This window comes from Gymnoscopelus microlampas (assembly GCF_963454915.1).
Source record: "Gymnoscopelus microlampas genome assembly, chromosome: 17".
Classification (NCBI taxonomy): Eukaryota; Metazoa; Chordata; class Actinopteri; order Myctophiformes; family Myctophidae; genus Gymnoscopelus; species Gymnoscopelus microlampas.
The window spans coordinates 11,940,303-12,084,481 of NC_139954.1; the positions used below are offsets into that span (position 1 = coordinate 11,940,303).

Here is a 144,179-nt window from a genome sequence, read left to right on the forward strand (position 1 = left end):
GTGCAGAGGACACATTTCACGTATGTGCCTAACAGTATATACTTAGCGAGCACACTGACGTTATTGTCACTACGTATTCGGCCCGTTTTTTGACCCCTAACTAGTCCTTCATACTTTTAGCTACAAACTCCGTTCCAACTCTACAACGTTCGGCCTACTTAGGACATATCGGCTACCATTTGAATTTTAGAGAATACCTTAGAGCTTTAGAAGATGTAAAACCTCTAGAACCGTAAACCTTTAAAACCTTTTCCCCCCTGTTCTGAATTCCCATAGACGTCTTTAATATCGCGTCAAATAAGAACTGTGTTCCAAACATAAACAAATGACCCTGGCGGTTTTACTCTTATGGATATGAAGCATCAACTGACGGTGAGAAAACGCTAATGTTACTTCTGCCGAATTAGTAAAAATATTCACCAGAAACGGACCGTTTCAAATATGAGTGACTGACTATCATAAACGATGCAGAGGCTCCTCCCTGACAATATCGCCAAGGCAGTTTGTTTATTTTTGTTCTTATGAGACGATTCTATGATGACCCAATGTTATTCTCCATAGGGAAATTACTTTACGACCCAGGGGATGGACGAGTGACGTCAGGACTTCTGTACTCTGGGTTAACATGTGCATGTACAAACTGGATGTATCCACTAGAGGGCAGTGTTGCCCTTCCACCTCGGTCCGGTATGCCTCTCGGTCGGTCGGAAGGAACGATCGATTATAACAATTGGGGGTCAGGGAAACGAGCTCGGCCTTTTCATCTTCAGGGGACAACAGGAATGGAACAGATGTTTTCATATATACAGTATATTATTTTATTCCCACTGTGCAATGAGAGGTCATTTTTGAACGTCCCATTTTGGTCCCTGGAGGGTGCAGAATTAAAGTTTTAATTGCGTCTTTGTCTGACGTCTTCTGAACGTCCAAACCTCTACATAAGGGCTTATTCTAGTCCAAATGTGGTCATCTTTTCTACATCAAATTTAGACTAATTATAGACATCTTTTGTACACTTCTTCTAGGCTCGGTGCATAACTGTAATCCCCATTTCCTGTTCATTTTCCTGTAGCTTTAACATAGTTAGTAGTTAACATGCTGCTAAGCTAATCAAACAAAGCTACAGGAAAATGAACAGGATCAAATGGTTATGCCACCTTCTGAAAACTGGGAATACAGTACACAGAGGCTTACAAATAAATCACAATTCAATACACACATATTTCCTTATTATCTCTTTATTCTTCTTGTGAATACACAGCTGCGCAAACAAATGTTCCACAATTACAGTATTCCACAAATATTCCATATGATTGTGGAATATTTGTGGACTGGAACTAGACCCCCTGAAATGGAATCTAGTTCATAGGACCACAATGGAAACAAGTCCCCAGGACTTGTGTTATCCTTTTAGCCTTAAAGGAGACACACCATGAATTTCACTTTTTTTTTGGGGTATTTTTTGGGCTCCCCAGTCATTCATTCTCATTTTAGAGATTTTCAGAATGGGCATGTCTAAACAGGCCATCTCAGAATGGCACAGTTTGCTTACATCACAAAACTTTCTGCCCATGTATTTTGACAGACAGAATTGCTCAGTAGCACCCCTCTGCCCAACAGGGCGTTTTGGTATTGCAGCTGAAAGTGCTTTATAAGTCTGAGAGAATTGACTTGGGATGAGTATATCTGAGTGTTGATTCAGGCTCAAACCTTTTGAAAATGGTTTGAGGGACATACACCATATGATATTAAATATCAAATATTTTTTTTTAAATTCATGGTGTGTCTCCTTTAACGTACCAATGACGTTTACCTTTCTGACTAATTAAGTATTCAGACAAACAGCAGATCAAGCCAGCTTTGAATTATTTTTGACAGAACAGAAGCGGGACAGCCACTTAACTCCCACAATGTTGTTCCATACAGTCTAGCTCAAGACTGAATACAGAAGGTCATACAGAAGGACACACACACACACACACACACACACACACACACACACACACACACACACACACACACACACACACACACACACACACACACACACACACACACACACACACACACACACACACACACACACACACACTAGGGCTGATTAAGCTTGATCCAGAACAGAACAGTTAACTTCTCTTTTTTTTTTTTACACGTCAGAATCAGAATCAGGTTTATTGTCACATCACAGGTTTACAAGGTACAAAAGTGGGTGAAATTCGTTTTTGTACATCGTTCCCATCGCAACATTAATTTCCATAGAAAGAAGAGGGGGGGGGAAGAAGAAGAGGGGTGGGGGGCAAGTGGGAAGGAGATCAAACAAGAGAACAACAGAAGGCCAAACAAGTTATCTACATATTTACAAAGTACCTGAGATAATAAAAACTAAGGTGCCTCAGCATAGCAGCAATGTATGTATACTGTGCATGATATACTTATGGACGTTAAGGTGCTTAGAGAAAAAGAGCACAATAAAAAAAAAAGACAAAAAAGTCAGTACGTTATACATGGGATTAAGGTGCAAAAGGTCAGTGCGTGTCCACCTAGGGTGGACTGACCCTGGTATAATCCGCAAGTAGCTCCATGAGGGAGAGCAACAAAAAAGTCATTTGTACCTGGTGTAGTCCACAGGTATGTCCGAGGGGGGCTAAGTCCAAGTCAAGTCCAAGTCCACGTCACTAGTCGAATGAAAATAAAATAATAATAAAACATAATAGCACCGACTACTTTGCAGGGACACCCTTTTTGCTTGGGCCGGTTCCACAACAACTGAAAAATATTAAACAAGTGCTGTACTGAATAGCCAGTAAGCTACCAGGGTAAGGTCCAACCAGAGCTACTTCGTTGAACAGAACACAAGTTCAAATTACACAATACTGTACAATACTGTGACACTAAGATCCCCCACAATGGACAGTGAAAGTTCAAGTTAAATCAGTCCTGAGTGCCTGCTGTGTGTAGCCTGGTAAACCCTCCCTCCAGAAATCTCAATTGTATTTTATTTCAGGAGTGAGTCTGGCCTGCAGACCTATATGGGCAATTTGGCTGTGGGCTGGAGATGGGTGGGAGTAATGTAGCTTTGATGTCCAAGTGGCCCTCTGATGTCCAATTAAGCCACTTTAGGCTGCAGTGATTATCACCAGTAGTAATTGGTTTGTCTTTGATGTTAATGAGTAGCTTGTATGAAAGGTGTATTGATTAATGACAAATTCCACCTGATTGGCCTACCCCCGCTGTCAATCACAACACAATGAGCGAGGACGCTGATTGGCTCGGTTAGTTGGTGATTTCGCTAGAAACTCCCACAATGGGCAATCAGGCCAGACTCACTCCTGGAATCAAATGGAAATGAGATTTCCGGAGGGAGGGTTTACCAGGCTATGCTGTGTGTCCTCCGCCTCCCCTTCTCACTGGAGCATGCTTGAGGTGGTCTGCGGCATGCTGTCTTATGAGGTCCTCTGTGGCTTCTGGGTCGAATTTCATGACTGCATCTGCATAGTAGAAAAAGACAATAAAAAATGTGCAACGGCAACATGCTGTCCTAGTCCCCATCTGACATAATACACAGCTCGATTGAACTCCTGCCATCTGGTAGGAGGTTCAAGAGCTCAGGGGGAAGCACCAGCAGGTCATCCAACAGCTGTCCCAAACCATCAGAACCCTGAACCCATGCTCGCCATATATTGCCCCCAAAACCAACATCTTGAAAGATGGATTGCACTTTGAATGCATCAGCACTTTTTACCAATGTTGTCTGCTCTTTACTTTTTAATGTTTGCCTCTTTTTAATGTGCACCATGAGTTGTGGAGAATGGTATTTTGCTCCCCTGTTTGCCTAGTGTGTATTGTGGAAGTGACAATAAAACTGATTGTGAGTCTCCATATTGACATGCAAAAATACTTGTGCATCCACAACTAGTTTAATACAAAGCCATCTCCCTTCTACACCTAACCACCAGTTATTTAAAATGTTATGATAGCAACGGTAACGGTAGACAGTTGGCATTGTATTTTTTTTATGTCAACAGGGAAGGACATGTTTTACCCAATTACATTTAGATTTGTCCTCGGTCAACATGAAATATGGGCTTACCTTGTATTGCGCTGAAAGTCGCAGTCTTCTTTTTCCCCCTTCATGTTCAACTGTGCCATCAGACTGTTACTGAAGAGCCGTAAGAAAAACAAATTGCATTTAATAATGTAGTAGGATTAGGATTTATTGTAAAACATGGTATAAACCCTTTATACTACTAATTTTCACTTAACACATCGGGTGCCAGCATTTTTTCATAACAACTTACCGTGGGTGCCAGCATTCTCCCCATTGACTGCGCTTTGCTGTTTAAAGCTTCCGTGTGCGTTACAAGCAAATCCACGCAAAAAAAGCATCGATTCATGTTGTGCCATGAGTCTGGCTACAGCCTGGAACCATAACATTCCCCTCGGAGTTACAACGGGGGGGGGGATCGCGCATCGCGCATGACCGGTTTTCCCCACAGGAAACAGATTCGGAGATATAGGCGTTTCAAAGTAGGAAATAGACAGGAAGCGGATGGGGGGAAAAAATGTGTTTCCGGTGAGCGATCTGGCACTTCCTTCGCAGGATTACAATGGGTGCTCCCAGAGCTGCTCTAGCCCCGCCCGCGCAGAGAAAAACGAAAAAAACAAAAAGACTAAACTCACGGTTCAGACCGTGTTCGGCACCGAAGCAGCGGAACCGCCACTATGTAAACACACGGTTCAGACCGTGTTTGGCACCCGATGTGTTAATGTTCAACCATTATGTCATTGACATGACATAACAGAGGATTCAGGTGTTAAGCTAAAAAAAAAGGCAAATTAATGGAAACATGCAGTCAGGCGCTCATCTAGAAGAATTAACCAAATAAGTGTTCACACATTGAAAACCACAGCGCACCCAAACATCACACAGGGGTTAATTCATAGTGTATGTTGAAACATACCTGTAAAGAACTTTGTGGACACAGTCTTTAACGTCCTTCCCTCTATAACGGGAAAGTTGCAGCACCTGTTGGAATAAGTCCATGAAAACTTTCACTGACATATCCCAGAGCAACGTAAAAAGTGTGCGAGTGCATCTTATGCTGTTCATTACTTCCAGACTCTTGAAAAGCCTACCAGGGTATTAAAAGCTTGGACATCACTGAGGAGTTGCTCCTCTCTCTGGAAGTCCTCCATTCTCTCAACATGACTGGCCGCTGAAGAGGCAGGTTCTTTAATGAATATTGATATGGTCAGGACTTTCTTCTGGTATACTGAAAAATAAGTAAGTGTACATTAACACAGAAAAATGTTGTAGACACCACCCTACAATGATACAAAACACTGATATAATTGAAGAGCAGTTTTTGTGTCCCGATAGGAGAGGAGACAGAGAGAACAGTAAAGGAAGAAAGGAGAGAATGGGCAGAAGAGAGAAGGGTTGTAAATTAAGTGTCCCCCAGTTTTTTGGGGGTCTTCATTGAAATAGCTCAGAACTTACCTTGTGTTGGCAATGGGAATGCCCATGTTGGCCTCTCAGTCACTGCATAGCACCTGTAATAAGAACAAAAGTACATTTTAGAAATTACAAAGTGATATTTTTGCATTAAAACTTTCCAAGACAGATGACTATACATTAGATGAGAAATAATAAATATGTCATATTGTAACAATTAGGGGTGCACGATACTACTTGCTGAATTGTAAAAGTTTTGATTACTTGGGGCCTTTGGACAACTCACCATGCCTGACCGTGTCCCTGGATCTGTCATGTCTGGACCTGACCGTGTTCCTCGACCCATCACTGCGGTGGGACCTGTCATCATGTCTGGACCTGACAGAGTGCCTCTGAGCTGTTGCTGTACCTGGAGTCGTGGCTGGTCCTGGACCTGATGCTGTGCCGGTATCTGACACTGTGTCTGGAGCCATCACTGTGCCTGATGGCTGGAGCCATCACTAAAGACTTAATACTTGGACATAATACTACTACAATACCATGTCACACTGAAAAAGACTACCCCTACTGGTTGGTCTTAGATGTTGACAATCACACATCTCCTCTGATACACATAGTTCAACACATTGAGCCTGTAACTACTTACTCATTGCTTGTGAATTAGGTATGGTAATGATTTCTTTAGTATGCACAACATGTAACACCTTGTACTGACTGTACTTAACACATTGGGTGCCAAAAAAAAATTGGCAATACAAACATGGAGTGCCAAAACCGTATATAAACGTTTTTTGGAAAAATATTTTTTTTCTTTTTTTTTTTTTTTCGTCCATAGCAACAGGAGATATCATTTTTCGAAGATTTAGACTTGAATCCACTTCCTGGTTAAGTTATGACTTCAAAAGGCTGTATCTCTGCTCCTGTGTACTTTTTTTTTTTACGATGTTAATTTGACTATTTTCAACTGGCTGTAACTATGGAACGGATTACCGAATGTTTTTAATTTCCCCCCCCCCCCCCCCCCCCCCGATTGTACGAGACCTCTATCTGTGTAATGAGGGGATCACCGTGAGGACGGTGATCACTGAAAATATTTTGTGACTACTTGAAAAAGGTTCAAAAATGGTTAAAAATCCAGGCACTCAACGTACATTTTTTTAATAAACCTCTGGCACCCAATGTGTTAAAATGTGTTGGTGCAATGGAGAAAGTGAATACTCACGGGGTGTGGACATTTCTCTGCTCCGAGGTGCTACACTTGCATGTCGGGAGCCTGGAAAAGACAAAGAATGTTCTTAGATACCAAATATTGATTTGTAAACAAAAGGTGACTGCTTAAATGTGATTCATACTCACTGTGTGTAGACATTTCCCTGTGGCAAGACCCCTCAGCATGCTCCAACTCGACAGACATGGTGTCCACCACGACATCCACCAGGCCATCCAGGGCTTGATTTTCAGAGTCTGAAACATAACAATCAGCTTGTAACTGATTTCATGTTGTGTGTACCCAATACATCATTATCATATTTCATAAATTGACATCAATACTCAACAAGCATTGAGTAACACATTGTTGTCCTGGCTGGACTGCAACTTCCTTGGTGCGCTAGGAAAGGAGGGCACCTATACGGCTGCAATATAAAGTAAAAATAAACATATCCATATCTAAAATAGACAGCCTTATTAAAGCATTTGATTGTCATTTTTGACATTGGGACTTATAAATTGATTATAGAAGAAAGTTACCCATAATGCTCCAAAACGTCATATAAAACATGAATGGTCTACAATGTGAGGCCCAGTTTCTGTTAACACATTTCATATTTAGAAGTTACTTGAGAAACATATGAACTCTACATCAGTCATCATCTTGTCTTTTAACAGGTTTCCTCTTCCCTCTTATCACCACATCCACATCCTCCTCTTCCTCCTCTGCTTGGCTGGTCAGGTTGTAGTTGTCACATTCACAAGCTTTAACTAGAAGTTATACAATTCAACTGTAAACATTGATTCAACTATTTGTACTTGAATTATTGAGTAAATGATCCAAAAACAAAACCTGCCTGAATTCATCTTTATCTCGACTAACTGGGACGTCAGCCAGTCCTCCTGGGGGTCCTTTCTCATCTTGTAAGTTGTGTTTGTTTGGCATTTGGCCATCTAATGGTTCCCTTACCCCTGTCGATCCAATTATTAGGAATTGTACCCTCTGTCTCCTTTCCATCCTCCAACCACACATCCCTGGCATACATGACCTGAAAAAGACAGCACAAACATGTTAGTGCAATATCAGAAAATAAATTATGTGAACCATAGTCATAGTCAATAAATCACCGGGCAAGTGGTCATGTTAGTAGAGGGCAAAGAACTAGAGGCGGCCGGATTGAAAATGCTACGATTCTCATTAGAAGCAACATGGAGGGATGAGAACAGAAATGACTACATTTGAGTATAAGCCCAGGTTAGAAGGTTAGACGATAAAGCAAGAGAGGTGGATAAAGCGAGAGGTGAGGTAGAGATGGTTTATCTGCGGCGGAGGGAGAAGGATGCTGAAACGCAAGACAAATAGCAAATTTAGGGTGTGCTGAGAGAGACAATTGCAGGTGATGATCGAGGAAGGTGCAGCCGTGATGGGAACTAGCTGAAAGAAAAATAAAATGTAACCTTTAATATTGCTGTTCCAGACCATGGCGAAAGGGTATGAGGACATAACCACCAACGTTTCTTGTGGGAGACAAGCCACCTTACGGAACAGATCCGTTTCACGCAGTAGTCCATCTTTCATCCTACCCTGACTTGGCTTCCATTTCCTTGCTTGTTCTTTCACTGAAGTCCTGATTGTTTTTCTGGATATATGATATGATTGACAGCCGCAGCAGTGCAGCCAGTCTCATCCCTGACATTGTTGTCTCCTATCAAGGGACCATAGATGACCCACCCCAATAGGGTTCTCACAGCATATGGTCCATCTGCCTGGCTGTTAACCACCTCCAAAGGTTCCAATAACTTTGAAGCATTTCTGCCGATCAGTAGGTCAACACCAGAGTCTATTTCTTGCAGTTTGATGCGTTTCAAATAAGGCCATGGTGACAAGCCCTGTTGTTTTTGGAATATTGTGTTGTGAGACAGGCATGGTTTTATGAGTGAACACATTATGAAATCATTTTTGTCCAACTTGGCTATTTCCAAACCTGAGATATGGTGACTGGTCTCAGGCTTCACGGTAATGTTTAGCCTTCTCTTCTTCCCAAGTTTTCAGTGCAGAATGTGGATGTGCTTCCATGGTCCAAAAATGCATATGTTTGCAACACTGACTCCCTGTGGCTCTTCACTTGAACGGGTACTATGGAGAAGATGGAGGTTTCATCACCGGCCCCAATATGACCACATGTGTGAGGTGAGACGACAGCATTGTTTCCTATTGATTTCTGTTTCTTCAATGTGGAGTATATCAGGATGGTTTTGTTCACACGTATCACAGGTTAAACGACTTGTGCAGTCTCTGCTTAAGTGTCCTCTTTTCAAACAGCCAAAACAGACTCCCTTTTCCTTTAAGTAGTCCATCTTCTCTCTGTGTCTTCTCTCTTTCATCTGTGGACACCGCTCCAATGTGTGACCACTTTTATTGCAGAAAAGACAATAATTATGATAGCTGATGAATACACTTCTTTCCACTCCATTTGACTGCACTGCTGTTTCTATGGGTGTTACTGTTGTGGCAAAACTGCTTCTTGGAATGTCTCTTGTGTCTCTTGGTTTGATGATGGTTGAGGTTTTGACAGTTGTAGTTTGCTTAGCATCTTGGATGTTTCCAAACAGTGGGTCAGACAGTATTTTTACCTGTCTCTCTATGAATTGTACAAGGTCAGAAAGCTTAGCACGATGTCCATGCCTCTCCTGTAGCTTGCATGCCTTGTTCCTCCAGGTTTATCCGAGCTTGTATGGATGGCCTTTTGTATATTGTTCAAAGTAATGTAAGCAGTCACTGTAATCGTCAGTCTTTTTCTCCACTCCTCTCTCAAATGCCCTGATAAACATTTCATATTGCAATGGGTCACCATCATAAACTGTAATGTCTCTTGGTGGTAAAGTGGAATACAGATTTTGCTTAACCAGTAAAGCAGTTTTTTCATTCTGTCTTCGTAGCACATTAAAAATATCACCTGCAGGGGGTGTAGTGTGAGATACATGACCTTGCACATTCTTTTTTCCCATGAAGCTGTACATTTTCAGTTTGCACATTTTGATTTATTATATTTTCGGTTTGAACATTTTGCCTGGGGAGAGAGTATTGCATTAGAGGAGTCATGTAATGAGCTTTGGCAGATTTTTCATGAAGTGGTTGTTTTGGTCTCACAACCTGTGGCTGGGAGGGAGGCTTTGTGGTTTCCATTGTTTCCTTTTTGTGGAGTTTGATCAGGTAGGTATGTACTTGCATTTGGGTTGAATGGGGTTGTTTCCTTTGGAGCAGCAGCTCCTTTCTTTGAGTTTGTCCCACTTGACACTCTTGATGAGTTCCTTGGCCCATGGTTTCCAGTACATGGGCCTTTGCATTTGCTGCTGCCAGCTGGGTCTCCATTTCCAGTTGCTCCTTTTGCATTCTGAGTTGTTCCTGTTATGCTTCAATTTCATATTTTTTGTGTAAGGCAGCCACCTGTTCCATGAGAGCAGCCTTTTCAGCCTGAGCTATGATGAGCAGATGAAGTTGAAGATGCTTTTGATGGAGTGGATTTGTGTGTGGATTTTGATACATTTGATATACTGTAATGGGGTCCAATGTCATCAGAATGTACAGGACTCACTTTCAGCAGTGACCAGTGTTTGTGGGTCCTTTTCAACAGTGACATGTATTGGTAGTTCCTTCTGAACAATCACATGCATTTGCTGTTTCACCTCTGATAGCATCAGGTGTACATCCTGTACAAAACCTTCCAGAATATACATTTTTGGTTGAAACCATGCATTTTGCCTTGCAATTTCCTCCTCGGGTAATGGCAAAACCACCAATGATGAATGACTTTCCCTTGCTTCATCACACAGTTTAATTAATCTGAAGGTCACTGCAAATCAACAGCGAGACAAAATGAAACATATTACAAACATAAACAAACAGATATTACAATATTACAATACATTACAAACAGAAGTGATACTCAGGCGTCTTCTTCTTTCATGTGTCATCATCAGATGTCCAGCTCCAATGACGTGCAGCCACGCCCTCGTCTCAGGTCCCACATCAAAGAGACCGGCCTCCGATGGTGGTCTGTACAGGACACAGAGGTGATTATGTGATAGGCAGTCTGCATAAGCATACTGTGCAGTCTGTCAGGCCCAAACTGTGGGAGTAGACGTGCGGCAAAATAAACTTTATCTTGAAAGAAAGAAGAAGAATAAAAACATAAACAAACAGATAATACATATATTACAATATATTAAAATCAGAAGTGATACTCAGGCATCTTCCTTCTTTCGTGTGTCATCATCAGATGTCCAGCTCCAATGACGTGCAGCCATGCCCTTGTCTCAGGTCCCACATCAAAGACACCGGCCTCCAATGGTGGTCTGTACAGGACACAGAGGTGATTATGTGATAGGCAGTCTGCATAAGCATACTGTGCAGTCTGTCAGGCCCAGACTGTGGGAGTAGACGTGCGGAAAAATAAACTTTATCTTGAAAGAAAGAAGAAGAATAAAAACATAAACAAACAGATAATACATATATTACAATATATTAAAAACAGAAGTGATACTCAGGCATCTTCCTTCTTTCGTGTGTCATCATCAGATGTCCAGCTCAATGACGTGCAGCCACTCCCTCGTCTCAGGTCCCACATCAAAGAGACCGGCCTCTGATGGTGGTCTGTACAGGACACAGAGGTGATTATGTAATAAGCAGTCTGCATAAGCATACTGTGCAGTCTGTCAGGCCCAAACTGTGGGAGTAGACGTGCGGCAAAATAAAGAATAATAAAAACAGAAACAAACAGATAATACATATATTACAATATATTAAAAACAGAAGTGATACTCAGGCATCTTCCTTCTTTCGTGTGTCATCATCAGATGTCCAGCTCAATGACGTGCAGCCACTCCCTCGTCTCAGGTCCCACATCAAAGAGACCGGCCTCCGATGGTGGTCTGTACAGGACACAGAGGTGATTATGTAATAAGCAGTCTGCATAAGCATACTGTGCAGTCTGTCAGGCCCAAACTGTGGGAGTAGACGTGCGGCAAAATAAAGAATAATAAAAACAGAAACAAACAGATAATACATATATTACAATATATTAAAAACAGAAGTGATACTCAGGCATCTTCCTTCTTTCGTGTGTCATCATCAGATGTCCAGCTCAATGACGTGCAGCCACTCCCTCGTCTCAGGTCCCACATCAAAGAGACCGGCCTCTGATGGTGGTCTGTACAGGACACAGAGGTGATTATGTAATAAGCAGTCTGCATAAGCATACTGTGCAGTCTGTCAGGCCCAAACTGTGGGAGTAGACGTGCGGCAAAATAAAGAATAATAAAAACAGAAACAAACAGATAATACATATATTACAATATATTAAAAACAGAAGTGATACTCAGGTGATTATGTGATAGGCAGTCTGCATAAGCATACTGTGCAGTCTGTCAGGCCCAAACTGTGGGAGTAGACGTGCGGAAAAATAAACTTTATCTTGAAAGAAAGAAGAAGAATAAAAACATAAACAAACAGATAATACATATTACAATATATATGAAACATATATTAAAAACATAAACAAACAGATAATACATATATTACAATATATTAAAAGCAGAAGTAATACTTAGGCGTCTTCCTTCTTTCGTGTATCATCATCAGATGTCCAGCTCAATGACGTGCAGCCACACCCTCGTCTCAGGTCCCACATCAAAGAGACCGGCCTCCGATGGTGGTCTGTACAGGACACAGAGGTGATTATGTAATATGCAGTCTGCATAAGCATACTGTGCAGTCCGTCAGGCTCAAACTGTGGGAGTAGACGTGCGGAAAAATAAACTTTATCTTGAAAGAAAGAAGAATAAAAACATAAACAAACAGATAATACATATATTACAATATATTGTATATTGAGGTGATTATGTGATGAAACGTACAGATGTGCCACTTCAAAACTTCACATGTCCTGCCATCGCCAAGACAGTAAATTTTCAGGGGATTCCCAGGGCAATAAGAGGGACAAAGAAGGGCATTTAAAATGCTGAATTATTTTGATGATCACTGCTTTTATGATGCTAATTAATTTGAGCAACTGGTCAAATCACCTTTCGCCTCATAATGAGTCTGACACCTTCTTAAACACACATTCTTTTGTTCTAGGAGGAAAAACATGCATTTTCAGGGGACTTTCAGGGAAAGAACAGTAACGTGTGAAGTTTTGAAGTGGCACATCTGTATATGAAACATATATTAAAAACATAAACAAACAGATAATACATATATTACAATATATTAAAAGCAGAAGTGATACTTAGGCGTCTTCCTTCTTTCGTGTGTCATCATCAGTCGTCCAGCTCAATGACGTGCAGCCACGCCCTCGTCTTAGGTCCCACATCAAAGAGACCGGCCTCCGATGGTGGTCTGTACAGGACACAGAGATGATTATGTGATCGTCAGTCTGCATAAGCATACTGCAGTCTGTCAGGCCCAAACTGTGGGAGGAGTAGCGCGTCAAAATAAAGTTTATCTAGAAAAAAATAATAATAATAAAGTCGGAAGATTTTATTATTTCCGGACCACACAACAGCTACTGAATCCATTCTCTTTGGGACCAAACATTCCCTCAGACAGATGGAGGTAAATGATTTCAAGGTCAAAGTCGATGACACAATTATCGCTAGCAAAGAAGAGATTACCTATTTGGGTTGTATTCTCGACAAATACCTGTCGGGTGAAAGCATGGGGACAAAGGTGGTCAAAATAGTAAACCAGAGAACCAAATTTATGGGCAGAGTTTCCTCTTTTGTCAACCCACAGGCCCTCAGGACCCTCTCAGGGGCCCTGATTCAACCACATTTTGACTATGCTAGCACCTCCTGGTACTCCAACACCTCAGTGTCACTGAAGACTAAGCTTCAAACCTCCCAAAACAAACTGATTCGGCTACTCCTCGGATTGGGGCCCATGACCCACCTTTCTCCCACCCATTTTGCCAGCCTAGGCTGGCTCAGGGTGGAAGACAGGGTTAAACAACTAAAAATGGGACTGGCCTTCAAAATTGTAAACGAAAATTTGCCCGATATGCCCCCTATTCCCGCATATCTGAGTAAATACCTCCAAAAGGTTAGTGACACCCACAGTCACAATACCAGAGGGAGCGTTAACAACAATTTGGTACCACCCACCCATAAAACAAACATGGGCAAATTCTCCTTCTACAGCACTGCCACCCAGGATTGGAATGGGCTAACCCCATCCCTCAAAAAATGCAGTTCGCTGGGCTCATTTAAAAGAGCCTTAAAAAATCACCTTTCAGGAGGCCAAAAGAGGTAGTACCATTTTCCCATTAGATAGCCGACCCCCCCCCCCTGTTCTTGTACATATCTTCCCCCCCCCCTTTTTTTTTTATTTCTTTTGTTGTACATAGTATTATATGTATGTATATATGTATGTATATATATATATATACATATATATATATATATATATATATATATATATATATATATATATATATATATATATATATATATATATATATATATATATATATATATACATATATATATATATATATATACATATATAAATATATATATATACATATATACATATATATATATACATATATAAATATACATATATATATATACATATATATACATATATATATATATATATATATATATATATATATATATATATATATATATATATATATATATATATGTGTATAGATATATATATATATATATAGATATATATATATTCTTACTGTTTTTTTTATTTTCTTTGTGTAATGATATTCGAACTGTGATGCCACTATATATGCCTATGAATTGAATACCAAGGCCCTCATTGGAAACAAGTCCGCAAGGACTTTTATGAACGGACCTGTTAGACAAAGTATTTTAAATGTAAATGTGTTGTTTTACATTTTTTGCCTAATAAAATATTCAATCAATCAAAAAAGGCACTCCAGTTCGGTGGTTGAGTAATTTCTCTCCGCTTTGTTTAGGCTTCTGCTAGCGAAAGCTAACACCTACAGCAGTGGCTTGAGTCCATTGTAAGTTGCCATGTAAGTTGTACTTCACTTCACTCTGACCCACCGGTGTTTTCTGCTCTCCATCGGCCAAGTATATGGGACCCTTAGTCCAAGGAGTCATGTCACCTTTTCCCCTTTCCTTCATTGCTGTCCATAGGCCCCGATTCAGCAGTGTGAAGGAGGAGCCAGTGTCCACAATCGCTCTCCCTTTCCAATGTCCTATCGCTACGGGCACCATCAATTGGAGTGATGGCTGCTTTGAGGTTTGTTTAAGTGGGTGAGATGCGGAAAGCTTTGGGGAAAATAATTGCACAGATTTTACCGTGTTGGCACCAGCCTGGGGACCTTGTCCTGAAAAAGACTGATATCCCTTACTTTTCTTTCCATCATCCGCAAGGGGACGTGTAGCAGGAGCATGTGCGCCCTTCCAACGCCAACAGAACGGTGCTGGAGCTTTGGAAGAAGTGGTTGTATTCACAGTGACTGTGACTTTTACAGCATTATCCTGTCTTGTTTTTGGTGTTGTTGTCTGTACTCTCTGGTCATAAACACGCTTATTTTCCCTGTCTTTTGCCTGCTGTTGTCCAAATCGAACCAACGCAATCCACCGTGTTCACTCCACTGCTTCGCAGCTGGCTTGTGAGTTTAGGATTCACATTCTCTAAAATGAGTTTAATGACGTCCTCCTCACTGATCTGAGGCTGCCAACGTTGGCACAGAGACCTGTACATATAGGCAAAATGTCTAAGGCTTTCGTCTTCACCCTGTACTCGGGTTCGAACTCTCAGCCAATTCGTCCTCATAGTCCTCAGAGACCAACACGCCCAGGTGTTGGTCTCCTGGCCTACTACATCCCACTAGTCTCTGGCAGTGCCATGCAACACATTCCTGAGTGTCACAATGAGTTCCTCATCCAACAGGGGCTGCACGGCGAGAAAGTCACGGCACTTTTCCAAATAACGCAATGGATCTGAGGTGTCCTCACGCTGTCCAAAGGTGGTTAATTGGAGTTTAATGGGAGATTTGCCCATAAATCCTCCTCGTAGGTCACCTTGTACGTTCTCCCGACGTGTACCTCCACCAGTGCGTAGCGTGGACTGCAGATGTTGATGCGCCTTACCAGATGGTGCAGTAGGTGGTATGACAGGAGAACTGGTTTGTAGTGTGGTTTGAACAGCAGTTCCAGCCACTGAAGTAGTGTTAATATTGTTAATATTTCTGTATTCATGGTCTCCAGATTTTTCAAGCATGTTGCTACTGATGATTGAGTGTGTTCCAAATTGTGTACAATAGGGGCAGAGCAGTATTTACAACCCTCAGAACTTCAGTATGGCGTTTCAATTTCCAGTTCATGCTCACTCATTGCAGTTGAATGTCCATCCAGTTCATTGATCTGATTGATTGCACTTATTGCAGGTGAATTTCCATCCGGTTCATTGATCTGATTTATTTCACTTACTGCAGGTGAATTTCCATCCGGTTCATGTATTTGAGGCTGGTTAGCTTGAGTTGACATTGTTTGAGGGTGGTGGTGGTGGTGATGATGATTTGTTTGAGGGTGGTGGGTTTGACACCAACACGGGTGCTGAGTTTCTATTTCATCAAAGTCCCACAAGTTTCCATCAAACTTTGCCATTTTGAAATTGCAAAGGTTCCCTTTTTGATTGCGTTTGAATAAATAAAATTGTTATTTCCCACTGAGCTTGTTTGCACAGTTTTGCTTGTTTGTTCCTTTGTTTGTTGAAAATGATCCGGTTTTGCACCTGTGTATACTCAGTTGTTTTTGCTTGAGATTGAGGTCCTTTTAAACATCTGGGGTGCCACTTTTTATGTAACGGTTTAGCTTTGATTTTACTGTTTGGGGTGCCAGTTAGGCCAAAGCCTAACACGAATTTAATCCAGTTTGGACAAAAAAAACACTTTTTAAAAGCCAACCTTACACAGGATTTAAATGCACAATTAGTAGAACCAAATGAACCATAAAACCTGAAACCAGGGATTGATTACCCACAAAAGAATACCTTCAACTCAATAAACAACAGAATGAATGAAATACACAGACACAAAAAAACTCAGTTTGACTTTGTATTGTAAAATAATCCCCAATCCAGTCCACAGTTTGTCCAATACCACGCAGTTTAGTGTCAGTTCACAGAGAGTCACTATTCACAACCCACTGTTCCTTCAAAACAGGTTATTCACAAATGTATTGAAACCTTGGTTAACCAAAATGAAATAAAGACAAAATAAAAATGCCCCACAACCTTTACCGTGGTGGCGAACGAATGAATGAGGCAACCAGCGGTATACCGTGTTTGTGTGAGAGAGGAGGGGGGGGGGGGGGGGGGGGGGGATAGCTCCAGGAATCCACTCTACTTTTTCCGGTGTGCCTGTGTGTGTGTGTGCGGTTTGGATTGTGTACTTACCTCGCCATGATGTAACTCCAAAGGTCACTGCAAATCAACAAAATGAAACATATATTACAAACATAAACAAACAGATATTACATAGATTACAAACAGAAGTGATACTCAGGCGTCCTCTTCTTTCGTGTGTCATCGTTAGACGTCCAGCTCAATGACGTCTCAGGTCCCACATCAAGAGACCGGCCTCCGATGGTGGTCTGTACAGGACACAGAGGTGATTATGTGATCGGCAGACTAAATAAGCATACTGTGCAGTCTCTCAGGCACAAACTGTGGGAGGAGTAGCGCGGCAAAATACAGTTTATCTAGAAAGAAAGAAGAAGAAGAATAAAGTTGGAAGATTACTATAGTCCATACTAATAAACACAGATCATTTGTGGTGCAGTTGATTAGTTACAACATATCCGTCATAACCACAATTAGACAGCACGGCACCAAATCCCATTAAACAATAATCTCTCAAAAGAAAAATAACACAAACAACAACTTATGTAACCCACATGGTTGTGTAAATCTAAGCATAAGAAGACATCCCAAATCACCTTCACACAACAAAGTTAACTAATACAGGTCTAAGGCACAACAACAGAAATGGCAGCAAGGGTTTTAAATGCTTTGGTTTTGGCTGAATAGACTGGGATCTAACTCTCTGTGTATATATATATATATATATATATATATATATATATATATATATATATATATATATATATATATATATATATATATTTTTTTTTTTTTTTTTTCTCTCCAAAGATTTGACTGAATCCATTCATTAGCCTACTATGCAACAACAAAACACAACAGTATCACATGAACAGACCAGAACAGTTTCAAGAGAATAAGCCAGCAGTAACCTAAGCATATAATGCCTTAAAAATGAGCATGTACATGGCACACAGACACACACAACAAGAAAGCAAAACAAATAAGAAAGACAAGTGCTGTCTTACCTTAAGATGAACTTAATGAAACAGGCATGATTAGTCAAACAGTGGTACAACTGTCTGCCACTGACTAGAAAAAAATCTTAACAATAATGCATTGCACCTGTCCTGTGCTGACCTACTGAACCGGGGAATATACCATTTGTCAAGATAGAGGGAATACAAGTGTTGTGGAGAATATAATACCTGGTGAAAGCCATCATTTTGTTCTAATTTGAATTTGTAGTTATTTTACAGTAATTTAATAACATAATAATCAATGCTGTAGACATAGATCACATTCATGATTTTATTTTATGAAGCACATGTCTTGTAACTATTCCATTTGGAAAATAGCAAGCAGCATATCCTTTTAATGCTTATATGTATGATTGAAAATAATGCCATACCTTGCTATACCCAATTGACGCCCCTGATAGACCAGTAGTGGAAAAAGTACTCAAATGTTTTACTTAAGTAAAACAATCAATACTGCAATATAGAAATACGTAAGTAAAACCAGAATTCTAAATTTACTTGAGTAAAAGTAAAAAAGTATTGGCATAAAGTACCTAAGTATATGTACTTAAAGTACCAAAAGTAAAAGTACTCATGCAGAATGTCCCTTTTCAAGTTTTCAAATGCATAAAAATCTTTTGAAAATAGTTATAGCCGATCTACAAGCTCATAATGCATCGCGATGCGACAACTTGTGAGCTTGTAGATCTACTATTTTCAAAAGATTTTTATACATTTTGAAAACTTAAAATGGGACATTTCTGCAAAATTAGTACTTTTACTTTTGGTACTTTAAGTGCATTTTGATGCCAATACTTCTGTACTTTTAACTCGAGTACATTTTGAATTCCAGACTTTTACTTGCTTTACTTTTACTTCTGCTGCTGGGGCCTTTCAGTAGGCCTGTCATGAGCTCTAGCTGAGGTTGGCTTGGGGGTCCTCTGGCTACTGAGAACCAGGCATCAACATCTTTAATGAATCCATCTTTATATTTATTGACCTTTGAGAACCAATCATTTTGCCTTTCTTGTTCATCATGTGGAATAAGAGGCATCAAAGAATCATGCAGTGCATTGGAATTTTCAGACAATTTCATCAAGTTGTGTGTAGCGGTCCCCACCGAAAGATATAAGACTTGAACTGATGATCATGAATTGATTACGATCCAAAGATCAACGTAAGAACTGGCAAGACAGTAAAAAAACAAATAAAATACTCTGTTAGTTTCCCATACTTTGTGCAAGAACAACAGGTGGCTATCATAACACTAGCTCACTTAAGCTCCAAATGTAAATAATAGAACATTCAAACTGTACTGAAAGTGCTTTTTAACATGGCTTTGACGATCAGTCAGCATTACTGTAATTACTTTACAATGAATTAAGGCAGATGACTTCGACATCATCACTTATTCTAATGAACTTGTCTTTTTTCTTTTTTAGCAGTTGTTTTTAACTCATGAAACACTGTTTTTAACCTTTTTCAAGTGCTTATAATGACATGAAATAATGACGTGTTTTTTAACCATAATCAAATACCTTCCTTTGCAATGTACAATTCAAACCTTTCATTTTCAACACTTTACAGAAAGAGTAGCAAACTCAACTCTGGTTTAGTTTGTTCTTATTATCCATAGCACCACATTCCTTTGTTGCAGAAATACATTTCTTTCATTCAAAGTCCTTCAATATACCTTATGCTGAACAAGAGGTAAACAAATCAAGCAATGCATTTTTAGCAATAGTCCTGTCCTTGTATCACTACAAAACACCTGCTTAGCTGCTAAAGTAGCTAACAAAAGTTTGTAGCAACTCACCAATGTTATCAGAAAGGAACTCTTAGCCCTCTGGCAAGACTGAGATGATGGGCAGTGTGTGCTGTCTTGTGTGGCTTCCATATGTATTTAGATTAGTATTAATTTGTTTGGGCTCTGTGACTCTGTCGCTCTCAGTCATCTCTCCTGCAGTGCAGATTGCCAGGTTGGTTCTGTGGGAATAGGGATTCACAGCAGAGAATGTGGCAGAGACAGAGAACGGAAGGGGCAAGTAGTAGAGGGGTGTCATGTGATTGGGGGAATTCATCTGTCAGTCTTCATATCCTTGGCTGGCTATGCGCTTGTAGATATGCTATTTTTGTCGTGAAAATATGTGCAAATCGTTGAATATATATTTATATATTTGTAAGCGAACATTTGTAACTCAAATCTTTGCTTCTGAGGGAGTCTACAAATTGTTTTAAAAAATGATGCTATATCAGTGGTTCTCAAACTTTTTCATGTCAAGGACCCCCAAAGTGATATGTATTTGAACACGGACGTAGGGGAGACCATGTTGTTCCAGGGACCCCCGCCTAGAAGCAAAGATTTGAGTTACAAATGTTCGCTTTAAAAGAATATACATATTCAATACATAAATATATATTTTTAATAGCAGATCTACACGCTCATTGAGCTCAGTTCGGGGCTCTCCCCCAGGCTGGCAGAGGGAGAGTAGTGCCCAGGATTACAGCTTAGCCAATTGGCACTGGGTGAAAAAAATGGGTTACAAAAATCGTGGGATAAAAAGAGAAAAGAAAGTGTATTTGAAACAAAACATTAAACAGATCACTAATAGGCTTACACACCTAATTAACAACTCAGTGATGTTTGTCATTTTTTTGTAATACTTTTCAATCGGTATTTCATGAACCGATAACAAACCAAGCTAACCGTCCACCATAAACTCAACACAATATTAGTCCGGCCGTTTCGGGCAAAAATCGTACACTTTACGATAAAAGCATGACATTTGGCACACCGTTAGGGCATTCCATAAGGAACATTTTTGGCTATAGGGCCATCGCAGATTTGTCCTGTGGTAACCATGGCAGCCTTTTTCCAAAATGGCCGCCACCTGCTGTCATTTTACCAATAACTCAGGTGCTAGACCACCTAGGATCTTGATTCTGGTGACTAATCCTACATTTTCAAGGATGAGGAATACAGTGGTACTATTTACAACATGCTACTACCTAACTACATATATCTGGCATTGAGTTAATTAAATAATTGTAAACCCATCAAAATATGTAATGATGTAGTACAGTAGCCTACATGTTTTCAAACTGACACGTGAGAGTCAAGAATGCAGTACTTCACTGTTTCTTTTATTAGTAGTAGTATTGCATAATTATTTTAAATGGACTATAAGACACAACAAAGACAGAGTACTCATGAGTCATAGCCTAATGGCATATAGACCAACTATTTGTTTACCAACATTGAGACTGGACGCACAGGTGAATGTTTCACGCAATCAATTCTCAACCTGTTGTTTTGGGGTGCGCTGGTTTCAGCACACCCCAACCCCCTCTTGTGTGTTGGCTAGTGAGGTGCGTCCTAGCGAGACCTGATAGAATGGGTTTCATTGCGCACATACTGGTTCCGCACATACTGGTTCTTAGCAGTGTGACGTCGTCTGTTAAGGGGTCTATTCAATAAAGCCAGATAATCTACACAATGTTAGTTGCACAGTCCACCACAGTAGCAAAGGGCAGTACACTGTGCTGCCTTAACACATCTGCATTGTCCACTGCATCCCTTTTTGCAACCACAGCGGAAGAGTTCCCGACAGGCCAGGCTCGCTTCTGTGTGGTCCAGTGCACTTCCCATCCTCCTGTCAAAATTAGAATCAGCTTTATTGTCAGATCACAGGTTTACAAGTGTAAAGAAGTGGATTAAATTATTTGCATTCACCTGTCTCCTTCCTCTTCCACCCCCATTCACCTGGGGATGGGAGTTCAGGGGCTGCAACCATCGCCTGTCCCCAGCAGTGGCCAGCTTGGTAGGCTGCCCTCTTATGTTGAATCAGTGCAGCTCGTGTTGGGGGGAGTCCATCAATTGTTCTGCCCTTCTAGGTGAATAGCTGCTTCCGTGCCTGGTTCACTGATGCCTGGCCGCTAGTATGGTCATAGAGCAATACCACAAATCGTTCCAGAGGCGCCATCCAGTCATCTATTTTGTCTGGGGTGGCAGCTAAGGAACTGAAGGCACGTGTGACGTCACCATAGGTTTTCCAGGTCTCCCATGCCGTCTTCTTGCCTCTGCCTCCAAAGGATGACACTGTGTCACATCCAGTAAAGGCATGGAACATGGGTAAGGCTAAGCATCGATCTGGGCCTAATGCCCTTGCCGTCTCATGAGCTGCTAAGTTTCGGAAACTTTTCCCAGTTCCAAAAGCAACCCACAGCTCAGTCAAGTGGAGGTGTGTAGTAACTCATAATGTAATTTACATTATGAGCTTTTATTACTGTAAATGTATTACATTATGAGCAGGCTCATAGTGTAATAAACTAAATGTAATAAAAGCTCATAATGTAATAAACTAAATGTAATAAAAGCTCATAATGTAATAATCAGCTCATAATGTAATAAAATCATGAGCCCATAATGTAATAATGTGTTACATTAAGAACCTTGCGTAGCCACTCATAATGTAATAACACTGCATAATGTAACCAGAAAAAGTGCTCCTCGGAGCACAGGTCTCCGCCAGGTCAGGTAGGTTATTGTGGCCTCCTGGTGGTGCTATAATGGGCCAATGTGAAAAGGGTGCTATTTCTTCTTAGGCCTTTCAATCGGACACTGCATTCATGATTTGAGGCATTTTGTTCCAAAAATGTGTTTTGCTAAATTAGACCTGCTGGTGGCGCTATAACAGGCCAATGTGAAAAGGGTGCCATTTCTTCCTCGGCCTAGTGGGAAGGTGTGCGCAAAATGTCACGGCAATCGCACGCTGCGTTGATGATTTGAGGCATTTTGTTCAAAACGAACCAATCCTGCAAACTTTGGAAGCCAATCTTAGCCAATCAGGATAGAATATGAAAAATCGAAGAGACCCGTGTTGATCACATGACTATATAGATACTGTGTACCGATTTGAGTGAGGTTTGGACAAAATCTGTAGGAGTGATATCCAAAAATGTGTTTTGCACAAATCGGCCTCCTGGTGGCGCTATAACAGGACAATCTGAACATTTTGGGCAGATGTTCGGCTTTGGCATCCAGGGAGTGTGTGTGCACAGTTTCAGCACACGGACGGACGGACGGACGGACGGACGGACGGACGGACGGACGGACAGGGGTAAAACATACTCTCTCGCCTGGCGGAGACAATAACGGCTCAAATTGTTGTTTCCTGGCAAGTATGATGGTCAGTATCATGGTCGGTATAATGTCAGTATCATGTACGTATCATGGTCAGTATCATGGTCTGTAGAATGTCAGTATCATGGTCAGTATCATGGTCAGTATCATGTCAGTATCATGTCAGTATCATGTCAATATCATGACAGTATTATGGTCAGTTTAATGTCAGTATCATGGTCAGTTTAATGTCAGTATCATGGTTAGTATCATGGCCAGTTTAATGTCAGTATCATGGTCAGTATCATGTCAATATAATGTCAGTATCATATACGTATCATGGTTAGTATCGTGTCAGTATCATGGTCAGTTTAATGTCAGTATCATGGCCAGTATCATGGTCGGTATCATGGCCAGTATCATGGCCAGTATCATGGTTAATTATGGTCGGTATCATGGCCAGTATCATGGTCAGTATCATGGTGACCATGAAACTGACCATGATACTGACCATGGTAATGACCATGAAACAGACCATGATACTGATACTGACCATGATACTGACCATGATACCGACCATGGTACTGACCATGAAACAGACCATGATACTGATACTGACCATGATACTGACCATGATACCGACCATGGTACTGACCATGATACTGACCATGATACTGATACTGACCATGATACTGACCATGGTACTGACCATGATACTGATACTGACCATGGTACTGACTAAGATACTGATACTGACCATGATACTGACCATGATACTGATACTGACCATGATACTGATAATGATTATTATGATGTAACACTTTACTTTTCTCAACAATATGAGACATTATTACATTATGAACTTTTATTACATTATAAGCGGCCACGTGAGATTTATAATGTAACACATTATTACATTATAGAAAAATCTGTTATTACGTTATGCGCTAATTCTTTTATTACATTATGAGCTGATTATTACATAATGAGTTTTTATTACATTTAAATTATTACATTATGAGCCATTATTACATTATGAGCCGTTATTACATTATGAGTTGCTACATGGTGTTAGGGTTACATTCTTACCCTCTGGTAATTCAACCAGGGTGTGCATGGTCTATAGAAGGTGTAGTTCTCTGCATCAGGATCTTGATCCACTCCCTCAACAATGGATCCACACTGAGGTCAAACACAAAGGTCATAGCTCACAAACCAATGCACACCGTGATATTTATAATCCATTCATTTCACTGTTGCTCTTTTACAAGAGCAACTGTTTGTTCGACGTTATCTGTCGAACAAAAACTGGCCTGTAGTCTCCTTATGTTCTTCAGGAACATTATTTTAAATCAAACACCAGATTATTTTTGCAAACAGTTATTAAATTCAAACAACACACACAATTATTTCACCAGGAATGCCAGCCGTGGCCTTTTAACACTTCCTGCCCCAAGAACTAATCTACTCAAACATACAGTTATATATAGAGCTATATCCTTCTGGAATTTGTTACCATCTCACGTTCATCTTATACAAAATAAATTATCCTTCAAAATAGCGTTAAAGACACACTTGTTGCAGCAGACCACATGACCGGAATCTTAATCTTGTGTTGTATTTAATTTTTGTATAATGTAATGCAATGTAATTATGTATTTTCCATGTTTTATTTTTGTATGCATCTTATATGGACCCCAGGAAGACTAGCTGTCGCTTTGGCGTCATCTAATGGGGATCCATTCAATAAACAAACAATAAACAACAGTAGAATAATGATCAGATCCTAGATCAGCAACAGCGGTGTATCTATAGACCAGGGGTGGGCAACTTTGATGATGGAGAGAGACACTATATTTCCACACTCACTCCAGAGGGCCACATTGCATATACTGTTGGGCAGATGCACCTCTTATCTCTATCTAAATGTGTAAATGAATGCCGTACTTCGCCATTCTATGTCACACAAAAGTAGCAAAAATAGCCGATCTACAAGCTCAAAACATGTCGCGGTGCGACGCGTTTTGAGCTTGTAGATCGGCTATTTTTGCTTCTTTTGAAAACACAAATCCATCACAGAGATGGTTTTCATTTGCCTTTCTTGTCTTGTTCTAGTAAAATAATCTGATAACAAAATGACATGCTTAATTTGGGGCAAAGTGGGTCCCAGTGGGTGGAGGAAGACCTCGACCCACTGGGAGAGTGGGTGCAAAGTTTATCCGAAAATAGCAGATCTACAAGCTCACAATGCGTCTGCGACACGTTGTGAGCACGCACATCGGCTATTAAGAGGTTAGGAGTAGAGGTAAAAAAAGACAGACCAAGTACATAGCCTAAGGTGAAGTTTACAAAGTATTGAGGGTTTAAGTGGTTAAATGTCTGAAAAACACATTTAACATGAATCCAACATGTAGTGGGGGACAGGACAACATCAAGGTTCTGAATGAATGAGAGCTGACTGTCCAGGACAACGCCAAGGTTCTGAATCAGGGGTGATGCAACTTTGATGATGGAGAGGGCCATTATATTTCCACACTCACTCCACATTGCATATACTGTAAGGCAGACACCTCTTATCTCCATATTTTACCTTTTTTTCGCAAATTAATGCTGTACTACACCAGTGTCACACAAAAGTAGCAAAAATAGACAATTAATTTCTTTATACTAGTCATTAAGCTACTAATAAAGCGGGTCATGTTTGCGTGTTTGGAATTGTAACAGCTGAAATCAATAATATATCAGTATTCCAATATTAACCTGCGGGCCGCATTAAGTGATGGTGGGGGCCCATTAAAGGAGAGATCCAGTCATTTTAGGTGCTTTGATGTGTCGCACTGTCGCTAATCACTCACCAACATACCAGGGGCAGTTGACTTTTTTCATAGAAGCCCCTGTTGTCCATTGTGGATACCCCTTCCACTGGCACGACATGGAGCTGGTTGCGTGTTTCTCTCACAGAATCTGGCAACACAGAGGACTAGCTTCCACGTCGTTCTGCATTTACGGCAGCTCATAAGGGACATTCAGTGCATGTTTGAGTGTCAGGACACTGCATAATGAGGATTAGTGGAATAAAACGAACTTTGCTAAAATAGGCGATTTTCCTTTGTAATATATTTCCATATAACATACATAGATGTAAGATGACTTCACTTCACAAGTAAGCTGCAGACAGAGAGGAGCCTGGTGGGGGTGACAATTAACATTGGCTATTGTTCTAGTTGATAGACATAGCGGCTATGCATTTGGGATCAAGGCTGACACCGTTCTTTTCCTGCCTCTTTACAGTTGCAAATGTGGAGGGCCAGGGGAAGTGGGGGTTCACCTTTGAGGGCTGTCACACTCAACACGTACCCCCTCTTAGATCTCAAAGGTGACCACTGCTATAAAGGACTGACTGAAATGTAACTAACTTGGTGTGCTAGTCCGAGGCCGGAGGGCTGAGGGGAGCTGAGGCTCCCTATGCTGTTTGTACTCTGTTTGTTCCATGAAATAAATCCGAAGCAACGAACCTCACTGCTGGAGTGATGTCTCATCCATTCTTCCATCATCCTACACATCTCTGGAACATCAAACTATCTTTACAATATGGCGTTGTTGGCAATTAGTATAGTGCATTAAAACCTGTATTAAAGTCTGTGGTTTTAAGATACCATAAATGGCGCAGACGGCAGGATGGTTATCAACAAATACCACACCTTTATACACAATACTCCATTATGCCAGTGGAAGGGTTCTCCACAATGGACAACAGGGGCTTCTATGAAAATCAAAGTCAACTGCCCCTGGTATGTTGGTGAGTGATTACCGACACATCAAAGCAAACACCTAAAATGACTGGATCTCTCCTTTAACCGCTTAAGACCGGGAAGGCATCTGTGTAACCACTTTAACCATTATTTTATACTTTGACTATTCAAAAATAGAAGAACTACAAGCTCAAGTACAAGCTCATAGCGCGGCACCGAGTGAGCTGTATTTGAAAAATCGTGAAAGTGTGCGCAAATCTTTGAATATATATATATATTTTAAAGCGAACACTTTTAACTCAAATCTTTGAGGGGTTCCTTGGAACGACATTTTTTGAGATGGGTGTCCGCAGCCAAATACATTACATTTAGCGTATCTAGCGTAACGTGTCGTCCACTTCGCATCGCAGATCCACCTTACAGTATTTTGTAAAAGTAGGGCAAAGTTGCTTATAATTTTCAGTCATGGCAACACTGTGGTGAAAAGTAAGCCAAATTCGCTTATAATCAGAGGACACGGCGACGCTGAGTGTCCTGTATTGAGCGTGTTGTTTCTCTCGCTGTCTCTCCCCCTTCCCCTCTCTGTCTCTGTCCTCCTCTCTCTCTGTCGCGCTCCCCTCTTTCTCTGTCCCGGTGTCTCTCTCCCCCTGTCTGTCAAATAAGGTTAGATTTTGGCAACGTTGTACTGAGGTTACGTTATTATAGCAGGTGAATACCGGCGGATTTGGCTCGGGATGACTTTTTTTGGGGCGACCGTTTTAATAAAGACATTATGTGCCCCACACACACACACACACACACACACACACACACACACACACACACACACACACACTACAAAAAAGGGCTTTACTTGAGTATTTCCATTTTTCTATACTTTTACTTCTACTCCACTACATCTCAGATACAAATATTGAACTTTTACTCCACTACAATTATTTGAACATTTTAGTTACTAGTTACTTTGTAGATTTTGATTATTAGAACAAAACATATATTAACCACTTCAGCCCTATATAAACTTTGGCTATTTGAAAATAGCAGATCTACAAGCTCACAACACGTCACATGGCAACGCGTTTTGAGCTTGTAGATCTGCTATTTTCAAAAGCCTTTTACACGGTTATTCTGCATAACTAGTACTTTTACTTTTGGTACTTTAAGTACATTTTGATGCCAATACTTTTGTATTTTTACCAGAGTAAATTTTTAATTCCAGACTTGTACTTGTAACAGAGTATTTTTACATTGCAGTATTGATACTTTTACTTAAAGGACGACTTCACCACTTTTCAACCTATCTTCATATAATTGGTCCTCACTAATACTCATGATAAAATCGTACCATTTTTTTCTACTTGGTCTGTGTCTCGTAGGAGGGCTGTGGACAGCCCAGAAACCGTCTACCAGTGACATCATCATTAGGCAGGATTTTTTTTTCCAACAAGATTTCAAGTTTATAATTTAGATTTTTATTAACGCGAGAACAATGGCTTCTATTATTGCATTGCAACTTTCCAGGAATAGAAAGCCTGCAGTTTCTATTAGCTTGGATTCCTCATCGATGATGTCACTGGTAGACGGTTTCTGAACTGTCCACAGCCCTCCTCTGAGACACAGACCGAGTAGAAGAAAATGGTACCATTTTATCATGAGCATTAGTGAGGACCTATTATATGAAGATAGGTTGAAAAGTGGTGAAGTCGTCCTTTAAGTAAGAAATTGAGTACTAAGTAAAGAATTTAAGTACTTTTTTCCACCACTGCTTTTAGGCGTATCTAGAAAACACTACAGACACAAAAAATGTGCCTGTGTGCAAGTTGAGATCAATTGGTCAACCAACTGGGGAGAACCACACGTTTTATGATTTTTTTCCCGTAAATTAATGTCGTACTTCATCGCACAAAAGTCGTGAAAATAGCCGATCTACAAGGCCACAAGCTTGTCATCGGCTATATTAACTATTTTATCAATTTAGTTATCGGTAATAGTAAAAATCACACCTGTGTGAAGGTAGCGGCGCCTTTGATACATTTTGTCATCAATAAGTGTTTATAATGTGTTTATAGCCATGTGTCACGTGAAGCTTGACCAATCACTTTGTTGACGTGTCTGACCAATCAGAACGTTGACGCAAAAGCCAGGTATAGAGGGCTACCGCTCTATACCTAAAGGTATAGAGCGGCTAGCGCCGCTAAAAAAGAAATGGTTTTGGACATTGATTGATTCATTGATTGAAATGGTGACATACATGGTGACATACAAGGTTATGTCCAAAACAGAGATAAGAGGGCAGAAACCTCTTATCTCCATATTCTAATTTTTTGTAATTTTCCTTAAATTAACGGCCTACTTGATCATACTACAGCGTCACACAGATCTACAAGCTCGAAACGTGGCACGAAGCGTTTCAAGCTTGTTGATCTGCTACGTTTGAATTTGAATCCTGAAAAGTAACAGCTTTGGATATATGAGGTTTGCACCCGATGTTATATATCTGTAGAGCAGGGAGTCTATGGATATGGAGTACTTTTTAGTGCGGAGTCTCGTCTCACATTACAACTGGACTTCCGCACTGCTGCTTCTGCTCAGAGAGAGAAACAAAATCAAGATGGAGAGATAGAGGAAGGTGGAGGAAAGAGAGAGCAGCAGAAGGAAAGGGACAGATGTGGAAAGAAATCGTTCAGAGCATTGGCTCTCAAAGTGGGGTCCTTGGGTGGGGGTCCATAGTTGGCTACTCAAAAATAGCAGGTATACAATCTCACAGCGCATCACTTCGTGCCGCACTGCAATCTTGTACATCTGCTATCTTTTGAAAAGCTTGGAATTTTTATTCTTCTGGGGGGTCCCTGGCACGAACTCGTTTCAGATGGGGGTCCGCCGCCTAAATACATATCAATATGGGGGTCCTTGACAGGAAACGGTTTAAGAAGCACGGGTTCAGAGAGATTCACACTCCGTCTCATCTGAACTGGTCTGTGTTCATCTGGAGTTGCAGGAAGAGTTGAAATAGCGAAAATGGTGTTGCCTGCCTTAAATAGCAGATATACAAGCTCACAACGCATTGCGAGCTTGTAGATCTGCCATTTACAGAGCACGACACCGGCACACAACTAAGTATAAATGAGGCTTTAGCCGTCAGAAGTAAGATTCTCGTACCCCGGGGCCACTACGATTACCACACACACACACTCACACACACACACACACACACACACACACACGCACACACGCACGCTCCACTTGCTCACTCACTCTGTGGAATCTCACGCTGGTCGGCCAAACTTTAATCAAGATCTCTGGACGTGTCCGACTAAAAACTCCCGACAGCTTATCGATCTGTCAAGACGGCATGGTTTAAAAATATCCCAGCGCTACGGGAGGGAATGTCAGATAAAACGTTCTCAGTGACATCACTCTTTATGGAAGGGATATCTGAGGAAAAAAAGATTTAATCTTGGCGGGAAATACGAGGGGGCCCTCCTCCTCCTGCCAGCACTTATAATGCGATGATTTAAAGACGTGTGTGTCCTTATAACTAGAGTGTGGGAAGTTACAGTGCACAGCACATTATAGTGAGTGTGTGAAAAGAAGCATCTATAGCAGTGGTTCTCAACCAGTGGTGCAGGGACCACCAGTGGTCCTTGAGGGGGTTCCAGGTGGTCCCCATGCTAAATGGAGAGTTGGTAACCAAATGGACCCTTATTGGGTACATTTTTATTTCTTGAGCGTAAAATTAAATAAATGTTAGGCTCTCAAGAGTTAAATTATTGTCAAACATCTGCATTACTTCATTTATAAGAAGTCTACACAATTAGAGAATGTAGAAGAATTCTTATTTTGATGAACGTTTGCCTGTTATCACTCCTATGGCACCAACATCAATACAGCATGGAATTGTGGACAAAAGCTTATCCAACGATAACAAAATATTCAAAGTTTTGGGTCTGAGAGGCAAAATGTCATCAAACGGTGGTCCGTGGCTCAAATGCCGAATAAATAATGGACCTTGATATGAAAAGGGTTGAAAAACACTGATCCATAGCGTAACCAAAGTCCTGACGTCACTCCCACTGTCCCGCCGTTATTTTTTGTATTAGATTTCCCATAGTTGAATCTTAGATTGCGTCATATAAGAACTGTTTTCCAAAATTAAACAAACCACCCCCGCAATTTTGTCACGTATGTGACTCTGTGTCGTTTATGATATTGAGTTACATTTGATAACGTCTGTGTTTGGAGAAAAAACTAAAAATCTTACTCTTTGGATAAATTTGTACTTTTTTTGATGCTTCATATCCAGATCCAGTAAAATCGCAGGGGGGATTTGTTCATTTCTGGAGCATAGTTCTTACAGTATATGACGTGATCTAAGATGACCCTATGGGAAATCCAATACAAAAAAATAACGCCCACGGCATTATTGGAAAATAAATCTTATCTCTTATGGGGAGTCCCTGGAACAAAACCTTTTCAGAAGGGGTCCGCGGTCAAATACATATAAATTTGGCTGACCTTGAGTTTGAGAACCAGTGGTGTTTAGTCAATACAACAAGTGCTAGAAAGTACATGGCACAGCGAGCTTCACATTGTTATGGACCCCCAACACCACCGCAGTGAAGCCCACCCATTTGCTACACAGAAATGTAAAACAAAAACACTATTCATTCATTAATTACAGATACCCTGTAAACCCAGGTTTAGTTTGTGAAATACACATGAAATTGTAGTGAACTGTGTGCAAATAAAAGTGATTAAATACCAAAACAAAAATTTCAGACATGATTGATGAATACTTTTGAGAGGTTATCCTTCAATATAACATCATCACTCTCACACACGCACAAAGGGGACAATTAAGTGATGAAATTAACTGTTAAATTGTGTTTCTCGTTACGCACTTGACAAAGCACACATGTAGTGCTTCTCGTGGTTCTCATGTTCTCGAAAATGTTGAATGTTTTTTTTTTTTTTACACAAATCTTTTCTGGCACCAAACATTTTCAGATCGGGGGTCCGCGACCAAATGCATATCAATTTGGGTGGTCCTTGAGATGTAGTGGACCCAGCAGCACTCACACATTCACTAGCAAACTCTGCTGCAGGAGGGAGAGATCAGCCTCTCTCACACACACACACACACACACACACACACACACACTGATGTAAGGAGGAGAGATCAGCCTCTCACACACACATACACTGCTGTAAGGAGGAGAGATCAGCCTCTCACACACACATACACTGCTGTAAGGAGTGGAGATCAGTCTTGATTGTATTCACATTCCTGAGAGAGAGAATGTCATTCTGGATCCAGTGTTCTTGAGTTCCTCCATGGTCTTTTGAATGCAGCTATAAGGAATACAAGAGTGTAGTGCGTGGCTATGTTGACGTGTTGTTGTGTAATGTTATGTCATGGTACATAGGGTCCGGAAGGTATGGTAGGGTACATAGGGTATGGCAGTCGTTCTCAACCTTAATCATATTTGAACTGGGGACCCGCCAAAATAATCATATTTGAAAATAATCATATTTGACCTGGGGACTCCCCCAAAATAATCATATTCGACCTGGGGACCACCCAAAATAATCATGTTTGAACTGGGGACCACCCAAAATAATCATATTTGAACTGGGGACCTCCCACCCTGACAAGCACTTGTAGGAGTTGAGGCATTACATTTAGTTTGACTCTGTTCCACAGATAAATATTGTGAAAATAGCCGATCTACAGTACAAGCGTTGCAAGCTTGCAAATCGGCTATTTTCAAAATGTTTGCCTCTGTCTTATTTTATTTGACAATTTAGCCAATGTTTGACCAGTTTTTAATAGTATAGTTTGTTGAGCTTTTTTCATTTCATTTTCTCATATATTTTTTTGTATTAAAAAGATCTTAAAAGTCCTTAAATTGCCATTTAACTGTCATCTGGGGACACCGCCAAAATCATGTGGGGAGCCCCCTGGGAGTCTCGACCCACAGGTTGAGAAGCACTGCGGTATGGTAGGATACATAGGGGGGTCTGGTCGGGTATATATGGTCTAGGCATGTATGCTCTGTACAAGAAAGGTATTTTGAGATAAACGGCGGAAGACCTTCACTTGTGGTCCTCCACCACATACAATGACCTCATAGTACAGGAGACGTCCCAAACAGAGCCACGCGCTGTAGAACGCTCTCAACAATCCCCTCGACAAGCACAGACATTCCAAATGAAGATCCATGATGTTGAAGATCTCCCTGGAGAGGAGATGGGACAAATACCAACCTCTGGGCTTTAAGACGTAGTAAAAAAAACAACAACCTCGGAACGTCGACAAAAGAACAAGCCGGGGCGGGCCCACGAGCACAGTAGAATGCCGGACAAATGCCGTACGGTACGTCCATCTCTGTAAATTCTTCCGACAATTTCTAAGGTTTTACAACCCGCTGTTCAGAAAAGCCAGTCTTTTACCTCTACTGTATCTTATACATCTCGTCTTTACATAGTACGTCCTCAGCCAACAGTTTCCTCAGTGAGGCCCAGAGCCTTGACAAGGTCTTGGGAGTTGCAGAATCATCGTTAGCAACATGGCGGCTGCCAGGAGGGCTTCTGTTGGATGGTTCCTTCACCTCCGATCCCCAGCGGTGAGTTCTTTCTTGATTCGTCTGTCCGGTCACAAACCGTGCTGGGTGGGACTGCAGGGCCCGTTCACCTGAAACAAGAGGAGAAGACAAGTTTAGTAATCATCTAATTACGATGGTCGCTGTTCTCATGTTGAGGCCTGGGCCGCAGCGTGGCAGTCCAGGCACCCTAGGCTGCAATAGCAGCGTGTCGCGGGTTTGAATCCCGTTTCCGACGACCTTTGCTGCGTGTCACTCCCCATCTCTCTCCCCATTTCCTGTCAGTCTACTGTCCTATCTATAAAGGCATTAAAAAGCCACGGCAAACCGTGGGGGTTTGGGGGGGCGCTACCGACTGCACGGTGGCGCAGTCGGTAGCGCTGTCGCCTCACAGCTAGAAGGTCCTGGGTTCGATTCCCGCCGGGGACGCTGGGGGCGTGTCTTCTCCTCCGCGTCATCAGCGCCCATACCCTAGGTGGGGTTGGCGAAAGGGCCTACTCTGTGTGGGGTTTGCATGTTCTCCCCGTGTCTCCTAGGGTAGTTAATACCCTCACAAAAACATGTAGTAATCCTGGTCGCTATACCGCCTCCCCCATGACAGCCGGGGCGCCTGATGGAGGGGAAGGGAACTGGTTGGAATAACGCGTTCCTTCCACGCGCTACGTCCTACCAGGGAAACTCCCCGCTGTCAGGTGACAAGAAGGTCAGTTGGCTCTCATGCATTGAAGGAAGCATGAGCTCGGCCCTGGCCTCCCTACGCTGTGGGGGACTGGTGTAGCGCTGGTGTAGCGCCCAGGATCACTTAGGAAATTGGCACCGGGAGAAAATAAATTGTTACAAAAATCGTGGGATAAAAATGTAAGAAAAAAAAAAAAGCCCTCCCCCCCCCCCCCAAAAAAAAAGAATAAACCACTTGAAGGACGACTTCACCCATTGGTACTATAATACGGTACCATTTCTGTCTACTCACTCCGTGTCTCGAAGGAGGACTATGGATAGTTCAGCAAAAGTAGTTAATATAGCATCACAATCATTTTAACCACTTTTTCTATTTAAACGTTGGCTATTCAAAAATTGCAGATCTACAAGCGCAGCGTGTCACTTCGTGCTGCGCTGCGAGCTTTTACATGTTTTTTTAAATATTGAATATTTTAGATTTTTTTTAACAAATCTCAAGGGGCCCCAGGAACACTCTTTTCAGATGGGTGTCCGCGGCCAAATACATATCAATTTGGGGGTCCTTGATTAAGTTATTGCACAGACACTCAGACGCTGAGTTCATGATTTGAGGCATTTTGTTAAAAACAAGTCACTCCTGCAAACTTTAGATGCCAATCTTAGACAATCAGGATGGACAATACAAAATCGGACAGATCACATGATTATAGACATAATGTGCGTGCAAAGTTTCACGTCGTTCGGGCAAACAGTGCAGGAGATTAGCTGTTCACAGACGGACGGACAGGGGTCAAAACATAGTCTCGGCCACACCTTCGGCCTGGCGGAGACAACAAAACAAAGGGTTTGAAACTCATGATTCTCACCGACTGAAGCAGCACTAGTTGTGTGCACCACAATCTCGCTAGCAGGGAATGTGACGTACGTATGGAGCCAAGCATAAATCACTTTTGTAGATGAAAGACCATCAAGGGGAGCCTGGACATTTTGAACTGGGGCGGGCGGGCTTTGAGAGGCTTTTAAAGTGCACACGATTTGCTGTTTATCACTTCACCACTTGTTCCAGGAACTCTGCTATCTGTCGGGAGCGCACGACTCATCCTCCTTCCGCCCATCTGTCACTCTCTCACAAGCTTATCAGCAATAAAACACAGCACACCACCATCATAAGGCTGAGTAGTTGTGCGTGTTGCGTATCGTGTATTTGTGCATGTTGTGTGTTGCTGTATGTGCATAGATCTACAGTAATGCAAGGCCTCATAAATAAGGCTTTGTGCGTGTGCATCGGTCAGTTCATCTCTTGTCCGAATTCAAAAATCTCAATTCGATGTTTATCTGATCCCAACACACAGGGGTCCCCAGCTAAATGACTGATATTTAGGAGCCAAATGGTCCCTTACGGGTCTGTAACCAAATGGTTCCATTTGTACACTCTCAGAGCTAAAGTAACAGTGAGGCTTTTACAGCGTCGACTGGGGTTGCAGAGATAGGAATCATGTAAAAATGGCATCCGTGGCCAAATGCCTATCAAACTTGGGGTTCTTTATATATATCGTCTCTGTCAGGTGGAAACCTCATATGTCCAAAACTTACTTTTCAGGATTCGGATTCAAAAATAGCAAAAGTAGCAGATCTACAAGCTCAAAACGCGTCGCTTCGTGCCGCGTTTGGAGCTTGCGAATCTGCTACTTTTGATACTTTTGTGTGACGCTGTAGTCTGATCAAGTAGGGCGTTCATTTGCGGAAAAAAACACAAAAAGGTTTAAATATGGAGATAAGGTTTCTGTCCGACAGCGACGATATATAAAAAAAAGTTGAGAATGACTCTGCTAAAGCAATGAAAGGCTCTTTGGGATTTTTTAAAATCTAGGTAAAACCCATATTTTTTCCTTGCATTACGATTCCCCCTAGCTTAATTGATTTTATGTTCACCTCTTCTTACCCTGTGGTTTTAAATACTGTTTTTTTTGCTGGTTTGTACATTTACAGCTGTGAACTGCCGCATATTGATTGTTTGATCATACGTGCTGGCAAATTTACACAGTATATTCTTTGCTATTGAGTTTTTGTTCTATAATTTGTTGTGTGAAGTGTACAGAGACCCCTTTGGGGTGATGTTGCACTATAAATAAATAAACACTGAACTGAACTGAACGTGTCCACTCTCTCACTGAGGCTTCTCAAGGAGGCCTGGCTGGACCCGTACCAAGGTGCTGATGAGCTGAACGCCTCGCCGGCCAACTGGGTTTAACATGCAGAGTCCTCTGTAGTGCAGTAGTTTAGTTACCCTGGGCTATTAACACCTCCCACTCCACTCATTACAGAGAGAAGGAAGCTAGATCTGTTCAGGATCTAACAATCTATCCATCTAACAATAACAATTAAAGGTCTCACTCAAAGGTGATATCGATAACATTTTTATTGTTATGTAAACGAATAATAAAAAGAAAACATTACGTCCACAGGGGTTTTAAAAAGGTGCAGATAAAAAGCATCACCCCCTACAGAAAAAAAGATATATATACAGTATGTATATATATATATAATATATATAGTATTATGATTGCGAAATAATAATCTTTGTAAGCCATTATCCAATGCTTCGGTTTTCTTTGGGAAAGTACTGTTTTCCCCGCACAATCCTCTGATTCAGGGAAATTAAGGAACTTTATGCAACAGAGGTGTTGTGATGTGTAGCTGAATATTGTCTATTGCACAACAGAGGTGTTGTGATGTGTAGCTGAATATTGTCTATTGCACCTTTAAAGTTGCTATAGACCAGTGGTTCTCAACCTGTGGGCCGGGACCCCAAGGGTCCAGTAAAGTGACCATTTAAGGACTTTTAATACTTTTTTTTTTAAAGGAGAAAAAAATAAAATCAAAAGTAATCAACAAACTATACAATGAAAACTGGTCAAACATTGGCCAAATTGTCAAATAATTAAGAAAGAGACAAAGATTGTGAAAATAGCTGATCTACAGTAGGTCAGCTATTTTCACAAACTAAATGTAATGCTTCAATTCAAATATGATTATTTTGGGGGGGTCCCCAGTTCAAATATGATTTGTATTTTTTTTTTTGGGGGGGGGGGGGTCCCCAGTTCAAATATGATTATTTTGGGGGGGTCCCCAGTTCAAATATGATTATTTTGGAGGGTTGGCCTGAAAAGGTTGAGAATCACTGCTATAGACAACGTGTCCAAAACAAACATTTTGGGACCCGCCAAAATATTCAAATTAAATGAAATATTTTGGGGGAAAGGTTTCACTTTTATTCTGTACCTTTTTAAAAAGTTTCCGTGGATGTATCACTTTCTTTTGATTATTTGTTTACATAAGAATTTTATCAATCACTTAAGAATGTCACTGCGGGCAATGTTGTGACAGCTGTGTTGCATCGACAATGAAACGCGTGAACCCCTAGTGCAGTAGTTCTCAAACCTTTTCATGTCAAGGACCCCCAAATTGATATGCATTTGGCCGTGGACCCCCAACTGTATAAAAAACATATATCAAAAACGTTTTCAATATAAAACATGTATAAAACAAAAACAGCAGATGTACAAGCTCTGAGCTTGTAGATCTGCTATTTTTGAATAGCCAAAGTATATAAAATGGATCAAGTGGTTAAAATGCTTGTGATGCTATCTTAACAAATTTTGCTGGGGACCCCCTGGAACCACCCCAAGGACCCCACTTACAAATAGTGATCTATTACTGCACCAGTAACTACCAAAAGCACAACTTAAAAGCACGACAAAGCTGTACAGTGTACACAACTGGCTCGAGTCACAATCAAAGAATGCGTGATGAGGAAAAGAGTTGTAAATGTCAAGGCTTCTCTCGGTGAATCTCCCGAGAGCAATAACAACTTGACGGGTTCAATTTTGCACCTCGGACAGCATCCCAGTTTCAGCAGAACACCCGGCCATGTATGTGTTTGTTCTTGGTATGAGCCAACACAAACCACAAGCTTTCAAACTGTCAAGTATTAAGTCTTATTACGGGTGAATTAACAATATAAATATTGTGGGAACATCAAACCTAATGATGGAAAAACACTTTTAACCACTGTCAAACAGGCAATTTTTTCTTAAAGATTTGAGAAATGTTTAAAAAACTACAAGCTCACAACTCGTCGCAATGTGCTTAAGTGGTTAACAAAGATCATTAATTGCAAAGTATTAGTCCAAATATTATGGTTTGGATTCATGTAGATCGTCTCTGTCGGGTGAAAACCTGATGTCCAAAACATTCCTAAGCCAATAATTTGATGACCGGCAGGGGTTCCGGTAGGAGACATAAAGAGTCTCCTTTGTGTCTCCTGCCGGAACCACTGACCATCAAATGATTGGCTTACAAATGTGACAAAAAATAAAAAATATCCATTTATTCAAGTCTCCATGGGGTGACTAATCGCTATAATTTTCTTTTTTGGGTGAACTATCCCTTTAAGGAAAAACCCTGGTTTTCTTTAAACTACGTGTGGACACCTGCTTCTGTTCATGTGACAAAACAAAAAACATTTGTTTTCACACGTCTAGGAGGTGCTGATGGGGCAAGACAGACACTTTCGCTGGTCAGAGACACGTTTCGTTTTTTTTGGAATAATTTCTCCTCTGTACACAACCAGACCTCGTCCTTGAAAGCCTCGCCAAACGCCCTCGTTAACCGTGCGCTCGGTTCCAGGTTATCCCCACATGACCAACATACGGCACATAACAGACCCTTGCAACTTCAAAGGGAGGTCCGACAGAACAATGTCACTTTAATCGAGGCTGAGTAAGCGGAGTGATTAATCAATCTCTCATTCACGCAGGCAGGCAGAGACGTGAAGATAAACACATGGCCACATGCAGAGCCACACACAAACGTTTTTGGCATTTTTAAGCTTTATTTTCAGATGGGTCAGTGCAGAGAAGACGGTAAAACGCTAGTACAATTTTGTGAGCATTATGTGGCTATTTACCTCTAAATGGCTCTGGATAAGAGCCATTTAGGCTAAAGTTAGGCTAAATGCCTAAATTGTACAGTGTAAACTTGTGGGAGCATAACGGTCTGTGTACAAACTCAGTGGTTCTCAAACTTGTACGTGCCAAGGACCCGCAAGGCCCCCGCATCTGAAAATGTTTTGTGCCAGGGACCCCCAGAAAAGAAGATTTATGTAAAAAAAAAATGATCAGGAGGGAGCCAAGTATAGATGTGTTGTTCTGCTGAGATCATAATGCATTATGACCAGCACTTATGATACTTCATAAACCTTGTTATAAGTTTGTTAAGCATATTTATAAACATGTATAACGAGTGTTATGAAGTACATTATAATGCATTATAAATGCGCTTCTAATGCATTATAGACCCGACCTTAATATAAAGTCTCACCATTTTGTTTTAACACCGTGTCTACACACGGATACATACAGACTGACATGTATCGACACACTGCAACAACATTAATAACACGCTACAACCATTAGCTGATAGTAACGCCAACCCCGCCAGATGCTCTGCTTTATTTCACTAACACCATTCTGTTGCATATTGCTTTCTCGGGCTCTGCTTTACCTCTCTCAAAAACTCCTGATAAATGGTGATTGCTATAACAAGGCACCCATGAGTCAAAACCATAAACACGTGGCCTTTAAAAGCATGTTCCGTGTCTAGCTGTTAGCGTGCAGAGATCAGCCTGAGGTCAGGATTCCAGTAAAACACAATAATACGTTGACGGGGGAAGTCACAAAAGTTTAGAAGGCGAGTAGAAACTGTGATTTTTGAGACAGAGTGGGCAAAAATTGCCGCTAGAACTTTACAACGAGATTGGGAGCAAATAATGACAAACAAGTATGCTTTTTTAAGCTGTAAAGCTGCTGTTATGGCTATTTTTTACACACAAGGTGATGCAAGTTATCTATTAGTAGTCATGAGTCCCGTATGTTAAAGTACAACTTAGTTTTTTTACAACCAAGGTTTATGTTTTAGATTGTAAATAAAGTAAATAAAAGATGTGTGTTAAAAAAAAATGTAATTTACTGCTTTCTATAGTTTTAGCAATTTTCGCGATCTTTTTTACAGTGGGCGGGGGCATTCTGTCCGGTGGCTATAATATGTCTTTTTTTACACAATAACCCAGCGTTTTCTTTATTATTATTTAAAGTAGCTCTTCTAGCCCCCAATAACTCACATCTGGCCATCAAAGACCACAGGACCTTTATTATTGTGTAAAAAAGGCATATTTAGCCACCGGACAGAATGCCCCCGCCCACTGTAAAAAAAGATCGCGAAAATTGCTAAAACTATAGAAAACAGTAAATGAAACACTCATATTTTATTTACTTTAATTACAAGCTAAAATATAAACCTTGGTTGTAAAAAAACAAAGTTGTCCTTTAAAGATATAGCTGTTTTTTGGCAGCTCAGATACAAAAAAATATTTCAGGTTTTCATGTTAAATATCGAAACTATTTTCTATAACGAATCAAAAACGTGTATACATTTTTGTCATCGACTAAATCGATTTGTCTAATTAACCACTTAACCCTGTGTTGCGTGAGGCCATGACATCGCTCACTGCTCATTCATTCATTGGTGGCTGTGCCAATCATTCTCTCTCCTTTTCCCCATCAGGCTGGCACACCTGCAGCAGATTCCCCAAATCCTAATTGCTGCAGACTACTCCTTTAAAAGCCAGCCTGGCCAGTGTGTAGAGTAGACAGACAGACACAGACCCAGCAACAGCTTAAACCATCACTGCCAGTAGTTAAGCTAGATAGCCTCTTCATTAATTTGTTTTGTTTCTTATTTTAGTTTAGCCTGGAGATGGCCGGTAGTCACTCTTTTAGTTTATAGTTTAGTTAGAGATTGGTCTTTTCAGTTAGGGAGGGGGGAGCAGCTTCAACGTCCCTACAGGGGGTTAGCCTGGGACCAGACGAATCTGCGAGTGCAAAAGAAAATTGCACTCTGCGACTTGGGTCTGGCACCGCTCCATAGAGAATCCATTTCCTGTTCCAGGAGACGTGGGGAACCAATCAGGGCTCAGTATTCGAATATGGGAGACTGGTAGTTGGTTGTAGGTCTAACCAATTGTGTCGAAGGCTATTGTTTTGATCCCGCCCCTTGGGAAGAAAAACGTCCTCTTGGAAGCACCAGACTCATATCCACGCAGTGATATAGTCTAGCTACGCCAGGCTAACAGGGGGTGGCCTGGTTCCCCCTCCATTATGTTAATTTTGGCCAGCATCTCCAGGCTCTTTTGGTTCTTTGAGTTCACCTTCATTTGGTAAAGTATTCACATTGAGTTCATTTGTTTCCCCTCCGATTTAAGTTTATTCTTTGGGGAAAAGATGTTTAATAAAAAACGTTGAAACTTTCCATTTTGTGGTGTCCTATCCTTTATGTTGGGGTCTCCATTCTTGAGCCACTTGTTATGTTGTTGCATTCTTTGGAGACCATAACACCTGTATTGTACTTTGTTGCACAAAAGTTGCCATACAAAAACACACAGTGAAAATAGCCCATCAACAAGCTCATATTGCGATGCGTTGGGCTTGTAGATCTGCTATTTTCAGTATTTTTTTTCCTACTTCAATTTCAATCTTGAAGAGTAACAGTTTTGGACATATGAGGTTTCCACCCGACAGACGATAAATATATATTATGACTTCTAGTGTGTAACTCATACCTCCTTTTGTCAAAACGCCCCAACCATTCCTGTTATTTGGAACACATTGTGTAGGTGAGGTGTGTGTACATGCTCGCACGCACTTTACGGTGAACAGCAATTAACCTGTGATTAGCCTGCAGCAGTCACTCATCAAATATAAAATAAATAAATGCTATAGCTCGGCCTAATAGAAGTACATAAAGGTAGCTGTATGAACAGGCAGAGATGAAGGAAAACCTCTCTGTTTGAATAGAATACAGCCAAGAAAAATTTGCCTAGCGGCAAAACCAACCCCAGAAAGGTGGGATACAATGAAAAGCCCAATTCATCTCTGTGTATTAACACATTTCGATGTGTTTTATGTGCAGTTGGGGCTTGGCTAGGGCCTCGTTTAAACGTCAATGTGGATCCTTCATCCAGGGTGGAAACGTGAACCAACACCAGCCAACGAGCCAAAGAACGCAGGTATGCTTTGGCTGGTGAGCCTTTCTCCTCTGCTTTGGTGGCTAACCCATCATCATTTAGAAATGGTGAAAGCTGTTGAAAGCCTACGTGTGTGTCTGTATGTGTGCACGCGTTATGAATGAATGTATGAGTCAGTGTGTGTTCAACTAAATCTTTATTTCAGACCCAGGGAGATCCATATCAAAATTATACAAAACACAATAAAATAAATAATTTAGAAAATAAAATGCAACTAGCCCACATTGTTCAGTTTCTGACATACAAACATGTGCGCCAATGGTTCCACAGTCTAGAAAAGAACCTGACAGAACTGCGTGTAGTGTCCGTTAAGACAGCGATGATGTCATTTACTGACTCAGATGCCCTACACATAAATCTGTGCATAAGGTCATGTAGCAGAGCAGGTGGGTACCCCGACACTAACAAACATCTGGCTTGCACTGGAGCTTCTTGGAGCTCTCACAGCAGCCTCATGCAGTCATTATAAGCCACTGTGAGTCGTCTGATGCTGCCTTGTCTGTAGCGACACCAAAGGTGGGCAGTATACAGTGGTGTACAAAAGGATCTAAAGAGAGAGATCATCACAGGTACCGAGCACATGCTAAATTTGCGACACAGCATGTTCGCTTGGGCATACAGCTTCCGCCGCTGTCTATAGATGTCTTTGTCATCTCAAAGGTCATTGGAGATAATATGGCCCAAATAAGTAATCTCACTGCAAACACTAAGGGCAGTCCAGCCAGATAGAAGTCAGGGAAGGTTGATTGTCTGTCTTGACTTCCCCCATTTTACTCTCATCGTCTGGTGTGCATACCAGAACACCAAGATTCTGACTAAGAAACTAGGGACCCCTCTTTGTGTCAGTTTAAAAAAATAACGTTTCATGATTAATGCGGTCAAACACCCTAGAAGCATCAATAACAGATACAAACATAGTAGAATTCTGCCTACTATATTTATCTAAAATCTCTTTAAGAGCAAAAATACACAAATCAGTACCATGTTTTCGTTTGAAATTGGTTATCAGCAGACAAGATCAACATCTCAAGTCTACTCAGTAGAATTGTCTCTAGCACTTTGGACAAAACTCTGGCCAAGGCTATTGGCCTACAATTATCTGAGCTGTTTAGCTTACCCACTTTGTCTTTAATGACCGGCACTAACACAACAGAGAGTATGGAAACAGGTAAAAACCCATGAACAAAAAAACCTGTAAAACACATAGCAACCAAAGGACACAGTTTCTTACTGGCTAGTTTAAGATGTTCAGCTGTTATATTGTCCAGACCGCAGGCCTTATTATCTCCTAGCTTCAAAACTGCTTCATGAACTTCAGCAGGAATAACAATCACCTCATCATTAAAATCAACATTTTACACAGTTAAACAGCTCAGAATACCGTTTCTGCCATAACTGTGAAATGTCATCAGAACCACTCACACCATCTATATTTGATGGAGATGTTTTACAGTTATTGATCATTTTTATTTTCTTCCAGAAATCATTGATATATTATTCTTTTGCAGCTTCTTTGCCAGTGAATCTGACCTCATTATATTTCTTTTAATAAGCCCATGTTTTAAAAGCCATTCTAGCCTCTGCATAAAGCTCTTGAATGTGATTATTCCACCCTGGCTTAGCATTACATACTTTTGACCTATGTTGTGGAGAGGCCTGCTGGAAATACAGAGGGACTCATTCATACAGGGAAGATACATCATTACAGTGTTGCACATTCCTGCAGTTCATGTCGCAACACAATAGTGCATCTTTTGGCACCTGTTACCCTAGCAAGGCATCAGAAAGATTTACATATTTATCAAGATCTCTCTTGGTCAGTTTAGCCCAGTCTATTTTCCCTGCACTTAAAGCTGTTATCCACAGGCAACACCGATAGATTGCCTGTATTTAACACTACACAAAAGGGTATGTGGTCGGTGGTAGCCAGATCATAACCAATCTCCATTTTACCTATAGAGTCATAAGCATCCACTGTACAGAGGCAATGATCAAGCCAGGAAGTAGTGTGCGAAGCCTCGCTAATAGAAGTATAGCTATTATCAGGCAAAAGAACCTTGCTAGATAAAATCAATCCACTCCACTGTCTACACAAAATTGCATTACATGCTTACCAAATAAGCTTACCCGAGTTCGCATCAGACACATCACCATTCATGTCACCAACAACATAGATACAGAAAGAAGGATTATCCTGAATGAAAGACATAATAAATGCCATTCTGCTGAGATTCTCATCCTCATTTGATAGCACTCATATGGTGTATAAACATTTAAAATGTTTAACTTTTTGTCGCTACAACACAGCTCTATCCCAATAGCCCAGTCAACTCCCAATCTAATAACGTTAACCAACTGAACTAACAAAGTGTTTTTTTGGGTTAGGGTTATTCTCAATGACAAGGGTTTATATTTCATACTTTAAAAAAAAAAGTCATATGTCTGTGTGGTTTTCACTAGTGGTTAAAAGTCCAGATGAGGAAGAGCTCATAATACAAAAAAGGAGAAATAATATTTCTATGGTAGACAGAGTCTACCTAGCCTGGTAAACCCTCCCTCCGGAAATCTCATTTCCATTTGATTCCAGGAGTGAGTCTGGCCTGATTGCCCATTGTGGGAGTTTCTAGCGGAATTACCAACTAACCGAGCCAATCAGCGCCCTCGCTCATTGTTTTGTGATTGACAGCGGGGGTAGGCCAATCAGGTGGAACCAGAGTGGTTCACACGTCATAAATCAATACACCTTTCATAAAGCTGCTCATTAACATCAAAGACAAACCAATTACTCCTGGTGATAATCCCTGCAGCTTAAAGTGGCTTAATTGGACATCAAAGGGCCACTTGGACATCAAAGCTACATTACTCCCACCCAGCTCCAGCCCACAGCCAAATTGCCCATATAGGTCTGCAGGCCAGACTCAGTCCTGAAATAAAATACAATTGAGATTTCTGGAGGGAGGGTTTACCAGGCTAGAGTCTACCTGGCACCCCTACGAATACAAATAACCATATGGTAACCTAAAAGTGGCACCCCAGATGGGATTAATAAAACATTGAGAATAATAAAACAAAACAAAATTTCAGTGGAAACACACAGTGTGTGTGTGTGTGTGTGTGTGTGTGTGTGTGTGTGTGTGTGTGTGTGTGTGTGAAGCCACTGACCCGTGCATCGTACTCCAGTACGAAGGGAGGGATGTCGATCTGCTCTGGCTTGATGCAGGTGAACAGCTGACGCAGGCTGTCTAGGTAGTGCACCTTCTCCTTCATCCCAGACACACTGAAGGAGGTGAAGAACCATGTAGACACCTGGGGAGAGGAGAGGCAGTAATTAACTCATTAAGACATGAGGCCGACTCTACAAATGCCTTCCAAATCAGTAGTTCTCAAAACGTTTTCGTTCCAAGGACCCTCAAATTTCAGGGAAGAGACAGACAGGCACACAAAAAGACAGAGAGAGGGAGAAAAAGAGACGGATGGATGGATGATAAGACAGAGACAGACAGACAAAGTGAACGTGAAGAAAGGGCAAGAATGAGGAGAGACAGAGAAATTAAGAGAGGGATGCAGCTGGAGGTGGCTATGAAGTTAAACCATAATACGTATTATGTCGAAGACACATGCAAGTTTTTAGCCTTTATTTACCCAGAGAAGAGGGGCTGAGCACTAGCGCTCTTTTACAGCAACACGCCACACAATCACACACAATCACAAACACACACAGAAACCTGGGACAGTACAACCACAGTCTAATTCCGTTGGCCACAGAGCAGCTGGAGCAGTTTAGGGGTTGAGGGCCTTGCTCAAGGGCACTTCAGCGGTGTTGAGGGAGGGGTGAGTGGTGGTCATTCACTTCCCCACCCAGATTTCTTCTGCCGGTCCCAGAACCTTTCTCCTCTAACCTTTAGGCCCCCGCTGGTAACCCTCTATGCGTACTCTACAACTCAGGGGTCTCCATTGTTTTTCAGGCCAAGGACCCCTTAGCTGAGAGAGAGATGAAGCAGGGACCCACACCACTACATATTGTTTAAAATTGTGTTGCAGATTGAACTTTGTCATAGATTTCATAGATCGCTTCATAGACTTGTTTGACAGCACTGAAAATCAGTGTTGTGTAAATTAATGTTTAGTTTGTTTGTTAAAAAAATTAACTCTGCCAGAGTTAGACTGCCAGAGTTAAACATCATCTACAGCTGCCCTTGCCAGCGATTCCGAGCGTTTTTTACTAACCTTTGAAAAATCATAGAATATTTTTCTTCCCAAAGATCCACCCGCCGATCGCTTTAAAAGACGTAGCAGAGTAGAATCGGAGAGAAAAACGTGTGCCGCCGTGATATTCCATTCCATAGTTGTGGGCAGTTGAATGTGGGTTGTTTTTCTAAATCCTTTAACATTAGATCGGACGGGGCTGGGTTTGTCACATTATTTCCGGGTCTACTGTTCTCCAGAAGTCATAGGATCACTTATAGGTTGGTGAACAGCGCCCTCTAGCAAACACGACACACTCGTCAACTCGTCATTGGCAGTGTGGACCTCGGGCTAACTGGCAGTCAATGAGTTAATGTTGGATTCATGTATTGTACCCTCAATATTTAGTCAACTTGACTGTTGGCTCTGTACTTGGTCTGCTCTTTTTCTCTCTACACCAACTCTGAAAATAGCTCACAACGCCTCGTGCTGCGAGGCGTTGTGAGCTTAGAGCTGCAATTTTTCGGCTAATGTTCTCCATAACACAAAGATTTGGCGGACCCCCCGGAGTTTCCCCGAGGACCCCCTAGGGGTCCTGGACCCCCTGTTGAAGACCCCTGCTCTACAACTTATCTATCTAGCTATCTATATACAGTATAGGCCGTTTGAAACTTCAGTCCATGTTAATGTGAACCCAGAACTATGCTATGTGACCTCATCTCCCAAACCCACGAAAGAGAGATTACCACAGCAATTAGTTAAGAATGGGAGTGTGTGTGTGTGCGTGTGCGTGTGTGCGTGTGCGTGTGCGTGTGCGTGTGTGTGTGTGCGTGTACATATATTATTTACCTTGGAGCGAAAAGTCGGGTGTACGAAGTAGAACGCCCTCAGGTTCCTTTTAAACCTGAAATGCAGAAAACAGAAGTGCTTACAGCTCTGTATCAGAATGTGAGATCATTATCGTGATAATGACTCGTTATTTCCTGTCCAAAGGGGAGAAATAAAAAAACAGCAGTCCCTGAATCAAACCCAGAAATATGACAAAGAGAAAAATATGCCATTCTTTTTATTTATTTATTTTACTTTATCTTCCTTTTCATTTTATTTTTAATGGACTGCCAGTGGCCAAATATGCATATAATCGCTTCCAATATGATGTCCAAAAGCACTTCTCTGAGGCCAAGGTACGTGGTTGTGTCCCAAAAAATACAAACGGTACACACAATCACCTTGCCGTCATCCAACGGCATGGAAACATTTACCAGTCACACACACAACAACTGCAACACACACACACACACACACGTAATCATACATGCCCACAAATTATTCATGTTTGGAAATGCTGTTTCAACAGTTGCTGCACAGTCAAATCGGTGTTAATTTAAACTCAGAAAAACTATTTGCACACTCTTCAGAGTTAAATTAACACTACGTATTTAATGTGATAAGAAGCAATGCAATATGTCCCTGTACTATTGCACCCAATGCAAGAGTTAACACTGCTACTCTCCTGAAAATTAATTACTCAATAGTGGAATGGGGGGAGGGGGGGGGGATTTTCCATATTTTCACCACCTGGTAAAGTCATTTCCTGCAATTTCCAGACTGTAATTCCAAACTATATTAAACTATATTAAAAGCGCCCACCGCCAATTAATGATCGAGTGCCACCTACTGTTGTTAATTCAGTCAATCAACGCATTCTTTCCAAATAATAGTGCAATCCCGTGGCCTTGCTTTTACTTTTGGCATTTCCACAGATGTTCAGGACTCGTGGGAACTTGGTGTACTCAGTTTAAGAAAGTACTTTGACCCTACACGCTATGTATCAACGGTGCTCTTTACATTAATTTGGCTGTCAATGCTTTTGTTGTCCTTGTATAATCTGGGAGACCCAGCCATGAACAATAACCAATTGTGACGGACATAACTTATGCCTGAGAATGCACTGCGATGACAACAGGATATCAAACAGGATATTCAACATCCATTACGATCTCACGGCTCATTCAATCAGCTAACCTGCTGCTTGCCCAAAGGAACAAATCTACAAGCGAACAACACATTATTACTGTAGCCTGTAGATCAGTTCTTTTTGGCAAGTGAATGAGTATAAATTAAGCTTAAGGCTTTCTAAGATTCAAACTGGGTGAATTACCCTGCATACAGTAGTTACATAAAACGCTTTAGCTTGCTCTATCTTGATTTAGCAACAATGAATTTCACATGAATCTCTAAGCCAGTGGTTTTCAAACTTTTTGCGCTCAAGACAAACCAGTGTGCAAGTCAAAATCTCAAGACACATCTCCATTCATATCAGAAATAGCAAATCAACATGCAACACATTGTGATATTGTAGATCTGCTATTCTGGTTATTTTTTTTGGAACAAAATGCCTCAAATCATGAATGCAGTGTCTGATTGCCGTGAAAGACCTAAGAATAAATGGCACCCTTTTCACATAAGCCTATTATAGCGCCACCAGAAGGCCAGAATAACGTACCTGACCTGGCGGAGACCTGTGCTCCGAGGAGCACTTTTTCTAGTTTGCCTTTGTATTGGAAATGAGTTGCCAAAAAGTAGTGAATAAAAAAAAAAAAACATAAATTGTATAGTTGTATATACTGTATTGCAATGAAAATGTGTGGTTGTCACAAAATCCCAAAGCACATCAGGACATGTTGGCACACGGTTTGGGAACTACTGTTCTGAGCTATGCAGCAGGTAAGAAGAAGCTGCACGTACATTGAACCAAAACCATAAAAACACCCGTCTTTATCATATGTCAACAATTACCTGCTGGACCACACATGCACCCACTTAAACATAGTGTATGTATATCGTCACTGTCGGGCAGAAACCTCTTATCTCCATATTCTAACTGTCTGGGTTTATTCGTAAATTCACGCCCTATTTGATCATAATACTTCACAACAAGTAGCAAAAGATCTACCAGCTTGAAATGTTTCGAGCTTGTAGATCTACTACTTTCAAGCTTGTAGATTTACAATGTTTTGGACATATGAGGTTCCCACCCGAAAGAGACGATATACACACTATAGAGGGACTCAGACCACCTACCTGGCGTCTTTTCCCTCATTTAGCCAATATCTCCCTCACGTTGCATGGATCCTCATCAACTAAACATTACCAATCAGGGTTTTTACACACCGTTGTATTTAGCAAATGGAAAACGCCTGCAGAAAAACAGCTGGACATGCTACTCATTAAAAAGGAACATACTCTTAAGTAAATAATAATCAGTCTTATCTAAATAGCAGTTACTAATTACCTTAAGATTTCTCTTAATTATTCCCTTCTAATAACTGGCCTGGGCCGTAGCGTGACGGTCCAGGCACCCTAGGCTGCAATGCCAGCCTGACAGCGTGTCGCGGGTTCGACTCCCGTTCCCGACGACCTTTGCTGCATGTCACCCCCCATCTCTATCCCCATTTCCTGTCAGCCTACTTTCCCTGTCCCTCTCTAAATAAAGGTATAAAAAGCCCCAAAAAAAATCTTAAAAAAAAACACTTAGCACTGGCTACACGTGACATTGCTGTGCAATTTGTTTAGAAATATGTACAGTACAGTACATGATCATGGCATGTATCACGTTCAGGTGATGACTCACATTACAACAAAACAAAACATTACAAATCACCACAGTACACAGTAAAATCCTCAGTGTTCATTTCATTTGGGAGTGTGCCACCAGAACCAAATGTACCCTTCATGACCTCATGGGTCCACAACTCCATTTGGTTCCATTTGTACACTCGCATTGCAAAACAGAAGAAATACATTTAGATACGTAATTTAGATAGTGAGTCATTAGCTTCATGTACTTCAAAACAGTCGCTCATCAGTGCGAAAAGCCCACGTTCTTCTCCAGAAAACTGACCTGTGTCACGTAGCACACACACACACACACACACACACACAGGTGCTGTGGCTGGTATGGACCGCATCTGTTCATACACAGAGTTCAGCATGAGGCAACGAGGCCATGAACACCAGCTGACAAACTTAACAAAAGCACCCCGGAGAGAGAGATACTCAGGACTCAGGGGTGTTAAAACATGACGTACTGTAAGATCAAGATCACATGATCTGATCCTACCCCCCCCCCCCCCCCCCCGCATCCCTAGAGGCCCCCAAAAACACAGACTGACCTCCTCACCACACTCATCTGTTTCCTGGACAAAATAATAATAATAATAATAGATCATAATCTCTTTGAGTGTTTTGGAAAAGGTTTCTGCGTGTTTTCCAGTCTTTTTGGCCTCAGGATGGGCCGGCTCAGAGAGGCTGTGGGCCACAGAGCGGAGCGGCTGGGGGCCGCGGGGAGCATGAACAACGATTCGATGTGGATGAATCCTCCTGCAAAACATGGCCAGCAGAGAGGAGTGCAGGCCAGATGCTTAGTTAAGGATGAACTGAGGACATTTTGAAAAAGGCACTGTTCCAAAGTGCGTCTACAACACGTCAATTAAGATGATTCACGCACCAAACCGTGGAAGCCTGCGACCAGCCCTTAAGCCCCTTGGCTGCCACCCGCCCCACACAACATGTACACATAACGAGACAGTTGTTAAAGGGGATTTAACTGACATTTTTGTTTAAACAAAACGTTTTTTATTTTCCTTTTGACCCTTTTTTTCTCCTCAATTTAGCCGTTATGCCAATTAATTCCTCCCCACACACATGTCTGTGTCGTATCCTACTGACTCGCCTACCAGTGAGGAGCCCCCACCGGGAGGACGTAGAGCCTTCGTCCTACTCCTCCCGCCCAACACTCACTGCTCACAGACGCCGCCCCCAGTCCGTAGGAGTACGTAAAGTGACAATTCTCACCCTCCCCGTCCGGCTTCCCTCCCCCGAACAATTGTGTTCGCATAGATGCTCGACAAAGACGACCTCAAAAATGTGTTTGTTTATTTTTCCCTGGGAAGCATGACTTTCCCTTTTGCTACACTAATGAAGTTTGACGCGACATGAATTGAGTTACAAAGCGTCAGCCCGTTCGTGTTGGACAGCGAGGCATAAAAACTCTGCCCCGAGGGTCTACAGATCACTTCTTGGCAGAGGACTCTTAACATTTCAGCTGTGAAACCTTCCATGGTAGCTTGGCGTGACAGTCGTAATTGTCTCCCCATTTATTTGAATGGTTGCTCGGCACTTGCCCCGCTAGTCCTGTCACTAGCTGCCAATGAGCTTTGTCACCTAAACCTGAGCTCTGGTTGTCCTTTCTATTGCAGGGCACTAATATCGTACTGCATTAAGTCCTCAAAGTGGCGTTTGGGTGGGGGCACGATGGTCCTCGAGGGGGTTCCGGGGGAAACCCCAGCAAAATGAGGAACAGTTTAACCCATTAAAGGAGCTACACCATGAATTTAAAAAATAATAATAATATTTGATATCATATTGTTTATGTCCCTCAAACGTTGTTCAAAAGGTTTGAGCCTAAATCAAGCCTAAATCAAGCAAGATATACTCATTCCAACTAACTTCTCTCTGGCTTATAAAGCACTTTCACCTGCAATACCACATTGTCCTGTTTGGCACGGGGCGCTATTGAGCCAGTTTGTATGCATGTCATGTCCTGGTTCTGTGTGGAAAAAGTAAAAAAAAAAAATAAGAAAAAAATTTAAAAAAATTTAAAATGAAAAAATATATATATATATTTTTTTCCGATTTTTTTTTTTTGGTTAGAACTGAAAAACGGGAGGAATTGTTCCCAGACGTGACGTAGGGTGGGGGAACAAATCTGACGGACTGTTTTCAGACCAATTTACATAAAAAACACAGATAGCCTATGAAAGCCTGCATGCTCGAAGTCGGGTATTTGTTGGAACAGAAGAGAGGTGGGGGAGACCAAAAACACACAAAAATGAAGAAAAAGTTAAAATTCATGGTGTAGACCCTTTAAGGCTTGGGGTTCCGATTCTACAAAATGTTTTTTTTTTTTTTTTTTTTACAGTTTTCTAAAAGACTTATGTTGCTATATCAGTGGTTCACAAACCTTTTCATGTCAAGGACCTCCAAAATTACCCCACAAAGGAAATATTTTGTTAAAGGGACCCCCAGCAGCAAAGATTTGAGTTAATGTTTGCTTTAAAAATATGTATAAGGATTTCCACAATGTTTCACAATTTAAAAAAATGTGCAGATCTACAAGCTCATAGCGCAGCACTCTGTGCCACGCTATGAGCTTGTATATCTGCTATATTTGAATAGCCAACGTACAAAATAATGGTTTAAGTGGTTACACAGACGCGTTCCCGGTTTTAATGGGTTAAACACTTGAGCCCCTTTATATTTTTCCTCTGTTTTTGAAAAAATCTGGCAAATCCTCTCTTATGGGGTCCTTGGCACTAAATCTTTTCAAATGGGGGTCCGCGGCCAAATACAAATCAATTTGGGGGTCCGTGACATGAAAATTAAAATGTGAAGAATTAAATATACAAAAGCAATAAACCCTGCTACACCAGTGTTTTTGTTTTATGTACTTCACAGCAAGCAGAAGTGGTTATCCAAAAAAGTCTGCTTAGTAAGCAACAACCGAGTATAAATAATGTACAAAACTTTCTACTGCCAAATCATTTCGGGGAAAACCAATGACCTGATGTTCATTGCTCAATACTTTAAAAACACAACATAATCACATCTTTAAAGTGGTGTTTCTCAAACAGTGAGCTGAGTTGTGAAGTGATGGAATACATACTGTACGTGCAACAGAATTACTAAACAAGAAAATTATAAATATCTTAATGAGGGCCTACAGTGTAACTGTTCACTGTTGTACTAGAAAAATTCCTGGTTCAATATCTAGTGTTTAGAAAAGTCATGAAAAAGTAATCAAGTTACATGCAAAATGATGTATTATGTTGATGAAGTAAAGCAAAATGATGCATTATGTTGATGAAGTAAAGCAAAATGATGCATTATGTTGATGAAGTAAAGCAAAATGATGCATTATGTTGATGAAGTAAAGCAAAATGATGCATTATGTTGATGAAGTAGAGCAAAACGATGCATTATGTTGATGAAGTAATCAAAATGATACATTATGTTGATGAAGTAATCAAAACGATACATGATACATACAATGATACAAATAATAAGATATTGCTTAATGCAATAATTACCCAATTAACCCATTAAAACCAGGAAAGCATCTGTGTCATTTAAGATTTTAGCGTTGGCTATTCAAAAATGGCAGATATACAAGCTCACAGCAGCTTGTACATCTGCTATTTTTTTGAAAAATCTTAAAAACGTTTGAAAAAAAAACCCAATTTGAACAAAAATCTCCTCCATCTGAAACATTTTCAGATGGAGGTCCGCGCGGCCAAATATATATCATTTTGGGGGTCCTTGGCATGAAAAAGTTTAACTACTGATTTAGAATCGGCCTCAGGTCTTAACTCATTCAGTGCCAGACTTATTTCTTTGCCCAGTGCCAGAGATTTTTTCATTTTTATTAGATTTTTTGTAGTCACAGAATATTTATCTCCAGTATGATCGATCCCCTGATGGTTGCTAATCACTGAGGGTTGCACTGTGTGGTGTCACAAATGTCAACGAGGTCATCACGACCTTGTTGATATTAATTGTCTGCCTTTGAAAATAATATGAGCCTAAAACACATAGAAAAACAAAAAGTACACAGGAGCCGAGATACAGTACATACTTTAAGTAGTACATACTTTAAATACATACTTTTTAAGTAATAAGTTAAACAAGAAGTAATGGAGCAGCAAATCTTTGGATCATATCTTGGGTTCTGAACGTTTTTCCCCCCGAACCGAAAGCCACGGATATTTCTATTCGTTTTGACCGCGGGTCTGAGGAGATTGGGAGAGTATCGTATGCCATCGGCTTCTCTTGGCCAACCCAAACCGCGATTGGTCGATTGAATACTTTATTAGACAAAAATGTAAACAGCACGAGGTACAGTCAAGTCAGACATATAAGCTAAAAGGGTAACACAAAAAAAGTCCTGGGGACTTCTTTCCATTGTGGTTCTTTAATTTGGTTGATTTGGTTTCGGTTCTCTGAAACTGGGACACACAAGGAAAGTTTGAGAATGGTCGGACGGACGCCGTCTGAGTTATGCCCGGGACAGATTTTGTGTATCAGACACACATACGCACACACAGTCCGTGAATTATGGCATAGATAGATTTAAGAGTTGTATCTTCTCTCTACATCCCGTGTCATTCTTCTTATTTATTGTTTTCTCTCTGTCCAACTGTGTGCAGGATTATGGAGACTGACAGGCTGATGAACTCGTTACACACAACGACTGCCAGCCTTGGCAGCAAAACGCTGCCCCGTAAATGACAGCACCGGCCCAGTGAGATTTATTGGTCACGTCTGAAAGTGTGATGAGAGTTTGAGGAAGTTGACGGAATGGTGGCATTTCCAGGTAATTTGCGTTGGTACACTGGACTGACTTGTTTCACGGCTGTCAGCAATGAGCTAAGGGTTTTCCAGCAGTCACTGGATGTTATGACTATAAGGGGTTTCCCCCTGGTCACGGAGAAAGGGGAAGCTTTGTTGTAAGCATGCCTCAAAACAACATCTTCCTTCTCGTTAAATCGAAAGACAGGTATAAACCCTGGTAGTCAGTCAATCTATTTCATTGGCTTTTTTATTCCTCTCAGCCTGTATCTGGAACAGGCTGACCGGGCCAAACATGAATGGCCCGGGCAGGAACACATGGAAATGAAAAACATGCATTGTGACTGCACTGCACAGACATTCCCCAGTGACAGAGGAAGTTGGTTTTTATTCTGTCCCCGAGGCAGAGGGGATGTGGTGAGACGAGAAAAAACGAGGGAGGAAGCCTTCATTCACACCACACACTGATAGAAGTTAATGAATCTTATTAGACACTACTGTGCACAACGATGGCCTTAGGTGAGAGTGGTTTTGTACATAATGGGAGGATGTGGCTTCTCTGTCTTACCGTGAAGCTAACTAAATGAAACTTAGTTTTTTTGAGGGTCTGCTCCAAGTTGCACCATCAGCCACCCTATTTCCTAAACGGATATCGCTGTTGTCGGGCAGAAACCTCCAATCTCCATATTATAACTTTTTGTATTTTAAATTGTAATGTAATGTAATGTTATCACTGTGTGTCACTGTATATTTGCATATAATGTGAAATTTGTCCTCTGCATTTTACCCATCCTATAATCATTAGGAGCAGTGAGCAGCAGAGCAGGTAAGCGGAGCGGGTGGAAATGCCGCTCGGCGCTCCAGGGGGCTGGTTTCACGCTCGCTATTCGCTCACGTCGACTACCCCCGCGCTCCGCTCCCCGTCGCTCCTCGCTCACGTTGATTTGCGCAAATCTCGCTCCATGCTCCGCTCAAACCGGGTCGCTCAACAGTAAAGAAAAGAAAAGAAAAATAAAGTAGAAATTCTAATGAAATCTCGGTGCGCTGTGCACTGCTGGATGTCTGTGTGTCTCTGAGTCCGTGCGACCGGGCATGCTCAAACATTTGGTGCGCGGCCCCCGCGAGGGCGGCTTGGAGCGGGAGGCGGTCCTCGCTCTGAGTAGCGCTCCAACCTTTTTATAAACCAGCTCCACGCTCACGTCAAAATCGCGTCGCTCCGCTCGCGCTCCGCTCACATGCTCTGGTGAGCAGCCACTGTGCGGCGCTCTGGGAGCAATTAGGGGTTAATAAAAAAAAAAAAATCAGATATACAAGCTTGTAGATCTTGAGCTGCTATTTTTGAATAGCCAACGTATAAATGGTTAAAATGAATTTGCTGGAGCTGGAACCCCCAGAAGGACCCCAGGGGGTCCCCAGACCCCACTTTGAGAAGCACTGCTCTGACTGACCCAGAACTAAGATCACTGATTTCAATTCAGCTGTAGGGCTGGGCTATATGGACAATATAAAATATCATCAGAGTTTTGACAAGATACTTATATTGATATTGTTGCTAAATCGTTTATTTTTTAAAGCATAAGATAGCGTATACGCGTAAGTGATAAAAACCAGGAACAGACAACACTTATATCACATCACAATATTACAATGTCAAAACATTCATCACAATATCGGTATAATATCAATATACTGCTCAGGCCTGTGCATCTGTCCATCATAAAATGTCTGTCAAAAAGGGCTGTCAAAAGGAATAGGTTCATGTTTTTTTTTAATTGCTGTTGGTAAGATATTGGACATTGACAAGAGTTCCATTGTATTGCTAGTGAATTTTACTGCAATATGTAATGAGGTGTTTGCAAAGTGATGATAGTAAAAAATTGATCGGGGCCCGTCCAGAGCTGGTGCGAAACAATGGCATGTTTTCAAAACCTTACAGCCTCTGATTTAGGAAGCGTCGTGAACAATACATCACCGGGGCCAGGGCACTCTCCAAGGGGGGGGGGGGGGCTCCTGTTCCAGAAACAGAAGCGGTGCGCCAGATTTTCCAAAACTGGGCCCCCGAAAAAAGACCAAAATATTTTTCACAGCTCAGTTTGCTTTTTCCAAAAGTCAAAACACTGCGACCTTGGCCATGTCCTGCAGCTGCATGTGCAGTAAAATCCTCAGTGTTAATTTATCCATTTTGGAGACAAAACAGGCTAGGGCTTTGGAAGGAAACGGGCTCTCGCCAAGCGTGACAGCCAACCGCACTCCACCAAGACCCCCAGAACTACAAACCGACAGTTAGAGGAGATATTGATCTTCATGGTCTGAAGACCAATTCGGGAAGAGCAGGAGGGCATGAGAACACGCTCATCTTGCACTGTGCCGTTTTATTCACAGGTTGCACCTGGTTAGATTTAGTATCTTATTACCCCGAGCACAAAAACAGAACACACACAAGCGAGGCCAAGAAGCTGTCGGAGGACTTGTGGCACCGTTATGCCGTATGGATGGATGGACGGACGTTCTTCGACTCTGAAACCATATCGCCTATCCGCTGAAAGACTTTTGTGTTGAATCTGGTTTTGGACACAGCTCTGGTTACTAAAGATGGAGATGCGGTCAGAGAAGCGGTTGCAAGCCAAATTATGTCAATTCTTAGAACGAGCCTCCTCAGCACATACAGCGCAGGACATGAAAAGTCTTTTGTCCTGGAAACAGTAAAACAGTCTTGTCGTGGTGAAAGCACTATCGTGGGAGAGACTGGGACGAAGGCTGCACCCGTTTTCTCAACGAGATATGCAAGCGATTTGATGAATTTGCAATTCAAATATGTAAACCGTTTCAATGATCGACGGATTCGTGTCCTTCTTTGATTGCTATGGTCCTGGTTATCACAATGGGGATGCAGAATGGCACACATAATAAAACCAGACTTATTCAGTGGTTTTACATAGACCAAAACGGCTCTGCATTATTACTCTTGCCAGAAGTAGTGTCTATAACAAGATACATTTCTTTCTGTACACAACCTCGAGATAGTCATCCACGCCCTCATATCGTCTCGTTTAGACTATTGCAACTCCCTTTACACTGTGACCATAACCCCTGTCCTGGACTCTCTCCACTGGCTACCAGTACTGTCCAGAATCAACTTCAAGATTCTCCTTTTTGGTTTACTAGGCTGTAGATGGGCTGGCCCCTTTCTGCGTAACATTGCTGACCTCTTAACCTTTCCACTAGACATTGGTCATCCCGAAAACTAGACTGAAGCTTAGGGGTGCCTTTGCTGTCGCAGGCCCCGAAGCTGTGGGACAGCATTCCCTCCTTCTCTGTTGGATCTGCCCCCCTCCGTTGAGGCTTTCGACCCATTTAGACCTGAGGCCGATTCTAAAAATGTTTTCTAAATCCTAACAGTTTTTTAAATAAATATTAAAAATAAATAAATAAATATTCACTATTTTTCAAAAATAGCAGATCTACAAGCTCATAGCACGGCACTCTGTGCCGTGCTATGAGCTTTTATATTTGGTATTTTTGAATAGCCAAAGAAATCTAAAATTACACAGACGCTTTTGAATCCCCCCCGACGGCTGAATTTGCACCATCCTATAATGTTTAAGAAGGGTTTGCTTTGCTGCTTTGAATGTTTTTTTCTACTGACCAACTACTATGATTATGAATGAATGAACGTTTTTAAATGCGCTATATAAATACATTTGATTGATAGTTAAGACTTACCTGTTTCTTAAAAAGTGCCCAGACATGTCTTTAATTACTTAAACAATGAAAATATCTTTATATTTTCCTCGTCTCTGTCGGGTGGAAAACTCATATCTCCAAAACTAACTTTTCAGAATTCAAAAACAGCAAAAGTTGCAGATCTACAAGCTTGAGCTTGTGGATCTGCTACTTTTGTAGTATGATCAAGTAGTATGATCAAGTAGGGCATTCATTTACGAGAAAAAAACATAAAAAGTTAGAATATGGAGATAGGAGGCTTCTGCTCGACGTTGTCATGTTCACAAGACATTACCAAATAATGTGTTCAGGTGATTACGACTCAGTTTTTTGTTGTTTTGGGTATAAACACACCGCCAAAACCACTGAATGGATGGATGGATGGAGGCTTACTTGGCGTCTACGATGTCATGGAGCTTCTTGAGGAAGTCAGCGTTCAGGTGGTTGTGCTCCACGGTCAGGGTGTGGAAGTACACCATCACATACTCCTTAACTGTGATGTGGTCCATCACGTGGATGAAATACAGCAGGGCCTGCACACACACACACACACACACACACACACACACACAGGTTTGTATTATTTGTGTATTGAGGACATCAACGTTTTACAACAGTGTTTTTATCATTTTATGAACGCCATTCTTAATTTTTTGGTGTAATTTTTTACCGTAAGCCAAAAAATAGCAGATCTACAAGCTGACAACTTTTAGATTGGCGTCTAGGATACATGTACAGCAAGTCCACATTAAATTATTATTAAACATCTGCATTTACTTAAGTAAAGAATTGTTATTTTGCTCAACGTTTGCCTGTTATCTCTCCTATGGTACCAACATCAATACAGCAGGAATTGTGGACAAAATCGTATCCAGCGATAACAAAATATTTCAAGACTTGGGTCTGAGAGGCTAAATCTCATCAAATGGTGGTCCGTGGCTCAAATGCCGAATAAATAATGTACCTTGATATGAAAAGGGTTGAAAACCACATGTCTAAACTATCCCAGAGTACACTGCATCTGAATACCCGTAGCTCAGGGTACGTGAGCCAAGGTGAGACATTCCTTCCATTATTTCTATGCCTTGTCTCAGTGTGCTGCCAGCAGGCCAAACCACCACTCCCTGGACTATCGTCTCAGCAGAAGATGAAAATGGAACTTTCGTTTTTAACACATCGGGTGCCGAACACGGTCTGAACCGTGTGTTTACATAGTAGCGCTCCGGTGCCGAACACGGTCTGAACCGTGAGTTTAGTCTTTTTGTTTTTTTCGTTTTTCTCCGCGCGGGCGGGGCTAGAGCAGCTCTGGGAGCACCCATTGTAATCCTGCGAAGGAAGTGCCAGATCGCTCACCGGAAACAAAAAAATTAATCCCATCCGCTTCCTGTCTATTTCCTACTTTGAAACGCCTATATCTCCGAATCTGTTTCCTGTGGGGAAAACCGGTCATGCGCGATGCGCGATCCCCCCCCGTTGTAACTCGCGAGGGAAATGTTATGGTTCCAGGCTGTAGCCAGGCTCATGGCACAACATGAATCAATGTTTTTTTTTTGCGTGGATTTGCTTGTAACGCACGCGGAAGCTTTAAACAGCAAAGCGCAGTCAATGGGGAGAATGCTGGCACCCACGGTAAGTTGTTATGAAAAAATGCTGGCATCCGATGTGTTAAACTGGTCATTTTAACACGATTGTGTGGGTTAATAATTTATATTTTTCTGAAAGACAAATCAAGTAGGAAATGATTAATAAGTTGATATTTATGCATTATTTTCATATTTACACATCGATTTCAAGTTCTGATGTTTATGCATGAATGAAAGACAAATATTTAAGGACACAGAATCTGTGATCATGAATCATTTTTGACCGAAAACATTTACTGCAATGTTACTTTCCTTAAAAACATGCATGTGTGGGTTAAGTGCCTGTCACGACACATTATATTGAGGGTTAAAGGTCATGAAGCCCCTACTGACTTAGTACCTACCTGACAATTCAGAAGTTCAACAGATTATTTGTCGAGGTAATTCTTAGTATTCATTGATTAAAGTTCTCAGTCGCCCACGACTGATTTCAGTCATTTTGGATTCCACACAAGCCAGTCTTAACACTTCACCTGCCAGAGTTATTTAAAATTTTTAGCTGTTGTCTGCCAGAGATTTTTCATTGAAATTTAAAAAGTACTCAGGAGCCGAGATACATAATTTTTAGGTGTTTAAGTTAACAAGGAAGTGGATGGGAGTCTTTTCCTTCGAAAAATCATATCTCCTTGGTCTTTGGGTCAAATTGAAAAAAAAAAAAACTTTTTTTTTTTTCAATATTTTTTAATTTTTTTCAATAGAACGCGTTTATGCGTGATTGGCGGCCAAGTGCGCTATTTAATAGATCGCATTTATGCGTGATTGGCAGTAATTGAGTTAATAGCCGATCTGCAAGCCGAAAATAGCCGATCTGCAAGCTCTGCAGCTGCGACATGTTGTGAGCTTGTAGATCTGCCATTTTTGGTGCTATTATGAAAGTTTATTTAAAATGAATTGTAAAAAAAATCCTGTCCCTGCTGTGTCTACTGCATCTAGGTCCTCATAAAAGTGGGATAAACCGTAGATTGAGCTCATTTCAGGTATTTTCGGTGCAGGCTGGTCATCAGTTTTAAGTTCAGGTTCTTCAATTCAAAGTCATTTTGTTCAAGGTTTAGATTTAACAAATTAATTATAATTCATTTTATTTGCCCAGTAGCAAACTGATGCTTGAGTTAACATTACGTTGTTGCCGACAGCTGGCAGTCGTTGCTAGGTTACAGGTATAATAAAGGTTAATAAGGAAGAGCAATACTTTTATAGAGATGTGATCCGATTGCTGTTATTGGGAGATATTGGCAGTAATTAGAATACCTCTCAGCCAATCAAAACGCAACTCAAACTGGGGTATAATAAGCCTTTCTAAAAGTGCAAAGCGCCAAACGTCCACACACACACACACACACACACACACACACACACACACACACACACACACACACACACACACACACACACACACACACACACACACACACACACACACACACACACACACACACACACACACACACACACACACACACACACACACACACTTTTAATTTCAAGGGGTTTCAGAATGGCATTTCAGTCACAGTGAATGTCAGCAGAGGCATGAGAGTTACCTTCTCCAGGTCAATGAGGGAGACGGGGATATTCCTTCCTACGACCACCATTACGGTTCTGCCACACAAGTCCACACCTAAAACATACCATATACATGTTATACACAGTTATGCTAATGTCATGCTTGTACAAAGAATTAACAAGTTGTTGCTTGACTTAAAAAAGGTGCTATAAGTGATATTTTCTTGCTCAAAGAAGTGTTACATAGCTATATTCAGATGGTATGGCATGGCTAGACTAGTATCACTGCATAGATATTAGTCTGGAATCTCTATGTGGAACCTTCATTTCCCAAGGGGCGGATTAAAAAAATGCGTCTGTCTGGTGATAAACCCGCCCCATATTTGCATACTGGGCCCTGATTGGTGCCCCACAACTTTGGGGGCAGGGAAATCAAATCACAACCGAGTGGGGCCAGATTCTTTGTTTTTGCACTGGCAGATTCGTCTGGTTTCCAGGCTAGGTAATTATTGCTATAGAGTTTTTGTTCAATAACAGGGGTCTTTGCCGATTGCCTGTTGGGAGGGTCACATGGACGCTCCCGTTGTCGCACGAGGGCTCGGGGACACAATTAGCCTAAACAGCCTGGCTCTGTCATGAGGGCCACACTGGACGGGGTGGACAGGAGGATGTGGTGGAGGAAGCTGGAGGCTCTGTCGGGACGGGGCCAACCACTCCCACCCACTCCCCGCAGAGATCGAAGAGCGAGTGAGCAAGAGGAAGGACTTGTTCAGCATTAGTGAGGACCAATTATATGAAGATAGGTTGAAAATGGGTGAAGTTGTCCTTTAAGTGGTTAATTCAGTCAAACAGCTTGGAGTCCAAGTTCTTGTGTGTTTTTTAAGATCTCCTTTATGACATGTTTGGGTTTTGTTTGGACAGGAGAGACAGGAAGGAGAAGGATTTGAACAATCGACAACTATTTTAATTGTGTTATTATTAATTATGTGTCTGCATGAACTTGTCAGAAAAGGCTTGACAAGGTACAAGGTACTGTAGATGGTTTGTTGGCAAGCCTGCCAGTGGAATAATACTGCCTCCTACTGGTTGTAAAGGCCAGTGACACAAAGAGAGAAAACAAGAGGAGAGATGGAAGGAGAAAGGAAAAGAGATACAAGAGGCAGATAATAGACATGAGATAGAGACAGCTGGAGGTTCAAAAAGACCAGTGTGCTTGAGAGGAGCGCCAACTGTGAGCACGCAGGCCATTTAATTTGCTCTTCTGGTTATAATCCCAGAAACAAATAATGAGAAAGGGGATTACTGTGTTCCCTGATGCCTTATGTCCTCCCCAGAGCTGAGCTGAGAAGTTCTGTTTCTAAAAAGCAACAGGGAAGACGCAGGCACGCATGTGTGTGTTGCAAACTTTTAGGGACTTTGCATTGACTTGCATTCATTCCATATCCCATTAACTTAAAGCCTTACCACAACCCTAACAGATCCAAACCTAATTCTAACGTCGACCTTAACAGATACATGCCTACATTAATTAACTACCTTACATTAATCCTAACAGACACATGCACAACATCACTTGGGACCCCCCCCCACCCACCCCACAGGTTGAGAACCACTGCCTAAACGGATACATTCCTAACCTTAACCCTCCCTCACCGTATAAACTGCAGTAAAAATCTAATTGGGGACAACAGGTTGATGTCCAAAATGTCATGTGCGTGCATGCACACACACACTTGCGTGCGCGAGTACAGTACACACACACACACACACACACACACACACACACACACACACACACTCTGGATCCATCTCTCACAAACATACACTTACCAGTTTGATATAAGGCCTTAAGTGAAGCTATATCGGACAGATCTTCGGCCCTGGCTTGACATAACCAGCGGCTATAACTGTACAGAGGAGACAAATGTCAACTTAATCCATGAAGATTTCTTTGGCAATTAAAAAAAAGAAACTATATATATATATATATATATATGTTTGAAAGCGAACATTTTTAACTCCGATCTGTGCTTCTGGGGGTCCCTGGAACACCATATTTTGAGATTGGGGTCCATGACCAAATACATATCATTTTGGGGGTCCTTGAAATGGAAAAGTTGGAGCACCACTGATATAGCAACATACTGTTAGGAACATTTTTAGATAATGTATTTGGCCGCGGACCCCGATCTCAAAATATGTTGTTCCAGGGACACCCCCAGAAGCAAAGATTTGAGTTAAAAATATTCGCTTAAAAATATATATATCTTCAAAGATTTTTCAAAAATAGCAGATCTACTAGCTCATAGCTATGAGCTTGTAGGTCTGCTATTTTTGAATAGCCAAAGTATAAAATAATGGTTAAAGTGATATGAGGCAATATTAACAAATGTCTGATATTCCTGGAACATTTTGACTTTTAACGGCTGATACCAATTAGACACTGTTTGACTGATGAGTGTACAGTGCTTTGGCGCTGCACCTGGTGCAACTCAGTCATGCGTGACAATTTTTATATAAAGTCATAAACCTCGAGGCCATTCCTCTCAAGAAGTAAGCCGAATTCGGAGTAAATGGAACGACATGTTTTTAATATTATTTTGAATAAACACTGTAATTTTAATGGAGAGAGAGGTGTGCCAATTAGTTTTAAGGCCTGTTCTTTTTCCAAAATAAAAGTTTAGTGATATGACTATTTCATAAAAAAAAAAATTACATAGCCATCGTTTGCGTTCATCGCAATGTGTTTTCAATACGAATATTACATTTGTCAAAAATGACATAGCCATCATTTGCGTTCTTCAAAATGTGTTTTCAATGACCTCTGCCTGGATTTGCTTGAGCATAGCATACGTGTCACAAATATTACACAGTCCTGAACTCCTTGAACTCCAGTCCTTGCAACTCTGAGAGTGTACAAATGGAACAACGTGGACCCTAACCATAGAGTTAAAAATAATAGAGAGGGCACCGGAAATCCCCGCCCATTCACTTGTATGGAGTTGCTCACCCAGCGCATACTCTCTTTTCACCCCTTCTTCCTGGGTTGGGATATGTGATGGGCGGGGCCTATTTGGGGCCTATGTGACGCGTTTTGCGTCACTCTGCGCGTCGTCTCGCATGCGCAGTAGTGTCGCCTCCGTGCGCAACCCCGTGCGCAAACTCGTGAGTCGAGCCCATTGGTCGTTTTCGCTCGTTCATGTGTCTTGCCCCAGCCATAATAAGCTGCAGTACCTACTGTATGAACGGCCAACATGTCCAATGCGCTTCACTGCTCCCTCTCGGTTCTGGGGGCTTGACCCTAACCCATTTGTAACTCTGAGAGTGTACAAAAAAATGGAACGGGTCCATTTTATATATCGTCTCTGTCGGGTGAAAACCTCATGTATGTCCAAAACTGTTTTCAGGATTCAAATTCAAAAGCATCAAAAGTAGCAGATCTACAAGCTCGAAACGAGACGCTTCGAGTCACGTTTCGAGCTTGTGGATCTGCTACTTTTGCGTGACGCTGTAGTATGATCAAGTAGGGCGTTCATTTACAAAAAAAAAAAGTTAGAATACGGAGATAAGAGGTTTGTGCCCGACAGCGACAATAAGGACATATGTACACTCTCAAGAGTTAAACACGCTGGGCAAGACCTAGGCGTTTGAGTGTCTAAACGGAAGTACCGGAATTTGGCGGAAGTACCGGCCAAGGAAATTACGTTGACGCTTCACAAATCTGTTTACATTCACCGTGAATGAAACAAGCGTTATGATTGGTCGAAAAAAATATTTTCCGGGGGAAATACGTACGACGGAAGTCCCGCCCCTATAGACGAATCCACAGAGCGGCAATCATAACTGCAGTGTCAAGCGGCTGCCGTTCCGCGCCGCGACACCGCAGCTACAGGCAGCGGCTCTGTGGATTCGTCTATAGACACGCTCTGCATTAGGTCGTGACCAGGCTTTTCTCTTCGCAGATGAGTAAGGCTGGGAACGAGGCTAAGGGTTAAATGAACATTTTACATTGCTCTCCATTCTAAGTGGTTTGTGATTGGTTCACAACCCGTGAGGAGGAAGAAGGATGAGCTCACTTTCTCTGGTGCTGTTTCACCATGGCGGCCTCGGACAGCGTCCCCTGGAGGACCAGCTTGCGTTGCTTGTCCACGTCGCCCTCCATCCTGGCGAAGGCGTGGGTCCCCACCTGGCCCAGGTCCGAGTCCAGGCTGTCGTCTTCATAGTCATCTACACACATACACACACACACACACACACACAAACACACACAGTCTTGTTATGTCATGCAGCGGACACAAAACATTTGGACAGATGTTTCTTGATAAGTGTATGATGTTCTCCAACAGTACTGCTCACACACACACACGTACTCACTGTAGATATCATCTCTGTCGGGTAGAAACCTCATATGTCCAAATCTGTTACTTTTCAGGATTCAAATTCAAAAGTACCAAAAGTAGCAGATCTACAAGCTCGAAGCGCGACGCTTCGCGCAGCATTTCCAGCTTGTAGATCTGCTACTTTTGATGGGTTTATGTGACGCTGTACTATGATCATGATCAAGATTAAGAGGATTATACCAGGGTCAGTCCATCCTTAGGCTTCTGCACCTTATGTATAACGCACAAACTTTTTTTTTTTTTTATTGCGCTTTTTTTTTCTCTAAGCACCTTAACGTCTATAAGTATATCATGCACAGTATACATACATTGCTGCTATGCTCAGGCACCTTAGTCTGTCTCTTATCTCAGGTACTTTGTAAATATGTAGATAACTTGTTTTTTTGGCTTCTATTGTTCTCTTGTTTGATCTCCTTCCCACTTGCCCCCCTACCCCTCTTCTTCTCTCTCTCCCCACTCTTCTTTCTACGGAATTTAACGTTGCGATGGGAATGATGTACAAAAACAAATTTCACCCACTTTTTTACCTTGTAAACCCGTGATGTGACAATAAACCTGATTCTGATTCTGATTCTGATCAAGTAGGGTGTTCATTTACCAAAAAACACAAACAGTTAGAATGTGGAGATAAGAGGTTTCTGCCCCACAGCAATGATATGCTTCAGAACTCTCTCCTGAGCACACACACACACACACACACAGTTTACAATTTGTCCTTCACGTGTCCAGAGGAGGTAACATAATACAAACAGACAGTTTAGATGACCTCTCTGGTGCTTATGTTACTGGTTTACATATTGATCCATTTCCCAAAAAACAGCTCCGTTGATGCGCTTCGGTTTCGGTTTGCGTGTTAAAAACACAGATCTGTGTCACATTTGCACCTCATATCACCTCATCTGCTGCTGATCTGCTGATTCATCTGAGCATTTATGAGTGCCTCTGTATCGGGGTGTGTGTGCATGCGTGTGTTTCAAGGTCGTGGGGTCTATTCTCCAGTAAAGTAGCTAAGTATATTTACTCACGTATAGTATATTTATAAGTACTGTACTCAAGTACACTTTTGAGGATTTTTTACTTTACTGAAGTGCTCATAATTTTCAGTAATTTTACTTCTACTCCACTACATCTCAGAGGCAAATATTGTACTTTTTACTCCACTACTATTTGACAACTTTAGTTAGTTATACTAGATACTTTGTAGATTTTGATTATTATTACAAAACCTCAGCCCTATATACATTTCGGCCATTTGAAAATAGCCGATCTACAAGCTCACAACACGTTGTGAGCTTATAGATCAGCTATTTTCAAAAGATTTGTATACATTTTGAAAACTTCAAATGAGACAGTCTGCACAATGAGTACTTCTACATTTGGTACTTTAAGTACATTTTGATGCCAATACTTTTGTACTTTTACTCAACTAAATTCTGTACACCAGGCATTTACTTGTCTACTTGTAGAGTATTTCTAATTTGTGGTACTGATACTTTTACTTAAGACAGACGTATGAGTACTTCTTCCGTCACTGCTATCCTCCAGGTCCTACCCTCAAACATCAGGCTCCAGTTCACTTGTTAGTGTGATTTATGTTCATGGCCATATGGATCCGTCTACAGCCATATGTTGCGTATCGGGCGTGTGTGTCTGTTTGTTTGTTTGTTGTGTTTGGAGCTTACTCACAGGGGTGTGAAAAAAAGTCCCTAGCCGAGCCCATACGGACGGCAGACATCAGATACGAGGCAGCGGGAGGTGAACGAGTTCAGCGAACGTACACCGCCCGTACGGGCTGTCTAACAAACAAAAAAAAATGAGCGTGCAAAGCCAGATGAAGGTCAAAGTCATACAATCCTATAAAAACATGTAAACACACGATTTCGTGCCTCTCACAGTAGAGCCCTAATCTCTTGCTTTTTGGAAAAAGCTGCCGCTGTGTAAATCAACCCCTGGGTCTCAGGAAGGCAAACGGGGGATCAAACCCAAAAGTCGTAGCTGCGAGGAAGTGAGAGAAAGGCCAGCAAATCATAAAACAGAAGAAAAGAAACAACAACTGTAACATCTGTTGAGGAAAAACAGCATGAAACAAAATAAAATATCCCATTAAAACCGGGAAAGCATCTTGTGTCATTTTAGATTTCAGCTTACTATATAATTATGGCAACACAGGTTTTTCAGAAAACTCTTCTAAAAAAGGATTTAGAACATTGGTTTGCAAAATAGCTGATCTACAAGTTCACAGCGCGTCACTTTGTGCCGCGCTGCGAGCTTGTACATCTGCTATTTTTTTACGTTTTTGAAAAATCTTGAAAGTCTGGCCATTTTGATTGATTTTGAATTTTCTTCTTGGGGGGTGTCCCTGGCACAAAACATTTTCAGATGGGGGGGGGGGGGGTCTGCGGCCAAATATATACAAATTTGGGGGTCATTGGCACGAAAATTTAGAAGGCCTCAGGTCTTAATGGGATAAAATAAAATAACCCCCCCCCCCTTTGCTACAGCTCATGTTTGCAAAGCATAAAGGCTATGAATCTTACATTGTTGGAACACATCTTAGAGGAACGCCTGCTCTCTGTTTGCCACGGTCCAGTGTTGGCAACGCACCGCATTCATCCCTGGACACCGCTCTGACATAACCGCTAAACAATATATTATCGTCGCTGCCGGGGCAGAAACCTCATATCTCCATATTTTTACTTTTTTTTTGTAAATTAACCCATTCAATCCAGGAACGCATCTACAAATGTCTTCTAGATCCTAACAGTTTTCTGAAAAACGTATGTTTCTATATCAGTGGCGCTCAAAACTTTTTCATGTCAAGGACCACCCCAAAAATCATATGCATTTGGCCGCCGACCGCCTTCTCAAAATATTTAGTTCCAAGGACCCCCCCAGAAGGCAAAGATTTTTGTACAAATGTTCGCTTTAAAAACATATATATCTTCAAAGATTTGCACAGATTTTCACGATTTTTCAAAAATAGCAGATCTACAAGCTCAGCTTCTGCTATTTTTTAATAGCCATGGTATAAAACATATGAGGTTTCCACCCGACAGCGACGATATTTCATATGCCATCATCAGCAAAAAAAAAAAAAAAAACCTAAGAAAAGAACCCGGAGCCAAAAAGATGCATTTGTGTTTTGCGTTTGTTATGGTAAATTGCTCTCCTGTGCTGTGATGTTATTTTGGCTGCATAGTTTGTCTTGTCAAAACATGAAACAAACATTAAAACGACTAGATGGATAGATACAGTGCGTCGTGTCCAGATGTTCCTCAGTAAAGATGTACATTCCTACGTGCTTCTCCCATGTGTCCACTGACCAACCTCAGAACAGCTGGCTGACGTCACCGACTGTCTGTCTGTCTGAGTGATTGATTGGCTGTCTGTCTGATTGACCAGTTGATTTATTGATTGATTGGCTTTCTGTCCGTCTGTCTCTCTGACTGACAGACTGATTGGATGTCTGACTGAGTAGTTGGCCGTCTGTCTGTCTGACTGACTGACAGTGGTGGAAAAAGTACTCACATTTGTTACTTAAGTAAAAGTATCAATACTGCAATGTAGAAATACTCTGTTACAAGTAAAAGTCAGAAATAAAAAATGTTCTTGAGTACAAGTACAAAAGCATTGGTATATTCCAGTAAAGTAAAAATACCTCAACATTTTACTTAAGTACAGTACTTGAGTACTCAGTGATGTTGCTAGGTTTTCAATGTAATGGGTCCTGGGATGCAAGGGTGGTCTTTTAGATGGGTCCCAGGGACATTTTATGAGTCCCACAAATTCACACCCTACATGGTGCCCGGTGCTTGGACCCGGTTTTGTCAACGGGGGGGGGGGTTCAGTGCAGACCCGTTCCTGCTTTTCAAGACCGATACCGATATATATACATATATTAAAAAATCATAAATATATTTTTTTTATGAATCTGTAGTATTAGCACACCTTATGGTAAGAAATACTAGTAGTGGACAACAGGTGGATTTAACATACCTTTGACCAATAGAATACATTTAATCATATAACCTTTTAATCGTTATTATTATTTTATTTTGTATTATTTATGAATGTAGAATTTATTTTTACTATTTATTGTGTAGCAATAAAAGACTGAAAACACTGGCTTACAGTGGAATTATTGGCAACTAAAGAAATAGGAATTCAAGAAATAATGAAGACAAATACTGACAATGCCTATGAACATTGGCTTGCAGTTATTGCATAACATGCAATAATAATATTAAGCTTGTCATTGAGAAAGGAAAATAAAGTTGTCTTTTTGAGGAGAAGTGGAACCTTATAAGTCACTTTAAGTTTAGCATGAGGGAGAGGGTCTACCCTCTTCAGGGAATTAATTGATATGATATCTCTAGGCTACAGAAAACATTCAGTTGGCTATTAAACATACACAAGACACAGACGATAGACAACCGGTTACTTACAGCTGCCATTAATTAGTGCTTTTGATTGCCTTTGTGGTCAAATCAGGGTCAAATGCATAGGCTCAACGAGCCATCGTTAACCTGCTAATGTTACACAGCTGATTGGCAACATTAATCCACCACATCACTCTGATGTCCAAGCAAGTTGGAGAACACTCTAAAATCGGGGATTTTACTTTGGCTGGTCAATTTAAGATGACAATAGCAACAAAGGTTAGTAGTAGACCTGTATGTATGATGATCAGTTATTATTCCAGACAGTGGTCTATCCAAGACGTTTTAACACGTTTAAGACCAGGTCTCAACCAGCTCCTCATGCCGTCTCTCTCTCTCTGTGTGTGGGGAGGGGAGGGGCTGTGCTGCTGCTGTGCGAGAGTCTCCACACCATAGATATATATAAAGGCTAGATGGCTCAAGGGGGCGGCGCAAGCGTAGCTCAACCGCGGCCATCTTGCGACGGTCACTCATAACATTATGTCTATGGTGCATATACTTTGAAATAACATAGCGTGCTCAATTTTCATCCGATTTTCAAACGGTTTGGTGTTTTGTAAACACCAAAGATGTAGTTATGATACTGCATACTTATAATTATAATCATGTTTTTTTTTTAATACAATAATATCATAACTACATCATTGGTGTTTACAAAACACCAAACCGTTTGAAAATCGGATGAAAATTGAGCACGCTATGGTTATTTCAAAGTATATGCACCATAGACATAATGTTATGAATGACCGTCCCAAGATGGCCGCCATGTGGCGACGTCGTACTCCATTGGCCAGCAGCGCGGGTGAGTCATCTAGCCTTTATATATATCTATGCTCCACACAACGTCTAACCGACTTATACTTCTCTAGTACAACGGTGTCTAACCGGAGAGTTATACTTCTCCACACACGGTGTCTAACCGAGAGTCCATGGCTCCATGCAGATCACAGCTGACAAATATTATCGGAGCTATTATTAATGTTATCGGTTTTATCGGGATGATGTCATACATCCTGATATCAGACCAATAATTATCGGGCTGATACTTATCGTGCACTACTAATTTTACCGCGAATTATTTTTATATTTTTCTGTGTTGTTGGTGAAAACTCTAGTGCGTCCCATGGACGCAACTGCGGTGTCATGAATGCGTCCTTTCGCAATATGGTGCGTCAGAGACGCAGGACGCAGGCCTACGAGCATCTCTGAGTACTTAGTTACTTTACACCACTGCTGACTGACTGACTCATCAGGAACACGGGTGTCACCCGCCCAGGCTTTCGACATACTATACAACTATTTGACAATACTGTCATGTGTATCCATTGTGAAAAGCACGCACTATCAGCAGATCGTCTTATTACAGCGTCAGACTTTTAAAGACATTATCTTACGCCACACTTGGAATGAAAATACGCATACGGTGCATCATCGGGCTTAGCAGACTTCAGCGGGCACAAATGTTTTGAAAATAGCAGATCTACAAGCTCACAACGCGTCCCATCGCGTTGTGACGTTGTAGATTGGCGATTTTCAAATAGCCAAAGTTTAAATAGGGCTGAAGTGGTGAATGTATGTTTTGTAATTATAATCAAAATCTACAAAGTAACTAAAGTTTTCAAATACTTGCAGTGGAGTAAAAGTACAACATTTGCCTCTGAGATGTAGTAGAGTAGAAGTAAAAGTATTGAAATTTGGAAATACTCCAGAAAAGTAAAAGTACTACTTAGTCAATTTAAGTAAAATAAAGGAAATGTACTTAAGTTACTTTACACCACTGCCCATGAAGCCGAAACTGGCCCCTGTAAAAAAGTCAAAGTCAACGCGACGCGTTGTGAGCTTGTAGATGGGGATAGTTTCACTAGTTCCCCGGGAAGACATCAAATTTGTCTTTTGGGTCACGACCACAAAAGTTTGGGAACCACTGGGTTAGGGTTACGCATATAACCACGTCCACCTGGGCGAAACACCAAAGAAAGTCGTACCTTCGAGGGTGCCTGGTTTCTCTGCGATGCGGATCTGTCTCTCTGGCACCACGGGTTCTCCCTCGGAGTTACCGATGTCCGCCGGGATGAGGGGCAGGCTGTCTCTCTCCTCCTCCTCTGAGCGAGGGTAGTACAGAGGCAGCAGCTTCCTGTACACCGGCTGTGGGACGACGGACACACTGATGATGAAGACACTCGTCGCCGGGCAGCACTCACAGAATCACCCAAATGTATACACATGCAATGCATCTAATTATTGGCAAACCCATTAAGACCTGAGGCCGATTCTACAAATGCCTTCTAAATCAGTTCTCAAACTTCTTTGTGCAAAGGGCCCCCAAATTCATATATATTTTATATTTAAAATGACACAGATGCGTTCCTGGTCTTAATGGATTAAAACCTCCGTACAGCACTTGGGGACCAACTCCATGTTGTTTGGCATTTGCCAGTATTTTGGTCAAGGGCACTGGCAGGAATGTGTACCTACTGTAGCATGCCACCATATCACACTAATTCTCTTTACTGGTCCTACGAGTGAATGAACGAGAAAGATAACGGTAAACTAATCTGAATATCGTCTCTAGGTGGGAACCTCATATGTCCAAAACATATTACTTTTCAGGATACAAAATTCAAAAATGTAAAATTTAGATCCACAAAGCTTAAGGTTTCTGCCCGACAGCGACGATATCAATAATACATAATCGGAGACATGAAACATGCATTACCTCCTCCATCTCTGACACAGCAAACACCACAGTCTCAATGCTTTCCCCGTGACTCTCCAGAAACCTGCGCACCGTTCCTTGTAACACACACACACACACACACACACACACACACACGAGGATTATTAGACTAGTGAGGACAATCCACCGCATTATTTCCTAACCTTTAAGGTCCTTACATACCGGCGAATATAGCGAATATACGCAAAATTCGGACTTGTTCCGAATAATTAAAAGGCGCTTTTTCGCTTCGCTTTTTCGCTCCATGTACGGAGCCATTGACTTTATAAGGTTTAAAAAAAAAACGCATTATTCGCACGAAAAAATCGCCACGGTGTGTAAGGACCTTAAGAGTCGTGTTGTCCACGTCCACACACAAACTTTTCTTTTATAAAACTAAATAGAAAATAACTATTATATTTACGATTTTAGGGTTAGGTTTTCATTGTTTTCATCTGGACTTTAACAACCAAGTCTAGCCTAGTTATTTTATTTCCAACAGCTCAAACAAAACATTAATACCAGAGAGGGTCGCGTAAAAATTCTTGGCTTTGATGGAATCTTTGATTAGGTGTAGTTCTATTTCATGCAGAAACACAACATAATTGCCTTGATGCAAGTAACATTAACGAGTGTCAACGAGCGTCAGCTGGACAGTGACAGTGACAGCTGTGCTGAACTGAAAGTGAATGGAGTTACTGTGATTATGGTAAGCTTAGATTTCATATCACAAACACCATAGAATAAAAACTCCTTTATCCACTTTAACCAGCAAAAACAAATGGGGAAAAAAAAGATTTTTGTCTGATACCGATATTGACCGATAACGGCAAATATCGCCCGATACCGATATGTGGCCGATATATCGGTGCATCTCTAGATTTTACACATCTTTCAACAGTCTGTAACCCTTGTTCTGTTCCTGCACAATTTGAATAGATCCTTTCCCCAGTTGCAGATATAAACATGATATATACGTGTTATATACAGTAGAATGGCTACTGGACACTTCCAACAATAGTGATGACGTGCCATCTCTCCTCTGCATCTTAAAGTGAGAGATCTCCAGACTAGTGAAAACTACAAAATGTAACTAAATTGACCTGTCAAAGGGTCCATTTGGTTACATTTGTACACTCTCAGGGTTACAAATGGATAAATTAACACTTTTAACTGTGGATTGCACTGTGTGTAGTGTAGAGAAAATGGCGTGCCAGTCTTCAGTCGCTAGTTTCCAAGAACCTGTGCCTGAAAAGATATTTGTATTACTGTCTGGAGAACAGTATCCCTCCCTGTGCAACTTGGGATTCCAAGCAGGAGTATTCTGGGTATTTTCAATTAATTTCCCTGATTACACGCCAAAAGCCCCGCCTCCCCCCACACGTACATTTTTTAATTAAGAAGGATGTGTTTGTTGGCATATAGCCAGGGCACGCTTGCTTGCTGATATAGCCTTATCCTGAAATTGGGCAGAATATGTGGTGGTGAACTTATCGCTCACGACCACAGACTGTGTGATTTCCTCTACACGCCACAGTTAATGAGTTATGGGGCCATCATTCGTGTTAGACCTAATTGACCGTGGCATGTCTGCGACGTAACATTACTGGGCTGAGTGATATACATAGTATTATTAATACAATTCAATACCATGTAAGGCCTTTTTTTTGTACATATGAATTTAAGACCATTTAACCCATTAAGACCCGAGGCCGATAAAAAAAAATGTTTTAAAATCCCAACAGCTTTCAGAAAAAAAAGTATGTTGCCATATCAGTGGTGCTCAAACTTTTTCATGTCAAGGACCCCCAAAATTATATGTTTGGCCATGGACCCCCCCCCCCATCTCAAAATATTTTGTTCCAGGGACCCGCAGAAGCAAAGATTTAAGTTTAAAATGTTCGCTTAAAAAAAAATAAAAAAATTCAAGATTTTTGAATAGCCAAAGTATAAAATATACATAATACACACATAGCCTTACCCTGAAATTGGCCAGAAATATGGGTGCCCTTTAATGTTCACAACCACAGTGTGATTTCCTCTACACGCCACAGTTAATGAGTTATGGGGCCATCATTCGTGTTAGACATAATTGACCGTGGCATGTCTGCGACGTAACATTACTGACCTTAAGTGATACCACTGTGTGTGTGTTATAATCACATTTCTAACTGTGTGTTGCATGTGTGACCGCTTTGGGGAGTGTCCATATGTGTGAATTGTGTGATTGTGCGTTTTGTCTGCGAGGAGCGCGAGTGCCCGCCCGGCAATGAAATGCTGCATGTGACTGCTGCTTCAGTTTACCAAAAGGTTATTTGTGCGTAGATGAAACGCTCCACTGTTTCCCCCTCTTTTTTTTCTTACAGGCCTGGAGGGTATGCAAGCATGCACCGATTGGGAAATTCTGGGCAGAAACTGATAACCGTCTTGAAAGCGGTGTGTGTGTGTGTGTGTGTGTGTGTGTGTGTGTGTGTGTGTGTGTGTGTGTGTGTGTGTGTGTGTGTGTGTGTGTGTGTGTGTGTGTGTGTGTTAGAGCTGTCACGATCATGAAATTTTACTTGACGATTAATTGTCACTCAATTAAATGTGATTAACAATGTAATTGTGTTTCGTTGAACATTGGAACATTATGAATAAAAAATATATTTCTGTTTGGCTTTTACACTTTGTAATAAAAAAAGAATTGCACAGGGCACATATAACAAATAACTAAAATATACAAATAAATTACTGACATTTAATTTAAAAAATATTAAATAGCAAAAATAGCTGATCTACAAGCTTACAACGTGTTACAAAGTGACATTTTCAACATGGAAATCATTGAGTGATTAGCTCAAATAATTGCGATTAGAGGTGTGTGTGTGTGTGTGTGTCTTACTGAAAGCGATGTGTGTGGCGTCCTCCAACGGGTAGCCTCTTTTGGTTGTGCTCACCACACACAATCCCACAGACACCATGGACTGCTCTCTGCAATCATAAACAACAAATAAAAACATCATACAGAGCTTATGGTACGCATCACTGGCAACACCCTGGTATTTCTGGGTTTCTATCCTCAAAAAATTGGGGTTGGTCCGGTGACCCCCAGGGGTCCTTGGGGTGGTTCCAGAGGGTCCCCAGCATAATTAGTTCATAGCATCACAATCATTTTAACCATATTTTATACTTTGGCTATTCAAAAATAGCAGAGAGAGAGAGAGAGAGAGAGAGAGAGAGAGAGAGAGAGAGAGAGAGAGAGAGAGAGAGAGAGAGAGAGAGAGAGAGAGAGAGAGAGAGAGAGAGAGAGAGAGAGAGAGAGAGAGAGAGAGAGAGAGAGAGAGAGAGAGAGAGAGAGAGAGAGAGAGAGAGAGAGAGAGAGAGAGAGAGAGAGAGAGAGAGAGAGAGAGAGAGAGAGAGATCTTCGTGCAAATCGACCCACTGTTGAAAACCCCCGTTATAATCAATACTACTAGATTAGACTTTATTGTCCCAGAGGAATATTTGCTTCAACATAGAAACGAATAAGGAGCAGTAGCACACAACACAATGTTAAGATACTACAAAGATTCTCCCAAAATACATCCATAAAACATGTCAGCGAGGCAGGCAGCGAGGGTTTGTTTAAAGCTGCACTACGTCACTTTCCTGTTCTGCCCTGGATTTGAACCTGGATCTCCTGTGCAAACGCTGCCATTTTTACCACTGAGCTAATAAGAGCCTGAATGCTTACTCTGGGGAGCAATGTCATTTTGACCGAGGTCAAAATTCTTGTCAAACTAGAAACGAGAGTCGTGTCCAACCTAGACACACAGGACCTAATGTCTCAATATAAGAGCAGAACCAAATGCAACCACCCCAATTGTATAAGTTATCTTGTATTAACATACTCTAACCATACAGAATGGTCAACATAAAATAGAAATTCACTTACAAATGACATAATGGAGCAGTGGGGTCCCCAGCTAAAGTAGTTATTACAGCATAACAATTATTCTAACCCCTTTATACATATTTTATATGTTGGCTAATCAAAAAAATAGCAGATGTACAAGCTCATAGCGAGGCGCTGCGAGCTTGTACATTATATTATATATTTTTTAAATCTTGAAAGTTTTTTTTTTTTACACAAATCTTCTCTTCTGGGGGTCCCTGGCGCAAAACATTTTCAAATGGGGCTCCACGGCCAAAATATATATCAATTTGGGAAACACTGCTTTACACCACTGGCCAAGCTCTACCTGATAGGAGAGAAAAGCAGTACAAAGATGGGGGCAGGGGTGTATGTCCCTGCAGATGTCGTGCACACACACACACACACACACACACACACACACACACACACACACCACACAGACCCTCTGACAAACACTGGCCCCTGGGCACAGAGAGTCACACAGCAGCTCAGACAAAGCCAGACACAGTTGGTGTTTAAGTGGCTTAAGTCGAGAACATGAGCCTAATGAGTCGTCCCTCTCGGTTCAGACACAGAGGAGAGAACTCCCTCTGTGTGTGAGAATGAGTCCAAATCAAATCAACAAGTCCTGAGACGACATCTGAGGGGTTTCAGCTAAACTCAATCCTGACCAACACGAGGTCGAGCGGAGTGGACCGAGTCAGGCTCCGTACAATAGTGGTCAAACATGCATACACACACACAGGTCTGGCTTGTATATGCATCTTAAAACACCCAGCTGTTTAATGTGTTATACATCGATGCCAGTCAGAGGGACCGTTCGACAAATAAGTATGTTTTGAGTGCAAAGTCGAACACACTTTAAGCCCTAGATACTAGCTGTACGGTGAATAGCGAAAATAGACTATCTACAATACAAGCTCACAACACGTCACATTCTTGAAAATGTGTTTTAAAATGCTGTAAAGTTTTCATCTGATTATAATGATGTGCGCCAACATATGGACGTCAGGTAGGAAGGAAGTGGTTAAGCTACACTAGAAACTATGTTTGGCAGGGCCATTTTAAATTGTGTTCTATCATTCATGACACTAGTCCGCTTTGTTTCCTCATCCCATCGTCCGGATAGGGACCGTTGTACTGCGACCGGCTAGGACGAGGAAAGCCATCTCCCACTATCAAAACCTAACCACGCCTTCATCCGCCTGGGTTGCCACCTGTGGTGTAAAGTAACTAAGTACATTTACTCAAGTACTGTACTTATGTACAATTTTGAGGTATTTTTTACTTTACTGGAGTATTTCAATTTTTTTAACTTTTACTTCTACTCCACTACCTCTCAGAAGCAAACGTTATACTAATACTAATGTAGTTATTAATTACTTTGTAGATTTTGATTATTATTCCAAAACATACATTAACCACTTCAGCCCTATATACATTTCGGCCATTTGAAAATAGCCAATCTACAAGTTCACAATGCGTTGTGCTCGTGATGCGACGGATTGTGAGCTTGTAGATCTGCTATTTTCAAATGATTTTTTTATACACGTGAAAACTTGTGAAATGGGACATTCTGCATAATGGGTAGTACTTTCTACTTTTGGTACTTCAAGTTCATTTTGATACCAATACTTTTGTACTTTTACTTGTAACAAAGTATTTCTTCATTGCAGTATTCATATTTTTACTTAAGTAAAAAATGTGAATACTTTTTCCACCACTGGTTGCCACAGCATTGCTAAGGTGTGAAGTATACAGTTTCGTGCGGGTGGGGAAAACAGGAACTCAAATTGCCTGGTGGTGGTGTGGCTGTAAAACGCTATGAGTGGAGGTCCTTACATGGCTATTTGCAGGATGTTCCGGTAGCAGCTGAACAGAGAGCTCTCGGCGGCCGTCCTGTACTTGGCCTTGAACTTGGGTCCCACGGTGTGGATGATGAACCGCGCTGCCAGGTTGAAACCTTTGGTCATCTTGGCCTCGCCTGTCCGACACCCTGCAGACAAGCAGTGATAACAACCACCATGGGCATAGTGATGCAGAGTGTAATTAATTGATTGATTCATTTGTTTTGAGGTCAGTCTACCATCCCATCACATTTCTTTTTTTCACTTTGAGACGGATGGTAGTAACACTGAGAGGAAGGTTCTAGCTGGACAACGGTAAGTAAGAGGCAAGGGAACAATTACAAATACATGTTTTATCACTGAACACACTAACTAAAAGAAAACACCTCCCCTGAGGGCACTCGTATAGCGCAAAGTGTACAGTTCCTGTCCACCACAGCAGAGTCTGTGGGTTTGAAAGCCAGGCGTCGCCGTCTATACAAACACAATAGGCTCTATGCACAGCAGCCATATTGGAAAGAAATCTGGGCCTCTTCCTTGCTTCCTTCACAGGTTTTACCAGTTATAGTGATGAAGGCTCTGTTCCATACTGGTCAAACAGGATGCTGATATCGTGCATGTTGGCTCACTGGAAACACTCTGCTAATCAGTGGGTCTCAAAGTGTGGTACAGGTTAAAGCACTATATTCTGATAGTAAACATTGCTATAGTGTTTATTCAGTCACATGGGTCTCCCTGTCTCTTCAGTTCTTTAATAAACAGAAGTGTTCAAGTTCCAATTTTGTCTGCTCATTTCTTTGTGTCATCACTTCCAATTTCGCTTGTTTAATCTGTATCCTGGCCGAGTTCTCTATCTTGATTGGATAAAATTGGTATCCCAACCTGAAAATGCATTTTCTGTTTAATAAAGAGCTGGCGAGACATGGAGACTCTATAGCAACGAGTACTACCAGAATATAGAGCTATTTAACACTTACCTTAAGCAAAGAAAATCACTTACCCTACCTTTAATCGTCAACTTATATTTTGTAATCGTGACAGCCCTAGTGGTACAAATGCACATTTTGCATACTCTCAGTGTTAAAGCAAAGTGGTTCAGATTCTGACTCTTCTGGTACCTTTGAGTTTCATCAGCTCGTCCCGGAGCTCGGGCCCTGCATGCTGGTGGACGCTGTCAGACACCGGGTTCTTGTCTGTCAGCGACTCGTTGCTGGTGTTGACGATGGCCGTGCAGTTCAGCAGCGCTACGTCTCCAGTGCTGTGGGGAGGGAGGGGAAAAAGGCAAACACTAGGTCGTTAATTTACGGGGAAAACATTTTTTTTAGAATATGGAGATAAGGGGTTTCTGCTTGACAACAGCGATATGTAAACATTACTGATTACATGGCTGACTTGACTGGTTCACTGACGGCTGGCTGGCTGGCGGGAGGGAGGGAGCCTTTAACCACATGGACCCTAGCGTCCCTATTCTGGGCATGTCATAATTAGGCAAACATTCTGCAAAAATAGCAGATTTACAAGCTCACAACGTGTCGCAACGCCACTCTTTTGGCGTAGTAGAGGGTAAAAAAAGGAGGGGACCAAGTATAGACCTATGAGGTTACCCCAGTCAACAAAGTATATCGTTTCTGTTGGGTGGAAACCTCATATCTCCAAAACTCAAATTCAAAAATAGCAAAAGTAGCTGATCAAAGCTCAAAAAGTGTCGCTTCGGGCCACATTTCCAGCCTGTAAATCTGCTACTTTCGATGCTTTTGTGTGATGCTGTAGTATGATCAAGTAGGGCGTTAATTTGACAAAAAAAAACACAAAAAGTTTGGTTATGGAGATAAGAGGTTTCTACCAGACAGCAACGATATAGTATTTAAGTGGTTAAAGCCTATTATATTGCTTTCATAGTCTAGGTCTATAGGAAGAGCAGCAGTTCTAGTGAAACATTCCTTATCACTTCAGTGAGAGCATTCAATGTGCATTCTTGTTCTCTGTTCTACACTCACTCAGGTTTTAACTGAGGCCTAAATAGGGAACTACTCAAGCTTGTGTTGAAAGCACTTGATCACAAGACACGCTGTGGGGCTCAACAAGCACGGGGGAAAGAGAAACAAGGAGAAAATAAAGGATGAGAGAAGAGTTCGATGTGCCACAAGGCATGTGGCAGCGGTGGCTTAGTGGTTAGAGGGGCGGCCTTGATACCGGAAGGTCCCTAGTTCGATTCCCCAATTCATCACATCAATCATGAATCACCGCTGAATAGCCCTTGAGCAAGGCTTCCATGCAGGGTCCGGCTGGAAACAAGTTTCGTACTTAGTCCGACACCCTGGGTAAACAACAAACTTTGCTTTGCTTTGCATCGCAAATTTTTTTTTTTTTCAGCGATGCTGAAGCCTGATTCATACTTGCGTTGCGGGCCAGACTGTGTCTTGCACCAATAATAATAGCCAATAATAGCCAATCTTAGGGATGTTAACAATTCATCTATAATCGATTCATTGCTGTTAAGAATTTACTTGATTAAATGTATTTATTTTCAATTAATTGAATATTCATATTCCATCATATTCAAGGGCTTTTGGAGAGAAATGAGACAGACTCCATAGAGCACTGCAGAGGGGAGGTGTGTGTGTCTGTGTCCAGACACTCGTTAATGTTATACACATCAGGGTTTCTGCACTCATTTTCGGTTTCGGACTAGAATTTTCCCTTTGGTCCTAAAAAATGCAGCTTATCAATCAATGGATTAATCGATCGATAATGTTATCAACTATAATTTTCATTCCTAAATCTACAAGCTGAAAATGTTACATGTCAACGTGTTGTGAGCTTCTAGATAAAGTTGTTCCGATACTGCCTAAAATGCTGGTATCTGTACGTTTGCCAGTTTATGCCACGTAATTTATCACATATTTTATTTACAGTAATATTTTGAATGCTTCAGTTGATGTTGCACTACTGTTTTATACTCTTACTGCTACTATTTACATTATTATTTTACTAACTTGGAGCTGCACTCTTATTTATTTATTTAATTATTAATGGCATTTTTACGTATTCCTGGATCAGTGGTTCTCAAAAATCTTAATTTCAAGGACCCCCATAACTGAGAGTGTACAAATGGAACCAAATGGACCCATTTGGTTCCATTTGTACACTCTCAGAGTTACAGACCTGTAAGGGTCCATTTGGTACCTCCTCAAGGAACCCTGGGGGTCCCTGGACCTCACTTTGAGAACCACTGTCCTAGATATTTTAGAAACTAAACCGGATCGGTACATGGTATCGACCGATATGCAAGTTATGGATATCGTAATCGGGAAGGAAAAAATGGTATCGGTACAGCTCTGCTTCTAGATCGGCTATTTTAAAAAACTGTGAATTGTCTTGAAATGCACCTACTGTAGCTAGCAGCAGTGCCCGTCTGTGCTAGAAACATGCTTAGCAGGGCAAAACCTCCAAGTGAGCTTATCACTTGCTTTCGTCACAAGACCTGAACACAGCAGAATCCGAGGCACCTTTGATAGGGTGCATTATTGTGAACCAGAGATTTTTTTGCTTTTTCCACTTGTATTTTATGGTCTACACAGCTAGTTTACAGTCAGCAAAATCCAAAGAGGTCATGTTATTTATGTTACAGTATACTTATAAGCAAGTAGCTTCTGAAATAGTTGCAATAAGGCATTTTTACAAATACAAACAGGTATAGCTTCATCTTTGTCCAATGAATGTTGTTCCATAGTCTTTAAATTTCCATCTACAAAACCCAATTTCATCACACAGTGTGTACACGATCAGCAACTCCCTCTTATACTTAATAGATACAAAAGTATTCCAATCGTATTCTATCAACAGACTGGATGTCAAGAAACCCCAATTTAAGTAAACTGGTCACAGCTATAACATACACCAGTGGTTCTCAAAGTGTACATTCTTGTGAATCTCAGAGTGCTACAGGGTTTAAAAGCATGGCATAAAAACAGCATAGGCAACCAAACAATTACATGGGACTCAACTAGGCTAAACTAAAGGGTCCAATTAAAACTAGCTAAAAAGGAAACAGGGCAAAGACAAAAAAGAAAAGAAAAAGGCCCAAGAAAAATGTATAAAACGCTTTGTTAAAAGGTAGGTTTTTATTCCATTTTTAAAAGCATCAGTGGACTGTGGTGCTCTCAGGTGTTCACAGGTTATAATGTAGTATACAAATGGAACGTATGGAATGTATACTGTCAAAGTTAAGGGGATGTGAAAGTTTGAGAACCACTGGCCTACACCAATATTTCTCTATACTTCTCAATACCATTAGTGTGTGTCTGTACAAGCATACGTCTCTGTCTAACACAAGCATGCCGCCCTTAATTCTCAGGGTCAATTCTCCCTTGAGCCGCGAGGTCTCGTAGCCCAGCAGGAATGTCGCTGGGCACAAGGGGGGCTTTACTGAGCGGCTCCTGGCAGCCTGGGCTCTGGGCTGTCATGTGCTCTGCAATAAAAGAGGATTTATGACATGTTCGTCTGGGGATGTTAATGATTAACCGCTTAACCCGTTAATCGATATGAGTCGTCATCATCGATGCATTCTACTCAGTTGCTCACTCAATTGAAATTACCCATTAGGTAGGCCTATTATCATTAGCCCACCACAACATATAGAATTTTACTCTGTAAATGGGGATATTTTATACCGTTATCTGTCTTTTTCCTTTGTTTCTTCTATATTGTTAAAATGTTACTAACTTTCCGTGGTGTTGTCGGCTCCGAGGACGCCATCGTTGAATGAGTTTGGGTTTGTTTCCAGTGGGAACACATTAGAAAGCGAACTCACAGATGTAAATACCGCTCACTACATTTCATTGGGTAAAGCGTGGCTTGCTTCCTGGTCTATGGCCCGCCCACTTGTAGGCCAATGTTCACAATGGTCCTTCCGACAGATGCAGTAGCGCAGCTCGGAATCTGTTCTTGAGAGATTAGCCGACCCTATAGATCACATCTGTGACCTCCCCCTCAGCTGTACCTCCGGGACTCGGTCACATAAACCATTGGTTCTCAAAGTGGGGTCCTTGGGGGGGCTTCAGGGGGTCCCCAGCTAAATGTGCTAATATAGCGTCACAATCATTTTAACCACTTTAACCATATTTTATACTTTGGCTATTCAAAAATAGCATATATACAAGCTTACAGATCTGCTTTTAAAAAATATATATATATACATTTTTAACTCAAATCTTTGCTTTTGGAGGTCCCTGTCACAAAATACTTTTGAGATGGGGGTCCAAATACATAATCATCTTGGGTGTCCTTGACATGAAGAGGTTTGAGTGAGAAATTTGACCAGCTGCTGCTGATCTGCGCTGGTCAAATTTGGTCAAAATGCGCTTCTATGTTAAATTCAACTTTACGGCCATTATATTTGGTTATATTGTACCTGTCATATTGTAATTCTGTCCTGATGGACAAGCACAGACGGGAACCTGATCTAGGACGAAGGCTCTACGTACGTCCTCTTGGTGGGGGCTCCCCACTGGCAGGTGAGTCAGTAGGATACGACAGCAGTGACACAGAAATGTGTGTGGGGAGGAATTCATTGGCAGAGCGACTAAATTGTGGCGAAAAAGGGGCAAAAAAATAATTGGCTACTCTAAATTTATTTTTTTTTAAAGGGAAAAAAGAAAGAAAAGAGGTTGCACAACTCGTAGCCACGATGCAATAACTTTTTTATTTTATTTTTTTACCAACGTTTCGACACAATATAGGTCTTCTTCAGGGTATCACTTCAAATTGAATTACTTGATTCATAGTATTCTGTAACAAGTTTGCTGTGGCCATGCTGCATGCTTGACAGACTGGGGGGGGGTGACAAGTCGTGCACAATGGATTTCAATGGCTTGTTAAGCACTGTGTTTTGTTTTGTTATGCAGGCTACACAAAACAGTGATGAGTCTGAGATAGAAGTGTGAGATGGGATGCATAATGGTCCTGAATATTATATATAATGGTCATGAATATTATATATAAAACTCATTTTCGTGCGGACTGGCGTCGAGGACCACCACTAGCGAATGGTCTGCAGACCACCAAAACAGACGCAGCGCAGCCCCCTGGTTTATCTGGCTTATTTAGAGTAAGTTGCCATGAGTTAGAAGATAGTTTAGGTTTTTGCTCAGAACACAATGCCTTTGTTCACAATGGCAAATAACAACACCTAGTACCAATCACATTATGTCCAAGGCTTTAGAAGACACAGAGAAGAGGTTGTTTAGCTGGCACTTACTGTATTCACAGAGATTTACAAATGCCAAAGGGACAAGAAAAAAACTTAATTGACCCATTGTCAGCCTTCTGTTTGGTCCCTGACTGACTAACCAGCAGGCTCTTTCTGCCTTGTTCTGCCCTGGTTCCGCCTTATGGTTGTTTATGTTGAATTTTCTAAAACATACTTTTTGGAGAAAAAAAAACACAATATGCTCAGTCACTACTGCACCTGACATGTTCATTTTTACTGACACATCTGATATTTTTTAACCTTTTTGAAAAATCTTCTAAGGGTTTGACATTTTTGCCTCTTTCTTAACGCAAATCTTCTCATCTGGGAGCCCCTGGCACAAAACATTTTCAGAGGGGGCAAATATCACTTTGGGGAATCGGCCTCAGGTCTTAATGGGTCAAGTAAACCTAATTGAAATAAAACAGTACAAGGAGAGACACACGTGGAGAAACCAAAAGCTTTGACTCACAAGAGTACAATCTTCTTGTTGATGTCTGGTCTGAAAGGGAAGGGAGATGGGAAGGCTTGCTGGTCGTCGTCATCGTGTTCCTTCGCCGTCGTCTCCTCCTCCTCCTTCTCCTCGCCCCCGGGGTCCAGCCGCTCCTCCTCGGGCCCGGGCTCCAGCGCCCGCTCCCATGTGGGAAGAGTCTGGACGTCCACAAACTGAGAGCGAGCTCCCAGAGGATCCATCCTCCTGCCCGTCCTCCTCAACGCGGGGCCACAGCACCAAACCTCAAGGAGGCAGCTGCACTGCAGATAGGGAGAGAGGAGGGGATAACTCTGCATGTTATAAAAGTACTACAACATGCAAAAAAACAGAGCCAGAAGGGTACCCAAAGATAGAGGGATGAAAGAGAGAGAGACCCGACCGCAACGGGTGTCTAGAAAAGGTTGTCTGGTTTTTCCTTCTATGACCTGACCTTCCACTTCCAAAAACACACTGCTTGTTCTGTGTTTGGCTCGCATTTGATCGGGTCCATAAATCGCGACTTAATTGTGCCGGTCGAATTTGATTGAAAGAGGAAAAAACATGTTGCGAGTCACATTTAGTCCATTAGTCCTTACTTCATCACCATCAGCAAACCGACTCATGCCAGAACACACACACACACACACACACACACACACACACACACACACACACACACTTTTGTAAACACTGCCTGGGAGTCAGAGAGTTGACTGTTGGTCTCCATGGATGGTACATAGCATTAAATAAACTAAGTAAATAAATCAGTATACGGTTACACTTAGTTGACATGGTCAAGTATAACCGTGACCCTAGCGGACACTATCCACTAGTGTTTCCCTCTACACCAAATATCTTTGCCAAAAATAGCCGATCTACAAGTTGTGAGCTTGTAGATCATCCCTAAATAAATCACATGGCTTAAAGCCCCCAAAAAATTAATCTCATGACTGAAAGTTTTGTCAGGCCAAGTCCCAATCTGCAAGTTGGGAAATAAAGGCAGCTTCCCCGCATAGCACTCTGAGAATTAGGACAATATGTAAAATGTGGATGTTTGATATTATCTTTCTAAACCTATATATTTCCTGTTGTTGACATACACAGCCAAACAGTTGAAGAAATCACAGACTGAGGTTTAACCTTTGCCTTTATGAAAGCAAAGGTTTACTTTACAGTACACCAATAGGGTTGTATGGAAGATTCTGAGCACGTAGCTAGGCCTATATATTGCAATTGCTATAGTTTGACCAATTCTTTAAACTTAAAATGTAAATGATTTAGGCTTAATTTACTTTAATTACGCAGCCACATCAGAGCAGCCATGTTAAAGCCCCAAGGGACAAGCCAATAGAAAGATAAATGTACTTACTACCAAAAGTAGAGAGTACTCATTATGCAGAATGTCCCATTTCACAATGAGCTTGTAGATCTGCTATTTTTAAATTGCCAAAGTATATATACTGTATTATAGGTCTGAACTTGAAGTGGTTTTGTAATAATAATCAAAATCTACACAGTAACTAGTAACTCAAATCAAATACGTATAGTGGAGTAAAAAGTACAATATTTTCCTCTGAGATGAAATGGATCGAGTAGAAATAAAAGTACAGAAATTTAGAAATACTCCAGTAAAGTAAAAGTACCTCAAAATGGTACTTGCGTACAGTACTTGAGTAAATGTACTTAGTTACCTTCCACCACTGCCTCTATGGAATGCAAATGACTGTGAAATCAGTCTCTCTAGGCGACAGAGAACTCTCATCCATGAAATCAAGTCAATAAATCAATCAATAATTGAACTACAAGATGACGTCGCTATGGAATCAGCGTCGGTGACTCGAGGCAGTGAGAGCTGCATCCACATCCAGTGAAATGACATGTTTTATTGTCGGCTAAAATTATTCCTCACTCAATTCTTATTTATCGACTTGAATGGTATTTTAATAGGGCCATAATAAAAATCAGCATTGTCACTTACCTTGCGATGCCTTCTATCAGCACTGGTGGAGGGGAAGTGGCAGCAAATACAATGTTGAAATAATTACAACACAAATCACACAGTATTATTATTGTTGTTGTTGTGAAGCCTGTTTCACACATCCACTCCGTTTCTATGTGGTGTAAATGTTTACTATAACAATGTAAGGCACAATGCTAAAGGTAGGTGATGTTATTATCAGAGAGTGTGTGTGTGTGTGTGTGTGTGTGTGTGTGTGTGTGTGTGTGTGTGTGTGTGTGTGTGTTTGTGTGCAGTGTGTGAGAGAGTGAGTTCCTGATCAGCTGACAATGACAGAAAAAAACAACACTTCCGTTGTGGATGGTTAGGGATGTGTGATCAATCACCGCGTTTGTGGAAAACGCGAACTCTAATAAAACATGTTTTAAAGAGAGAGAGAGAGAGAGAGAGATTGAAAAGAAGATGTGATATTGATGATATTGAATATCTTTATTTTATATGGAAAATATTACATTCATTCACAAATGGAAATGGAGCTAGCCTGGACTGATGGCAAACCGCATATGATCCGAAAACACTAGAATTTTGTAAAGCTTTTTTTCCCTTTAATGTACGTGTTGACTGTATCGCTTGAAAACTATGTATTACATTAAAAACATTGAAAAAACACAAAAATATAAATATTTATTTAATACACGTCAACGTCGTTTTAGACATATTTTGTGTATTAGAGACAAAATAATATATACAATTAAATGTATTTTATCGTGCTTAGTTCACCAGATAGAAAATAAATTAAAATATTGGTTGATCTGATTCTGTACCACAGACTGTAAGACTGTAACATCTTCAGACAAAGTGCGACCGCCTTCTCATCGAATCGAGCTGTGATCGATTGGTAGAACCTGGAATACACGGTCACTCGTCTAAGGAAACACTCTTGATCTGTTAAAGCTAGTGTCTGTGTTTTAAAGGTAAGATCAAATATTTACATCTTCTATAATCCGATATACATTTAAGACAATACTACACGACTGTTTCCCCAACGTTGAAACGCGCGTTTGTGTTTTTGTAAAGTCTATAGTTCCACTGGAACACAACCACGTGGGTGCATGTGTGTGTGATGTTGGTGTGTGATGCTAGTGTGCTGTGCTCATTTTGTCGTCACTGTTAGCCGATGTGGTGGAGTTATAAGTCTCTTGACGGTGTAATCACTGTAAACCCCGCTCATCCTGCACACCCAGTGAAATGAAACAATCAGTATGTGAACACGCTGTCTTGGATAAAGACTATCATAGATGTATTTGATCGAGTCTGACTTTTACTTTCGTATCTATGATATGCAAATGTCAAAATCGATCAAATATCTGTGATAGGCTTGATCCAAGGCTGGTGTTGGACAATTGCTACTTAAAATAGCTGTGTAGCTATACAGCTATATAACTAGTTACTATTCATCAAGCTACATTAAACTATAATGTAGCTATACAGTGTAGCCAGGCTGCACTACAGTATAGCTACTATTCATCAAGCTACATTAAACTATAGCTATAGAGTAGCCAGGCTGCACTGTAGTTACTATTAATAAAGCTAAATGAAACTATAATGTAGCTACAGTGTATACAGTGTAGCCAGGCTACACTACAGTATAGCTACTATTCATAAAGAGTGAGCTACATTAGCTCTTTCAAAAATAAGTATATAGCTGCTACAAAGTTATTACTAGTAAAAGTAGACTGCTACGTTGAATGTATGCTTCTGTATTCATTAATATCTAATACAATTGGTAATGTGACATGTTATGTGTTAATAACATGTCATAATATGATGCTATGACATGTTAATAACATGTCATAACATTGATTGAATGATTGAATATTTTATTAGACAGAAATATAAAAACAGCACGAGTACAGTCAAACACTTAATATATAACACCAAAAAAGTCCTTGAGGTCTTGTTACCATTGGGGTCCTAGGTATTCAATTCATCAACATATAAAATACCACCAAACATTCAATCATGATGTTATGACAATGATTGAATAAAACATACGTGTAAAAGCTACAAATAGATGAAATATGTTAAATTCTCTTTTTGATGTGATGACAAACAAAACAACTGCACTCAAACCTCGATGTGCCACTGCAAATGTAGTGATGGAGCTTTTGTCAAGCTAGCTACTATACTAGCCTTGGATCAAGACTATCATAGATGTATTTTATCGATTTTGACATTTGCATATCTATACGAAAGTAAAAGTCGATAAAATACATCTATGATAGTCTTGATCCAAGGCTACTACTGTACATGGTCAGTAGTTACGTTTGTTTATTTGTTTATTTGTGGTTTTGTTTTCCACATTTTGTTCAATTTCTGGTGAAGAAAAACGTTGAACTACTTGAAAAGATTAGGTCAAGTGTTTCACTGTACTTCCATGCTGTTTACATTTTTGACTAATAAAGTATTGGTTTTAACCCATTACATTAACCAAGACCTGAGGCCAATTCAATTTTCAGAAATACTTATGTTTCTAACTTGCTATATCAGTGGTGCTCAAAACGCTTTCATGCCCCCCAAAATTATATGAATAGCATGGCACGAAGTGACACGCTATGAGCTTTGTATATCTATATATAAGTATAAAAATCACACCCAGTGTGAAGTGGGCGGTGTGTGGTCATCACAACATGACTCACTTTAAAAAAAGGATAACTTTTTTTAAAGTCCATACTGCTATTCATAGGGCTGCACATGTGTCATGTGTTTCGCTAGCCAATCACAGTCCTGAATTTGCAAAGTCAGCCAATCACATTACAGTTAGTGGTGATGACACTAGCTGTAATGTGATTGGCTGATATGAAAAAAGTATCGATTTGCATTAACTCATTCACTGCCAGAATTATTTCTGGCCTGTTTGAACACCGCCAAGATTTTTCATTGAAAAAAAAAAGTACTCAGGAGCCGAGATACAGAATTTTTAAGTTTTAAGTTAACAAGGAAGTGGATGGGAGTCTATATCTTCGAAAAATCATATCTCCTTGGTCTTTGGGTCAAAAAAAAAAAAAAAAATCTAAAAAAAAAAAAAAAAAAAAAAAATATTTTTAATTTTTTTTTTTTTTTTTTAAAGTCGTTTTAGTCGTTCTTGGCAGGCATGGCTTATGGACAGAAGTCGTTTTAGTCGTTCTAGGCAGTATATGAGTGAACAATGGAAGGGTTAGGGGGTACACAAATTTTTGGGTCGGTGTCCAAAACTCACTTATAGGGGGCGGCTACACCGCCCCAAAAAATCACACCCAGTGTGAAGTGGGCGTTGTGGTCATCACAACAAGACTCACTTTAAAAAAAGGATAATTGACTTTTTTTAAAGTCCATACTGCTATTCATAGGGCTGCACATGTGTCATGTGTTTCGCTAGCCAATAACAGTCCTGAATTTGCAAAGTCAGCCAATCACATTACAGTTAGTGGTGATGACACTAGCTGTAATGTGATTGGCTGATATGAAAAAAGTATCGATTTGCATTAACAATGGAAGGGTTAGGGGGTACACACATTTTTTGGTCGGTGTCCAAAACTCACTTATAGGGGGCGGCTACACCGCCCCAAAAAATGGTTAAAAGTGGTTAAAATGATTTGTGATGTTAGCTATATTAATAAACCCTTCCATTGTCTTTGTGTAACCTCAGAGCATCGTCATCCATTGTTGCCGCGAGGCTCTGCAGAGCCACCACCATAATGGGGTTGACCAAGCAGTACCTGCGCTACGTTGCCAGCGCAGTGTTCGGGGTGATCGGCAGCCCGAAGGCCAACCTCTCCTACGTGACCCTCCGGGGAGGCGAGAAGGGACGCTACGTGGCGGTGGCCGCGTGCGAGCACGTCTTCATCTGGGACACACGCAAAGCTGAGAAGGTGAGGCAGTTCAGGAGCCTTAATTTATCACACATATGGTGCACTTTGAGTGAAGTTGTTGATTGTTGATTTTGTGTTATGTTTTACTTGTACGTCACTTTTATTCCTACTTAGTCTTATTTGTTAATTCCAACACCCAATTTAAAATAAAAGTTAAAGGGTTATGTCAAATCTAGGTAGAGGACAGAGTACAGCAACTTGCAATGGGCCTGGTTTCAAGATACTCAAGGGACCAGTGCCCGTGTACCTGTCAAACTACTTCAAAAGAGTGATAAACGCCCACCAGCACAACACCAGAGGGAGCTCCACTGATCTCATACCACCCAGATTCGGCACAAACATGGGGATGAATTAATTCTGCTATTATGCCACCAACATGTGGAATGCCCTACCACCAGACATCAAAAAGTGCGACTCCCTACCCTCCTTCAAAACCACCATAAAAGAGCACCTGTCCGCAATTCTTCTAGCTATAGAATAATAACCCCCCACTGTTTTTCTGCAAGTATACTTTTACTGCTCCTAGTATTGATGATTTCTTGTATAGTATTATGTCTTTAAAGTGTATATGTCTTGATGAACTGAATACATAGGACCACAATGTAAACAAGCCCTCAGGTCCTTTTGTTTCATCCTTTTAGCATTATTGTATAACTTGTACTTTTTGCAAACTGTTAATAAAGTATTCAATGAATCAATCAGTCTGCCCAACCTCCGGGGTTAATTTCCTACCAGATAAGAGCTGGGGGAACTTGCTTCCAGATTAGTTCCAACAACAACCCTTTCTTTCTGTTGCTTCTCCGCAGATCTTGATTCTAGAGGGAATCAAGCACGAAGTGACCTTCCTCTGCCCCTCCCCCGATGGCATGCACATCGCCGTGGGTTACGAGGATGGCGCCGTGCGCATCTTCAGTCTGGTCAGCGGTGAAAGCAACGTCTCCTTCAACGGCCACAAGTCAGCGGTCACCGTCATCCGCTATGACGCGCTGGGAGCCCGGCTGGTCACAGGGTCCAAGGTAAATACAACAGTGTCTTGTGTCTTGTTTTTTCTTTTGTTTTGTTTATGTAACATCATACATCGTCGGGGCAGAAACCTCTTATATCCATATTTTAACTTTTTGTGTTTTTTCGTAAATTAACGCCCTACTTGATCATACTACTGCGTCACACAAAAGCATCAAAAGTAGCAGATCTGCGCGCCACGTTTCGAGCTTGTCGATCTGCTACTTTTGCAATTTTTTGGGCAATTAGAATCCAGAAAAATAACAGTTTTGGACATATGAAGTTACCACCCGACAGAGACGATATGTAATTGTCATGTGTCATTCAACTGTCATGTGTCATGTGTTTTCTATCAGTCACTTGCCCTGTGAGTTCATGGAGAAATTCAGTATGTTATTGCATACCTTCACAGTGAATGAAGAATCCAAAAATGAGGGAAGATACCAAAGAGAACAGCAAAACTGTATAAAAAAATCGGTTTATAAACTTCCATACAAGTGTTTTGTATCCAGGCGTATCCTCATTATACTTCCAAAACACAGCGTTTTCTCTCAAACTTGACTATTTAAAATTCATCTGGGAAAAACGGTCTCACGCCATGAATGATGAGCACTCCCTGGGAGGAGAGCACGTTTGTGTGAACTCGGCTCTTGTTATCCCCCACGTGCACGCTCAGACCCGCTCCCCATTCTTGCACAAGACTGTTTAGTTTTGCTTTTGTTAATCCTGAACCCCTATTTTTCAATGTTTTGATCCTTCATTCACTGTGAAGAATGCTACAAAAACAAAATGTATCCATGAATGATGGACTAATACCAAGAAAGTGGAGCATATCACTCCAGTTCTTAAATCCTTACACTGGCTCCCTGTGTGTCAAATAATTGATTTAAAAATACTACTGTTCTGGTCTATAAAGCTTTGAATGGTTTAGGGCCAAAATACATTTCTGATCCTGTACGATATCATGAACCATTCAGATCTCTCAGGTCATCTAAGAAAGGTCTGCTTTCTGTCCCTACAACCACAAATAAACGTGGGGAAGCAGCATTTAGCTTTTATTCACCACATATCTGGAACATACTCCCAGAAAACTGCAAGTCTGCTGCCACTCTTATTTATTTAAAAACACAACTAAAGACCTTTTCGTTTGCCACTGCCTTTGATTGAGTTACTTTTGTTTTCCTTTCCCCCCCCCTTTCTCCTCTGTACTGTAACTGTATCTGTTATTTTCATTGAATAATTGTGTTTCCTTTGCTTGATGTTCTGTGTAAAGCACATTGAATTGCCTTGTTGTTTAAATGTGCTATAAAAACAAACCTGCCTTGCCTTGCCTTCAAGTGCAGCCCCCTATGGAAGTGTCCCCTGTCATAGTACCTGATAGACTAAACTATTGCACTGTAATTACATACTCCCCTCCTTCAGGACACGGATGTGATCGTTTGGGACGTGATTAACGAGTGCGGTCTGTACAGGCTGAAGGGTCACAAAAACGCCATCACCCAGGCCCTGTTCCTCAAGGACAAGAACCTGCTGGTCACCAGGTAAACATGTTTGACTTCATTTGAGCCAGTAGAGCGTCTTAATTAACATCATGGATCCTAGCATCTCTAATCTGGGCTTGTCATAATAGGCGAACATTTGGACGAAAACAGGTGAACATTTGAGAGAGAGATTTGGTGTAGAGGGAAAAAAGGAGGGGACCAAGTATAGACCCCTGGGGGACCACGGTCAACAAAGTATATAGGACTTAAGTGGTTAATTAACCACACTTTTGTTGACGGATCACACTGATTTCTTTTCTTTGGTTTCTCGCTGTCCAGTTCTACAGACACCTTTGTAAAGTGGTGGGACCTGGATACTCAGCATTGCTTCAAAACCATGTTTGGACACCGCAGTCAGGTGAGTCACAAACGCCTCTCCGTTTTCCACACGTTAGATTGTTGTGTAAATAGTCTGCATTTCTATAGCACAGGGGTCTTCAACAGGGGGTCCTCAGAGTTACTACAGAGTGGCCACCAAATGTTTGTGTGATAGGATTGTTTTTGTTTTTGTTGTGGAGGGGAAAAAAGGAGGAGGGCTTGTATAGACCCCTGAGGGACTCCGGTCAATGATTATGAAATATATACGGTATACTGTAAGTGGTTAATGTTTTCAAGTATACAGTAGTTTCTATTACTACTGTATACTTGTGAGGACTAAATGTCCCCACAAGTGTATAGTAGAACCATGGTCCTCAGAAGAAAAATGGTTGTTTTATGGTTGAAAAAAGATTTTTAGAGATGCGTTTACATTAAGAAAAAGATTCAGGGTGGGGTTAGGTTTAGGATTAGATATTTAGAAGTTTGGTTTAGGGATTAGAGATAGTTATGCCTGATTTACACTTAGTTGCACGCTTGGTGTCGAGCACCAAAACAATTCCGATGTACAAGCTCACAACGCGAGGCTATGTGAGCTTGTAGATCGGCAATTTTTCGGCTTTAGGCTTATAGTTAAAAATGGCATTTTAAAAAATGGCATTCATAAAGTCAGTGTCTTAAAATCGATGTCCTCACGAGTATAGTAATACAAACCTGTGTGTGTGTTAGGTGTGGAGCATGGTGCTGCTGAACCAGGAGCGCAGGCTGTTGACTGGCTCCTCAGACAGTGAGCTGAGAGCCTGGGACCTCAGCTACCTGGAGGAGGTGAGGACACACACAGCTGTGGTCAATGATGTGCTTTACAGCGGAGAGACATTAAACGAGAAAAAATAATAAATTGATGATTTATGGAAAAACAGAACTAGGGCTGCAACTATTGGTTATTTTCTTAGCGATTCTATTGATTCCTTTTTGTAATAATCAAATAAGCGAGAAGCAATTTTTTTTACTGTATATAATATCAATGAATTGAAGCGGAAAAAGTATAGATTTTTTTATAATCAACTAATTTGATTAGTCTGATTAGCCACTTAAGCCCTCTTTTATATTTTTAAATCAATTAGGTTGATTAACTGTACCCCTTAACAGAACACACACATCCAAATTAAATGCAGGTGTTGTACAGAAACAAATAGAAGAGAAGAAGAGCAGAGCATTCGAAACAATTCTTTGGGTGTTGTAATAAAGGCACCATGGGAGCAGACATACAGGGTTGCATACTCTGTCACTGCCAAACATCTTCTTTGGCCAGCTTGAATAAAATTTAATTAGCCTCCAGCATGCAGCTTGATTTGTTCATCCACTATTTCATTCCTGAGTACTTTTATTTTGAAAGCTGTCTTGTGTAAATTGCTGCCTTTGACCACTAAGCGATTTACATTGGTTCACATTGATTAATGAGTCTGTCTTGTGTTGTTTAGGGTAAAGCAGAAGGCGAACCCAAGGAGAAAAAGGGGAAGACTCTACTGGAGGATGATGATGATGATGAAGACGGGCCAGATGAGAGCGCTGAAGAGGTGCAGCATTGATCACTTCCATTACAGTGGTTCTCAAAGTGGGGTCCGGGAACTACCAGGGGTCTTTGAGGGGGTTCCAGGGGGTCCCCAGCAAAATTAATACAGCATCACAATCATTTGAACCCCTTTATCCATATTTTATACGTTAGCTATTAAAAAATAGCAGATCTACAAGCTACATCTGCTATTTTTGTTTGGAAAAATATTTTCTGAATTTCTTTTACATAAATCTTTTCTGGGGGTCCTTGGCACAAACATTTTCAGATGGGGGTCTGCGGCCAAATACATAATACATTTGGGGGTCCGTGACATGAATAAGTTTGAGAACCACTGCTCTAAACAACACTTAAACTCTGCTAACTCACTCTACCTCTCCTGGTGTTTTAACTCACTCTCTCTCTCTCTCGCTGTCTCTCTCTTCCTTTACAGAGGATTGTGAGCTGTAAGGAAGCAGGTTCCATCCTGAGGTCAGGGAGGGACCGGTTGATCTCCATGACGACAGACGCCCGGGGCAAAGTCTTAGCGTGCCATGTGAGTGTGTGTGACTGTGTGTGACTGTGTGTGTCTGTACGTTGGACTTTTTAAGACTGTTCAAACAGCCGCATGGCTCCAGTGAGAGGTTTCGCAAGGCCAAGTCTTGGCATCAAAATATGCTTAAAGGGATAGTTCACCCCCGAAATGACTTTTTTTCTATCGATTACTCACCCCATGGAGTCTTGAATTAATGGAGATTTCTTAGTTTTTGTCACATTCCTAAGCCAATGATTTGATGACACTTTTTTGGGTGAACTATACCTAGTATATCGTCTCTGTCGGGTGGAAACCTATGACCAAAACTGTTACTTTTCAGGATTCAAATTCAAAAATAGCAAAAGTAGCAGCTCTACAAGCTCAAAAGGTGTCACGTTTCGAGCTTGTAGAGCTGCTACTTTTGATGCTTTAGTGTGACGCTGTAGTATGATCAAGTGGGGCGTTAATTTACGGAAAAACACAAAAAGTTAAAATATGGAGTTAAGAGGTTTCTGCCCGACAGCAACGATATAGGGTTTAAGTGGTTAAATTGGAGGATGTAGTCTCAGGCTGCAATTTGGGGTCCCAGTTCTGTACATCATTTTTATATGGTTTGTTCAAATACTTCGTGTTTAGACATTTTTATTTTATGTATTCATGTTTTTCTTCTTTTTTTTTTGTTGCTGTCATTGGACATGGTTACATTTTCCCTCTGCGTCTGTCTGTCTGTCTGTCAGGGTAAAGACTCGGTTCTGGAGCTGTTCTCTGTGCTGTCAGAAGATGAGGTGGAGAAGAAGATGACCAGGAGGTTGAAGAAGGCCAAGAAGAAGATGAGAGAGTGAGAACAAATATTAGGTTTCTCTGTATGTTGTGTAATTGTAGCAATATTGTAATCTTCAATTGTGATATTGGTTGAAATTGTCTGGTTGAAGCCGTACATAAACACGCGTCATATTTTGTTATACAGATACAGATATTGATATTTTTGTTTTGTCTTTCTTTTTGGGCATCTATTGTTAAAGGTAGGGTAAGTGATATTTCATTGTTAAAATAAGTGTTAATTGACTATATATTCTGATAGTAATCGTTGCTCTATTAGTGTTTGTTCAGTAACGGGGGTCTCCCTGTCTCTCCAACTCTTTAATAAACATAAAATGCCTTTTCAGGTCGGGATACCAATTTCATCCAACCAGGAGAGAGAACTCATACAGGATAAACAAGTGAAATTGGAAGTGATGACACAATTGGAACTGGAACACAAAATTTATTTTCTGTTTATGAAAGCGCTGGAGAGATCGGGAGACCCCTGTTACTGAACAAACACTCTATAGCAATGATTTCTATCAGAATATAAAGCTTTAACCTTTTTTTGGCCAAAAAACATCACTTACCATACCTTTTTTAAATAGGTGCACAATATGAGCAGTGATGAGATCTGGTGCATAACATTATAGTGTTGATGCTAACAGTGGTGTGACTGCCCCCTGGTGTAGAGCTCAGGAAGATGCAGAAGAAGAGACAGTGGAGCCCAGCGTGGAGAGGAGGCTGAAGGATGAGATCCTCAAACTGACTGAGATCAAGGCCTCTTCTAGCATCAGGTCAGTGTATTTATGTGTAAACAAGATTCACACACATACAATCTATCGTTGCTGTCGGGCAGAAACCTCTAATCTCCATATTTTCACTTTTTGTGTTTTCTTTTGTAAATGAACGCCCTACTTGATCACACTACAGCGTCACACAAAAGCATCAAAAGTTGCAGATCTGCATGCTCGAAACACTTAAGTAGGGCGTTAATTTATCTGAAGCGTCCCAATGCTGTCTCTACCTCGCTGTCCCTTTCTCTCTCTCTCTCTCTCGCTCTCTCTCTCTCTCCCTTTCTCTGAACCCAACACGTTCGAGGCAGATGGCCGCTCTCCCAGAGCATGGTTCTGCCTGTTAAAGTGGAGTTTTTTCTTTGTCACCGTGACGCCAAATACCTGTTCGGGGGGGGGGGTGGGGGACAACTTATGCCAAACCAAACAACTCTCAAGAGTGAAATGTTCTGTCTATCGTTAACAAGACCTGTACAGTAGTTAGTCATTCTGCTTCATGCCTGGCTTTGACAAGCAGTCTAACACTGGTATTATTCAGGCTCTTTGTTTTACTACTCTTGCTTCAGCCCATTGCCTCATGCATTGTGCTTACATCTTTGTCTGGCTATGAACTAGAGAATATCAAGCTCTTCAAATTGGTTTTGATCATAACGCCTGGCCTTGTCTGACTTATATCAAAATGTTTTCTTTGTTGCTGTGCTTTTTGTCATATTACAGTGAGCTTCACATTGATTGGCTACCAAAAAACCTCATGCCTCAATTCAAGATGTTCCAGTTGTCTAGTTGTACTCCCTTTATTACAGAAAGAGTAACAAGATTCAGAAAGTCTTAAAACATGTGTAAATGCTCTCTGACTAAAGGTTATTTTGAGTTGACTACAAGCTAACAATGCATTGCGATGCAACGCATTGTTAGCTTGTAGATACTGTATGTAAGTGGAAAATTAGGCTTTTTTTCTGTAGTGTCTGCTGGAACTCACTGAACTCTTACCTTCCCTTCCCGCCAGGTGGGTGGACTGTGTGTCGTGTGCGGGCGGCGAGCTGAAGGTGGCGCTGCTCCTGCAGAACAACACGGTGGAGACGTACAGCCTGAAGACGCTGGAGAAGCCACTCCCCGCCGCCAACAAGACGTCCCGCCTCACCCTGGGCGGCCACCGCAGCGACGTCCGCACCCTGGCCTTCAGCTCGGACAACATGGCCGTCCTCTCCGCCTCGGCGGAAACTGTTAAAGTGTGGAACAGGTGAGACTTGTTTGTTGATTTTTGAGGTGGGCAATGTAAAATGAGTTGATTTGATTCATTAGCCTGAGAGGTATGTCCCTCTCTACCTTCCCTCTTGATACCAAGAGTCAAAGGTTGTGGCAAGAGATATTTTATTTACACAGGTATTTGAGCTCTTTGGATGGAGCTGCCTCGGTGTGTCAGGCAATCTAAACTGTCCTATAAAAACAGTGTGGAAAAAACTATTATGGCAAAAGCTACAGGCTAACGATGCACTTTAATTTGGGCTATTATGGTTTGATATTTAGTTAGGGATTTTAGGTTGTTTTTTCAATGGTTTTGTATTTTGTACATTCATGCGACATGCTGTGTGCTAGAATGTATTGGTGCTATGTCATTTATTGGACTATTTAATTTTTAGTTATGCTGCAGCACCACATTGGAAACAAATGTTTCATTACGTTATTATTGTTATCCTGGGTTTAAGTTATATTGTGTTTTAACTTGTATATCTTTTACCAACATTAAATAAAATAAAATCATACCCCCTTCACAGGTCTACTCTGCAGGTGATACGTACCATGGCATGTGAATATGCCCTCTGCTCCCTCTTTGTGCCTGGAGACAGACAGATTATCCTGGGAACTAAGGTATTTATTTACACACACAATCTCCGCTCAGCTGGGCCTTGTAATCCCACCTAATGTGTTGATCGCCTCTGTCAGAATAAACACTCTTATAGTAAGACACACATACAGTATATTGTTGCTGTCAGGCAGAAACCTCTTATCCATATTTGAACTTTTTGCGTTTTTTCTCGTAAATGAATGCCCTACTTAATCATACTACAGCGGCGTGTTTCGAGCTTGTGGATCTGCTACCTTAGCTGTTTTTGGATTTGAAACCTGAAAAGTAACAGTTTTGGACATATGAGGTTTCCACCCAACAGAGACGATATGTCAGATCGGATGCTCACGCATACACACGTTTTTTAACACAAAATCTTCTCTTCTGGGAGTCCCTGGCACAAAACATTTTCAGATGGGGGTCCACGGCCAAACATATATATATATATATCAATTCGGGGGTCCTTGGCACAAAGACGTTTGAGAACTACTGATTTAGAAGGCATTTGTACAATCGACCTCAGGTCTTAATGGGTTAATGGACATTACATGTATGATCATCATTCTATCATGTTCTCCCTGTCAGAGTGGTAAGCTGCAGATCTTTGACCTGGCCTCAGGAAATCTCCTGGACAGAGTAGACGCTCACAACGGAGCACTGTGGTCCCTCTGTTTGGCTCCTGACCAGGTATATGTCACTGTCACTCACTCTGTCTCTCCAATGTCTATCTAATGGCATCATCACTCTGTCTGTCTGTCTGACTGACTGACTGACTGACTGACCGCTCCTGGGTCCTGACCATCTGTCTGTCTGTCTTGTCTTTTTCCTCTCCTGTAGTACTGCACCTAGACACGTTTTGTTGGTCATTGTTTCACTGAGGTTTGAAAACAGACAGTAATCTGTGACTGTGACTGAATGTTTGTCTGTGTGATTTCCACAGCGTGGGATAGTGACTGGAGGTGCAGACAAGACTGTGAAGTTCTGGGAGTTTGAGCTGATGAAGGATGAGCAGACAGAACAGAAGTAAGTCGTCACTCATGCATCGCAGCTTTAATGTCTATTATCCTTTTTTTCCTGTTATTGTTGTTTTGCAGCATATTGTAACTCGTTTTGGAAGGCACATTTACAAATAAAATGTACCTTACCTTACCTAATACAGTAAATAAAATGTACCTTACCTTACCTAATACAGTAAATAAAATGTACCTTACCGTACCTAATACAGTAAATAAAATCTACCTTACCTAATACAGTAAATAAAATGTACCTTACCTTACCTAATACAGTAAATAAAATCTACCTTACCTTTCCTAATACAGTAAATAAAATCTATCTTACCTTACATAATACAGGAGGCTAACGGTGAAACACACTCGCACCTTGCAGCTGGAGGAGGACGTGTTGTGTGTGAAGTTCTCTCCGAACCACAGGGTTCTGGCCGTCTCTCTGCTGGACTGCACCGTCAAGATCTTCTACACAGACACTCTCAAGGTAACATGCACTGGAGTTATTCCTAGTGGATGAGGAGAATGTACAATGCACAATTATTGGCTATTTGCGCGATGTGCTGCGCAAACAAGTATAATCTCTCTGTCAACACTACTGCCTTAACCCATTAAAACCGGGAAAGCATCTGTGTCATTTTAGTTAAAAAGTAGTTAACTCTTTAACTTCCAGAGTAATAGTGTAATAGTGTGACGCTACTGGCAGCGAAAACGAGCGATTTTACCAACCTATTTTCCGTGATCGCTGTCCTCATGGCGATTGCCTCATTACACGCACGGGGGTCTTGGGAGTTTCGAACAAAAACATTATCCGGTCGTGGTAATCTGTTGCATAGCTGTAGCCTGTTGAATGTGGCTTGTTTTTGCCGTAAAGCAACAGGAACAGAGATAAAGCCATTTTCCCTCAGGAAATTAACAGGAAGTAAACTTTTTTTTTTTTTATGACGTCAGATCCGAGGTAGTGAACACCGGCAACTGGTGGAAAACCACTGAAAACACAAATCTCGTCACTCTCGTCAGTGGCAGGCTGTACGACGATGGGCAAATTTAGCCTTGGCAGAATCATTTCTCATCGTTGGCAGGCAAAGGGTTGATATAGCATCACAATCATTTTTAAGCACTTTTACTTTATACAAGCTCATAGCGCGTCACGTGGCAATGAGCTTGTAGATCTGCTATTTTTTTTAAATCTTCAAAATGTGTGCACAGCTTTGAATATGATATATTTTTTAAGCAAAAATCACAAAATATTTGTGTGCCGTATAGGATGGAGGCGCTAAGTCCTCCTGGTGGGGAAGTACAACAGCCGTGGCAATGTGTGGGGTGGATTAATTAGCATAATTACTAAAAAATCAAAAAAAGATCAAAAAAAGGGGGGGGGTAATATTATAAATAAATAAATCGGGCATACGTTGCAATTGAGCAATGCACTGCATGCTTGCTAGTTGCTAGCTTCAGCTGAGCTCCTCAGTGGCCCTCAATAGGAGGACTCATTGTGAAGGGAGGGGTTTTTAGGCATACTGATGGTGACTGAATGTTTCCCTCTCTCCTCCAGTTCTTCCTGTCTCTGTACGGACACAAGCTGCCTGTACTTTGTCTGGACATCTCAACCGTGAGTGCTTTCTCCCCCCGCCTGTCTCTCATTGCATGTGCCGTCCTGGTAGCTTTACAGGTCATTGAATTTTGTCATTAAAAATCCCACCCACCCACCCACCCTCTCTCCAGGACAGCACACTGATCGCCACAGGCTCTGCCGACAGGAACGTGAAGATCTGGGGTCTGGACTTTGGTGACTGCCATCGCTCCATGTTCGCTCACGATGACAGGTTAGCTAAAGCCTTCCCTGGGTACTGATTTGAACCAACAACAACAGCGGCGAAGTAACGATTCACTCAACTCACGATACGATTAAAATTACGATACTAGGTTCACAATACGCTTTTTAAAACATTTTTTTATTTATTTTCCAGACAAATGACAGAAGAATATTCTTCTTCTTTTTTTCTCTTACACAAATCCAGTATTTTTTTTTTATTTTTTAACAATACCGTGTTTTCTCTTATCCTCTTTTCAATACAGTAGCAAATGACTGAAAACTTTTTTATCAATTCTCTTACAAAGATCCTGTATTTTCTTCTTTTTTTGGATTGCGCCCTCTGCTGTTTGTATCGCGCTACATTTTTTATTGAATCGATTTAATTTGTCACCAGTTTGAATCGTTTTGAATCGATTTACCATAAATCGTTACATGCCTAATACAGACCCATCACGTGATGGCCAAGGTAACACACACACTGAATAGACCCAAAGCATACAGGCTTTGGGTCTCACCACACACACACACAGCTCATGTGTTCATTGTTTGCATGAAGAAACACAAAGTGAGCGTGTAATGATATCATTTCATAAGCTCTGGCCTCTGTAGGTTGTGTGTTTCCAGTTACCGTACTGTACTGTATGACTTCATGTGTTGTTGCCAGAGGCTGTGATCCATGTCCTTGGTGACTGCTCTCTGACCAGTGACTTCACACCAGCTGCCTGTCATGTCACTGCCTTCCTACATCTGTTTTCATCTCATCTGTTCCATTATTTAAAAATCTCTCTCTCTCTCTCTCTCTCTCTCTCATCCTCCCTTCAGCGTAATGTTCCTCCAGTTTGTCCCCAAAACTCATCTGTTCTTCACGGCGGGCAAGGACAGGAAGATCAAACAGTGGGACGCTGACAAGTTTGAGCTCATCCAGACCTTAGAGGTGATCGTCTCTCTCTCTCTGCTTCTTCGCTATTCATTCATCTCTTTCTCTTCCGATTTATACTTAGTCCTACAATGCAACCAGTGGTGTGTTCTACCGTCATACGCTGTATACGGCGTACACAGTCCAGATTATTTTGGGAAGAAGCGTATACAGTCTAATAACCATTTCATCCATTGAAAACGCGAGAGCGTATACCCACGACCACGCGCATCGTATCGTAGCGTATACCCTCCGAAAAAACCTAGAACACAATACTGAATGCAACACAACTGTGAGCTTGTAGATCGGCTATTTTTTGCCTAGCAACGCTATCATACGACGGAGTATAATTTAAGCATATCGTCTCCGTCGGGTGGAAAGTAACCTCTTATGTCCAAAACTGTTACTTTTCAGGATTCAAACTTAAAGACACTTAACCCCTAACGGCTCCTCCTGTGCACTCGAATCCATCTGTGCAGCCGTCAGCTGGATGAAGCCGTAAAATAAGTTTCACCTCCCCCCTCAGGGACAAGAAAAGACTCCTTTTCCTTTCCCCTCTGTGGTTCTCTTCTCTGTATTTTTACTAAGACACACTACCCTGCTATTCTTATGGAAACCGGGCTCCTGCTCTCCATCATCACACTCCTGGAAAAATGAGTGAGCTAATTTCCAGGATTAAAGACTGCAGACATTGGTGTGATTGTTTCAATTAGCTCTGTGGCCCAAAAAAGAACAGAACCTTCAAGCTGGAGGAAGTAAGATAAAAAAAAACTAGTTGGAGACGGGAGATTTTGCAGATCTGCAATACACCATAGACAGCGTATGGGGTGTTTGTTGGTAGAGTAAGTGATATTTTTTGGGTTCTTTGGTTAAAAGGTTAAAACTCTATATTCTGATAGTAATCATTGCTATAGAGTGTTTGTTCAGTAACAGCAGTCTCCCTGTCTCTCCAGTTCTTTAATAAACATTTTCAGGTAGGTGGCAAAATGTCAGCCAATCAGGAGAGAGTACCCATTTATCAGCTTTATTTTTATTAGTGTTCCAGTTCCAATTTTGTCTGCTCAATTCTCTGCGTCATCACTTAGATAAAATTGGTATCCTGACCTGAAAATGCATTTTCTGTTTAATGAAGAACTGGAGAGTCCTGTTACTGAACGAGCTATATAAAACTTATTTTGACCAAATAAAATCACTTACCCTACTTATCAAGTACAAATTATCGAAACATTGAATACTCAAGTAAAGTGAAAGTACCTCAAAATGTACTTTAGTTACCGCTTCCACCACTGGTAGTAATGTGTTGTAACTCTCTCTCTCTTGGTTCCAGGGTCATCATCATGAGGTGTGGTGCCTCGCCATCAGTCCCAGTGGGGACCACATCGTCTCCTCATCCCACGACAAGTCCCTCCGCCTCTGGGAGAGAACCAGGGAGCCCATCATCCTGGAGGAGGAGAGAGAGACGGTAAGAACCACACAGGAGGTGGAGAGGAGATGGAGGCCTAAGAGGTGGAGGAGAGGGAGGCAGTTTAATAAGAGGGGTCGTTTCACTTGGGTGCCATCTTGGAAAAACGTCCCCACCGGGGCAGTACCTTCTGTTCTGACTAACAAAACGAGTCCTATCTCTGTGAACCTGGGAGTTGTCTAGATCATTGGTTCTCAAAGTGGGGTCCGGGGACCCCCAGGGGTCCTTGAGGGAGTTCCAGGGGGTCCCCAGCTAAATGATAGTTAGGAACCAAATGGGTCTGTAACTCTGAGAGTGTACAAATGGAACCAAATGGACCCAAATTAGCATTGATTTTACAATAGAAATGGGGGTCCCAGATATAGAAATGCCATTAAATGGGGGTCCGTAGTCTAATGCCAAACTGGGGGTCCTTGAAATTAAAATGGTTGAGAATCACTGCTAGAGCCGTAAAAATCTTCTCTTATGTAGGTCCGCGGGCTAATAAGTCAATTTGGGGGTCCTTGACATGAAAAAGTTTGAGAACCACTGGTTTAGATCCTAAAGTACTGTCTGACATGCATATCATTTACAATTAAGGAACACTGGTGACGTGTTTAAAACATGGGAGTGTTACACTGAGTTCCAAAAGACAGTTGTAAATGTCTTGCCTCTTTCACATCCTTCTACTACCCAGTTATGTGAACTAACTAGCAATAGAATACATGTTCAGATTGAAGCATCTTCCATAAACCATAATGGTCACAGATATTTCATACAAGCAAAGGTTAAAGCCCCAATTTGCGATTTCACTAACAAAGTTTTTAGAATGATAATATCATAGCATCATCATTTTTACATATTATGCAAATTGTTTAGGAAACAGAGCGCTAGTGTGAGGGGGCACCTTTTCACCCTTTAGGGTTTTTTTAAATCCCTGTGTGAACTGAAGTTATTAAAGGCACTGAAGAACAAAGAACACAACTAAACCAACGTTGTCCTTTTTATAGGAGCGAGAGGCTGAGTTTGAGGAGAGCATGGCCAAAGGGGACCAGCCTGTGGTGAGTAGCTATTGTTCCTGTCTTTGAACAATTTTACACTTTATCTGTTGCCTGGCAGAAACCTCCTATCTCCATGTTTTCAGCTTGTCAATCTGCTATTTTTGAATTTGAATCCTGAAAAGTAACAGTTTTGGACATATGAGGTTTCCACCCGTTTTTGCTAATTATTTTGTATTCCTCGCTGAAAGCAATGGCAGAGAATGTCATAAGAGAATTGAAAGATAACTAAAGCTGCCTTGTACTTCTGTTATATCTTAAAAAATGTATTTTTTTTTCAATCAGTGAATTAGTGTGGAATGCACGTGCACACAATTTCTTGCCTTTCATTTGGGGTGTCTGACTCTGGAAGTGATTCAGCTCAAGACTGTTTTGTCATTTTTAGCGCCCTCTGATGGACAAATATGTGGACAGCATGACATACAGACAGCCTCATTTTACGATAGCTTCACACTCGCCACTGGCGACTAGAAATATATGTCCATTGTCCACAATCCAAACCAGTATCATGTGAAGTTGACGTAAAGCTGAAATCCATAACTTTTGTTGCATGTGAATAAATACGGTAATTTAAAACCAATCTGTATGGTAGAGTATGTTAAGACAATATAACTAACACATCTGCAGTGGTTGGCAATAGACATTTCTGTGAGTGTAGTTAATGTAAATGTGAGTGAAAGTGGGTGATTTAATAAATATTGAGCCAATGATATGTTGTGAGTGCCCTCCATTTGAACGGGCAGTACACTGATGAGTGAGTCTTTCCTTCAGGTTCCAGGAGAGACCCAGGGAGAGGCAGCTCCAGCAGCCAAGAAGACCATCGAGACTGTTAAAGCTGTAAGTTTAGCTTATGTGTCACTGCCACAGACGGCAGTAAGCCTGTCACAATTATTACATTATCGCCTAATTGCAATTATTTGAGATAATCGTCTGTTGAAAATGTGACTCATCCTAAGCTTGTAGATCAGCTGTTTTAAGAATAAGTAAATTTAACTTAGAAAATGTGTTACACTATTTACTACTATTAACGGTTCATTTAGAATCGATTATTACTTAATAAAAATGTTGTATCATCAACCAAGTCAATTAGTTCAATTTCGACAACACTGAAAACATTTGATTGATTTGTTGGTGTATTTTATTCTGAGTAGAGTGTCAGTCGCTGGGGGTTCAGTAAAGATGTGTGTGTGTGTGTGTGTGTGTGTGTGTGTGTGTGTGTGTGTGTGTGTGTGTGTGTGTGTGTGTGTGTGTGTGTGTGTGTGTGTGTGTGTGTGTGTGTGTGTGTGTGTGTGTGTGTGTGTGTGTGTGTGCGTCCATTGCAGGCGGAGAGAATCATGGAGGCTCTGGAGCTCTACAGAGACGAAACCAGGAAAATGGAGGAACATAAATATGCGTGCGAGAATGCAGGCAAAAAGGTACAGACACTCATAATAACTGATTATACACGACAATATCACTTGTCCAACTGATTTTTACTGTAAATCGCTCTGGATTAAGACCTCATTTAAACTATGTTTTGCAGTTACCTCCACCCAAACCTAACCCTATCCTGGTGGCCTTTGGAAATGTTACAGTAAGTAAAACTATGTTGGATAGATCACTGTTATTCCGTAGATTCTTATTTTTGGGGCGGTGTAACCGCCCCCTATAAGTGAGGTTTGGACACTGACCAATCCTGCACCGTGATTGGCCAATAGTCTACAACGCAGTCTACAACGCTAACCCTTCCACAGTCAATGCAAATCTATACTTTTGCAAAGTCAGCCAATCACATTACAGCTAGTGTCATCACCACTAGCTGTAATGTGATTGGCTGACTTTGCAAATTCAGGACTGTGATTGGCTAGCGAAACACATGACACATGTGCAGCCCTATGAATAGCAGTATGGACTTAAAAAAAACACTTTCATGTTTTTTTTTAAGTGAATCACTTCCATCACTGTGATGACCACTGTGACCACACCGCCCACTTCACACTGGGTGTGATTTTTTGATATAGTCTTGAGCAATCTTTCTAATTGTTTATCATAGTTGGTAAATGTGGTCCGGCCCTGTGGCCAATTAACGCACACACAACATGCACACACTTTTTTCCCAGCGAGTGTTCCGAAAAACCTTTAAAAATTAAATCTTCATGAACTTCAAGTCAGAATCACACAGAGTATTTCAAAGCAGTCCCATTGGATATGCACAACAATAGTTTGTCTCTTTTCAAGACAGTGTTGCCCAGGAGTCGCATATATCCAAGTAACGTCATTACTCTGGCCAACCAGTGGTGTCACTCAGTAGTTCTCAAACCTTTTCATGTCAAGGACCCCCAAATTGATGTATTTGGCCGCGGACCCCCATATGAAAATGTTTTGGGCCGCGGACCCCCAGAAAATACTTTTGTAAAAATAAATCAAAATGTTTCAAACTTTTTCAAACACGAGATATTTCTAAAATGTTCAAAGATAGCAGATGTAATATCACAGCACCGACCCTGTGAGCTTGTAGATCTGCTATTTGTTATATAGCCATGGTAACACATTTCCCTGGGGACCCCCTGGAACCCCCCCAAGGACCCCTGAGGGTCCCCAGACCCCACTTTGAGAACCACTGGTGTAACTGATTACTATGGCCAACCAATGGTGTAACTTTAAAAGACAGCCAGCTGTTGTTACCTGTGCGAATGATCAAATCTCCAGCCTAAAAAAAACATTAAAAAAAACACTTTAAAAACAATAATAAAAAGAACACAAAGATCTCATTCTCAACCTATGCAGTCATTTTCCTTTCCTTATATTCCACTTGCCTGAAACCTATCCACTTCCGTGTTTCTAAACAATATTTAATATTTCTATTCATTTCCTCTGCTGCTGTCAGTAGTCATGGCCGCCAGCTCCCACCTGATGTCGTGCGGGAGTCCTGACCGCTCCAGACCGTACTGAATAACCGCTAGCTTACATAGCGTCTTAAGGCTAGGACTCAAGTCTAAGATGTACAGGTCGTTGGGCGTGTGTATGGATCCCCCAAAGAGGACGATACGATCTCCAACCGCACAGCAGCACATGCTAGACGTCCCGCCCGGGCCTTTCCCCTTGGTCTCGACCTCCTTCCAGGAGAGGGTGTCTGGATTGAACCTCCACAGATCGTTGAATCTCTGGTCCAGGCGAAAGTTGTAACCGCCGAATATATACAGCTCTCCGTCGCGGACGAACGCTGAATGACACCCCCGTCCTCCTGGAAGCAGCTGTGCAGAGGTCGCTTCGTGCCAGCAGTTGGTCTCCGTGTCGAACACTCGGACGCCACTGTACTTGTCGTAGTTGTAGTTCCCGAACACAAACATTTTTGTCCCGATGATGGTGGCAGAGTGACATCGCGAAGCGGACGTCGGCGTGCCTCTGGTGTTGATTAAAGACCAGACCATTGTGGTGGAGTCCAACTTGTAGATGTCGTTGCAAGTGTATCTGTTCAGCAGGTTGAATCCTCCAAAGATATACACGGCCTTCCCCGAGACACAGGCCGAGTGGTCGTACCTCCCCTCCGGAACGGTCCCAGAAACCATGGCCTTGAACCATCTGTGGGTGTTGACGTCGAACGTGTAAAGCACGTTGCAGTACTCCCTTGTGTAAGTGAACCCGCCCCAGATGTAGCTGATGTGGTCTATCAGCACGGCTGTGTGGTCGAAGCACATGGAGGGAACCTCCAGCAGACGCCCTCCGGTTGTCACTGCGGGCAGCTTCGCCCAGCGCAAGGACAGTGTGTTGAAGACGTGGACATCGATCTGTCCCATGTTGTTCATGTAGATCTCCCTGGTGCAGGACCCTCCGAAGGAGTAGATCTTGTGCTCGACCGCCACCGCTGCATTGTACGGTCTGTTCGGTCCCTCCAGGTGCACGGTCCATCGAAACATGACGGACACATGCATCACCGGGGGAACGCCTCTGCTGTTATATTTTATATTGTGACGTCACGCAAAGCTCGGCCAATCGGCAAAGCCAATGGAGTTGGGTTAGCCAATCACAATTGGGGATGCCGATGGCCAAATATGGCATGTAGGAAGCTTAGTGGTGAACGTTTTGAAGCTTGCCTTTCCCTTGAGATTTTTATCATAAAGTAACAAACTGAACCTCATAACCTTATTCTAACATTGTCCACAAGGACGTGCGCTCATTACTACGGTAAATTCAAACCTATCCATGAACAGCTGACACTTGAACTGCTAATTAAGTCAGGCAACTTGAAAGTGGAAGATTTAGGCGGTAGACGCGCACACACCACAAATTGACACATTTGTTCCTCTACATTTAAAGGAAAGTAGTCAAAGGTAGCCAATTATTTTTACTACTGAGAGAGAGAGAGCACTTGACCACTACCATAATGTAGAAATACTATGTTTTTTATTACGCTATTTGTTAGCAGATTGACAGAACATTCCGTGGACTGCGGTTGAGAAACCACTAAGCTAACACATAAATGTGCCGTATCACATTGCTTCAAATAATTGTATGCTGATAATATTAATGAATAGAACCTGAGTATGTTTTAATGGTGGTCTTTTCTCTTCTAGCCGTCCCGCTACGTCTTAGACGTGATAAAGAAGGTCCGCTCCAGGTAAGGCATGAGCACTACTTCATGGAAGACATACTGTTTTTTTAACTCAACAATGTACTTGTAGTAGTGCGTTAATTTACAGAAAGAAAAAAAAAAAGTAAAAATATGGAGCTAAGAGGTTTCTGTCTGACAGTGAGGAAATGTCACTTGGCTGCTGCGTTGCATTCTGACAGAACACAAGGAAAATACTGCAATGGGATTGCTCATATTCAGATATTACATGGGAAAGATATTGCTTTAAATGAGAGTTAATGTGTCATCTAATCTTCACTTAAGGGTGAAATGAAATGAAATGTGCGTGTGTTTCCCTCCCAGTGAGTTAGAGGTATCTCTGCTGGTGCTGCCGTTCACCTACGTCCCAGAGCTGCTGTCTCTGTTCAACAGCTACGTCCAGCAGGGCCTAGAGGTGGAGCTGGTCTGTCGCTGCCTCTTCTTCCTGCTCAGGTACACACACCTTACCATAGTGTTTGTTTGTGTGTGGACTTGTGTTACTTTAGGGCATAGCAGTGGCGGCCATTTTGTGGTGCCACAGATCAAAAGCCCATACATTTTTTCCCATAGAGATTTCCGAAAATATTTATATTCATTCATATTCATTTTAAGCCTGAAACCAAGCCATCCAGGATCCTGGTGAATCATGACTATAAAGCAATTGATTCTGTGTAAAAAAAATATAATTTAATATTTAATGATGTCCTTTTTTTGGGGGGTTTTCAAATATTCTTTGACACAGAATTAAATGTGTCCAAGCATGTCTGCATGTAGCATGTATGCATACATGTACGAGTTAACTGAACACTCGGTGTGTGTATGTTGTCCTGTGTTCTGTACTATCTCAACAAAGGAAGAATAACAGGAGATTGTTATCACACCCATGAGTGGTCCTGCTAACGTGATGCCCTCTCTCTCTCTCTCTCTCTCTCTCTCTTCCCCCCTCAGGATCCATTTTGGTCAGATCACCAGTAACCAGATGCTGCTGTCGGTCATAGACGAGCTGAGGGCCAACACCATCTCCAAAGTCCACGAGATCAGAGTGAGTGGTCCTGTCGGCATGCGAAACCATAGGCCGGCGAAGGATAAATTAGGGTCTAGCTATCCACTGAGCACTTAGTCTCGTGTAGCCAGACCCAACTGAAAATGAAAAACAGCGACCTCTGCTGTTTGCATTGTCTGTTGGGTCTGGCAGGAAGCAAACGAAACACCAGTGCGCAAGGAAACCGGGGTTTGTGTCTGCCTTCAGCGCATCACTTCCGGTTGGTGCGACTATGTTTTCATTCCCACTAACAATATTTCTACACGGAACACTAACACCACTTCTCCCAGAGAACATGGATGGTTTTGGTTATAAGCCCACTTATTTCTATGATGAAAGAGTAAGTTAAAATGTGAATATCTTTCCGTGGTTTTGTCTGCTCCGAGGACGCTATTGTTAAATTAGTTTTGGTTAGTTTCGAGGGGGGAAGGGTGGACGGACACGTGAATCCCGCCCACTACATTTGATTGGGTAAAGCGCGGCCTGCTTCCTGATCTGAAGGCACACCCACTTGAAACCAATGTGCACGGGTTGTCAACACGGCTACCGACAGATTCCACCGCAGAGCAGAATCTGTTCTTGAGAGATTACTGAGCACTAGGTTTGGGATCCTTTAAGATTCTAACGCTTCCGGTAGCATAACTATTCCCTCTTAACGGTCTGATTCCTTAACCGTTCCCTTTAACGATGATATAGTGGAGTAGAAGTTAACGTACTGACATTTAAAAACACTCCAGTAAAATTCAAAATTGTACTTAAGTACAGTACTTGAGTAAATACTTTACACCACTCCCTATAACCCCCCTCCTTCACCTCCTGTGTTTTTCAGGACGTCCTGGGCTTCAACAGCGCGGGCCTCCAGTTCCTGCAGCGCGAGATCGAGAGCAAGGAGGACGTGATGTTCTTCGCGGACGCCACCGGCCGCCTGTCGGAGAAGAAGAAGAAGCGCAGGAGGAGGGAGCGAGTTATCCTCACCGTCGCCTGAATCACCGTGACAACCACCCAGACGTAAAACAAACAAACAAACAAACATTGGAGCCATGTGTCAACATAATGGCAAGCTGTACCACCGAAACCTCTTATTTCCATATTCTAACTTTTTGTGTTTTTTTTTGTAAATGAACCCCATATACTTGATCATGCTACAGCTTCACACGAAAGCATCGAAAGTAGCAGATCTACAAGCTCGAAACGGCGCGTTTTGAGCTTGTAGATCTGCTACTTTTGCTATTTTCATACTTCTGCTATTCCACCCGACAGAGACGTAGTGCATGTACTGTATGTCTTTTGAAGCAGGACGGTGTCTCCACAATTAAAATCATCATAACATGCAGAATTCTCAACCAATCTTTCAAGCGGTTTGGTTTGTTAAAAATGTCAGGACATTTTGTTATGATATAGGATACTTGGTTAAAAGGGATAGTTCACCCCCAAAATGATTTTTTCTATCGATTACACACCCCATAGAGACTTGAATTCATGGAGATTTTTTTGTTGCATTCCTAAGCCAATAACTTGATGACCGGTAGCGGCTCAGGTAGGAGACTCAAAGGTGTCACCTTGAGTCTCCTACTGGAGACATTAGCAATTTTCCGCCGGTAATCAAATGATTGGCATAGGAATGCGACAAAAACAAAAAAATATTCATGAATTCAAGGCTTCATGGGGTGTGTAATTGATAGAATATAAGTACTTTTTTTGGTGAACTATCCCTTTTAAATGAAAAATTAACAGATTATAACAGATTACAAAACAGATCATAAAACACAGGCATGCAAACAGGCCAATGGTGAAAAAGGTGACAAGTTTTTTAGGGGTACCAAACACGTTTTTAGGGTTACAAAACCCTTCGTGGTGCCCGGTGCTTGAACCCGGTTTGGTGCCCCCCGCCACCGCTTTGTCAACGGGGGGTATTATAATGTGACTCTTTACCTCCCCCTACAGGCTGGTATTATAATGTGACTCTCTACCTCCCCCTACAGGCTGGTATTATAATGTGACTCTCTACCTCCCCCTACAGGCTGGTATTATAATGTGACTCTCTACCTCCCCCTACAGGCTAGTATTATAATGTTACTCTTTACCTCCCCCTACAGGCTGGTATTATAATGTGACTCTCTACCTCCCCCTACAGGCTAGTATTATAATGTTACTCTTTACCTCCCCCTACAGGCTGGTATTATAATGTTACTCTTTACCTCCCCCTACAGGCTAGTATTATAATGTTACTCTTTACCTCCCCCTACAGGCTGGTATTATAATGTGACTCTCTACCTCCCCCTACAGGCTGGTATTATAATGTTACTCTTTACCTCCCCTACAGGCTAGTATTATAATGTTACTCTCTACCTCCCCCTACAGGATGGTATTATAATGTTACTCTCTACCTCCCCCTACAGGATGGTATTATAATGTTACTCTCTACCTCCCCCTACAGGCTGGTATTATAATGTGACTCTCTACCTCCCCCTACAGGATGGTATTATAATGTTACTCTCTACCTCCCCCTACAGGCTGGTATTATAATGTGACTCTCTACCTCCCCCTACAGGATGGTATTATAATGTTACTCTCTACCTCCCCCTACAGGATGGTATTATAATGTTACTCTCTACCTCCCCCTACAGGATGGTATTATAATGTTACTCTCTACCTCCCCCTACAGGCTGGTATTATAATGTTACTCTCTACCTCCCCTTACAGGGTGGTATTATAATGTTACTCTCTACCTCCCCCTACAGGCTGGTATTATAATATGTTACTCTCTACCTCCCCTACAGGCTGGTATTATAATGTTACTCTCCACCTCCCCCTACAGGCTGGTATTATAATGTTACTCTCTACCTCCCCTACAGGCTGGTATTATAATGTTACTCTCCACCTCCCCCTACAGGCTGGTATTATAATGTTACTCTCTACCTCCCCTACAGGCTGGTATTATAATGTTACTTTCTACCTCCCCTACAGGCTGGTATTATAATGTTACTCTCCACCTCCCCCTACAGGCTGGTATTATAATGTTACTCTCCACCTCCCCCTACAGGCTGGTATTATAATATGTTACTCTCTACCTCCCCCTACAGGCTGGTATTATAATATGTTACTCTCTACCTCCCCTACAGGCTGGTAGGGCCTGTAAAAGGCCAATCAAAAAGAAGGCCATCAAATAAAATGATGATTGACCTTAAATATAGTAAACATCCATCATTTACACCTAGCTGTGAAATTGGGAAGCACCTGGGGAAACTATAAAACATTCATTTACACAACAAACTGTTTTTTGCCGGTCAAAGTAAGATCTACACGTCAGGTAGAATGACTGTATCAAAGCTAATTTACCCAGATCTAAAAATGTATATCATACATGTTGGTGATTTGCCAATGGATAAAACCATGTGAATAATTTAGCAAAGACATTGTCTGAAGAATTATTCTAGCCAATGTGTCTAAAATGGTGGCTGTGGGGTAAAATTAACCAAATGCCCCAGGGTAATTGAGCTGAATATCCTAATATTAATCACTATTCATATTTTATATTATTTCTTTGCTACTCAAATTATAATGGATGACATTTAATTTGGATGAATATCTCATTTAAGATACGTTTGCAATATTATTATAATAATTGCAAATATTAAAAGGTTCAGAATAACAAAACTTTATGTAAGTAGCATTGTATTGTTTTAAAAAAACGTTAAGATAATAAATAAGACTATTTGCAAGGGAAATGTGTTATTCAATTATTTTTGATAAGTGAAAACATTATTTGTTCAAGTTGTTCAAGTTTAAACTTTTAAAAACGTTTTAGAAGTTGTATTTTTTTAATATTGTTTTTGTCATGGATGCTTACTCATAATTTCGATTGATAGAAGACATCCTGAAATAAGGTTAAGTGAAAAGTGGCTCAACTTATCCCATTCTCCCCTAGCTGAGGGGGCTGTTAAATAACAACATTAAATCTACACCGTTTCAAAATCAAAGAATACAGTAAAGGTTTGGCAAAGCCTCGCTGAGCGCGCGTGTGCGACACGTATGAGCACACGCGCGCGAGCACGCACGCACGCACACACACACACACACACACACACACAAGTTTGTAGCTGCACACACAGACACGACGTAAAATAACAACACACTCACCACTGCAACGGATGGTCTAAAGAACGGTATTAGTCCACAGTGCATGGTTTTCACATTGTTAAAACGTTTAGCGGAGTGACTCATAAACTTTTTATCGATTCAAACATCTTCCACAACACCGCAACGAACCATAACAATGCCCCCTAGCCCAGCTGAGCTAATGCATGTTTCGTCAGCTAACGCAGGCTGCAGCTACAACTTCCTGAAGCGGGTTTTCAAAATAAAACTACCGCTGATTAGTATCATGTATCATGATTAGTCAACTGAAGCTTTATTTTGGCGTTCGTCCACAAAAACCTCCTTCCTATATCCAATCTTTGCCAGTCTATATATGTGACTGGCACAGCCTTTACAATCGACACGACACCCCCCCACCCCCCCACACATTTTCTCAACGGATCTGCACGATTCACACAAATGACCTATTTGGATTCAAAACGGCGAATTTCGCCGAAAAGTGACACTTTTGCATGCATGAAAACAGAATAAAAAGGTTTTAGTCTCAGGTACCATTGTGGCGATGTTGACATACGATCCAGTGGCCAATGCGACAAATTATGTCTATGAAAGAAATGACCGTAAGATAAATATCCACTTTACAATCCACCCCCCCCCCCCCCTCCCCACCTAACTGTGTTACCTCACGATGAGCGGAATTCCAGTGGGTGGTCACGAGATTTACACCGTTGGTTCTTGTTGTTTTTTTTGTGTGTATGTGACTGTTATAAGATCCTGGTAGGATGTAACAGTGTGTTATTCACTGGCACGCTTCATTTCCCAAATAAACTGTGTCTGTTACTCCTGTTGAAGCACTCTGCTCCCTCTGCCTTTTTATAGCCGGCTTTTAAAAGGAATAAATCGTAGGACGGTCGGTGGGAGTCTGTCAGGGAGACCAAAACGGAGAGATGTAGTGCATGTGTGTACTGGGGTTCCCACGGCAGCCATAGACCCCATGTAAACTATGTTCATACCGCCTGTAAAACTCTGTCCTTGTAAAAGGGGGCTTTTCACCCCACTATACCTAGAAAGGGACCCCCATAAGAGAATATTTTTTTACTGATTCAGCAGTGATTCTCAACCATTTTAAGTTCAAGGACCCCCAGTTTGACATGCATTAGGCTACGGACTCCCGTGTAATGGTATTTCTATCTCTGGGACCCCAATTTATATTGTAAAATCAATGTTAATTTAACTCTGAGAGTGTACAAATTATGACCGGTTAGGGTCCATTTGATTCCATTTGTATACTCAGAGTTACAGACCCATAAGGGTCCATTTGGTTCCTAACTATCCATCATTTAGCTGGGGACCCCCTGGAACCCCCTCAAGGACCCCTGGGGGTCCCCGGACCCCACTTTGAGAACCAATGTGCTAAAGATATTACTCAAACAGTGATTGTTGTCCTTGCAGTTTGTAGTTGTATAGGTTGTTGTGAGCTTGTAGATCGTCTATTTTCTGCTGCACGACACCGCCACACAACTATAGGCATAACTCCAACCCGAACCTCTAAATATAACATCTAGTATCTAATCCATACCAGCTTAACTCTCACTCTCAATAAAAATCTTCCATTTCTCTTCGTGAGGACCAGGAAAATGGTCCTCTTCTCACAATGTCTTATTTCTCAAATTCTACTATACTTGTGGGGACGTTTGACCCTCGCAAGTAGAGTAATACAAGTACACACACACACACACACACACACACACAGAAGGGAAAGTGAGCTGGACAGGTATGATTTAGTCTGGTTTCTCTCAGCTTTCCTGTACTGCAGGGCCTAAGGGGAACTGTTCAGAGCCTGGACGTGGGCCAAACCAGGCAGAAAAAGAGAGGGGGTCATATCGCTGCTGTCAGGCAGAAACCTCTTATCTCCATATTCTAACTTTTTGTGCTTTTTCGTAAATCAACGCCCTACTTGATCACACTACAGCGTCACACAAAGGCATTGAAAAGTAGCAGATCCGCAAGCTTGAAACGTTTCAAGCTTGCCAATCTGCTACTTTTGCTACTTTTTGAATTTGAATCGTGAAAATTAACAGTTTTGGACATATGAGGTTTCCACCCGACAGAGATGATTACGGTACGGTAGATGAGAAGTCTTGAGGCCTGTGTCGGAGAGACCACCTGAGGTCCTGGACCACCGGATCGCAACCATAACTGCCCTTGCGGAGCACCGAGAGGGGGGAAGACTCCCAGAGTAGTGTTCCCCTGCTCCCAGTACCCGTCACTGCAGTCATCCCATACTAAAAAATCACACACATAATAGCTTGGCTTTACTGCCTCTTGTAACTTTGCCTGAATTTATACGGTCCCCATGCCAGTGGTGGAAGAAGTAGAAGTCTCCCACTCAGATGTTCACAAAGCAATACCGTAATGTAGAAATAGTCCTACTAGTAGTAACATCCTGCTTTCAAGATGTTACTCAAGTAAAAGTAAAAAGTAATAAAGTACGAGTGCATAATTGTAGGCATTACATTTAGTTTGACACGGTTCCATAGATAAATATTGTGAAAATAGTAGATCTACAAACTTACTGCGAGGCGTTGTGAGCTTGAGGATCGGCTATTTTCACAATAATTGCCTCTTTCTTATGTAAAGTTTGTCAATTTGGCCAGTTTGGAATTAAAAAGGTCTTCAAAGTCATTACATTGTAACCATAGAAATGTTCAGATACCCTGTATATTTATACCGTATGTTGGTTTATTTACTGTTGAGTGAGAAAACAATTTTGCACATTAAGCTAATCATCTGGGGACCCCCCAAAATAATTTGGGGACCCCCGGCAGGCTCCCGACCCTCAGTTTGGGAACCACTTGCCTACAGCACCAAACTTATTACGTATTAATTATACAGAACGGCCCCTTTTCACAGTCATATTATTGGATTGATTAGTAATGCATTCATGTGTTCATCACTTTAATACTGCAACTGGTAAAGGCTGATTTTAAATACTTGATGTGCTGCTGAGTGGTAGCGTAACCTATATGTTTGTAATATTTTATTTTATGAATAAAATGTATTATTATTATTAACCTATAATAATAATACATCATCGTTTATCAGCTTATGTAACCTAATGATTATGTAATCATAATCTACATCTGCAATTAGGTAACTAAAGATTGTGGTGTACTTGGTTTTAGTTACTATCTACCACAATGTTGATGAGTATGATTATAATGATTATAGTGATTATAATTATTATTACTGGACTGTCATTAGTAATGCATGAACTGTAATACAGCTATGCAAGGCGGCCAATAGCTGAGTGGGTAGATATTATGAGACATTCTGTCTGGCCAATCAAAAGGTCACTGGTTTGGCCCCTGGCCTGCCCTGTGTATCTGTCGCAAGACACTTACTGTAAGCCCTAACTGCTCCCTAAGCGTAGTAACTAGTAACAAAAGCCAAATAATTGCAATTATTGTAATAATTGTACTGGAGCGTGTGCGTGTGTGTGCGTGTGTGTGTGAGCAGGCAGTCGTAAGCGTTCCATTTACACATTATGTGTAAATGTCACTTGGCGGCTGCATTGCCAAGCGCATTTGGGACATTTTTACCAAACACAAGGAAAATACTGCAATGGGATCACTCACATTCAGATATTATATGGGAAAGATATTGCTATTTAAATGAGAGTTAATGTGTCATCTAATCTTCAGGGTGTGATGTATTACTTAACGGTCAAATTAAATTAAATGAAAACAAAAGAGCCAGCACTTAAGTGCACACGATCCTTTGCTTTAATATCACCTTTTTTCTCCCCCACTCAATTTGTAGTGATTATTTCAAACCACTGCCGGGTGCTAATGCAGTGTCAGCGTATGTGTGAGTGTGTGTGACAGGCCTGCTCTGTTATTTCTCCAGAAGAATTTTTAATTTCGGTAGGTGTGACATTTACAACGTGAAGGCAGAACCCGGCCTCATAAAGGGCCCTTGGCCTTCTTGTAAATACAGAGTTAATTTGTTTTTTTGTCCGCCCTGAGATTAAAACCCTGAACGCGGAGAGAGTGAAAAAAAGAGAGGTGTTTCACAAGCTCCGTTTCATTCTTTCGCACACGCCCCGCGGGCAGGAAATAAACACGCTGGCGGAAAATAAAGTGTGTGATGTGTGGGGTGTGAAACATTTTGAACCGCTACAGGATTTAGGGGTCGGACGTTTGGAAAAAACGTAAGCAGTCCGTATTTCAGTGACACACGAGGCGTTGTGAGCATGTAAGATCAGCTATTTTCACAATATTTATCTGTGGAACCGAGTCAAACTAATTGTAATGCCTCAACTCCTACAATTTGTCAGGGTCGAGGGCAGGGTCCACACAGAGTTCAAATATGATTTTTTTGGGGGGTCGCGGCCTGAAAAGGTTGAGAACAACTGGACCCAAGGACCCCACTTTGAAAATGAATTATGAATGCAGGACTTCTCCTTGTAACAGAATATTTCTACATTGTGGTATCACTACTTTTACCTTCCACTACTGCCACATTCAAACCCAACACAATGCACGCACGCACGCACGTCGCACACACGCACACGCACACACACACACACACACACACACACACACACACACACACACACACACACACACACGGCCTGTGAGGAGACTAAAAGCCTCAGCTGTTACTAACTCTGACCCCTAGATGTCAGTCTTGCCCTTCTTTGAGCTTCCACCAGCTGTCCATTCACAGGGCAGACAAATAGATCCTTTTCCTCCTGGTATCCTGACCTATAGGCCATTGTTTCTCTACTGGTCCACGACACCTTTGTTAAATGTATCAAACATATTTTTTTGGTGTGTTTTTTCGTAGAATAACACCCTACTTGATTGAACTTGTAGATCTGCTACTTTTGATACTTTGAATTTTAATCCTGTAAAGTAACAGTTTTGGACATATTTCCAAATGAAAGATTTTGTTTGAACTAATATGCATAGTCTAGGGAAAAGGCTTGAAATTAAACAATGACTGTTGATATACTTAGTTGCGTCCGGTGTCATGCAATGAAAATAGCAGACCTATAAGCTCACAGCGTGTCGCAGCTCGACACATTGTGAGCTTGTAGATTGCCAATTTTGGGGTGCATGACACCGGCACAGAATTAAATATGAATCCAGCTTTCAGTTCATTCATTTTAATGAATGACTGTGATATATCTCATATACTAAATATGTAGTTGCTGTCAGGTGGAAACCTTGTATGTCCAAAACCGTTACTTTTCAGGAGATGATAGTTTTTTTTGGCCTGTGTTCCAATTTTAAAAAAAATGTTATTATTTAGTCACACGCTTTTGTTAATACTTTTCATTGGTTAAAACACACCGACACACTTAACCACTTTCACTTAAAAGAAAAACAGCAGATCAACAAGCTCACAACGTGACGCGTTGTGAGCTTGTCGATCGCCTGTTTTCACAATTCTTTGTGCGTCAGAAATACTTTCTGCTGACACTTAAACCTCATTATGTCCAAAACTGTTACTTTTCAGGATTCAAATTCATAAAATAGTAAAAGTAGCAGATCTACAAGCTCCAAACGCGGCGCTTCTTCGCGACCGCGTTTCGAGCTTGTAGATCTGCTACTTTTGATGCTTTTGTGTGACGCTGTAGTATGATCAAGTAGGGCGTTAGGAAAAACTCAAAAAGTGAATATATGGAGATAAGAGGTTTCTGCCCGACATATTGTTGTGGGGGAGGTGTAGAGGTCAGGTGGTCATTGAGGATTGTTTGAAATGTTAGGGGGTCCAAAGCTCAACAAAGGTTTTAGAAGCACTATCTGTCCTATAGGCTCCCATCCATCCACCCATCCATCCATCCATCCATCCATCCATCCACCCATCCAGCCACTGTGCTGCCTCATCATGTCAGAGGGGCTTACCGGCCCCCCGCCACCTGCTGCAGTGTTCAGCCTATAATGGCTGGGTTAGGACACTGTCCAAGTCATGGCTGCTAGCCACCACGGTCACACACACACAGATAGTTATCTCTCCCACTGATACCACCACATGGCATCACTGGCACTTTTACTGCCCGTGGGCACTGAGCCAGACAGTACTGCTCTCTCTCATGCTGCAAGGTCTTTTTTTTTTCCTTCTCTATTCTTTGCGTCTGCCGTGCGTGTCCACTTTGGGTTTATTACCCATCATCTCCATCAGCAGCTGTTGAGGTGGCTCGCTTATCTTCACAGTCAAATCCTCAGTGTTAAAGTCATACTGTGTGACTTTTTCCCGATTAAATCAAAAGTATTTTTTTAATATACCGTAAACTTCCATTTTTTCCACAATAACCATAATCCACATATAAACGTTTATTTTTTTTTACACCTTTTCTAAACTTGTGCCCCCCGACACGGAATGTACTGGACATGTATTTATTTAATTATTAATTTGAAAGTTAATACATACCATTGTTGTTGCGTTCCAAAGTTCCCTCGGCACTAGGACCCCACAGCATTGGTTTTGGAACGGAACGTCCGTGGAGATCCTAAAAAATATATAATTAAATCCTAATACAGTATCTCTCATTGTAAGAAATGTATTACAGCACCATGGTTAATAATTAATGTAATGTATTTATTTATAAGCGGTGCATGTATCGTAAATACAATTTACTGTGGTACACGTTTGATCATTTGGATGTGCATGTGATTATTATTATTATTTGTATTTCTATGCCTAAAATGTTAATGTATTCCTATATTAAAGGAGAATTCCGGTCATTTTAAGTGTTATGTTTGATGTGTGTCAAATCACTTACCAACGTAGAAATGAAAATCGCGTTACTCGACAGATCCCCCTGTCAACCCCCACCGTTGGCATGATACTCCTATCGTGGATAGCCCAAATTCGCCTATTTTAACAAATGCAAAGTCTGTTTTTTTGCTTCTAGTACTCATTGTTGAGTCCCATGATAATGTAACAGGCGCTAAAACTCCCGACAAGCTAACGGCTAATAACAGAACGAGCTAATGCTGGTTGCTGGTTTCTCTCCCGACCTGGCAACCTGGGGCTGCCATGCAGAGATAAGCAGCCCCAGCGTTAGCTCGTTCTGTTATTAGCCGTTAGCTTGTCGGGAGTTTTAGCGCCTGTTACGTTATCATGGGACTCCACAATGAGTACTAGGAGAAAAAAAACAGACTTTACATTTGTTAAAATAGGCGAATTTGGGCTATCCACGATAGGAGTATCATGGCAACGGTGGGGGTTGACAGGGGGATCTGTCGAGTAACGCGATTTTCATTTCTACGTTGGTAAGTGATTTGACACACATCAAACATAACACTTAAAACGACCGGAATTCTCCTTTAAAATTGCCTACAGGGTCACTTGCCCTTTAAGGGTCCATACACTCTCAGAGTTCAAATTAACACTGGGGATGTTGTGCCAATACTAACATAATTGGATGGGGCTATGATTTACAGTAGGTTTTGATGCATTTAACATTGCATTTCTTAAATGACCTTCATGAAGCCAACGTTGGTCTTTGAACCAGTTTAACAGTTACAAAATGCAACAAAAAATGTGTCAACTAACAGAAGAAAACAAGGCTGATATTCAATCTGTATGCCATTAAACACATACACCATTATACTGTAGTATATGGGGCTTACATGGTACCATTATGTACAATATAAGTGGTGAACGTGATACAGTATAAGGTTATGGGATGACCCATATTTCCCATATAGTTTTTCTCGTGCGGGCTGTAAAAGTGGGTGCTTGTTTGAGTGCTGTTGTTTTTTTTGTTTTTGTTTTTATGCATTCAAGATAGTGTTTCCTTACATGATCATAGCGTATTGTATCCATAATGCAAGATACAGCCTTGCACTGTATCTGACCCGGCGAATATGATAGTGGTAACAATACTTGAATGACGCATTAGTTGCCCCCGTTGTCAAGGAAAAAAAGGGGGGCAAATATGTTTTAAAGGGAGTGTAAGGGATGTATTGTTATTATTGTTTTTTTTTTTTTTCTGGTTAAAATTAGTGTCAAATAGCTCTAGTTAAGTAACAGTCCCCCCATCTCTCCAGCTCTTCAGTAATCAGAAAATACATTTTCAGGTCAGGATACCAATTTTATCCAATCAGGAGAGAGAACTAATACAGTATTTAAAAAAAAAAGGGAAATCCGAAGTGATTAAACACAAAATGACCTGACGTTTTTCTTTTTACTGGAACACTATTACAATTTTAAACTGATAAACTATATTTGTGGGGCTCTTTCTCCTGATATAATTGGTATCTTGACCCACCTTTAAGGAGCAATTGCAGGAAACTAGAACTTGTGATGACACAGTGACTTAAAGCAGCACTATGTAATCTTCTACCACGGATTGGAACCCAGTTTCCTGCGCAAGAGCTGATTTCTTTTTTTAACCATTGAGCTAATAGAGCCTGCCTGCTTGCTCGGGGGATAAATTGAATCTTGACCATCAGGTCAGAATCCGTGTCAGATCCTGTGTCTAGGTGAGACATGACCTTTGACACAATCTAAATGTCTCAATAGAAGCAGGGGGACAAAATACAACCACCTCAATTGCACAAGTTATTATATTAACATACTCAAATTGGACAAAATTACATTGTATTCATTAAAAAGAGTCAACTCCAACAAACCACACAGGACACCACTTGTAGCTAGTGAGATGAAAAGATGAAAGGTTAATGTCACCTGTGCACCTTTTGTATTTGTGGTATTTGAAGCTGGCAAGTGTTACTTAAAGGAGTAGTTCACCCAAAAAATTACTTTTCTACCAATTACACACCCCATGAAGCCTTGAATTCATGGAGATTTTTTAGTTTTTGTCTCATTCCACCCAATAATTTGATGACCGGGTCAATTGGTCAAAAAGGCCCTCATTGGAAACAAGTCCGCAAGGACTTTTATGAACGGACCTGTTAGACAAAGTATTTTAAATGTAAATGTGTTGTTTTACATTTTTTGCCTAATAAAATATTCAATCAATCAATAGGAGACTCAGTAAGAGACTCTTTGACCTCACCAGTCATCAAATTAGCTGGGGAACTCCTGTAACCCCCCCCCCCCTCTTTGAGAACCAATGGTCTATGACATATCTATGATGTATGACTCAAAATTTGGGCAAGAATTATAACATTAAAGTCAAATATTTCAAAAACTATAAAACTTGGGGGGAAATGCTATTAGTGGAGCTACTTACTATGTGGCCTATACCGGCAGCGTGCATACAGATTTGAGGCTGTCTCTAGCAGTTTGTGAGACTAGCGCCAGAAAGACAGACAGACAGACAGACAGACCAGCTCTCATACCTTCAATAGGATGTCGTCGCCATTACTATTCAGACCTTTTTAATACCTAAAAGAATTACCATTACTGCATCAAAAGTAATCAACAAACGATACTATAAAACTGGTCAAACACTGGCCAAACTGTCAAATAATATAAGAAAGAGGCAACAATTGTGAAAATAGCTGATCTACAAGCTCTCAACGCCTCGCAACGTGAGCATGTAGATCAGCTATTTTCTAAATATTTATTTGTGGAACGGAGTCAAACTAAATGTAATGCCTCAACTCTTACAATTCCAAGTGCTTATCAGGGTGGGGGGTCCCCAGTTCAAATATGATTATTTTGTGGGGTCACAGCCTAAAACAGTTGAGAACCACTGTTCTAATCAATGGATCCAGTGTAGTTGTTATTTAGTCACAAGCTCTTGTTAATACTTTTCAATGGCTAAATATTTATAAAACCCACAGAATACACTTATTATTATTTCACTTACGATATTTTTGGGAAACAAAATGTAAAAATATGGGAAACTGCAGATCTACAAGCTCACAATGCATCACGTCGTGACGCATTGTGAGCTTGTAGATCAGCTAGTAAGGCATTCATTTATGAAAAACATAAACTTAGAAAGTTGAAATATGGAGATACAAGGTTTTGACTTGACAGCAACGATATGAAGTGACAGGTCAGACCCCACGAGACCTCCCTATGACCCCTTCACTACAGCAGCAGAGCCTGCAGGTGTGAGCTGTGTGTATGGGTGTGTGTGTGTGTGTGTGTGTGTGTGTGTGTGTGTGTGTGTGTGTGTGTGTGTGTGTGTGTGTGTGTGTCCAGGCAGACTGAGTGATGAGGTGACGGAGCACACAGCCCTGGCCGGCAGTATTGACGGCCTGTTCGTTGACTGGTTGAACTCTACTTTGGGGAAACTACGTAGCTGCGCACACACACACACACACACACACACACACACACACACACACACACACACACACACACACACACACACACACACACACACACACACACACACACACACACACACACACACAGAGCTATGAATGTTTCCTTTCTCTGAAGACCTGGCTCTTTTTTCTCTTATTACATTTTTAAATATATGTCAAAATATTGTCCATTATATTTATCTGTTGCCTCTTTACTCTGTGATCTAATAACCAGGAGCAGCGATTCCATTCCATCTCACTGAGAGAGAGATCTAAAAGTGACACTTAAAAGCGGGTGTTTGAAGTTTTCTTTGCCAGTTTAAAACCCGTGTTGCGAACTTGTAGATCATCTATTTTCAATGTGGCGGATGCACACCTATAAGCAACTAAGTATAAAATCGTCTCTGTCGGGGGGAAACCTCATACAGTATGTCCAAAGCTGTTGCTTTTCAGGATTCAAAAACAGCAAAAGTAGCAGATATACAAGCTCAAAACGTGTCGCCACATTTCGAGCTTGCAGATCTGCTACTTTTGCTTGCTTTTGTGTGACGCTGTAGTATGATCAAGTAGGGCGTTCATTTACGAAAAAACACAAAAGGTTAAATTCATTCGCTATTTTCACCTTGATCTCCTTAAATGTTGAAGTGATCGAGCATCACTAGCCAAGCTGACAGTGAACTTACCCAGTGTTTAGCTGCCAATCTGATTAACGCAAACACAGAATAAATCAATCATTAAGTATAATGCAATCCAACCCTCACCACAACCTCGCAACCATTTGTCTTATGACGACCAGGAACAATTCTCCTCGCAATGTCTATTTCTCAAATTCTACTATACTTGTGCGGACATTTGGCTCTCGCCCCCACCAGTATAGTAATACAAGTACAAGGGTGTGTGTCACACACACACACACACACACACACACACACACACACACACACACACACACACACACACACACACACACACACACACACACACACACACACACACACACACACACACACACACACACACACACACACACACACACACACAAATGCAGCTACCAATACCCCTTTTAAGAGCTCTTTCCAGAAATCCACATAGCTGATGTAATTAGTGATGTTAGGGCTCTGCACTTCATATTACTAGTCATAAACAGTCATTCAATACCAGCCTTTGAGAGGGCTGTTTATTCTGGACTTTTATAGTCCATGCAGGACCCTTTCTGTGTTTATTCGCTGAGAACAATAATGCCACTGTTCTCCCTGCACTGGAATGCTATTCATTTGTCCAATTAAACACAGAAAATAAATACCAAAAAAAAGAAAAGAAAATCTATTAGACTTGTTCTGGTCCGATTTGTTCCAAAAACATTTTTTAACAACGGTACTCCACAGCAGGAATTCATAAGGCAGGGGAGGTGAGGTTTATAAACCACGTCTGGGCCAGAGGATGACATGAGATGGGATGGACTGTTTAATCTCTGTTATTATCTTGGTATTATGCCAAAATCTGGATAACCAGGAGGCAAAAGCTTGTCTGCACAAAATAAAAGGAATGAGTGTGGTGGAATTAGAATTATGTAACTTTAGCTTTAAGCTTGGTTTGGACTGAGGGCGAGGTCAGACTGATTTGTTTGTGCATTTTGAACAATAACAAAAAAAATATATATTTATCTGATGAGAGTGTGCAATTTGAGGTAGGTCATTAAAGGGGGAAATGTGGTTTCCAGGGGTAAAGTCAGTTTTAACGTTTAAGTTACTGATTTAAATCAAACGCATGGCTCAGAAATAACACATTTTCTCAACCACTAAGACGGCGTCCCTATTTTCAAACATGTTCAAACATTTCCCAAATTATTTCGAAAATAGCCAGTCTACAAGCTCGCATTTCACGGTGAGCTTGCAGATCAGCTATCTTCGCCATGCAACGTCGTCGTACGACAAAGTATAGGATATATAGGTCTTAAGTGGTAGAATAACAAATTGAAGGGAACAGGGTAATTTGTGTAACACTGATTTGCTACATGGTCACTGTTGGAGTGATGACATACAGGCAGGACGCTGACCCACAATCCCCCTGTGACGCGCAAGCAATTTCCTGTGCTTAGAAAAACCCAACTTCATCCACACAGAAACCACGCCAAGGATACAGAAACGGGTTTGTGTGTCCATGAATAATATCAAAACCCACCGGCAAAGCATTCGTTCTATACAGCAACAGTTGTCTTGTTGCAAATTCAAGAGTTTCAACTCCTATTTTCCTTCCGAAATCGCTTTAGTGCAACAGCTCAGAAAAATGTACTGTGCTGTGCTGATATACTGTGATAATAATGATCCGGAGACTTAACCCATTCAATCGTGGAGAGCATCTGTGTAATTTTTTGATTTTAGCTATATAATTCAGTCATGGACAAAATTCCATTTTATGCATTAACAAAAAGTGACGCTTTCAGTATTTTTAAAAGCAAGTACTCCAGTACTTTAACTCAAGTACAAATTTTACAGAACAACGTTCCCTTGTAGTTGAGCCAGGAGTATCTATATACTTTGACTCAAATACTGGGGTTGAGTACTTTGTCCACCACTACCTTGAACATGGTAGACTCATCCTACCTGCCAGAGGGGTTTGGTGAGCGCTGATGTTTGGTTTTCGGGTCATCAGGTTTTGCCCGATGAAGACCTGAAGTGCTTGTCAAAATGTTGCAGTAATAATAGAATAATAGATTCTGGGAGCTTCATTCAGTGTCCGGATGGTTTTCTCCCTCATGGAGAGAACAACCAGATGCTATGTTCAATTTGGCCCATGATAACGGCAGAAGGCTCAACGGTGTGTTCTTGCATCCCAGAACCCCTGGTGTCTGGAACTACTCTCAATAACAGAATGGATGGCTGACCCTTCTTGGTGTGAGATAGTCCACTCAGTCTAAACTCCATTGATATGTGTATTTTATTAACTGTTTGAGGTGTGAGGCCGATTCCACATTGATGGCTTTTAAATCAGTGGTTCTCAAACTTTTTCATAAAGTCAAAGTATTCAATTTTGTTTCACTAAAATGTACAAGCTGAGCTTGATTATCTGCTATTTTTGAATAGCCAACGATAAAATCTAAAATGACACAGATGCTTTCCTGGTTTTAATGGGTTAAAAACAGAGGGTCAGTTTTCTTTAAGGATTGGAAGAATTCTTCCTTGGATTCCAGAGGTACTAGTTTCCTGACCAGAAATAAAGTCATTTAGAAAACCGCTCAAAGTCGAAAAAATAAAAACACAATTAGAGCGAAGAAAACCACAAAAAGGTTTGTAAACCACAGTGATAGATCCATGTCCCTCATAAGATCCCAGTTTAAACGCATACAAAAGAAATATGGGGCTTGAACCTCGACAAGTAACAAAATACTGCAATGTTTATCCCCGAAATTGAATGATTGACAGCTCACTGGTGCGTGTGGGTGGTCTAACAGGGTGGTGGCGTGCGTGCGCACGTGTGTGTGTGTGTGTGTGTGTGGGCGTGCGTGGTGTGTTGGGACAGCGTTGGGGATCGGCAGGCTCCACGCTACCCGCTCCGCCAATTTTTTAACCCCCCCTCCACAAAAATAATAAGGCCTTAAAGGGAATAGCCACATTACTCATGACAGGCTTCAATTTCTCTGCCCCTAAAGGCAACCCTGACATGTTAAGACTCCGATTCCACCACACGCGTCCCTTTAAGAGACGCTCTGCTCTCTTTAAAAGATTTCAGGCTCTGTCCCCGCTTGGGATATTATGACAGATTTTTGACACGGTTCACTTTGCAGTCATCGGCAACCGTGGTGCGGTCCCCGAGCCACAGCCCCTGTATTTCAAATAGAGTTCAGCCTTTTTTTGTAATTCCCGGAGACATTAATAGTTTAACACTCCTTTTCACATGTCACAGTTTCAGATGATTCTTGAGTTTTACGTAACAATCGCTTAGGTTCTGAGGACGGCGTTCCCAAGTCTAAAAGTGAACTTTTATGCAAAAAACCTCTAAACCTTTAAAACAATCCCCTTCACTCCCAAAATGTCACAACTCATCGATAATTGAGGCTCGGCCAGCGAGCCACACTTCACAGGCATTCTTCAGATGGTTTCTGATTTGGTCTGATTATACCATGTTTCCTCCACTGGCTCCACAGTAGTTTTGACACCTTGATCCAATGTTAGACCAAACAGAGCAGCTCAGATATGGCCAGAGGGCTGGGCTGCAGCCGGGTGGGATTGGGGGCCGGGCGGCGGGTCGGTCGCACTCCACCATGGAGCACGCTTGGGTCAGTAAGGTGGGGTAAGACTTCCACATCCAATCTGGTAATTGGCTGAGTTGTTTGGGTTTCTACCGGACATCAAGGGTTCTGTGACTCCGGGTTTGGGAGGATTTTGGAACAAACAGGAGTGTTGCATGGGGTGTCTGACTTCTTGCTGATGCTCAGATGCTGCTTAGAAAACAGGTGGACACATGGGGCGGGGGGGGGGGGGTTCCTCTGTAGAATATAAATTTAAGGCCTAAATGTCAGACAGTAAACCACAACATAAGGCCTTCGGGAAAGTGAGTGATTAAAAAATATATTCAAAACTTAGCCGACACGTCACATTGCGACGCATTTTGAGATTGTAGATCTGCTATTTAAGAAACAAATTCAGACATTTCCAAAAGTGGTTAACCCACTATCTCACTGTGTTTCTGAATCTGAACTGCAACAGAATTGTCTTCTTGCCCCGATCCTTCTACACAGAAACATGACTTCCAGCCCTGTGATGTTTCATGCAGCCGTAGGTTCTACAGACCTCTGAAGGCCTTTGGTATTCCAACATCTGATATCAGTGTTTCCAGTTAATTCACAAGAGCCCAATTTGATTGTTCCGGTGACCTTAATGTGGCTGATGGTGAACACATCTCTGCGTGAAATATCGGTAGGCTAACCCGGCCAAGTTGCTGAACATCTACAGCAGTGATTCTCTGTAGTGGGGTCTGTGGACCACCCAGGGGGGGTCCTTAAGAGGGTTCCAGGGGATCCCACTTAAAGCACAATTTCCAAAACAACAGAAACAGCCAATGTACAAGCTCACGACGCAGTGCTCTGTGAGCTTGTAGATCGTCTATTTTCATTCTTTTTTTGAACATTTGTGCCAGTGCCATGCCTAAAATAGGGACTCCAGGTTGAAATCGATTAATTTCACTATCATTTTATAAAATGTTTAATTCCAAAGAGAGAATGTAATGTTTAAGAATGATCAATCGGATTATAGGTTTTTCACTCCCCTACTGTATAGATATCAACCTGGAGGTTCTTTGTCACGAAAATGTTTGAGAAAGTGGGGTCCACGCACTCTCAACGTTCCTTGAGGGGGTTCTAAATGGACCCTTACAAGTCTGTAACTCTGACAGTGTGCAAATGGTACCAAATGGACCCTAACGGGTCCATTTGGTTCCATTTGCACACTGTCAGAGTTAAGGGAGGTCCTGGAAATGTAGTAAATGTTGGAGAACCACTGCTCTGCGGTATCCCGTTGCACCGGGCCGGTGGATTTACGACCGCTGTCAGTACGGCAGTATTGTTAGATCAGTGACAGGTCCAAAGTCTTGATCACTACCGTAGTGACAACATGCACGTACGAATGCACACACACACACACACACACACACACACACACACACACACACACACACACACACACACACACACACACACACACACACACACACACACACACACACACACACACACACACACACACACACCCCAATGGTGGAAAATAACTACAGTAAGTACATGTACTCATGTACCGTATTACTTCTACTCCACTACAAATATTATACTTTACACTACAATTATTTGAAAACTTCAGTTACTTTGTAGATTTTGATTATTATTACAAAACATATATTAAACCACTATTTGCTGTATAAATAGTTCTTCTTCCATCACTGACAACGTGCACTGACAACACCCACGCACGCACACACACACTCACACAGAGCCACACAAAAACAGGGGTCAGATGAGGGCACAGGGAGTGTGTGTCTCCAGAGAGTGTGTTGAGTGACTTCTCTCTCACACACACACACGCACGCACGCACGCACGCACGCACGCACGCACGCACGCACGCACGCACGCACGCACGCACGCGCACACACACACACACACACACACACACACAGGTCATCTGTCAACGCAGAGGATTGAGCTCCGAGCCCCACTCTAATCCCTCTGTCAATGACCAGGGCACTGGCCAGACACACACACACACACACACACACACACACACACAACGGACACACCAACAAAGGCTTTTTAATCTGCGACACAACGCGCTAGCTATAGCTTCATTCTTGTACCAGTCCATTCCACACAAGTAAAAAATAAAATCCTCTGTGTTATTTTAACTAAGTGTACAAATGAAACCAAACGGGACTGGAAATAACACTCTCCAGAGTTAAATGAACACTCAGGATTTTAGCATGCGCGCAGCACCCATCATCAGCCCCGTGGCATGTGGTTAATAGCAGGGGTTTTACACTGTGTTTATTCCAACGGCATGCCTGCTACGTAATGGGCACACAAAACGACACTATGTCATTACATATCGTCGAAACCTCTTATCTCCATATTTTTACTTTGTGTTTTTTTCGTAGATTAGCGCCCTACTTGATCATTCTACTGCGTCACACAAAAGCATCAAAAATAGCTTTGAGCTTGTAGATCTGCTATTTTGGAAATTTTAATCCTGAAAAGTAAAAGATTTGGACATATGAGGTTTCCACCCGACAGAGACGATATTGCAGAGCACCATGGGACCACTTGTGAGAGAGTTGACGGACACCTCTTTCACTTGACGGGACCCTCGCGTAGGAGCATCAACACCATGATGCTGCCCTGATCCTGAATCAGTGACCCCCCCCCAAAGTAATTCCTCTTTGGAATGGAATACCTGTAACATTAAGGCAATGTAAAAAACCTTTCATACAGCCATAGTGTGTGCGTGCGCACATGCATGCTTGTGTGTGTGAGTGTGTTTGTGTGTGTGTTGAAGTGAGCCAGGTTTACAGTATTTGCACCCATCCTTCTGATGTTCAAAAAGGTTCAAACAAATCAAATTTGTTCCACAACAGCTGCTGTAAAATCGGGTTTTCAGCCACAGTTGATTCCAGAACTGCTTCTCGTTTATTTTTGATTTGATTGAATTATTTTAAAATGTAAAAAAAATGTCCTCGTAAAAACAGGTCTGCTGGAACCTGTGACTCAGCTTCAGACAATGCAACACGCACGCACACACACGCACTAATCCTCGCATTCTCTTGTAATAACACTCACCTCCCTGTGGCCCTCACACACACACACACACACACTCTTAACCCCCCCCCCCCCCCCCCCCCCCCCCAGAACAAAGCGAATGGATCAGACTGCTTCATATTAGTCCTTAATTAAGTTAAAAGCCCCCCGCCCCTCCTCACCTCCCACAGACCAACAACTCTGTTGAAGTCGTCTACTCTTTCATCCCAGGATGCATTCCCATGGCCGGGGGAGCACCACGGCATCGCCACGACAACGCCACCGCCAGCATCACCAGCACTGGTCCGTGAAGCACTGGTCCGAGAGGTCTCAGTCATGTGAATCATTTCGTTGCTGTCGGGGCAGAGAACTCGTAAATTCACATTTGTACTTGATCATACTGCAGCGTCACACAAAAGCAAAAGTAGCAGATCTACAAAGCTTGCAACTTTCAAGCTTGATCTTCTGCTTTTGATGCTTTTTGAATTTGAATCCTAAAAAGTAACAGTTTTGGACATATAAGGTTGCCACCCGACAGAGACGATTTGATAAATAACCTTTAAAAAAATATATATATATACTCAGTCACATAAAGGCGTCGTGTGGCAAAAATAGCCAATGTACGAGCTCAGAGCGTGCAGCTTTTGCACGCCGCTCAGAGCTTATTGGCTATTTTGGCTAATATTTTGCCATTGTTCTATCCTAGAAGCTTGTAGCTTATTCTACCACCTCTCTCTCTCTCTCTCTCTCTCTCTCTCTCTCTCTCCCTCTCTCTCTCTCTCTCTCTCTCTCCCCCTTTGTGCTTTCCTCCGTCCCCTCTCTCGCTCACTCTCCCTCATACATATTTTATCTTTCTTTCTCTCCCTCTTGTCTCCTCTTCCTCCAGCCTGTTTGTCCCTCCTCTCATCTCCCCCGTCCTTCGCAAACAAATACATTGCTTCCATTTCCCCTTGTGCTATTTGCTCCTTCTTCCCTCCATCCTTCCCTCAACCTCTCTCCTCTCCTCCTCTCCTCTCCCTTCCACCCCCCTCCATTCCTTCACAGTTCTTGCAGAGCCTCCAGGCAGGATTTCACTGACAGATCTCTGCTTAGCACCTTGCTATATTACCGATAACCTCTTTTAGCGCCGACTAAGCCGGGCCCCCCCCCCCTCCCCTGAGGGCGCCTGTCGCCACAGTTCCACTTCGGTGTCAGGGAGGAAAGAGAAGGAAAACAGATGAAATCTCTTTGAACAAACCTCCTCTCCTCTCCTCCGCTGGGTTATCAGTCACCAGAGGGGGAAAACCGAGAGTCTTTACAGTTGATCCAACTGATGAGATAAGAACACGTGCCAGAAGATCATTGGACAGGAAGACCCCAGATTTATTTTACTAGTCTCTCTCTCTCTCTCTCTGCTATCCATCTATCTCCATCTCTCACCGCCTCATTTTGATTTCTCTCTCTCTCTCTCACTCTCCGCTATCTGTCTGTCTATCTTCATCTCTCAGCACCTCGTTTTGATTTCTCTCTATCTCTTTTTTCATTCTTTCTCTCGCTCTCCCCTCGCGACATTTTCTCAAGTAACATTTTCATCTAGACCAGGGGGGTGTGGGGGGGGGGGGTTGTTGCTGCTGTACGGGTGATAAATCTACCCAGCATGCACGGCGGCTCTCACACGCTTCGATTACAACGCCTTAGTGGAGCGTTTTATTTCGTACACTCGAATTACGAAAAGAACCCCCCCCCTCCCAAACAAAAAAGGCCAAATATAAATCCCTCATTCATCGCTCAACAGTTAAAGCTCATTGAAAGTCCATGTTGATTCAAGCCGGCGGTATTTCATCTCAGGGAAATGAGCAGAAGAATTACCGGGGGCTTTAAACGGCCCCTGTCGGGAGGTTATGTTGAGACCCCGTCCCCCCGTCCCCCCACCCCCAACCCGATAAATCAAAGTGGGAGGAAATGAAGTGATCAGAGATGAGGTTCATGATCACTGAATCATGAGGGTTTCGGGGGCTAAGAGGGTTAAGGACACTATAAGCCACTGGTTCTCAACGTGGGGGTCTGGGGAGCCCCGGGGGTCCTTTGAGAGGGTTTAAGGGGGTCCCCGGCTAAATGATAGAAATGATAGGTACGAACCAAATGGACCCTTGAAGGTCTGTGACTCTGAAGAGTCACATCTTTAGCTTCACCTTCAAGCACTCAAGCACAGTCCTATAGATAAGTGGTCTTCAAGTCAAGGACCCTATTTGGCCATGGACCCCCATCTGAAAATATATTTTGTGCCAGGGATCCCCAGGAGAGAAGACTTCAAATTCAAAATGATTAAACATTTTTCAAACACAAAACATTGCAGACGTACAGTACAATTTGGCTTGTATATAGATATACAAGCCAAATTGTACTGTACGTCAAAAATAGCAGATCTGCTATTTTTGAATAGCGAACGTATAAAATAAAGATGAAGAGAAGAGAAGATAAAGAGAAGATAAAGAGAAGTCCATGGTTAAAATGCCTGTGATGCTTAACTCATTTTTCTGCGGACCCCCTGGAACCCCTCAAGGACCACTGGGGGTCCCCGGATCCCACTTTGAGAACCACTGCTATAGACATCCAGTCTCTCACCAAATCTCTCTCTCACTCTCACTCGGGCGGTCCGCCATCGTCCACCGGGGGGCCTCGGACTCGTATAAAGCGGCCTCGAGGCACCACCTGCCCCTGAATACAATCTAGATGACCCCACAGGGGAGATTAGGCGTCCATATCGTATGTGAGCGTCGTGTGTCGCAAACCAGTAAAAATAAAGTTGTGCGCGTGACCAAACGCGACGCCGCGCGCTCCCCACTGTCTTCCTCAAAGCTGAACATTTGTGGCACATTTTTGCGAGGCTGAGTAAGAGGGAATATCGTGTTCACGACCCCGGGGACGCCAGCAAACAGATACACATCTCACAGTTACACTATAACGGAACGGGAAGGAAGGGGGGTTCAAGAGAGAGAGAGAAGACTGTATGTCCAATCAGTCATGGAAGCAACTAGAAAAGCATGGAGGGAAAGGATAGATAGATTGAGAGGAGGAAAGAATAAGTATACAGACAGACAAGACAGAGAGAGAGAAAGGAGAGGGAGAGGGCAGGATGTCCAAACGCAACGAGGGGCCATAACTCACGTTGGGGTTGAGGGGTCTTGAGTTATGACCCTGTTAGCCACGATGGGGGGTTGAACACTTTTCACTTCCCAAAACAACCCACGCTCCACCTAAGGAGTGCGCGGACAGCTTGATGCGTCCACGCCGGGATTTATGGCCGCGATCGTTGCCTTTGTTATTTTTGCCCTCGCTGAAAGTCCTCCGTGACGTGACCCAACGCTGCTGCCTGCCTGCCGCCACTCTCTCTCTCTCTCTCTCTCTCTCTCCATGTGCGTTCCATGTACCTCTGGCCTGGCATGGGGCTGTAGCTCGATAGTCCCAGATCCTCTTCCCCATGCACCCCTGTTACAACGGCCCTCTAAATGTGATCGGCATTGATTGGCATGTGTGTGTGCGTGTGTGTGGGTTTTGGGGTGGGGGGTGACACTTGACGTGACCCTCCCCAGGGTCTTGGCTGACATTTGGTGCTTTTAATTAGCACAGGAGTGACCCTTCAGCACTGGGATCTCTTCGGTCGCCAGGTGTGGGTTTCGCGCAGACGTGTCCGAGGAGGGAGGATGGTTCTGCGATCTGTCTGATAAACGTCCCCATGATGCATTGCGCTGCAGAGCCAACCTCAAGAGCCCACTGGACATACACAACCCTAAATTCAGGTATAACGTTAACATGGTTATTTAAGCATTATGTTAGAGATGGTCAAAGGTACAATCGGTCATTTTCATGTCTCTCCCCCTGCTGATCCCCTGCTGATCTTGTAGATCTGCTACTTTAGATACTTTTGAAATTGAATCCTGAAAAGTAACAGTTTTGGACAAACAAGGTTTCCACCCGACAGAGACGATATGTAATTTGTTTTGTGTCAAATAGTGAGAATATAGCCCACATACAAGCTCACAGCAGGCAGGGGCGGACTGGCCATTTGGCAATTACTCCCCCCGAGGGGAGTAATTGCAATGATGTTGCAGTTGCTGCAATGAACACGATGTATATCTAGTGTCCAGACTGGTGTACCTTCTCCTTCAAATAACTTTATTGACACTGTCAAGCAGTCAGGGTCCTACCCGACACCATGGTCTACATTTCTCAATAGAAGAGTAGAGAGACCACCTCCAACCACTGCACATGTACTAGTTATATTGTATTAACATGCTCTACCATACAGATTGGTTAAAATAATGTTTTATTATTTAACCACATGAACCCTAGGGTCCCTATTCTGGGGGCGAATATCTGGCATACTGTAAATAGCAGATCTACAAGCTCACAAGACGTTGCGTTACAATGAGGAGGGGTTTTATTATAAAGTCCTTTGGTACAAGACAAGTATAGGGTTAAAGTTGTTAAAACAAGTCCCAGATTATAGCTTTACAGGAACACCCATTTTCAACCTTATTAGTGTGGTTGCCCTAACAGGGCAACCAGACTATAGTACTCTATACACTTTATTTATTCTTCTAGATAAACTTTATTTTGTCACGCTACTCCTCCCACAGTTTTTTTCCCCAATTTCGTGCCATATGTCAAATTGACCAGCTTCATCGGGAATCACAGGCTAGTACTTTGCTAAGAGATACGTTGTACAGTTTCATTGATATTGATTTATTAGTGCATTAAATTTCCCCATCCACTTTAATGGGAAAATGAAAAAACTCAAATTCAAGTATTTTTTCTCAGAAAACCGTAAGGGCTAGAGTTACAAGACTTGGAGGGGAGGTTCATAATTTAGTGTGAAATTATTGAAAAAAATATTATATAATTCGGCCACATGGTGGCACTATAAAAGCCCACTTTACGTTTTAGCCTATACTGTAACTCTTGAACCGTAGGTCGTAGAATAAAACATTTTTCCCGCCATTTTGAATTTTCTTCAAAACACACTTTTAGCTCCTTTTCCCACATATTTTGTCCAAATCTGAAATCTCACAAAAATCGGTACACATGATCTCTGGACCCATGCGATAAACACCTCCAAGCGGAATTCTGATAGTCCATACCGTTCGTCTGTAATTGGCTTCCAAATTTAGCAGGAGGGGCCTGTTTTACAAAAAGTAGTCTTCATATTGGTCCTCACTAATGCTCATTATAAGATGGCACAATATCCGTCTACTCACTCTCCATCTCATTGGTGGGCTGTGGACAGTTCAGAAGCCTGCCCACCACTGACATAATTGGTGCGGATTTCAAGCTAATAGAAACTACAGCATGTCTCTTCCTGGGAAGTTAGCATGCTGAAATAGAGGCCATTGTTCTTGTATTGATAAAATTAAATCTTGTTTGAAATGACCAAACAGTACCGATGATGTCACTGGTAGGCGGGTTTCTGAACTATCCACACAGCCCTCCTCCGAGACAGACCGAGCAGACAGAAATGGTGACATCTTATAATCAACATTAGTGAGGACCAATTATGAATATAGGTTGAAAATGGGTGAGTGGTCCCTTATTGTTAGTTCTGGAGAGGTTAAAGGTCAGAGTAAGGGGTCTGGGAGAACGGTTAGCCAATGACATTCCATGACGTAATCCGATTCCCTGATCCAAGAGCTTGTAGAAATTGGGTAGCGCGGTTCAGGAGCCACACAGCACAAAAAGAAAATGTCAACCGCGCGCCTCATCAGCCTGAACTTTGTCCGTTTGCCTGAGTGACACTTTTTCCATGAGCTGTCGTTGTGGCTTAGGGCTCAGTCACACGCGGCGCTTCCAACTTTTCCACAAGGCTCCCAAACCAAATATTGATCTCATCGCAAGGGTAAATAAACTTGCTGATGGATGGCTCATGTAATGCCTTCTGTTGTTGGGACCTTGTTCTTTGTGTGAAATCATCCCCCTTTAAAGGGTTTCTGCGGTGCCCACGTGGCAGACTCGGACAAACACGGCACTTTATCGTACTTTAAATATTTAGACGAGCGCAACGTTCGCATGATTTGCATTTATTTAATCGGTGAGTTTCTGTTTGATGTTAGATTGAATGACTGAGGAGCCATTTCATCAATCCAACCTTCAGAGATTCGAGACGTTTTTCCTAATGGCTTTCTGGCCTGTTGGCCTGTTGTGCGTGTGCTGGCGGACGACCCACAATCCTCAGCTCTCACGGCGTGGATGGGAACCTCGGGGTTCAAAAACTCCCACATCCAAGCGAAGCGGATTCCTAAGACAAGTGTGTTCTCACGCAACATGTGCAAAAATACATATTGAGCACCTGATCATTCAAACATGAGAAATGGAAACATACATCAGTCATTAACATTAACATAAACATAGTCCCATGAATTAAACAAAGGTATCCGATTATATTTCCACACTTAAGGGTGTATTAGTGATCATTAACTGTATCAGATCAAGTCAGATCAGATGTCTTTCAGTCTCTTCGTCCTTTCATTTCTATCAATCAATCAATCAATCAATCAACTCATCAATTTATCTTTATACCCTTTCTATTTCACCATCCCCTGTTTCTCTCCTCTCCCTAGGTCCTGGTTTGTCTTCCATCTCTTCTGTCTCTCTCTTAGCCTCTTTATCGTCATCTTTCTATCTCTTTAGCTCCATCTTTTATGCCCTGCCTACATCTCTTCTCACTTTTTACATTGTTTTTCTCTCTCTCTTCATCGTTTCTTTCTTTTCAGCTTCATATCTCAGTCTCATTCTTTAACCACATAAACTCTATGTCCCGTTTCTGGGCATGTCATAATAGACGCAAAAATAGCCATCAAAACGCATGGCTATTCATGCCATGATCACAACGCAACCTGCTGTCAGGGCCGGACTGGGACCAAAATTCAGCCCTGGAATTTTTGGAAATGACCGTAATAATCCTAAAACGGGAGCGAAAATATTTTTCCCAAAAAGGCCCACCAGCGGCCCACCGGGCATTTGCCCGGTACCGCCCCTGCCTGCTGTGAGCTTGTATGTGGGCTATATTCTCACTATTTGACACAAAACAAAGTACATATCATCTCTGTCGGGTGGAAACCTTGTTTGTCCAAAACTGTTACTTTTCAGGATTCAATTTCAAAAGTATCTAAAGTAGCAGATCTACAAGATCAAAACACGCAACTGTGTTTAAAATGAATTAATTCATCCATTTCTCTCTCTCTCTCTCTCTCTCTCTCTCTCTCTCTCTCTCACATATACATCATACATGCGCTATTTTCAAACATTAGTACTTTTATTTTTGGTACTTTAAGTATATTTTGATGCCAATACCTTTTGTACTTTTACTCAAGTAACATTTTGAACACAGGCCGTTTTACTTGTAACAGAGTATTTTTATATTGTGGTATTGCTACTTTCACTTAAGTAAAATATCTGTATCTATCTAATATACTTCTTCCACCACTGTCTATTCCCAGCAGGGTGAGTATAGAGACACCCAGTGGGATTGCCCAGTGCTCGGCTCATAAATCCTGGGCCTGCCGTGAAACAGAAGATGGCTGCCCAGCAGGACTGGGAGGTTTTTCATCACTGGAGCCTCTTTTTAGTGCCCTGGTCCTCTCTCTCCACCACGACATGTCACCAAACCCAGACCAGGCAGTGTGTTTATGTGTGTGTATGTGGGGATGTGGAGGTCTGAACGCACGCGCGCGCGTGTGTGTGTCTGTGTCTGTGTGTGTGTGTGTGTGTGTGTGTGTGTGTGTGTGTGTGTGTGTGTGTGTGTGTGTGTGTGTGTAATAGGGGAAAGTCTTGAGTCACAAATGCAGGAGCACGTAGCTGAAGAAGCAGAGAAGGTCCAAACGGAGAGTTAAACCATTCGATCCGGGGACGCATCTCTGCACTCTGTGCCACGCTATGAGCTAAAAATCGTGAGATCCTCCAGGGATATGTTGCTCATATATAGCAACATAAGTTAAAAAACAAAAAAAACAGTTAGGATTTAGAAGACATTTGTAGAATCCCCAGAAGCAAAGATTTGAGTTAAAAAAGTTCGCTTTGAAAAAAAATATATATATATTCAAAGATTTGCAAACATTTTCACAATGTTCTAAAAAATAGCAGATCTTGTATATCTGCTATTTTTGAATAGCCAAAGAAATCTAAAAATGACACACAGATGCGTTCCCGGTCTTAATGGGTTAAGGGCAGCGGCGAGAGGAGCGCAGATGTGACGATAGCTTCATAAATTCTTCTGCAAGCGAGGAAGGAGAACAACTTTGGGAAAGAATTCAACCGGGGGAAGATTAACATGCAGTTGAAGGGAAGGTTTTCACAACAGGGTGCCAACGAATAAACACAATTCAGGGATGCCACGACACGTCCCCTTGTGGTGTGGGCCCTCGGTAGACGGACCGCGCCATTCCTCAAATTCCGCCCGGGGGTGATCCAGTGTCAGATGGTCCCAGCCGTTTCACCCGCCCTGCCTTTGGCCCTCCAGGGACAGAAAGGTTATCCCGTACTCCCGAGAAACTGGAACGGGGAGGAACAGGGAGGCACGATAAGGTTCTGAGACAGCTGTGGCCCTAATCTCGCGTCTGCGCCAGCCAGCCGTAACATGGTAACATGGTACGGCCAGATCACAGCCCGGTCATCCGATAGCAGTGCGAAAATGAGACAATTCATTTAAGGATACGTACAAATCAATTTGATGCCACAACTGGTGTCCTGCCTTATACTACCACCAGCCATGACTATCATAACCAATCGAAGTCATAAAGCAGAACATGTGAAAACAATCATAAAACTGCTGCAATTTCTTGCATGATAATTGTAGGATCCCAGGGAAGTTAACTTGGCTTTTTCTTGGCCCTGACCATTACAGACTTTACTACTTGGTTGCTTTTAATACAGATTGTATTTATTTAAAACGGCAAGCACTGGATCTGCGCTGGATCGGTGGGATCCGGGCTCTAAATGATTTGATTGAGATACGACTAAACTGTATGAACACTTTGACACTTTGGTGAAAGTTGCCACATTGTTGTCACTCCTAAAACACGAGCAGTCCTGCCACCATGAAATCTGCAAGACATGGTTTTGGCTTAGATTAGAATAATGTGTTCACATTTTGTTCAATATCAACAGTTTTTAAGGAAATCCACTCACACATTTTTTCTGTTTAGAGATATAGACAGGGCCACCAGAGAGAATTAACCATTTAAACCCCAGCATCCGTATTGTGGGGAAGGCTTTCGCAGAAAACAGCAGATCGACAAGCTCACAAAGCTTGACGATCGGCTATTTTCAGCGAAAGCCTTCCCCGCAATAACAAAAAAAATCTGAAAATCGGTCAACCACATGGGGTTTAAGTGGTTAAGGCTCAGAATAAGGGATCCAGACCTCAACCATCATAGGGCTACGCGTTGGCTCTGGAGGGCTCAGCATCTCAGCCCTTATATCGTGAAATATCCTGAAATCATCCATTCATGTCACTCAGCTCGTCACTAGCAGGCCCCCTCAGCCCCCTGCTCACAAAAGGCAAATGAGATATCCAGGGGGGAGTGCGGGGGGGTTGTTCCAAAGCAACTGGAGGCTCTAATTTGAGAAAGGAGCGGAAGGAGAACTTGACCCAGGCAAAGCTATGACCCCTCTCAGGGGACCTGGACCGTCCTACCCCATCAGCCTGTCTTGTCCCCCCCCCCACCCCCTTACACACACACAGACACACACACACACACACACACACACACACACACACACACACACACACACACACACACACACACTCTCTCTCTCTCTCTCTCTCCTCTATTAGCGTCCTGGCATGTACTCCACTTACTCGGGAGTTTGCGATTGAAATAACGCGCAACAACAGATGGCCGCTAGCGTGGAACACATGCTGAGAAGCGCATAGCAAATGGTTAAGAACCATCTTAACAAATGTTTAAATCTCTCCCAGGCTTTGTCCAACGTACTGTAAGTGGTGAGTGAATTCTGGGCGTGCCAAGGGGGGGCGGGCGCGGGCATGGTGGGGGTCCTCGAGAGGAAGCGCTCAACACTCCGCTTAACGCACAAAGCCTCTCCAACGCCCACTTAGCGTTTTGTATACATGTCAGTAAGAGTGTGAGAGAAAGTGTGAAAGACAGAGACCGTCTGAGAGAAACCAGAGATAGAGACGGACAGAGAGAAAGAGAAAGAGAGAGAGAGACGGACAGAAAGTTAGGAAATACTGAGTGAAAATACTAGAAAGAAAGAAAGAAAGAAAGAAAGAAAGAAAGAAAGAAAGAAAGAAAGAAGAGACGAACAAAATGAGAGAGAGCAGTTAGAGAGTATGGGCAGTCCTATGCCAGCCAGATACCCTGATGTGTGCATGCGTGTGTGCGTGTGCGTGTGCGTGTGCGCGCGTGTGTGTGTACATAGTATGTGTATGTGCAGGCAGGCACATGTGCACACTCTGTGAACACTGGGTCTCTAGAGCAGTGGTTCTCAACATCAGTCATCTACATGCACAATCAGCTTGTAGATCTGCTATTTTCACAATATCCATCTGTGGAACAAAATGTAATGCCTCAACTCAGCAGAGTGCTCCAGAGAGGAAGGAACGAGGGGCC

At 41.8% G+C, this 144,179-nt stretch overlaps 2 protein-coding genes and 1 long non-coding RNA gene across 4 annotated transcripts; 1 reads left to right on the forward strand and 2 right to left on the reverse strand.

The window, feature by feature from the left end:
• Window positions 1-5,137: 5,137 nt before the first annotated feature.
• LOC311064838 lies at window positions 5,138-5,930 on the reverse strand. Its single transcript, XR_014602757.1, has 3 exons — window positions 5,742-5,930; window positions 5,501-5,553; window positions 5,138-5,273 (listed from the first exon to the last, which is right to left on the reverse strand). It is a non-coding gene; the product is annotated as an uncharacterized lncRNA (long non-coding RNA).
• Window positions 5,931-29,228: 23,298 nt separating this feature from the next.
• On the reverse strand, window positions 29,229-88,031 carry gdap2 (ganglioside induced differentiation associated protein 2). Of its 2 annotated transcripts, XR_014602701.1 has the most exons (15): window positions 87,816-88,031; window positions 85,838-86,118; window positions 80,234-80,373; window positions 79,111-79,264; window positions 76,255-76,343; window positions 73,374-73,450; window positions 72,643-72,802; window positions 65,895-66,045; window positions 63,649-63,725; window positions 61,857-61,933; window positions 59,066-59,205; window positions 47,390-47,444; window positions 45,518-45,661; window positions 32,503-33,626; window positions 29,229-32,423 (listed from the first exon to the last, which is right to left on the reverse strand). XR_014602701.1 is itself a non-coding variant. In XM_084084329.1 (14 exons), exons 2-14 carry the CDS (start codon window positions 86,056-86,058, stop codon window positions 33,588-33,590), a joined length of 1,524 nt encoding a protein of 507 aa, XP_083940455.1. In that variant the 5' UTR covers window positions 86,059-86,118; window positions 87,816-88,031; the 3' UTR covers window positions 29,229-33,587. The 2 variants fall into 2 exon arrangements, 1 of the variants encoding a protein (XP_083940455.1); XM_084084329.1 differs by having other exon boundaries at window positions 29,229-33,626.
• A 652-nt stretch (window positions 88,032-88,683) lies between these two features.
• Window positions 88,684-113,848, forward strand: wdr3 (WD repeat domain 3). Its single transcript, XM_084084762.1, has 27 exons — window positions 88,684-88,768; window positions 91,483-91,705; window positions 92,512-92,721; window positions 94,130-94,248; window positions 94,528-94,606; window positions 95,293-95,388; window positions 96,045-96,140; window positions 96,570-96,671; window positions 97,388-97,488; window positions 98,144-98,248; window positions 99,252-99,485; window positions 100,021-100,114; window positions 100,677-100,778; window positions 101,032-101,114; window positions 101,444-101,582; window positions 102,651-102,707; window positions 102,821-102,921; window positions 103,734-103,845; window positions 105,155-105,289; window positions 106,279-106,329; window positions 107,098-107,163; window positions 107,649-107,741; window positions 107,849-107,899; window positions 110,880-110,923; window positions 111,239-111,367; window positions 111,863-111,956; window positions 112,786-113,848. The coding sequence occupies exons 2-27, from the start codon at window positions 91,532-91,534 to the stop codon at window positions 112,939-112,941; spliced, it is 2,823 nt and encodes a 940-aa protein (XP_083940888.1). The 5' UTR covers window positions 88,684-88,768; window positions 91,483-91,531; the 3' UTR covers window positions 112,942-113,848.
• Window positions 113,849-144,179: the final 30,331 nt, after the last annotated feature.

Excerpts from the sequence above, each read along its gene's own strand:
- wdr3 (XM_084084762.1), top strand. The coding sequence starts at position 91,532 with ATGGGGTTGACCAAGCAGTACCTGCGCTACGTTGCCAGCGCAGTGTTC. Across the intron at positions 97,489-98,143 it reads GCCAAGAAGAAGATGAGAGA|AGCTCAGGAAGATGCAGAAG; the intron begins GTGAGAACAAAT and ends CCCCTGGTGTAG. Across the intron at positions 111,368-111,862 it reads TGCCTCTTCTTCCTGCTCAG|GATCCATTTTGGTCAGATCA; the intron begins GTACACACACCT and ends TTCCCCCCTCAG.
- gdap2 (XM_084084329.1), bottom strand. The coding sequence starts at position 86,058 with ATGGATCCTCTGGGAGCTCGCTCTCAGTTTGTGGACGTCCAGACTCTT. Across the intron at positions 76,344-79,110 it reads AACATCCTGCAAATAGCCAT|AGAGCAGTCCATGGTGTCTG; the intron begins GTAAGGACCTCC and ends TTATGATTGCAG. Across the intron at positions 47,445-59,065 it reads CATGACATCGTAGACGCCAA|GTTTAAAAGGAACCTGAGGG; the intron begins GTAAGCCTCCAT and ends TCTGCATTTCAG.